This window comes from Oryx dammah, unplaced genomic scaffold, assembly GCF_014754425.2.
Source record: "Oryx dammah isolate SB20612 unplaced genomic scaffold, SCBI_Odam_1.1 HiC_scaffold_19, whole genome shotgun sequence".
NCBI lineage: Eukaryota > Metazoa > Chordata > Mammalia > Artiodactyla > Bovidae > Oryx > Oryx dammah.
Window position 1 is genome coordinate 35,357,678 of NW_024070203.1, and position 144,179 is coordinate 35,501,856.

Sequence of the window (144,179 nt, forward strand, 5' to 3'; positions counted from 1 at the left end):
ACAGGCTCAGTAGTTGTAGAATGAGCTTAGTTGCTTCACAGCATGTGGGATCTTCCCAGAGCCTGAATCTGGCAATGAGGAATTCATGATCTGAGCCACAGACAGCTCCCAGTCTTGTTTTCACTGACTGTATAGAGCTTCTCCATCTTTGACTGCAAAGAATATAATCAGTCTAATTTTGGTGTTGACCATCTGGTGATGTCCACGTGTAGAGTCATCTCTTGTGTTGTTGGAAAAGTGTGTTTGCTATGACCAGTGTGTTCTCTTGGCAAAAGTCTGTTAGCCTTTGCCCTGCTTCATTCTGTACCCCAAGGCCAAATTTGCCTGTTATTCCAGGTATCTCTTGATTTCCTACTTTTGCATTCCAATCCCCTATGATGAATAGGACATCATTTTTTGGTTTTAGTTCTAGAAGATCTTGTAGGTCTTCATAGAACTGTTCAACTTCAGCTTCTTCAGTATTAGTAGTTGGGGCATAGACTTGGAATACTGTGATACTGAATGATTTGCCATGGAAATGAACAGAGATCATTCTGTTTTTGAAACTGCACCCAAGTACTGCATTTCAGACTCTTTTGTTGACTATGAGGGCTACTCCATTTCTTCTAAGGGATTCTTGCCCACAGTAGTAGAAATGATGGTCATCTGAATTAAAATCGCCCATTCAAGTCCATTTTATTTCCCTGATTCCTAAAATGTTGATGTTCACTCTTGCCATCTCCTGTTTGACCACTTGCAATTTACCTTGATTCATGGACCTAACATTCCAGGTTCCTATGCAATATTGTTCTTTACAGCATTGGACTTCCATCACCAGTCATATCCACGTTCTTTCTGGAGTTATTTCTCCACTCTTCTCCAGTAGCATATTGGGCACCTACCAAGGAATGACTTTACCAACAAAAGTCTGTCTAGTCAAGGCTATGGCTTTTCCAGTAGTCATTTATAGATGTGAGAGTTGGACTGTGAAGAAAGTTGAGTGCCAAAGAATTGATGCTTTTGAACTGTGGTGTAGGAGAAGACTCTTGAGAGTCCCTTGGACTGCAAGGAGATCCAACCAGTCTATTCTGAAGGAGATCAGTCCTGGGTGTTCTTTGGAAGGAATGATGCTAAAGCTGAAACTCCAGTACTTTGGCCACCTCATGCGAAGAGTTGACTCATTGGAAAAGACTCTGATGCTGGGAGGGATTGGGGGCAGGAGGAGAAGGGGATGACCGAGGATGAGATGGCTGGATGGCATCACCGACTCGATGGACGTGAGTCTGAGTGAACTCTGGGAGTTGGTGATGGACAGGGAGGCCTGGCGTGCTGTGATTCATGGGGGTCGCAAAGAGTCGGACACGACTGAGCGACTGAACTGACTGACCAACCTGGGGAGTTCATCTTTCAGTGTCCTATCTTTTTGCCTTTTCATACTGTTCATGGGGTTCTCAAGGCAAGAATACTGAAATGGTTTGCCATTCCCTTCTCCAGTGGACCATGTTTTGTTGAGCTCTCCACCATGACCATCCGTCTTGGGTGGCCCCACATGGCATGGCTCATAGTTTCTCTGAGTTAGACAAGGCTGTGGTCCATGTGATCAGTTTGATTAGTTTTCTGTGATTGTGGTTTTCATTCTGTCTGCCATCTGACAGATAAGGATAAGAGGCTTATGGAAGCTTCCTGATGGGAGAGACTGACTGTGGGGGAAACTGGGTCTTGTTCTTATCTGACTAGTTCAATATAAATACTCTTTTCAATAGCCCTTTATCCCTGGATCCAAAAACAATGCAGTCAACTTCAAAATTTGGTCTTTTAAGTTATAATTTTAAAAAATAATACATTTTTTAAAACATTAAGTGAATGCAAATGAACCTTTAAATATCAATATATAAATCCATTTATCAAGTCTCCAGCACACAGAGAGAGGTACTCAGTGGTCAAAAGTTCCTCTATGATCAATGCAAAGAAATACAGGGAAACAATAGAATGGGAAAGACTGGAGATCTCTTCAAGAAAATTAGAGATACCAAGGGAAAAATTCATGCAAATATGGGTACAATAAAGGACAGAAATGGTATGGACCTAACAGAAGCAGAAGATATTAAGAGGTGGCAAGAATACACAGAAAATCTATACAGAAAAAATCTTCATGACCCAGATAACCACGATGGTGTGATCACTCACCTAGAGCCAGACATCCTGGAATGTGAAGTCAAGTGGGCCTTAGGAAGCATCACTACGAACAAAGCTAGTGGAGGTGATGGAATTCCAGCTGACCTATTTCAAATCCTAATAGATGATGCTGTGATAGTGCTGCACTCAATATGCCAACAAATTTGGAAAACTCAGTAGTGGCCATAGGACTGGAAAAGGTCAGTTTTCATTCCAATCCCAAAGAAGGGCAATGCCAAAGAATGTTCAAACTACCGCACAATTGCAGTCATTTCACACCCTAGCAAAGTAATGCTCAAAATTCCCCAAGCCAGGCTTCAACAGTGCATGAACTTCCAGATGAGGAACCAGAGATCAAATTGCCAACATCCGTTGGATCATGGAAAAAGCAAGAGAGTTCCAGAAAGACATCTACTTCTGCTTTACTGACTATGCCAAAGTCTTTGACTGTGTGGATCACAATAAACTGTGGAAAATTCTGAAAGAGATATGAATACTGGACCACTTGACCTGCCTCCTGAGAAATCTGTATGCAGGTCAAGAAGCAAGAGTTGGAACTGGACATAGAACAGACTAGTTCCAAATTGGGAAAGGAGTAAGTCAAGGCTGTGTATTGTCACCCTGCTTATTTAACTTATATGCAGAGTACATCATGTGAAATGCCGGGCTGGATGAAGCACAAGCTGGAATTAAGATTGCTGGGAGAAATGTCAATAACCTCAGATATACAGATGACTCCACCCTTATGGCAGAAAGTGAAGAAGAACTAAACAACCTCTTGATGACAGTGAAAGAGGAGAGTGAAAAACCTGGCTTAAAAACCAACATTCAGAAAACTAAGATCAGGGCATCTGTTCCCATCACTTCATGGCAAATAGATGGGGAAACAATGGAAACAGTGACAAACTTTATTTTCTTGGGCTCCAAAATCACTGCAGATGGTGACTGCAGCCATTAAATTAAAAGATGCTTACTCCTTGGAAGAAAAGCTATGACCAATCTAGACAGCACATTAAAAAGCAGAGAGATTACTTTGCCAACAAAGACAATACTTTGCCTACTAGTCAAAACTGTAGTTTTCCAGGAGTCATGTATGGATGTGAGAGTTGGACTGTAAAGAAAACTCAGTGCCGAAGAATTGATGCTTTTGAACTGTGGTGTTGGAGAAGACTCTTGAGAGTCTCTTGGACTGCAAGGAGATCCAACCAGTCAATCCTAAAGGAAATCAGTCCTGAATAGTCATTGGAAGCTGAACCTCCAGTACTTTGGCTACCTGTTGCAAAGAGCTGACTCATTGGAAAAGACTCTGATGCTGGGGAAGATTGAAGGCAGGAGGAGAAGGGGATGACAGAGCATGAGACAGTTGGATGGCATCACTGACTTGATGGACATGAGTTTTGAGCAAGCTCTAGTAGTTGGTGATGGACAGGGAAGCCTGGTGTGCTGCAGTCCATGGGGTCACAAAGAGTCGGACATGACTGAGCAACTGAACTGACTAAGGAAAGATGATTAAGTCTAGGACTCACGAGATCTCATTAGAGAGTGATCAGTTGATGCTAGGAAGTGTTAAACTTAGAGACTTTATCCATCCCCCTCAGCTTGCATGGTGGTGATGAGGAAGGATCAGAAAGTGACAAGTGAATAGAAGCCTAGTTAGTTAGTTAGTTCGGTCGCTCAGTCATGTCCGACTCTTTGTGACCCTATGAACCGCAGCACACCAGGCCTCCCTGTCCATCACTAACTCCCGGAGTTCACCCAAACCCATGTCCATTGAGTCGATGATGCCATCCAACCATCTCATCCTCTGTTGTCCCTTTCTCCTCCTGCCCTCAATCTTTCCCAGCATCAGGGTCTTTTCAAATCAGTGAGCTCTTTGCATCAGTTGGCCAAAGTATTGGAGCTTCAGCTTCAACATCAGTCCCTCCAATGAACACCCAGGACTGATTTCCTTTAGGATTGACTGGTTGGATCTCCTTGCAGTCCAAGGGACTCTCAAGAGTCTTCTGCAACACCACAGTTCAAAAGCATCAATTCTTCGGTGCTCGGCTTTCTTCACAGTCCAACTTTCACATCCATACATGACCACTGGAAAAACCATAGCCTTGACTAGACAAACCTTTGTTGACAAAGTAATGTCTCTGCTTTTTAATATGCTGTCTAGGTTGGTCATAACTTTCCTTCCAAAGAGTACAATAGGTGAATCCATTGTACCTCGTTGTTAGTCCCCATTATTGGACTTGATGACTAGGTAGTAACTAACATGTAAGGCTGAGGAGGCCAAAGCCACGACTGCCTTCAGTGTCCTCTGTGGTTTAGAAACATTTTTTTAAGGAAAAAAGTTTATTTCTCATTTAGGGAAAGTCCAGGAGGCTCTCAAAGGTAGCTTTCCTCCTTCCAGAATGTTTCAATATTATGGCATTAAAAAAATTGAAGTATAGTTGATGTATAATATTATAATCATTTCAAGCAGACAGCAGTGTGATGCAGCATTTTTACTGCACATACTCCATTAAAAGGTATTAAGGGACAATGACTGTAATTCCCTGTGCTGTACAGTGCATCCTTATTTCTTATCTATTTTATATATAATAGTTTATATGTCTTAATCCTATGCCCTTAAAGTGCCCCTCTCTGCTTCCCTCTCCTCTTTGGTAACCACTGGTTTGTTTTCTGTATCTGTGAGTCTATTTCTATTTTGCATATATATTTGTTTTCTTTTTTAGCTTCCATAAATAAGTAATATCACAGTTTTGTCTTTATCTGTCTGCCATATCTCTAAGCATAATATTCTCTAGGTCCATCCATGTTGTTGCCAATGCAGAATTTCACTGTTCCTTTTTTAATGCTAAGTAATATATAATATATATATATATATTATATGGCTGAGTAATACTAGATACATAGGCATATATAGTTTATATTAATAGTAATACATGATATGTACATGTTTATATTAGTATACATTACTAGTAATACTAAATATGTATGTATGTAGTATAAACTATATATATATGTATCTAATATTACTCATACTTGGTGTGTGTATATATATATATATATATATATATATATATAGTTTTAAATTTTGAATGAAGTCCCAAGGTATTTCTGGGGTATCTGCCAACATTTAGAAGTTAATGGAAAAGTAATTGGGGCTATCCATTATCTAGAGCTGCTGTTTTAGCACAAGAAGCACAAAGGTTGAGGAGCTAGGTTCCTGAGGGTGGGTGCAGCAGGTATGAGGCTCTCCCTGGACAAACGCTGATTCTGTCAAACATCCATGTGATGCATGAGGTGTGAGTGCTACTCTATTGACTAACCCTGAAAAAACACCACCACCATCAACTGGTCCTTCGTCCTATTAATTACAGGAAAATTAATAGGACTTAATAGCAATTATAAGCAGTTTAAAAAGGATTATTCCCCAACTTTTACACCACTCAGAACTTCACTGAGAGCCACCGCAGGAAGGTGATGGCATTACACACACAGTAGTGCAACCTCACGTCTGCTCTTGGACCCAGGGGAGAACGCTACAGGACACTCAGGGCCCTGTTCTGTTGCATACAAATCCTGAATTTAGCCTTCCTGATGCTGGAAGTCCTTATCACCCCCACGGCCATTGCTTTGAGGGGTCTTAAGATGAGGAGTATTGAAAAGCAGAGACATTACTTTGCCAACAAAGGCCCATCTGGTCAAGGCTATGGTTTTTCCAGTGGTCATGTATGGAAGTGAGAGTTGGACTGTGAAGAAAGCTGAGTGCCAAAGAATTGATGCTTTTGAACTGTGGTGTAGGAGAAGACTCTTGAGAGTCCCTTGGACTGCAAGGAGATCCAACCAGTCCATTCTGAAGGAGATCAGTCCTGGGTGTTCATTGGAAGGACTGATGCTGAGGTTAAACCTCCAGTACTTTGGCCACCTCATGCGAAGAGTTGACTCATTGGAAAAGACTCTGATGCTGGGAGGGATTGGGGGCAGGAGGAGAAGGGGACGACAGAGGATGAGATGGCTGGATGGCATCACCGACTCAATGGACATGAGTCTGAGTGAACTCTGGGAGTTGGTGATGGATAGGGAGGCCTGGCGTGCTGCAATTCATGGGGTTGCAAAGAGTTGGACACAACTGACGGACTGAACTGAACTGAACTGAACTGAAGATGAGGAAGGAGAAGGAAGAGAAATGGAGTTCACCCAGTCAGAACTGGGCGACTCCAACGTCAGAACTCCTGTCCTTTCCAGAGAGAGGAATAACACGTGACAAAGTAACGGTATCTCCGTAAAGGTTATATGGGTCTTCACTGTACTTGGAAACTTTCTGTAGGTCTGTAATTTTCAAAATAAAAGCTAAGAGAAATAAATTTAGATCTACCAAAAAACAAAAGAATTCCTGTCCTTTGGAGGATTGTGACCTCCCCGTTCCCAGATGTGTGAGGTCATGTATCAGTGTGGAATGGTTTCTATCACAGGTCACAGAATAGCTAATTAAGATCAGTTTAAGTGATGAAGGGTTATTCCATGTAACATGAAATATAGAAGGAAATGGTCGGAGCTGTCACAGGACTTAAGGTTGAGTTGGTGTGCCAGCTTCAGCATCACAGCTACATCCCAGGCAAGATGCTGGAAGAGCCAGCCATGTCTATGCACTTTACTAGGGACAGAGGAGTTTTCCTAGAAGGAGCTCAGCCATTATCCTTGCATTCCTCTCAATGTGCCCCAACAGCAGTGCCTGACTACCGTTACCTGCAAGGAGACATCCTCCCCTCAAAAAAATAAAAAATAACGCCCCCCTTCCACCACCATGGATCCATAGTTGGTTGTTTTTTTTTTTTTGCCTCTATTCCAGGAATAGAGCTTTTATTTGTTTAATAAAAAACCAACTCTTTTGCAAAGAAAAACAGTTTAGCGGGAAGAGTGACACTGTTTAACATTTTTGCAAGTACTTTTAACTATAGGTTGGGGCTTAATGGAAAGCAACAGCTCCTCACACCTGTTTGAACATTCAGTCTGTTGTGATATGTTGTTGTGGATGAAATATCTGAAGGAAACTAGTGTGCAGAGATAGGCACAGCTGCATTTTTTTAATGTTTTCAAATAATTGTGGCTATTCTACTTTGAAACTATATCCAAACTTGGCAAGTGGCGGTTTCTTAAATGTTAGTTGCCATGTAGAATTTGAAACTGTAACAATGTGCTTTTTGTACTGCATAATATTAAAATCCAATGGTCTCTCTTGAACACTGAATGGGTCTTTTACAGAGGTATGAATTTGTAACATTGGTCATTTGAAAAAAATAATAATTCCCTGAGTTATACAAACCTTCCAGATGTTGACACATTTCATTACACAATACCAAAAAATTACACTCGTTGATATTACCACTCATCTCATCAGAAAGTAATGAGAAGCCACCACATCAAGGTGTGGATAAAAGTTTCCAAAATTTCACTTTTCTCTTGAAAGCAGATTTTTATCAGAAGCTACAAATACTGTCAGTGGTTTCTTTCTGGACGTGACAGGCTTGCTTCATTCAGCTTTTGAGACCAATGTCTGCCAAACACCCAGGATCCCACACAGGACAGACACTTTGCATGTTGTTGCCACACGCTCTCAGGCTCCGCTTGCCTAGGGCAGATCCTCAGCCTGTCCTTATTTTTGACGACCTGGACAGTTCTGAGGAGTCCAGGTTAAGTATTTTATAAAGTGTATACCCATTCGGGGTTTGTCTGGTGTTTTTCTCATACTTAGCCGGGGACGACGGTTTTCTGGAAGGAAGACGGCACGAGTCGACTGCCGTTCTCATCACATCATGTGGCGGGTCTGTAACATCAGCACGGCTCACCCTCATTCATGCTGCACCTGCTCACCTGGCTAAGGCTGTATTTGTCAGGTTTCTCTACTATAAAATCTCTATTTTTACCCCTTTCCCATACTGTCCTCATTAGAAAGAGGTCCTTATGTGCAGCCCTTACTTAAGGGGCAGGGAATTATGCAGTTGTGTGGATACACAGATTATTTGGATTTTTCTGCCCAGGAGATATGTCTATTCCTCCTCCACTTATTTATATCAATATGTAGTTGTGGATATTATACTTGGGGTTATACTTTATCTTCTTGCTAAAATTATATCCAGCTTTGGCCATGGAAACTCATTCAATTGGCTACTGTTTCCCTTTGACACACCTCATCATTATGGGGCTTTTATTTCCACTTTAAACACTTCTGTACTTTCTGACACAAAAAGATGCTCTAGGCTCCTTTTATATATTTCCCGCTCCAGTCCTAGAAGTGGCCATTTAGCCAGTGCAAACAAATTTTTAAATCTTTTTAACTTTAAAATATTCAAAAAAATAAATGTACAGCGGAATGAATTATTGTAAGGAACACACCCTTCCAGTGTTGCCCTGGCGCCGGCTCACACAGCCCCTAAGAGCTGTTTGTGTAATCTCTTCCCAGCTCCACAATGACATCATGTTGGTAGACTGAAATTGGCCAAGGTGGTAGTATTTATATGATGGAGATCAGGAACCTCTACAAGTCAGGGCTTTCTTTCCCCCTTGGAGAGTCAGCTGTTACACACCAGCCTACCGCTGCTTGTAACTGCCCCCCAAGGAAAGAAAGAAAACCGCAAGCTAATAAATAAAGCCTTGCCAGCCACCTCAGTAACCCTTCCATATTGTCCATCCCAGTCCCCTCCCTCCAGAAGTCACTGCTACTCTGACTTGACAGTAATTGCTTCCTTGTGTGTATTTTAGTGTTTTTTTTTAATCACCCATGTGTCCATCCCTGGACACTATGGTTAATATCATACATTATTTATGCTGGTGTATATTTTAAGCCTTTAATCTACAGGCTGACTTTCCATCCCTTCGTCTTTACAATGTATCTATTGATGCACGTGGACCATTGTATCTGTAGACGTTCCCCCATCTGGATTTTTACTGACTGTATACTTATAGGAATCCTAAAGGAAATCAATCCTGAATATTCATTGGAAGGACTGATGCTAAAGCTGAAGCTCCAATACTTTGACTACCTGATGCAAAGAGCTGACTCATTGGAAAAGACCCTGATGCTGGGAAAGATTGAGAGCAGGAGGAGAAGAGGGCGACGGAGGATGAGATGGTTGGATGGCATTACTGACTCTATGGATATGAGTTTAAGCAAACTCCAGGAGATAGTGAAGGACAGAGAAGGCTGGTGTGCATCAGTCCATGGGGTTGCAAAGAGTCGGACACGACTGAGCAACTGAACAACAAATACTTACGGGTGTATTTCAGCATGTTTCCCTGTTCTCCATTATTTACCATATCAAATTGACATTGACAGAATATTCCACCTAACATATTCTCTTCAACTGTCCATGAAATGTATCGAGACAACCTGCATAAATTTCGACCCCATGAACTGTAGCCCACCAGGCTCCTCTGTCCATGGAATTCTCCAGGCAAGAATACTGGAGTGAATAGCGATTCCCCTCTCCAGGGGATCTTCCCAACTCAGGGATCGAAACTGGGTTTCCTACATTGTAAGCAGATTCTTTACCGTCTAAGCCACCAGGGAAGCCCCTCCATTAAAAAAAAAAACAAACCAGCAAATGTAAAAGAATTGAAACCAAACAGAATGTTCTCTGATCACAATGGGATTAAACTAGAAAGGAATAACAGAAAGATAACAGGAAAAATCTCCAAATACTTGGAAGCTAAATTACACTTTTCAAAATATTCCATGTGTCAAATAGGAAATCTCAAAGGAAATTAAAAACAACAACATAGAACTAATATGCAAATAGCATATGAAAATTTGTGAGACACAGCTAGTGCAGTGCTAAGAAGGCAATTTTAACCCCAAATTGTCGTTAGGAAAAAAGGAAAGTCTCAGATCAATAGTCTATACCCTCACCTCAAGAACTTAGAAAAAGAAGGGCAAATAAATTCAAAAGAAGCTTAAGGAAGGAAATAATAGAGATCAAAAACAATGTGATTGTAAGCAAGAGAGAACATCAATGGAACAAAATCTAGGTTTTTGAAACGATCAATAACATTGACAAACTTCTAGCAACATTGTCATTTATCAAGAGAAAAGAAAAATTCCCAATATTAAGACTGAAATGAGTGTTACTACAGACTCTGCAAACATAAAAAAATATTACAAACAACTCTATTAATATATGTATAAATTTGGGGAACTAGATGAAATAGATCAATTCCTCAAAAAATATAAATGACCATAATTCACTCAATAAAAAGTACATAATTTGAATTGCTCTTTAAGTATTAAGAAAATTGAATTTAAATTTAAAAACTCTCCCAAAAGAAATCTTGAAGCCCAGATAGTTTCACTGGAGAATTCTCCCAAAGGCTTAAAGAAAAATTAGCACACACACACACAAAAAAACACAGATTCTACAAAATCTATTCCAGAAAACAGAAGAGGAGAGAACACCTTCCAACTCATTTTATGAAGTTAGTATTACTTTGATATGAAAACCAAAGATACTATAAGAAAAGCAAACTGTAAGACCAACATTCCTCACAAGAGTTAATGCAAAAAAATCCTTCATAAAATATTAATAAATAGAATTCAGCTACATATCAAAAAACTGTACATTAAGACCAAAGTGATGTTGATTCAAGGCATGCAAATGTAGTTCAGTATTTGAAAATCTAACAATGTAATCCACCATATTGGTCTGAATAAGAAGTCACATCGGCATATCTAACTAAGGACATTTAATTTCTTTGTTGTTGTTTTACTCCCTAAGTCCTGTCCAACTCTTCGTGACCCTGTGGACTGTAGCCCACCAGGTTCCTCTGTCCAAGGGATTTCCCAGGCAAGAATACTGGAGTGGGTTGCCATTTCCTCCTCCAGGGGATCTTCCCCACCCAGGGATTGAACCTGTCTCCTGCACTGGCAGGCGGATTCTTTACCCCTGAGCAACCTGGGAAGCCACAGAAGTCCTTACATGAGGGATAACTCTGCCTGCTTCTGTAATAGTTTAACTGCAGCACAACAATGCTGATTGGTTTACATTTTGTCTATGACTGCGTTTGAGTGGCAGTAGCCACAATGAGTAGTTATGACAGCAATCAGTTGACCCACAAAACCTAAATTATTTCCTCTCTGACCTTTTTCAGAAAGTATGTTGACAGAGCTCTAAAGCAATGTCCTGTGTGCTTCTTTAAAACTGGGTCACTTCCCTGCCTTCATTCCAGCTGGTGGGGAGGGGATAGGAAACGTGACCGTCGGTCCCCTGCAGCATGTAACACTGTCGCTTATGTTTTATTGGTGATAATGTAGCTCCACGGCCAATTGAGCTGCAAGGGGGGTCTTTGGGGTGCAGTGTAATTGGCCCCAGCTAGACATGTCATGAGCCCGGCTACTGTTCTTTCACAGTGGTAAAGGAGTGGATTTGGAGGCTAGCTACCAGTCTCCCCATAGCTAAAGAAAGCATTCTTTTATCTTCTTTCTCTTTCAATAATGAAGAGTTTTCAAGTCCTAATATTTTCCCAGCATAACTTAAACATTGACTTTGGAGGTTCAATATGACACATTCTTCTTTCATGGCCTTTTTTCCCATGTAATTTCAGTTTGGAATTTTTTGTTCATCCAAGGAATATTTAGGATAATGTTTCTTAGTTTTCCAGTAGTTACCTATTTTTTAAAGTCATAGCCTTATATATATATATATATATATATATAAATTTTTTGGCTGTGCCAGGTAGGTCTTAGTTGCAGGATCTTAGTTGTGGCACACGGGATCTAGTTCCCTGACCAGGGATCGAACCCACACCTCTTGCAGTAGAAGCCCAGTCTTAACCAGTGGACCACCAGGGAAGTCCCTGGAGTTGGTGCTTTTGCAATATATATGTACGTATTTTATTTGCTTACTTATTTGGCTGTACTAGGTTTTAGTTTTGGCATTCATAATCTTTAGTTGTGGCATGTAAGCTCTTAGTTGCAGCATGTGGGATCTACTTCCCTGACCAAGGACTGAACCCAGGTCCCCTGCATTGGGAGAGCGGAGTCTTAGCCACTGGACCACCAGGGAAGTTCCTGAAGTCATATAAGAATGTGATAATTTATTTCTAATTTTATTAATAGGACATGGCCTTAACACTTACCCTTTTGAAAATGTGTTTACCTTATTTATGATCACACACATAAAAGATTTTGTAATACCTGGACATACATATGAGTGTTGATGTATTCCTTCAAATGACAAAGTTTTCTTTACTCTATGCATCAAGTTTGATTGTATTATTTAATTTTATGTCCTTTCTTATTTTTTTCCATCTCGATGTGAAAGGATTACCAATCTCTCTCATTTCCAGGTAGCCCGGGGTAAAGAATCTGCCCGCCAGTGCAGGAGACACAAGAGACACAGGTTCGATTTCTGGGTCAGGAAGATCCTCTGGAGAAGGGAATGGCAACTCACTTTAGTGTTCTTGCCTGCAGAGTCCCATGGACAGAGGAGCCTGGTGGGCTACAGTCCATGGGGTCACAAAAAGTCGGACACAACTGAGCACAAATTGACTCTCATTGTGTATAGAATAAGCAAACAAAAAGGTTCTCCTCCAGTTGGTTTTTACTCACTGGCCTAACTGCTGAGGGTAAATGCAAACTAACATTTGAATAAGATCTAAGGAGATTTCCAAATGATAATTTCTGTTATGAGAACTTATCATAGTACGTGGTGAAATAACATCTTAAGAACCCTACCTACTTATCTCTAGATAGTCACTCAACTTCCAGGAAGTTTAAACAGAGCTAACAATTTCACAGAGCTTTTGAAGTACAGTTACAAGAATTGGAATCATCAAAGGTTCTTCCCTAATTTTGGTCCATTGCAGTGAATGTGTTTAGAGTGGTTTATTTCTGAAGAAAGGGTTCACTATTATAGAATTAGCTTATTTCAATGCAGGAGGGCAGAACAAAATGTGAGGTTTAAGTATGATCATACAGTCTTCAGTGTATCAAATAAGCCTTTACAAAGATAACCCAAGCATTATGACTGTCATATAAAATTTTTTCTAGGGTCAACTTTTGAAAGAGTACTTCTGTTAAGCTATATGTCCTAATTATTAAGATGGTTGAGAAAGGTCAAAGCTATCATTGCCCTTGAGGCAACAAATGTGTGTTCATTATCTGCTGTATGCAGGAAACTAAGTGGACAGCTTTGAATTCAGGGGCTTAAAAGGATTTAAAAAAACAGACACAGCCCTGAGATCTAATAAAAGTTCATAGGGAAAGTAAGATACTTTTCAGTGGGTGAAAGCTGAGAAGGCATTCTGAATGGAAAAGTGATCATCAAGAAACAGCTAGAGGGAAGGCTTCCCTGGTGGCCCAGTGGTTAAGACTGCTTTCAGTGCAGGGGATGTGGGTTCGATCTCTGGTCGAGGAACAAAGATCCCATATGCTGCATGGTGCTGTCAAAAAAAAAAAAAAAGAAGAAGAAAGGGCTCTGTTCAGTTCAGCTGAGATGCTCAGTCATGTCCGGCTCTTTGTGACTCTTGTGACTCCAGGGACTGCAACACACCAGGCTTCCCTGTCCATCACCAACTCTCCAAGCTTGCTCAAACTCACGTCCATTGAGTTGGTGATGCCATCCAACCATCTCATCCTCTGCCATCTCTTTCTCCTCCTTCCTTCAATCTTTCCAAGCATTAGAGTCTTTTCTAAGGAGTCAGTTCTTGGCATCAGGTGGCCAAAGTATTGGAGCTTCACCTTCAGCATCAGTCCTTCCAATGAATATTCCAGACTGATTTCCTTTAGGATGGACTGGTTGGCTCTCCTTGTAGTCCAAGGGACTCTCAAGAGTCTTCTTCAGCACCACAGTTCAAAAGCATCAGTTCTTTGGTGCTCAGTTTTCTTTATGGTCCAACTCTCACATCCATACATGACTACTGGAAAAACCATAGCTTTGACTTTGTTGGCAAAGTAATGTCTCTGTTGTCATAGTTTTTCTTTGTCACAGCCAAATCCTTTTCTTCCAAGGAGCAGGTATCTTTTAATTGCATGGCTGCAGTCCTCATCCGCAGAGGATGGTGAGATTTTGGCACGTGGAATTCACAGGCATGCTCATGCTCAGTCGTGTCCCATTCTTTGTGACCCCATGGATTGTAGCCCACCAGGCTCCTCTGTCTCTGGGATTCACTGGGCAAGAATACTGGAGTGGGTTGCCATTTCCTCCTCCAGGGGATCTTCCTGACCCAGGGAAGGAACCTGGATCTCCTGCATTGCAGGCAGATTCTTTACCAGCTGTGCCACCTGGGAAGCCCCGGAATTCAGAGGCAGGAGCAGAGAAAGCAGGCATATGCCAGGTAGGGATAAGCACAAGAACAGTGAGTGACTTCACATGAAAATGACAGAAAAAGTAAGAGGAGACAGGCAGACCACTGTCAAGAGTGGGAAAGAATTTTCAGGGTCCCTTAAAGCACTGACTGGCACTAACCTGAAGCTCTTTTAGTAAATGTTGAGGTTAGGAATAACTACAGAAATAGCGTATGAAAGGCTTCAGGACAGAAAATACAACAGTGGGTGCACTTCACTCCTGTGAAAGTTAATGTAACTTAGGAAACTGGGAATAGTTGAACTGGTCTGCCTGCATTCTGAAACAAAATGGTCATGAAGATGTTTCTAAGGGTGTGTATTTATTACAGCCACTGATCACCACTACGTAATTCTGGGGTGGGAAAAGCTGACATAGCTTAAAATCTGAAATAGGGCATGGTTTAGTCTGTTAACCTACTTACATAACGCACATTCCTAGGACATGAAAATCTGGTTACAGGAGCGATCTTAGAAATGTCACCAGGTGTGTGTAGACAGAAACAGCAGATCAATTATGTGTTTTTAGAAACAGCATGAACAACACATTGAAAGGGGCTCCAAGAAAAAGATGAGAGTTCTCTAATTACAGACTAAACCAAACGTTAAACCTTTGCAAAAATGCTGCCACCTTAAAACAGGAAACTTCTGCAGCTTATGTGAGGCACCATTACATTTCCAACTCTCATCTCTTCCAGACTCTCAAGACCTTGACTGAGGTATTACTACAAATGGACCATGTTTTCAAAAGGATTTAATTTATGAATGTTTCCACGTGTGTGTTAGGGTAAACATTGGTTTACATGTCAAGTATGCCTCTACAGGGTAAAGCAAGATTAGCTTGCTGACATGTTTTTTAAAAGAAAACTGGTTCATTAGGAGAAAACCATTTTCATCTGCAATAACTGCAGTCCTACTGTAGAGCAAAGGGAACTATACTCAGTATCTTGTGATAAGCCATAATGGAAAAGAATATGAAGAATGTATGTATGTATGTGTATCTGAGTCACTTTGCTGCACAGCAGAAATTAACACATTGTCAAATCAACTGTACTTCAATAAATATTTAAAAAACCATGGCAGTCAAAATACTAGTATGCAAAAGGAGAGCCTGAAGACTCCTTTATAGGTACAATCTCCATTAGGCACTGTGCTGTTTATCTCTTTTCTAAAGCAGTCAGAACTTGGGAACTTTTTTTTAACCAGTTTTTCTTTCTTTCTTAGTGTAATTGCTTTACAATGTTGTGTTAGTTTCTGCTGTATAGCAAAGGGCATCAGCTGTAAGTATACATCTATCCCCTCCCTCTTGGACCTCCTTCCATCCCACCCAGCCCCATTCCCCACATCCCTTCTAGCTCCATGTGGTATATAGCAGCTTCCCACTCACTGTTTTACACGTGTATATATGTCAATCCAATCTCTCAGTTCGTCCCACCCTCCCCTTCCCGCTGTGTCCATGTCCCTTCTTTATGTCTGTGTCTGTCCCCACCTTGCAAATAGGCTCATCTGTGCCATTTTTCTAGATTCCACCTATATGTGTTATTATACAATACTTTTCTCTGAGAACCTGGGAATTTGGGTTCTTTGCTATTACCGTGTATCAGAGAAAGATGTTGCCACTTCTTTTGAGGTAAAAACCAGAACCTCTGAAGAACAGCAGTTGAATTAGCTGTGTTAGTGTTTTCCAGAGAAACTGAAGCCATAGGATACTGCATACAACAGAGATAGAGATTTACTACAAGAAATTGACTCACACAACTGTGGAGGCTGACAAGTCTGAAATCTGCAGGGCAAGCCAGCAGGTTGGAGACTCAGGGAGGCTGGGGACCTGTGGAGAGCTGATGCTGCCATCCGAAGGCAGACCTCCCTTATCCTGGAGAATGGGTTTTTTCTCTTATGGCCTCCAACTGATTAGATGAGGCCCACCCACATTATGGAGGGCAGTCTGTTTTATTTAAAGTCAGCTGACTATAAATGTTAATCACATCTAACAAAGAACCTCCACAGCAACAGCTAGACCGGTGCTTGACTAGACCAGGCATCCAGTCTGGGTACCACAGCCAAGCCAAGTGGACACATAAAATTAACCATCATGCTAGTCAGGAGTCAAACATCTTCAGTAGACAGATTTATTATTGACCTCTGTGTTGAAAAGAAAGCAGGTGAAGTCGAGACATTCTGGGTTTGGTTGTTTTTAGTTTTAGCCTGAAACCGCCAATATTTGATCATTTTTGATCTACAAAAAAAAGGGTAACTGGGTACAACTCAATACAGCATTTACACTTTCCCACTGTTGTAATGATGGTGTCATCTTCATTCCAGCGGTTCATCAAGGAACCAGCCTCTTTCTATAAAGTTGACTCCTTGGGAACAGCCCAGGACTTTGCACGAAGAGGGGCCTTCTGCTTAAGAAATGCTCATTTAAGGAAAAGTGGCAGCAAAAACTCAAGCTGTCTATAGTCAGACTGAAGTTTTCCTCCCCTTAAAGATAAATCATCAGTACAAACTTTTCACCTAACAAAAACCTGAATGAAGAAGTCTTTTAGCCCCACTGGATCTATGGTACAATGCTTATGCTTAATGGTTTACTTAAACTACACTTCTAATTGCTTTTCCATAAGGGAGAATACACCTTAAGTGAATTAACCCCAAACATCCTTTTTCAGAGTATTCTGACTATAAAAAGCAATAGCATTTTCCCTGCTATAAACAGTCCTTGAAAAATTTCATATGCGTGAATTTAAATAAAAATATATGTAGTGTTAATGCTAAGAATTAACAAAGAAATGCTTTTAGATTTGCTGGAATTAAGTATGTGAAAAGAGGAACTGCCAAATGGGGAGTCACTGTGCGTTTTCTTTACCTCTCTGAAGGTAGAGAACCTTAGGACAGGAAAGTCAAAGGTGAAGAAGCAATTTTTCCTATCATAATGAAAGAGGTGCTATGAGAAATTAAAAAAAAATTTTTTTTTCCCTGCCACTGGTTCCTGGCCAGATTATTACCTGGATTTTCAGAATTAATCTCTTTCTTTCAGACATGCATCACTGTTTAACTGATGAATTTGAGACGAAATGACATCTGTGAGCTCATCCCTCTAGTCCAGGTGAATGGTCAAGGGAGGGTTTTCAGCAAAGTTTTAGAGAAGTAGCCCAAAGAGAACGTCTAAAATGGTAATTTACAGGACTGATGGACAGTAAGTGCCAAAGGAATGCTTAATGCCAATTTTATCTCATATGAATAAAAAACATGATTGATCTATACATTCTAACAGCCTTTGGGAGATTCTTTGAATTCTCGCCTGGATTAAAGTTTTGATGCACAACATTTTGACTTTTTTATTTACAATTTCTATCCTTCCTTTCAAGGTACAAAAGTTTTAAGACAACAAAAGAAACCCTAGAACTTTACATTTCAACAACCAAGTATTGTCCTAGAGGCAGCTATTAGAATCTTATATTTATCAAATGAGAAAATATTTCAAATTCAAAGGGAAAAAATGTTATACCAAATAGAAATTTATCATCTGTTATAATTTCAGGAAGATCTACATTATCTAAAGCCATTCTATAATTTTTATTCATATATTTTTGTGGAGTTCACATATCTTTTTCTTACAGCAAACATAACACTGTAGGCCATGAGAAGCTGCAGTACTATTGTTTAATTAGCAGCAAATGAATATTTCATAACTGGGTAACTGGACAATAAATAGCCTGCTTCTTTGGATGTGTATGTTTAAAATGTAGTCTCGCTGCAGCTTCATAATGTGATTGCTATTTTACAGAGCTTATACACACACAGAAAATATGATCTTTGTCTATATTTTATACAAACACAACAGTAGTTTGTGAATACATTTTAAGTACATGATATACAGGATAAGCCACTTGATTTCCCGGTATCACAGAAGAGCGAATTTTAAATGCAATAAAAATATACAAAATGCAGCCTGGAATGCAGTTTCTCTTTTCTATTTTGACTCAAAACTTTATCATCAGAACATTTTTAGAGTACTAGTCCAAACACTTTTTCGTCAGCTAAAAATACAATTTCAGCAGTCCAGCTTATGTTCAGGCATGATGCAATCCATTTCCGAATGGATGCCCAGTTTTTGTTAAATTCAAAGGGCTGTTAGTAACGTACAGCACGTTCTTCACTCCACACCATATTATAAAGCCCATGTTTCTTTCCGAGTCACGGTCACCTTTGTGGACAAAGCTGGGTTTGTTCTGGTATAACATTTGCACGTCCAAGGTTTCCTTTTGCAAGTGCACATGAATACATTGTGGTGGGTGGTGTAAAAGTCTTGTTAAAGACAAATGAAGTCACAGTATAAAAATATATTGTACACCTTTACACCTAATGTAGTCCTCTTTTTTTCCTATGGATAAAAAAAATACGACTGAAAGAGACAGAGAAGTCTGTAGCACCATGAAGAGTTGTATCCCAAGTTACATTAGCAGCATGATCCGACGGAATATTGAAGGAGTGTTTCTGAGAAGATACACATTCATTCTGGGTCATCTGTACCACTGAAGCTTATACAATGAAGTGTTTTACACATTAGCAATAGTTCTGTCCTTTCTAAGCTAGGTAACTTATCAAAAGACACTGCCTTCCATCCTTAGAGGTTGACAATATTGCAGAAGGGCAGGGGGTGATAGGAACGTGCCTTGCCCATTGTGGGTTGTATCATTTGGATGTATATATGATCAGAAAGGAGCTCTGCATGGGTTCTCAGCACAGAGCTACACAACACAGCTTAACGTCGATCTATGGGATCACCACCACATGTGATTGACATGGCTGCTGACACAGTGTGAGAGAAGTAAGGCAAGGTCTCAATGTAGGCACTCATTTCTCAGAGGTTAACAGTCTGCCATTGCTAATGAAGAATACGTGATGTCTAAAAGATCTCCTCCAATGTCACCTGGATCTCAGTAGGCTGGAAGCAACTTGGGTGAATATTTTTTTTTTTGTATTTTAACTTACATACTGGGAAGACAGTGTGTTTTGAGACACGTAAACCTTGTAAAAAAATAAACCATTGTAAAACCTTATGAAAAGACACACACTGATTCTGTGCAATATAGCAAATTGATAAGAAAACACTGTAAAACTGTACCTGTTTAAAATACCGTCTACCATTCTTGAACACAAAGCATTATACATCAAAGGCCTATATATCTATCCTCTAATGGCACTTGAAACAAATTATAATAAGTCTTAAAATAACAGGCATAACCTATAAGAAAGTTTTTCTGTAAAGGTTTAGATTCGTTTTGAAAGTGCTATATCTTGTAATATGTGTAGTATAGAGGTTGACCAAGCTCTATTTTTTAAAAAAATATTGGCCTATATATGTGTATTGCTTACTAGATGAATAATCCTGAAATATGTACTCTTTAACATTCATTATTAGCTTAATAAAGCAGTCAGCTCTGGCTCATGTTTTCAGTCAGTATATGGTTTTTAAAAACCGCTACTGTCCAAATTAACACAATATATCACTATGTTGCACAAGTGACTAAGAAGAATAAAACACAAGCAACACATCGGCAAAAATACATAGTTTGGAAGAAACACCTACATGAAATTAACAAGTTGCACAAAGAGTAGCGAGTGATCAGTCAGGACATGAACAACGGAACTTGGTAACAGGGTTTTAAGATGCACATTGTAGCAGTGACCAGTAGCTATCAAGGTGATGTTTGGGTCCATCCGTGGAGAATATTGCTTATAGTGTCAGTATCCTTCCATGCTCGTGCTTCATATCTGGTGACCTTAATTTGTACAAACATGTGGAAGGTCAAACTGAATGAGGTTCAACATCTTGTCTGAGGTCCAAATTCTAAACTGAAATATTTTTACTTAATAACAATCCCTTTAAAAAAAAAAAAAGAAAAAAACAAACCCAAGCAAAGGCACTACTAGAAATTTTGACGATGATGATTCTGGCCACTGGGGAATAAAAACAGAATTGGCAATCATTATTTTTAATCACATCCAGTTGACATCAAAAGTGTCAATTTTCTTTTTAAGGAAAAAAAAAAAAAAAAAAACCAGCCAGTTCGGTGTTACAGCCTTGTCAGACCATTGTGCAATTAAAATAAAATGAGTCTACCTCATGTTTAATAGAGATTCTCTCAAAGGGGGTTTAGTGACCACTATAGTCAGTTTAAAAAATGAATGAGCATAATTCCCTCTTACTTGGAAGTGTGATTTTCAAGTCTGTGGGAAAGCAACAGGCAAAGGGGTGTGTACACGTGAAAATAGAGTCCACAATTTCAGCCCTGGTGCCCTGGAAGGTATGCTGGGCGAGAATTAGGCTAAATATATATATATACACCTACATGGCGCCATTCCCCATTTCCAAAATGCTTTACTTAATAAATCCTGGTACTCCCTTTTTACTTTTTTATTAGCAGTGAAACACAGCCCACTAAAAGGCCAACATCTCAGTTCGTTCATCTGACTTCTCTTTAAGCAAATTTTAGAAAAAATAAAGTAGTGCTTCCACACTTGTGATTTGTGATTTCTATTTAAAAACAGGTTTTCTATTTATTTGTGCTCTGTCACCAAAATTTTTTTTCTTTTATTTTTTCTTTTCCTCTTGACGGTGATTAAAGCAATATTGAACACTAATCATTCAACTAATGATTTAAGTAAGCAATCTGTTTCATAGAAACTAAAGCGGGCAGCAACACAGCAGAGCTAAAAGCCTACTTTGAGAGCAAACAGTCTCCTAGGCAAACGCTCAGGAGCAGTTTGAAAAAATTTTAAATGTATTTCCTTATTAACATATATAATTTTAATGCCTTTGGAACACACTTTAATAAAATGTAACTTTTAATAATAAAATTTAAATACATACGTATAAAAACTACTGCTCCTGGGATTTTAAGAAAACAAAAACAAATAGGAGCATGATAAAAATACTGGAGCCAAAGCTCCGTACGAGAGCAACTCTGATTCTATGAAGTGCGATACACGTGTGTGTACATACATATAATATAGTGAAACCCCCATTTACATTATTACAATTTACATCTCTCCACAAATTATACTACTCCCCAATAGTTTAAATAATGTATTATATTCAGTAATCTGCACTCATCTTTAGAACTTCTTGGTAAACATGGAAATCCGCAGTGATAGCTGGCCCTGTCAAAGGGAAGAGAAGCTTCCACACAGGGCTCATGAGTGCTCAGAAATATTTTTTTTTTAAAGAGATATATACTCTTCTATATAAACCCTCCCTCCTCAAACCCACCCCGACCGACAGGGTCCCCAAATAAGGTGTTAACAAGTGCTTAATAAGATATGTTTCTTAGGTTGACGCCCCAACCGATTATTAGAAAAATAGAATAGTTTGACCTTTGAGAAAATGTGCTGGTTGTCTAAGGTGAGGAAAGCCTGTAATAACTACTGTATTCACTGAACACCACGCACTTGTTATTTTTCACATCACCGAAGACAGTGCTTGTTTTACTGTGCTCTTCTCCCTCCCTCTGCAAATTCAGCTTCTTTGTGACCTTCCTCCCACTTTCCCAGTGACTTGTAAAAGTGGGGTTTACTGTATATACTTTTAGTCACTTAAATTTTGTGATCACTCCTCAAATAGTTTTCGAATGCATTTAACTTTAAAGTCTCTGTCCAAAAACAGCAGGGAAAAACGAATTAACACTGAATGAGAAAGATACCACAGTGCGGGGGGTGGGGGTGGTTGGTGAAGAGGGTCGTTCTATTTTCTGCTTTTGGTGCTTAGGGAGAGGAAACTGAATCAAAGGGAGCAAGAAGTAATGTAAGTGTTACGCTATGACTTGACCCCTCATTTCCACCCTGGCAACAGGGGACGTGGTTCCCAGACAAGTCCCTAGCAGAGTGGCAGGCCTTGCACTGGTCGCCCTGCCTGGGGTCTCTCACCCTAGAAGATGGGACAGCTCCCCCCCACCACCCCCAGGATAAGCACACCTGTGTTCGCCAACAGCTCTGGACTGTGGACCAGTTGTGCAGTGAGAAGCCAAGGGAAATGGCTGGCTGTCCTCGACCTACCCTCTGGCCATGAAAGGTGGAGAAGATGAAAGAGACGCACCTAAAGACTGACGCTGAAGACTCTTGACACCATAGGCTATTAGCATGAATGCAGGAAAGACAGCAACAAGGATAAAACATGGCAAACATCCTGTGTACTAATTTAAGGCCAACTCTTAAGTAACATGGACTGCCATGTCACCTTCCTCGGGGGGGTCTCTGTTTGCTACAAATACTGGTGCACTTTGTGTCTAGGATTTTTCTTATATGTGCATAAAAAAGACAGCAAACATTTGAGCCAGACAATAGCAAGTCTTCAAAATATACTGACCTGAAATTATGGTTATATCTAAGAAACATATGCTATGTCCCCAGACTGGATTCTAAATTCATTTGAAGCATTTCCTTATTAATCCATTTAGAGGCTAGTAAAATTTTTTAAATTCTCAGGTCATTCATGTACGTTTTAGAAAACTTACATTCTGTAGCAAAATATTTTTAAGGAGCCAAATGTCAAAAGGTAGAGCCATTGATCTCAGACAAAAATGCAAAGTTTAAGATCTAACAGTAAGTCAGAACATGGGATTTGTAAGACTTGACTGCTAATAATGGCTTTCCTATGTGAGAAATCGTCTTAAAATATGACAGTTGGCAGTGAATCAGGACAAAATACCCAGGTAAACATAGCTGAACACAAATGGTTCTGAAGCTCATTTAAAAAGCTAGTTTCTATTTTATACTGGCTTAATGAAAATTGGTACTATACAGAAGCAGAAACTGTGATACTGTCTTAAAGTAGGCACTAAAACCAGAATGGTCAGCTAAGGCAGGGCTGCGCGTACGTTTCGGCCATCGATGCGCACGTGGGACTCTACTGGAAAGCCTGGTGGAAACGGGGCAGGGTTGTGCTCGTGCTCAGACTACTGGTGAAGGCTGCGGACAGCGAGTGCAGAGAGCCCAGCCCTATGGTGCTGGCAGGATCCGGCAGGTCCTGGCTCTGCGGAGGGAGCTGAGACACGGAAGAGTGTGCCTCCTCCTGGGAGTAGCTCATCCCCAGGCTCCCCACCGAGATCGGGTTATAGGGAGGGCCGTTTAATGGTATGAAATTGAACAGCTGAGAGAAATCCAATGCTGGTGTGTTTAGGGGGTCACTGATGGAGATGGAGCTTTTGGACAGGGAGAGGTCCCCTGTGCTGTCCTCCAGGGACCCAAGCTGCGGCTCCAACCCCAGTTTGGAGGAGGATGCTGGAGAGTCCTGGGAGGAGGAGGGCACGCCGCCCTGCAGCTCCATCAGGTAGCTCTCAATCTCCCCCTTCAAGGGCTGTTCTTTTTCGGGAATAGAGATGGCATATGAGGTAGAACTGAATGGGTACTTGAAGGAAAGGTGGTGGGAGGGGTGGACAGCATCCATGTCTATGGGGCACGTCATGCCCAAAGGCAGGGTGGTGATCATCTGGTGGGCAGAGCCCGAGCTCTGCACGGACTGGAACGGAGTGTTGTAGAGGTTCAGCTGCAGCGTGCTGGGGAACGGCTTGGACAGCAGCTCACTGGAGGGCAGCGACATCACCGGGAGGAGCTCGTCCTTGATGGGCACCGACACGTTGCAGGTGAAGGGATCCAGGAAGTCCACGGGCTCCGTCTTGACCTTCAGGAGCTCCTGGTTGTGGCTCTTCTTCATGTGCCGCGTGAGGTGGTCCTTGCGCCCGAACCTCTGAGCGCAGTACTGGCAGAGGAAGTCCTTCCTTCCCGTGTGCACCACCATGTGTCGGCGGACGTCCTTGCGCGTGTAGAAGCGGCGGTCGCAGTGCTCGCACGGGTGCTTCTTCTCCTTCACGCCGCCCGCCGACTTGCCCGCGTGCGACTTCAGGTGCTCCAGCAGCACACCGGTGCTCTCGAACGTCTGCAGGCACACCTTGCAGGTGAGGTCGCCGCTCGTGGCCGCGTGCAGGGCCAGGTGCCTCTTGAAGCCCAGCTTGGTGTTGTAGCTCTTGCCGCACTCTTCGCACTTGAACGTCTCTTTGTTGGGGTCGTGCGTGTGCAGGTGGTTCTTCAGGTGGTCCTTCCGGTGAAACATTTTCTCGCAATAGTTACACTTGTGGGTTTTCTCGGGAGAGTGTGTAGCCATGTGCCTTGAACACAGACATATTCTGTCAGCATCATGGTAAGAATGGCCTGGCCTCCCTGTTCAAACGGAAGCTAAGCTGCTAGGCTAACACAGACCTGCCCTACTCACCGACACTCTCTAACTCACAACACGCCTGCTACAAAGGGTACACACCTAAACACCACAGACCTGGAATCATCTAAGTCGCCACTTTAGTTCTCGCTGGTTTTTAGTGATTGCAAATGCAACTGAGCAAGACAGAATATACTCACGTTAACGTCCATACCCTTTCTCTTGCAATTTCTTTGTACAAATGGACGTTCTACTCTCGTTTAAGCATTGCATTAAAAAGATCCAAAAGCACTAACACATAAAAGTCTGTGACTTAGAATGCTAAAACGTCTAATCTACTTACACATTTCTCTCTGCAAGTCAGCGGAAAGAGGTGGATACAAATATATACGTTAACAATGGCTTCAAATAGCCAACATAATAGAAAATAGAATCTGAAAGACAAATAGAGTTTAATACCTTTGTAATTTGTACTTAGAAACAAAGGCTTTCGTGCAGTCTTGTTGTATGCACTTGTAGGGCCTCTCTCCTGTGTGAGAGTAGGAGTGCACCTTTAATTTCTCAACACTGTTAAAGGCCTTGTCACACAGTTGGCAAGGGAAGTTTTTTCTTGGTTTGGTTTCACCACGCTTACGTTTCCCTGAAGGGACTTTCTGGGTATCTCTTACTTCTGACAAATCACCAGGAATGACAGTGGCCATCGCAGCCTAAAGCAGGCCTTCTTGTTGGACACTTGGGAACTGCCCAACTCCACTAAATGATTTAGCTTTAGGTGGCTTCTCAAGTTTCATGTGGTCGTAAAAGAAAGCAAAAAGGGACTGGAAAAAAAAATAAGAAACAACTAGTTTGTAACTAGATTTAATTTTTAGAAGTTTTACTTGCTATGTGATGCTTTCGAATTAAAAAAGAAAGAAGAAACCATAAAATGGATTCAGCTGGTCTAATGTAATATCTGTAGGCTTCTTTTACATTTGTCAAAATACATATTAAGGCATTGCTCAGAATGAACAGTTCACAGGTCCCCTGAGGTCCCACCTGACAAACGTCGTACTCAGGGAGGGCAGCAGGGAAACCTCGGGAATCATCAAGACGGGACACGGAAAGTAGCGTCATTAAAGCTTCACTTTTTACAAGGACCCACAGACCTCGCTGAGAACATAAAAATGTTTCCGCGTATGTTTTAATGTCTAAAAATCCTACTAATTTGTGCAAGGCAGCTCTAGTCACAATTTGTGTTGTAGAAAAATACAGATAATCAGCCAAAAACTCTTTTAGGCACCTTGTGAACCATTCAGTCCAGGGAAGGAGTTCTTAAGACAGAAGATACCAGAGGCCTGAAAGAGTTGAACTCATTGCCCAAGGTGAAAATCAATTCTTTACCTCAGTGTCATCACACGAAGAGGGGTTTCTGACTCAAGAGTAGAAATGACTTGTCTTCAGGACAAATATGCATTCTTGAGGTGGTGAAACGTTTTGGTGTTATGTTAGGTGAGGGTCATGGTTCCCTGTCTCTTGGGTGGAAGCAATGATTTGGTTGAAGTAATTTTCCCCACCGTTTTTCACGTCACAAAGGAAGATGCTGTTCATGGGGCACCCAGGGAGAGCGGATGAGCCAGATACAGGGGGTTAGTCTCTGACACACCTGTGACCTGTGAGAGTGGTAAGTACAATGCTTGTGCAGGGGTACATCAGTGTGGAGGTATCAGTTTGAAAAAGGTGGGTCAGAGTTTCAACTCATTATCAGGGCTTTGAGAAAGAAAGAATGAAATGTATATCGTGTATGGCAAAGACCATGTCTACGTAAAAACTTGGATTGACTGAAACCTTTGAAAACTTGTGGACAAGAGATAATAAATATTATCAACTGTATTTCTCAGAGGAAGAAACCAGCTCCTCAAAGATCCATTTGATATTAAAAAGGTAAACGATTCCTCAAGTTCACGAATGCTAGTTTTTAGCAGGGTACTATATTTCTAAGAGACACAGAACTGATAACACCGGCAACCTCTTTCAAAAAGATCTGACTTTAAATTGAAAATTGGCAGGTGGCTAAATGTTATCAACTACTGATCAACTGGATTTCTCATCCTATTATATATTCAAAAAGCAATGAAAACCAGTTTCTTTCTATCACTTGTGTTTTGGCATCAGACTGACACTTGCCCTCACGAAAAGTGGATGGATTTAACCTATATTTTTGTAAAATTAAGTGTACGCTGCAATTGATCCTATTGTATTTTTAATATAAAGGCTGTCCCTAAACAGGCAAAATACAGCAATCATCTGCTCATGTGACTAAAGTGTAAAGCATGTACGTGAGTTAATCGGTGTCTGATTCACACAGCCTTTCTTCTTCAGTAGGTAGACACATCAAGGCTTTCCTTCATGCCTAAGTTTCCTCTGCAGTTTAAAAGTAACATTAACACTTTTTTCACACAACAGCAGGGTACAAATTCAAGTTCCCACATACTGTGGAATTATGTGAGAAATAAATATCAAAAGATATTGGAAAATAACCCACATATTTTCAAGTACAATGTGACCGTCACCAAGAAAGACCTTAGACTTGGTCATCAAAAGCCTCAAGAAGGTAAAAAGACTGAAAAAACACAGAGGGTTAGTGCAGAGAAGAAAGCATCTGCACCCAGCTATTATGTGAAAACTGGATAAATCTTAATTACATTGAACTAGTGCACAGTACTTTTTGGGTAGACTATATCCTTCTACTTTTCTATCTATTCATTCTATTAATTTTAAAGAGTTTGCTATTTTGAGAAACTCCAACTAAAAACTATCTTAATTTATCTACTTAAAAACTGTAATATGTATTAGAACTATATGCAACTCTGTTCTGTATTTTCCAAGTCCCCTGTATATGTGTTATCATACTTTTCATAACTTAAAAAATAAAAAAAATTTTTTTAAAGTGACATTAACACAATTAATGCAACTGACATCACTACTGCTAACACAATGTGTTCCCTCTGGTTTTAGATTTTTCTGAATCTCAAGGGCCTGTTCTTTCCCTGTTATATTTTCATTTAAGACACAGCTTCTCTGCCTCTCTCAGAAATATCTAAACAGCTATTCTGCTGTAACCAATAAAGACAATGTAAGTTGGTATAAAGCATTCTGCCAAAGCAGGAAAAAAGAGTAATGTTGACTACCTGATTTCCTGACATGATGCTTTTGTGCATCTGTTTAGAATGGTGTGGGAAACAAGCTGTTAAATTTTGCAACTGTTAAGTCAACATGGAATACAAAGTATCTAAACCCCCATGTATAAGTAATATCTGAAAATATTTCATAGACTGGTCATATTTTGCCATTATCATCTTAGAAGAACCCAACTATAATTGGGCAGAGAATTCCAGTTGAGAAAAACAGTTTTTAAGTTATTGAAAAAAATGTACTGAAACTGCATCATGATGAAGCAAACAACTGATCCTATGAAAATTGGTGACACTCAATGTGGAGTAACACAAGAATTCTGTTATATTTGGATGTACAGACTGAGCAATGAAGAATTGCATATTTCAAATATTACACTTTTCTAAGACCAGCTGAAATTTTTTCATGGCTAACAATATCATTTAACTCAATATATTGCAAAGTTTAAATTACTTACAGTGCATTTAAAAACTACAGGATAAAGTTGTGACTCAACATTGTATAAAAATCCAAATTCATAATATGCATATTAACCAAATACTTCAAAGATACATGCATAGAACTGTAGTGATTTTTGTTCAATGCATACCTGATGATGGATGGACGAAGCCTCAGACCTTGATCTTAGCCAGTCCCATTGACTCTTCGTGGAAGAGAGCGGAATCCAGTCCTTCCCATTTTGGCCAACCTATGAAACAAAAAATAAGCATGGACTACACTCTAAATGGAACCAGTCCGTACGTGATGGAAAATACGGGATCAGAGAATGGCGATTTCATGACACATGCTTTCATTCAGTATTCGGCTGTAGAGTCATGCATTAATTTTTACCAGTTGCAAATCTTTATTAGTTCTGAGCACATTTACATGACCAAATTAAGGCAGAAATGAAAAGTAAGACAGTATTACCTAGATAAACGGCATCTTGTGATGCTGAATGACCCCACACTTTTCCCCAAATTCAATTTTTTAATCCTAACTCGCCTATTCAGAGAAATGCCTGTTAGGGTGACTGTAAACCAAATGGATCAAATTTTCATGAAGCTAAACACTACTCGACAACAGACAAGCTTGGTTCTCTCCTGGGGACAGTGCACCAGCAGCCTGCGCTCAGAACAACAGCGGGCTCCCTGAGGAGAGCACCTCCCAAGCTCACACTGCCCATGCTTGCGCAACATGGCCTTCTCTAAGCTACATGTGTGTTACCTGCAATAGCCCCCACTGTATTTCCCAGGATGCTGCAAGCACTGCTGACATGTGGCAATAACCTTGCACTCCTTAGATTTCAAAAGCATGCAAGGGAAGTTAAATATAGGTTTCCAACAGGAGAAGGGGTGTTTTAAGAGATTGATGTTGAAAAATCTTAAAATATCTTAAAAATGCCTATTAGTAGCAAGATCCTTAGTGAACTAAGAACATGCATTAAAAAAAAAATCTGCTAATAATTCCTGATTGTACAAGTAAATGTGAGAACAAATAGCAGAAATGGTCAAAGAGAAGGGGAAAAAAAAAGTAGAGAGTACAGGGCACAGAGAAATAAGTAAATCCTAAATGGTTTAAAGATAACAATTCAAAAATCATGATTATGAGAATCTGAGGAGAATATAAATCAAATACTTGAAACAAAATAAGCTTCTCCAATGACAGGTTAAATGACAATAATTTTACTTAACATTCTAAGTGAAGTGAAGTGAAGTGAAGGTCACTCAGTTGTGTCCAACTCTTGCGACCCCACTGACTGTAGCCCGCCAGGTTCCTCTGTCCAAGGGATTCTCCAGGCAAGAATACTGGAGTGGGTTGCCATTTCCTTCTCCAAGGGATCTTCCCAACCCAGGAATTGAACCTGAGTCTCCTGCATTGCAGGCAGATTCTTTTCCGACTGAACTATGAGGGAAGCCCTAACATTCTAAACACACATCTAATTAATTTCCCCTGAAATCAAATTTTCACATACTTTAAGAATTTGATGATCTGTAGATACAATATTTAATAGAGGGCATTCAAGCATCAATACAAAAATACTACAGGTATATGTGAAAGCAGTATTCTCATAGTTGAAAAGACAAGAGAAAACAAAAATTTAGACTAATAAAGGATGCTCAACAAAGTTAAAGCAAAGGCTCCATTTTTTGGTAAAGCACAGAACATGCATAAATAGAAGAACTGAATTCTGCACCTCAAAATTGCAAAATGATAAAATAAACTTGGTGAATACTTACTTGCCCTGGGCACATACTGGGTTTTTGGTAGGGTAATTAAGAATATGAAAGCCTGTGTTGCACGTTATGCTAATTCAATAATGTAAATGTCTTACACAGTGGAGGGTGTTTTCATCTCTATTACCTCCCTGGAACTCAATGGGTCTGAGAGGCAGATGCTTTTATCACTATGTCCATTTTAAAGTGAGAGGCCCAGAGAAGCTGAACATCTTGACAGCATAAATGTGGTCAAGAAGGGGCCAGTGTCCTATGTCGGTCTTATTCTACTGCTTTGTAGAAGGGCAAGCTGGCAAACCAATGTGCAAGTGGATAAATCCTGTCATTACACTTAAAAGTCATGAGGGAATAGGGGATGGTCCTCTTTTCTCCATCAGAACTGCCAATATGACCCCCAAACAGACACACCTTTAAGATTTAAAATGCTTGTTTTAAATAATGACAGTTTGTAAAGTAAATTTATGGTAATTTAAATAGCAGTTAAAGTAACAAGTAGCATATCTGTCTCAGTGGATAGTGATTTATAGGTAGAAACAAAAATCTAAAACCAAAGTAGACTACTGAACAACAAATTTAATTTTTTTCCTTTTTCCCCCAACCAATATAAATTTTACTGCATCTCAAATACATCCATAAAATTTTTATTTATGCTTACTGTTCAATGGCATTTGTAATAAAGAAAAAATCCTTTAGAGTCAAAATAATTCAGTACAGGTTAAAATTACATCTATTTTGATTTGAAATGTTACAATAGTCTACAAATTACTCCACTTACATATTTTACAGCCTGAAATAAAATAACAGACATCATTTTCATTCATTTTATCACAAAACATAATTCCAAAGTCATGGTTAATTTCCCTGAATTCAGCCTAATTATTTTGAGTTCTTATGAGTGACTAATTATTTCCTCAAACAAAAAAAAACCAGAAGCTGTTTAGAGTTTACACCTATTTGGCTTGGCATAATAAACATAAATATATAGTTTCCATTCATGGATTCCTAACTAAAATGTCAACTAAAATTACCTGTGTATTCTTTTTTATACTGTTAAGAAAGTCTTAAAAAAGCATTATGACTCCTCTGAAAAGTCTGCAATGAAATTCGCACTCCAGTTTTTCTTTTTTACACATCAAAGATGGGTTACCATGCTTTTCCAAATAATTACAAAGTTTTTTGTCTTGATCTAAAGAATCATGGAGCAAGGTAGAAAACATACACATACCTATTTTAAATTACCCTAAGATGAAGTAACACTCTTCAGAATACCTTCCCAGTTTTTGCTGGTACCAGATGTTATTTTTCCTAGGGCGACTTTGCATACACAAAAACAATAATTAAAGGGAATATATTGTGTGCGTGCACACACACAGGTTTATTATCTCCCTGCGTTTTACATTGTGAAATGGTGACTCATGCAGAAAAATAACAAGTGAAATGAATCATACATCAGAGGGTCTACTAAAATGAATTCCTATGAGGATGCTGACAAAAGAAAAAGCTTGAATTAAAACTATTTCTGTACTTTGTACTTTAAGTTTCACAGTTCTGATAGTCATTTCTCTGAGAGCTGTGAATTTTGACAACACTTACCTGCATCGATAACTCTTTCATATTTAAGCTAGAAGTCAAGCATATACTTTGCTAATTAAGGGCAAAAGCCATCGTAATCAAAGTTTCAGTCTCCTTTATGCTAGTCATAAAACACTACTAGTAAACAATTAAGAAATTGTCAACATTTGCTTAAAACATGTTTTTCATGTATTAGTAAACAGGTGGGTTGGAAAAGGAAATTTACTAGTAATTAATACTTTATATGTATAAAACACAATAAAGCTTTGAATAATGTGGAAGAAATTACTAACATGATAACATAATTGAAGTCAATTCTGAGGGGCAACAGCATACTTAGAGCACTTCTTTGATATGGTATGATAATGTGCAAACTTTTACAGCATTCGGTTTTTGCAGGTCTGTAAAATCCCTTATTAAGAATAATAACTTATCTTCTAAGTATAAAAACCTAAAACAGAAGTAAAAATAGACTGTAGGCAGCATTGGGGCAGGAGCTGTATTAGTTGTATTCACTGTTGTTTCCCATAAAAGAAAGTAAAATTTTTGTTGAGTGAATGAAAATAATTAAAGCAAGACAAGTGCTTTCCAGCAAGGAAGTGAACTTACATGCTCAATCCCCAGAGTAGACACAGGACAGAATGCATGTATCTAAGTTCAAGTAAAAAATAATACAGTGTGGATATAATTTGGTCCAATAAACTAAACTTAAGCCACTAGAAAGGGACTTTCTAAGCAGCTGTTTGTAAGGCCTTAGATTAAAACAACAGTAAAGAGAAGTGAAAGTTGCTCAGTTGTGTCCGACTCTTTGCAACCCCATGGACTACACAGTCCATGGAATTCTCCAGGCCAGAATACTGGAGTGGGTAGCCTTTCCCTTCTCCAGGGGATCTTCCCAACCCAGGGATTGAACCCAGTAACTGCAGTTAAAACCTGTCTGAAATACTCATTTTGTTCCATAGAACAAGCATTCTCTGACTGACTTTACTGTTAAGGAAGGAGTCAATCAGTATGACTGTGTAAAATCAGTTTGGTCCCCATTCATTCCTAAAGCAAATTTTTAAAGTGAAGACATGCCTGGAGCCTGCGTCCGTGCCTGGCATGGAGCAGGAAGGATGGCTAGATGGTTAGGTGGTTACAGAATCTGCGATGCCACAGGACAGGATGGAGCAGGGCACATGCCCAGAAGCAGGAGACACAGCAGCGAGCAGGGCTGCGCCTGACCTGGCCCGCCAAGTTGTAACCAGGTACCCAAATGTCTCATTTTACACCCGGAATACTGATAATCACAGAACTAATCTTCCTATCTTTGATGTCGTTAATGAAAATCAGTCAACTATGAGGACGCCTTTTTGGAAGTGCCTGTGGTATTTTCAACTTTTGAGCAATTCATTAAAAAGCAGTTCTAGGACAGCCCTTCTGAAATTTACCACGCGACGTAGCCCTATAGTATTTTGAAAGACTTTAACATTTAATATACAAATACTGAAAGCCAACAGAGAAGTGAAAGGAATTGCAGACCTATTTGTGCTTAAGAACCAAGAGGAAAAAGTCAACGAATTCCAAAGTGGCATCAACAAACTCCGATGTCAGTTCTCTCATCTGCACAGTGAGGATGTTCCTTTTGGGGCCACCTTGAACTTGGGTGTAGGCTGTTTACTTCATTTTCTAGAGTCCCCAGAAGAAAGAATAGATAGCTGGATGAATAAAACAAACTTATCCAAATAAATTTTATCTTTCAATTCAGAAATGTCTTCCTTGGTTAATTTATTTGTATGTGTGTATGTGTGCTTAGTTGCTCAGTCGCGTCCAACTCTTCGCAACCACTATGGACTGTAGCCCACCAGGCTCCTCTATCCATGGGATTTCCCAGGCAAGAATACTGCAGTGGGTGGCCATTCCCTCCTCCAGGGGATCTTCCCCACTCAGGGATTGAACTTGGGTCTGCTGCACTGCAGGCAGATTCTTTACCATTTGGCCACCAGGGAAGCCCTTTTTTTTAATGGTGTATATTCATATCAAAATTAAAAAAACAAACCTAAAAACTACAGATGGGTGCTATATTAGAGCATTTTCACTTTCTTCACCTAGACAATTAGTATTTTCAAACAGGAAATGAGCACAGAATGATGCAAAAGAGAAGCAAAGATGCCAGAGAAAGAGTGAGAGAGAGAGCAAAAAATCTCAAGTACACCTGAATACAGAGTTAAGATTGCTGAATCACAATTTTATTTCTAGAGGTTTTATTTTCTTTTTTTGCATAAAGCATTCCCAAAATACTGGTGCTTAGGCTAGGATTATAAAGCAGGCGTCACAGGTCAGCCCAATCTGAAAACTGCACGTGTCTCAAATTGGGATGACTTGTTTCTCTGTTTTTCTTACCACTGACCCCTTAAATTCCTAGGGCAACAAGAAAAATGCTGGACATTAACTATAAAAATATTCACACTGAAGGACCCCGAGCATTTGGAGGGCTGCCTCTGTGCATAGATGGTTAACAGCCTAATGCTATTAAAACGACAAATACAGCATCACCCAGGCTTCGAGTCTGACCTCCCCAGGCACGCACACTGAATCTGTCTATCTGTTCAGCAAGAGTACACATTAAAACAAAAGGGGTAAGGAAAGAGAGTTTCACTAAGTTACAAAAGCTCATGCAGAGAATTAGTCGGAAGCCATCTCAAAGTCGCGTGCGCTGCGGATGTCGGCTTATGCTGCGGTACACAGTAAGGCACAGACGTTGTGAAGTGTGACCAGACAGCGAACACACAAAGGAACCCACACCCGGGAAGCTTCCACCTGTGCCCTCCCCGTCCTCCCTGTGTCCGTGTGGCTGTCTGGGGGCAAAACCACTTCGAATGATTCCTACCGAGTTGAAGGTGAATGGGATTTGTTCCAGGCAAGCCTGTTAAGCCAGGGGCGGTTGCTGTCCCTGCCGCCAGAGGACCCCGGCCCTCCCCCAGCTGTCACGATTAGAAGAGACCTATAATTCGATTCCTTGACCAGTTTTACTTGAGATGGGGTGAACTTTTTTCAGAATGAAGCTTTTCAGAACTCTATGTTTCTGAGATTCTTATGTCTAACACAGAGGGTCAAGTCCTTGTTCAAGTGACCTGTCTCTCCCCCGGGACTATAAATTCATCTGCAGGGAGAGACCACAGGTCACCCCACGCCACGTCCCTGGCACAATGCCAGATGCTGGATGAACATGCATGGACCACACTTGAGTCCCTTTAAGGAATTTCAGGAATCAAAGCAAGCAGGTGAACATGTTGTGGGGCTCCTGAAATTTCAAGTGAGTTTCAAAGCAAGCTGAGAAGACAAGCCCCACAGGAGGAAGATGTTAGTTCCGGCACTGGGGTGGAGACCTAGTGAGCATTGCAGCCGCTGGGAAGCCATGGGTGTGGAAAGCTGTGGAGATGTGGGCACATCCCCTCGAGGCCCGCAGGTGACCCAACGGGCAGGAAGGTGCCCCTGGGCAGCACTTGGCCTGGACTTTTAGAACATTTCTGCTGTTGAATGTTCAGCTCCATAGCTCTGTGAGCACATGCAATCGGTCTCCACTGTGATTTACTGTTGGGAAATGAATGGTTTTATGGGAAAGAAAAAGGAACCAAGTAAAATTCAAAACCCTTAACAGAGGATGTTCTTCATGTGATCTTCAGTGGGGGGATGACGCTGAAAATGTCAGAGGTAATTTTTGACTAGTTACAGATTAAGAGAAATAAGAAGGGAGAGAATCTGTGAACCGAGTTGGCTAAGTAAAAGAAATGAAAAAATTTTTCTTTTTCTAATTGCTCCAAAACAGCTTCATTCAAAGCAAGTGTAAAAGTTACAATGAAATAGAAAGAGGGAAAAAAAAAAATCCATAACCCGTAACACTAGAAAACCAATAACATCTTTACATATAACTAAAAATATTTACAACATAGGAACAACTATAAGTTTATTCTGACTTGATTTTTGTGCTGAGATTGGGGCATTTCAGCCAGATCAGTTTGTGGGCCTTTCATCTGATCAGAGCTCCTTCGCCGTGAACTGTGAGACCCTACCTGGCCCTCGGCCTCTGGCAGTGTCTCCCTTTCCCAGGCATGGCCCGCCTGCTGTTGGTGGAGTTCGGGTGACTCGAGCCCATCCTCTGGCACTCGGCATGGCCATCTGTGTCCTTCCCATCCCAGGGCTGAGGGTCCGGGCCTCTAAACCTCCATCCTGTATTCAAGTCTTGCTGACAGACTTACCTGTTACCAAATCCACATGTGCCTGGATTTCCAAGTATGGCTATACTGTGATCTGAGCCACTGAGCTGCCCCTACAGGCTGCAGACTAGCAGCCTGACTGTGTCCTCTTTCCAAGGTCAGCGAACTGCTGCTGTTCCACCGGGATCCTTATTCTAGCATCTGCCGCATCCCACCTGACAGGGCCAGCCCTCTCCCCACCTGCTCGGAGGTACCCAGACCCTTCCTAGTGGACAGAAAGAGATACAGTGGAAACTCCGGGCAAGACTTGGAGGAGGAAGAGTTTATCTGAGGGCTATTTGGGGAATGTGGACAAATAAGCTTTTGCATTTCGTGCACGAGACAAGGGGAAAATTGCTCGTTGCCAGGATTCCGATCCTTCTGTGAGACCGTAATTATTAACGAGGTCCTGATGAGCATGATACATTCTGATGGACCTTAGAATAGTAAGTGGCATGCTTATTATGTGGCAGGCTTTCCAAAGCTTTTAATGTCGTATCTTCTATTATGAAGAAACTGGAATAAGCAATCACTTGGAAAGCCATGCCATATAATGATAAAAGCCACCTACCGGGGGGCTCTGCTCCCAAATCTAGCAAGGCAACCTTATTAATAGACCGCCACAGAGTGAGGCATTCTGGGTGCCAGATACGGCCAACACACCACCAAGAGGCGACCTAAAAAGAAAAGAAGAGTTAGTCTCAAGTTCCAAAAGTCACACCAGCTTGGCTAATGGCACATGAACCCCAGTGCTGTTTTTATTCATTACCACTTATTCATATCTTGATACTTTAGTGGGAAATCTAGCTCAGAATCTGTTAGGAACAAATGTGAACCAAAGAAAAATATTTACAGTACATGGAAAAATGAAAAGTAAACCAATCAATATGCCTTGACTCATGCACTTTCCCTTTGAACCACCATGAAATTATCTAGGTTGTTCATGTTTTTAATTCAGTAAAAGAGTCCAAGTGTACTGCTGTTTCTCAGAATTGCTGCTTATTTTCTTCATTTACATTCTAAACACATACACTATTTTTGCTGTAATATGTTTTTGAGAAAAACCTTTAGGGGTGTGTATTTTGTTCCGAACAACAGGTGAGGGAGAAATCCTGATGGATGAGTGTTTCCTCGTGGGCTGTGTGTTCCCGGGGGGTGGGGGTGGGTTGGACAGTGTGCAAACCTAGAGCACCCCTGAGGTGGAGACAGAACAAGGACAACTGGCACCCAGCCGCTGAGCTGGTCTTCAGATAAGGCTGTCACTGGTTTTAAGGTGAATTCGCAGGTGGCGAGTTCATTGTCAACAAAAAGAAAACCCCAGATGAACTCTGAAGCCTCTACTGTGAATCTTGTCCTCAGCTTCGTTATACCACGCAGGTGATGGAGACCTACGTCTGTGGTGCTGACTACCAGGGAAAGAGGCACCACGAGCTCCATGCAGAAACCATCTGCTTCACTCCACTGGACCAGGGGTCAGCGCGCAACCATATGTAAGGCGGTATTAGCATGACAGATCGACAGCAGAGACATTATATGGTGTAAACTAGGAACACAGAGGGTCAGAAAAGGAGAAGACTACTACAGGCTTATGCTTGAAGAATGTACAATAAAGAAGAAGAAAAAGGGTATGGGGAGCACGCTGGTAAGTCAGGACTCGGGTCACCAGTGCAGGTTACGTGCAGGCCAAGGTGACCCCTGGCTGGAGTGGGGTGTAGTCATGGACATCATAAGGGTTCAGATGAGACAAGTGCAGTGACGTCTGAGGCTGGGGGCTCTTACACCCATGTACTGTGACGAGAATCAAGTGTGAGACAGGTAAGGGGTTCACAGCTCTGAGAACAAGTACCAGGGAGATGGGCTGGATGCAGGGAGCAAAGGCAGTGGGGGGAGGACAAGGGGCAGGGAGTGCTTGTCCCCTGGGCTGCAGAGGGCTGAGCTGGATGGGCACAGAGCTGAAAACCAGCAAGAAAAAGCCTTTCCAGAGAGAGGCCACCCCTGTGCCCGACAGTATCAACAAAGGAGGTGAATGGAAGGTGGACAGACAACCTCCTGACACAATGACAGGATGAAACCAGGCCATCTGTGGTGGGTGGGGGCGATCAGGCAGAGCTTTGAGAAGGAAAAGGTGGCAAAATCCACAAAAAGACAGGACTGCTAAGAGTTCCAGAACCACCCTGCACTCCTGTGCAGAGTTCACCGCTTAGGAATGACGGCATCAAGCTTCAGCAAGAAAGAAGATGAACCAGGGAGTGAGGAGACTGGGGCCAGGAGTGGGCTCCCCTCAGTCTGGGTGCCAGCGGAGGGACAGGAAGTGACCTCGGGAGAAGAGAGACTTCCTTTCAGAGCTTTGTACTGGAAGAGGAGAAAAATGGTAGGGCGGTGGCTGGTGGCAGTCAGGTGCCTGGCAGGAGAGACAGGAGTGAGCTGAGGTGCTGAAGACAGAGAGGCGGGAGGGCAGGGACAGAAGACAAGTCAAAACCGTGCCCGAGAAAACAGAGAGGCTTTCATCTAAGGTGATTACAGATGTGGGAGACTTACACTCGTCCTGCAGGTTGTTTGGTAAAAGGAGTAAGGGGTGCGAGGAGCTGCCTTAACTTGGTTAGTGTCAGCAGAGCCAAGCAAGAGGGTGGTGTGGGTGGTTAGGATGGGGGAGGAGCAGGGTGCCCGGCCTGGGGACAGTGGCCAAGGTTAGAGTGATGTGGTGGTGGACAAGAAGGGGGTGTCTAGAGGCATCCCTGAGGCTTTTATATAAACAAACAAAACCTGCCATAAAAATTAAAAATTTCTTAAATAAGATACAAGGACATGATGGACAGCACAGGGAGTATAACCAATATTTTATAATAATCTGAAATGGATTATAATCTATAAAAATATTGAATCACAAATTTATTCCTTAACAACATTTTAAATCAACTATACTTCAAAAAAGAATTTAAAGATCTATTTAAAAAATTAAGTTTCTTAGCTATTGCTGTTGGGAGTGTAAATTATTGAAGCTTTTCTGGAATATGTTGTAGAAATAGGTACTCAAAGCCTTTTAAGTGTCCATGTATGCTGATCGGATAAATAATTTCTAAAAATGTAAGGAGAAAAATCAAGAAATAAAGATTTAATATAAGCACGTTCAAAGTATATTTTAAGAATGAAAGTTTAAAAAAATAAATTGATAATGTCTAATAAAAGGGGTGAAGTAGGATATGTCTATGCGATAAAATAGCCATTAAAAACCTGGCATTTAAAAACAATGAATCACATGATTAAGCATCAATATAATGTTAAGAATTTTTAAAAGCAGGACACAGAATACACTATGATTCCTATTTTCTAAAGTACACACTTAGAACTACTCCTCCCCACTCACCTCACAATACCCTTAAATGTCCCTTGCTAACTTATTTTAAAAAATTAGCAAAGATAGACTTTATATTCTTCTGTATTTTACAAATGTCTTACTTTTAAATTAGAAAAAAATCATTTTACCTCCCCACCAAAAAAATCTTTTTCAAATAATGATGCTGGGAAAAAAAAGAACTTATATCCATACCTCATTCCATATATAAGTAGATGATGGACACAAACGTAAAACCTAAACCTATAAAAACTCTGTGAGGAAACAGGATAAAGATTTTGTGACATTCAGTAAGTCAAAAATTCTTTGGCTACAACACTAAAAGCACAACCCATTAAGCAACAAATTTATCAATTACACTCCATCAAACTTTAAAACTGCTCTTCCAAAAAAAAAACCACCAAAAAACTGCTCTTCCAAAAGACAACATGAAGAATATGTGAAAAGACAAGCCACGGGAAGACAGGAAGAACTCTGCAAAGAAGGTATGAGATAAAGAACCTGTACTCAGGATATACAGAGAACTTCTGAAACTCAACAATAACAAAACCCAATCAAAAAATGGGCAATGTTTGAATGGACATTTCAGCAATGAAGATATATGGATGACAAATAAGCACCTTAGAACATGCACACCACCAGTGGATCATGAGGGAAATGCGCATCACACCACAAGGACGTGCTGCTGTCTACATACTGGAATGACTACGATGAAAAAAAACCACCGACCGCCTGACTGCATCAAGTGCTGGTGGGACTCACACCACTGGCCAGAAGGTAGAAACGTACAATCACTTTTTAACAAGTTTGGCAGTTTCTTAAAAAGTTAAATATGTGCCCAGCATGTGACACAGCCATTTCATACCTATGTGTGTACCCAAGAGACAAAAAAACACATGTCTGTATGAAAATTTGAAAGTGGATATTCAAAGCAGTCCTGTTTGTCAAACTGAAAAACTAGATAAAACCCAAATGCCCATCAGTGTGTGAAGGGATAAACAAGCTGTAGTAGGTTCAAATAGTGAACTAAGGACCAGCAATGAGAAGGAATAGAGTACTGATACACACAATAACAGGATGAACCACAACATAATCAGGCTGAGTCAAAGAAGTCAGGCAGAAAAATGGGGGCACGTTACATGATTCCATTTATACAGCATCCTGGGCAATGCAAGCCCATCTACAGTGACAGGAAACAGCTCGGCGGTTACTGGGGACAGGGTGGGATGGGGCAGCATTCACAAAAGGACATGAGCAAACCCTTGGGAATGGCGGTCATTCTCACTATGTTGTCTGCGCTGCTGGCTTCACGGCTACATCCCTGATGTCACCACCTGGCAAACCGAGCACCTTAAATGCGTGCCGTTTACTAGATACCAATTATACTTCAGAGCTGCTGCTGCTGCTCCGCTGCTCAGTCATGTCCGACTTAGCGACCCCATGGACTGTAGCCCGCCAGGCTCCCCTGTCCATGGGATTCTCCAGGCAAGAATACTGGAGTGGGGTGCCATTTCCTCCTTCAGGGGATCTTCCCGACCCAGGGATGGAACCTATGTCTCTTGCATCTCCTGCATTAGCAGGTAGATTCTTTACCACTACTGCCACCTAAAGCTAATAAAATAAAGTTTTCATACTGAGAGAAACTTAAAATTGATGAATCTCAGAAACAAATCATCGTATGAATTTGCTGGAGTCTGCACAAAAAAACCCCTCTACTTTTCTGTGAAGTGACAAACTCATCAACTAAATTCTTCATAACGGTTATGACTCAAAATGACTAAAATCCTTCCTTCCCATTCAGAAAGGGTGAAAGAAAAAAAAAAAAAAGATGAACGGGATCCCGGGTTAACTGTTAGAGTCACATTCAGTCCTTACTAGAAAGGATAAGATGTCCGGGCCGTTTTCAGAGCAACATTCTCAGCTGTCGCCCTTGGAGGAAGCCAGCGAGGTTCACCTGTTTCTTGCATGCTGGCTGGCACATCATACTCGGTGATTTAGAGGCTCCGGGAATACACTCTGCCTGGAACTGAGACCTACACACAATAAATAGTCTGGGGCAGGTTCCATTTATCAAATACCAAAGGAAGCATTCAGTGGAGAGCTGCAATTCAGCCTGGGGACAGATCTTCTAAATATATTAATTAGCAGTACCCTTAAAAAGAAAGAAGTGTCATGCTGACTGGGAGGCCTGCCTTTGATTAATTAAAAAAATAATAAAGTAACAGTTGAGCCAAGACAATCAAAGAATGAGTAGGTTATCAGTCAAACACGGGCAGGTAGGGGGTCAGGAGGCAGGTAGGGTGTCAGGAACTGCATGGTGGGTCTGGGTGACTTCACGTAATTTGTTTTTTGTAGCCAAGAGAGAAAGACAGTAGGAAGCTGGAGATGGTGGAGGAGTCCTGTACGGGGGCTGGACATCTTAAATTATTCTCCTAATTTAAAATTATCCTAAATGTGGGTGTCTGTATACCATGTTCCTTCCCATCCCACTCCCATCCCCATAGTTTTAAATCATTCAACAAACAGCCAACCTCTGTGTGCTTGCGTGGCTTTCTGAAACAGAGTTCAGTGGTGATTTTCCTATCAGTTGTTTTAGGTTAGCATGTTTTCTTTTAAAGAAATGTGACCTTCCTTACTTAGAATCTCAGGCCATTGCAGTGTTTGCTGACAGGTATCAATAATTAACAAAAAGGGGTTTACACCCATCAGTGTGAAGCCTGAGGATCCTCTCCCTTGAAGCCCTAGTCAGGACCTGGGGGGGGGGCGCCTTCCGCACAAGTGGGAGAGTGCCACCCGGCCTGCCACACTCTGATAAGGACTGAGCGACCAGGTCTGTGTGTTTCCGTCACCGTGACCAGTACCATCTGACGATCCATTGTCTTCACAATGCTCCTTAGGAACTCTGACTTGGAGAGGGCCTCAAAACACAGACTATTATCTGGGTTCAGGGCCAAGACAGTAGAGACCAGAAGCACAGGCCCCAATTTCTGAGAGTCAGAACCGGGTCTGATCCTGCTGAACCCTTTCCTAAGGGCAGGATGGGACCATGCGGGCCTGTGAGCATTACTGTGGGGACATACCTAGATCTCTAGTGGGGTTTCTCAGGGCTCAAGGTCCCAAAGTCCCCTATTCAGTGGGTGACTCAGGAATAAGTGCTGACCCCAAACGGCTGGATGTGTGCTTAGAAAAAAGGGTTCATTTTTTTTCCTCCCTCTTTACTGGCACAGGCTCCTATATAGAATCAGAGCTAACAGAATCTCTGAAGGACAGGCAGGGCAGGACTATGTGTGAAGAACTGTTCCGTCACATGTGATGTGAGATGCATATGAAAACTGATACCTGTTGAAACAGCTTACTTTTGATTATCTCTTCTAACTGTGGGAAAAGATCATAACACACCTGTGAAAACAGTAAGATTACTACAAACCAGAGACAACACCTACTTTATCCAGGTACACACTAAACCCAAATTCCTCACTGTGAATGCTGTGACATGGAAATGCCTTTGGTCACACAGCATCTTGAATTTGCCCCCTCCCCACATCCTCCTGAAACTGAAGCGGGCTTGGCAAGGGTTTGTGAACTGAATGCCATCTTGCAGAGCCAGGCTGGTGGAGGGATTAGGGACAGAGAGAAGGAGACAGCATTCCTATATGTCCTCGGCTAAGTCTGACACAATGAAGATGGCTGCACTCTTGGACAGTAACTTCCCATGGTCTCAAACAAACAACATGTGTTTTCTGAGGTTTCTAAATGATCATATTTGCATTATTCTCACACTCCTGCTCACCCTTTGCAGAGGAAATGTTTCTAAACATCTTTGCAACTCCACCAGGCTCTTCTGTTTATGGGATTCTCTGGGCTAGGATATTGGAGTGGGTTGCCATTCCCTTCTCCAAGGGATCTTCCCCACCCGAGGATTGAACCCAGGTCTCCTGCACTGCAGGCAGATTCTTTACTGTCTGAGTCACCAGGGAAGCCCTGCTATTTAGATGTAATTTTAACTAAATGTATTTACATTGGGCTGACCTTGTCAAACAGCTCTCTCCAGCAAACGCAGCATTTGCCAAATTTATCTACAGGCACCTGCCACAATCCTGGACTTGCTTGTTTTTTTTTTTTTTTTTTTTTCCAAAAACTTTACTGGTATTGATGAATTGGGAGTTTGGGATGAGCAGATGCAAACTATTATATATAAGATGGACAAACCACCAGGCCCTACTGCAGAGCACAGCGAACTCAACATTTTATGATAAGACATAATGGAAAAGAATGTGAAAAAGAATATATAGATACATATATAACAGAATCACTTTGCTGTACAGCAGAAACTAACACAACACTGTATATCAACTATACCTCAATAAAATAAATTTTAAAAATAAGTTATAAAAAACTTTACTGGCACTGATTCTACCATTAATGGACTGATGACCCAGAGACCTGAGCATGGATTTCTCCATGTATTGACCTACGCCATATTAACATGCCTCATGGCCTTTCTGGACCTAAATATCCTTAACTGTAAAGAGAGCACAGTCAGTTCCAGATTAAGTGGGCTAACCAGGACGTAAGGTCAAAGTGGCCACAGAAAATCATGGTGAAGACAAAACGTGTCACAGCAGTACATTGATGGGTGACCCTTCTGCTTTCTAAACTGAAGCCCACTTAGATAACAAAAAAGTCAATCCATGTTGGGGGCGAGGGGGAAAGGAGCCTTCGGGGGTGACAAAAGACATCAGAGAGACTCTTGGGTCTGCCTCCAGTGGGGTCCCTGGCGAGGCCGCAGAGAAAGTGCCCTCAGAGCCGAGATCCTGCCTTTCCTCGTCTGTTTCCACATCCCCGCTACCTAGGATGGGAGGTGCACCAAGAAGGTGCTCACATATGTGCTGAAGGCATAGGAGGAGGAAGAGAAGGGGGGCGAGGGGAAGCTGTCCTCCTGTTGGCCACGTGGACCTGTGGAGGGGTACAGCTGTCCACCCTACTTGATTTCCCTTTGTGAGCAATGAGGAACTGGCTGAGCATTTAAATGAAACTCCCTTGGGTTCCCTTGGGGCCCAGCAGTCAGGAGCACCTTGCCGTGGTTCCTGGCTGGGCCCACCCTCTCCAGACACCGGGACGCTGCAGTCACTGTGCCACCTGGTGGCCATGCCGAGAACGTTCGTCCTCCTCAACAGAGGAGAGCGGCCCCCACCTGCACAGGACCTGGAAGGTGCTGTCCAAACACACTTCCGGATAAACACACCCGACTACATCTACAACAGATCACTAGTAAGGACCCCCTGGATGGCACAGGGAACTCCACGCAGTACTCTGCAGTGACCTTTATGGGGAAAGAATCTAAAAAAGAGTGGATACATGTATATGTGTAACTGAGTCCCTTTGCTGTATAGCAGAAACTAACATGGGGCTTCCCAGGTGCTGGTGGTAAAGAATCCGTCTGCCAACGCAGGAGACATAAGAGACTTGGGCTTGATCCCTGGGTCAGGAAGATGCCCTGGAGGAGGAAATGGCAACTGACTCCAGTATTCTTGCCTGGATAATTTCATGGACAGAGGAGCCTGGAGGACCACAGCCTGGGTTGCAAAGAGTCAGAGGCAACTGAGGCCACATGCACACAAGGAGCTTATTTATTTTATACATGATAGTTTGTACCTCTTGATCCCCTACCCCTGTATGGCCCTTCTGCTTCCCTTTCCCTATGGGTACCCCGAAGCAGTGAGGCCAGCACAGGTTGTGAGGAGGGCCGGACACTGGTCACAGGGGCAGAGGAGGGGAGAATATCCCCGAGGAGGACGCAGCATCTCACATCATTCCAGCGCAGGTTTTGTTAAATGTTGTGGTTATGCCTGGCCCTCTGTCTTCCCCGTGTAGTTCTGCCTCAGGGTAGAAGCACCTCTCTCCACCGATCAAATCTTCTGCCAGGAAAGCTGTTGTTGTTCACTCGTAAGTTGTGTCCAACTCTTAGTGAGCCCATGGACTGCAGCACGCCAGGCTCCCCTGTCCTTCATGATCTCTCGGAGTTTGCTCAGATTCATGTCCAGAAGAATTCCACATAACTCGCATCAGCCTCAACCTGACTGATTCCTTTAGGGCAGTGAGAAAAACCTGCCAACATGAGAATGGGCACAGGAGACCAGACTGCTGTGCCTGGGGAATTTCAGCAGTTTGGGGCTGTGAGGGGACCCAGGAGGGAGGAACATGACCAAGGCAGGGCCAGGAGCGGCCACACCATGTCACCAAGTCATGGTGGGTGCAGGCCTGGGGCTCAGCTGTTACTTCAACACTACACATGCGGCCGCGGAGTCACCTGGTCGCAGAGGTGAGCAATTCAAGGAATGACGACACGTGGCAAAGCATTATGCAAATGGGAGGTATTTGCAGGATGTATTGTGATTTCAGAATATCCTGATTATGATGTTTCAATATTTCTAATACTTGAGATTTCTAACTGACATCCCTTCCATAGTTAATCCAAGACACCAAAAGAGGTGCCCATCTGAATCCTTAGTTTTTTAAAAAAGGAATTTGGGGTAATGTGAGTAATTACTCCCTTAATTTACGTGCTTTGCAAATTCTAATTCAGAATTTGGCAGGTGACTTTCTTCTACCTCATCCTATCATGACCTTGAAGTATTAATACACAGTCATCTTTCATTTAAACCAAAATATCAATGATCTAAAACAAAGGGAGAGGACAGAAAGGAGGAACCCAAGTCCTGAGCAGCCCAAGAAGGTGTCCCACGCCTGTGCACATCACTCACCACACTGTGGAGGCGGGCGCTGTGCCTTCCCACACTCAGGGCCAACCTCTCAGGCAAAACCCCAACAGGTTGGGTTGCTGAGATTTTTGGTGCAGAGAATATTAGAAGCCTCGGGTGTCAAAGACAAATTAACGACGGCTGCAGTGGGGGGACCGCTAAGCAGGGGCAAGATATGAAACATAAATATACACGACAGAAATAAAAAAGCACAGACTGTGGTCATGGCCATGCTGGGCAGAGCTAAGGAAATGACCACTCCCAGGTACTACAGGCAACTTCCAGAAGCCAAACTGGCCACACAATGGCCAAGTAAAAGAAGGCATTTACCATTTTCTCCACTCGCTTCACACCTGAGAGTTTGCCTGAAGAAAACAACATGAGACGCACATAACGACTTAAGCACAAGACCGCCCCGCACTGCATCAAGTGAAGATGAGGCATAAGCTACCTGGCCGAACACAGGGAAGGCTAAGTACACGCGGTGCTCATTCAAAGGACGCTCTGAATTCAAAGATGCTCCTTCAAAGGAGCCTAGCTTCTGAGGAATATATAGAAGTAACACAGAAGTATGCAGGAAATAACCTTTAAATGGTGTTAGCATACACGATGAAGAAGGTCCCAATTTACACAAGTATTGCACAGGTTCAAAGAAAAATTATATTAGAAGGAAATACCTGTTAGTGCTGAACATCATTTTTGATGATGTGAATAGCAACATTCCACCAGAAATAAGATATCACACATCTAGATTTACTATATGTGTGTCAATGTCATTCTTACTGCTTAGAGCACTTGATTCAAAATTTACTTCTTCCACATTCCACCTTCTCCACTTTTCTTTCTGAGAGACTTTAACATGTTTGGAGGCAGAGAGCAGAACCTGATTCTCACATGAAATGAGGCATGTTAAGTAATATCCAACAGGGATGCAATTAACAGAATACAGACTTGTGGGAAACTCTAGAGGACAAAATCAAACAAAACCAAAAAAAAAAACCCAAAAATCAGTTCATCAAGAAAAGTGTAAGGGGAAAAAAAGGAAGAGGTAACGTATAGATCAAAACAGATTTGAGAGAAATGTCAACTGACTATATAAACAGATCTTATTGGATATGAATCATGCAAATTTTTTTTTTTTTTAAAAACGAGAACTGGGAAGACTGGAACACTATATTTGATGACATTAAGGCATTACTGTTCTTTTGGGGTGTGACAGTTGTATTGTGACTATATCTTTAAAAAGAGTGTATGTTTTGGAAATACTTACCAAAACTATACGAGTGATAGGAAATGATTCTGTATTAAATTAGTGGGCAGGAGAAAGGGTGGGCATGGGTAGGAGGACCACCCCATCCCCACAGAGGTGGTAACTGCTGAAACTGGTCATAGGTAGATAAGGATGCATTCTACTGTTCTCTCCACTTTTGATTTTTCAGCATTTTGGACATACTCTATAATAAGTTTTACAACACATCTCTAGAAGCAGCGCGAAACTTAACCTCCACAATAAATCTGTATGGGATGTACTACAAATTCCACGTGCTGTGAGTGTGTACTCAGTCGTTTCAGTCATGCCCGACTCTTTGCAACCCCATGGACTGCAGCCCACCAGGCTCCTCTGTCCATGGGATTCTCCAGGCAAGGACACTGGAGTGGGTTGCCACGTCCTTCTCCAGGGGATCTTCGTGACCCAGGGATCAAACCAGGGTCTCTTGTGTACAAACTCCTATGGATGCTCAATAAAGCCCAGCTGACAATGATAAAGTCAGAAAAGGTAATATACACGTGCAGTTTCTGACTCACAGCTTCTGTGAAGGGATTCACAGGATCATATCTGAAACCCCGACACAGGGTCACAGGCCAACCAGCCACTCTACATGCTCTGCTGAAGCCAGGCAATGACCGCTTGAAGCGTGAAAGGATGTAAAAGTAATAGAAACAAATACCTTTATTAGTCACGGCCTTTGAACTGTGTACATTATTTTCCACAAATAAATATTCTGAGAGAGGGTTTTCATGATTCAGGCTTTCAAACAATCATTTAGCATACAATGGCTGGGTCATTTTTAACTGTAATAAGACTGAAGGCTAAATCAGTCTAGCAAAATCAGAGAACTGTGTCTGACTGGGAAGGGGCTGAACACAGAGGGATGGAGGTGGTGGGCACCCCACAGGGGATGGGGCCCGAGTCGCGGAGCGAGTCGCTGGACCGGCACCCAGGGGAGCATCACAGAGGAGAGGGGGATGGTGAGCACCTGCCAAGCTTGGCAGTGGGGTGGGCCTGTGTGCAGGGAGTGTGCACGCACTTGCTCACACACACAGGAGCCCGAAGTGGCGAGGTTTGAGAAAGGAGGTGAGGCCTGGAAGGTCTGAAGGAAAAGAGGACAGTTGGTTGGAGGGAGGTGGCAGAGTCCAGCTTCCAACAGCCTGGCCTGGAGAGTGCTGAACATCTCCACTGGCAGAGAAACAGACCCAGTGGGGTAAACATATATCCATCTTCAGTGGGGCAGGAAAAGAGAGGGTGAGCCTTGGGCAGGAGAGCAGAGCTGCCCAGCAGCCAAGAGAAGAAGGGATTTGGGGGCAGATAATGTTGGGGGATTCTTTATCACTAGCGCCACCTGGGAAGCCCATACCATCAGGTTGCATGCTGGCTAAGTTGCTTCAGTTGTGTCTGACTCCTTGCGACTACAGTCTATGGCCCACCTATGGACTGTAGCCCACCAGGTTCCTCTGTCCATGGGATTCTCCAGGCAAGAATACTGCAGAGGGTGGCTGTGCCCTCCTCCAGGGAATCTTCCCAACCCAGGGATCGAACCCAAGGCTCTTACATCCCCTGCTTTGGGAGGCGGGTTCTTTACCACTAGTATCACCTGGAAAGCCCCATACTATAAGGTTGGTGGTAGGGGAACAGGCTGTTGACAAGCAAGCCTGACAGACCAGTCTTCTCAGTGATCTTAGGGTAAAGTTACCTAATGTCTCCTATAAATTCTAATAGGAATCTCTATTAGAGTATGAGCTACTAATAGATTAGTATTAATTAGAACATAAAATAGATATTCCTACTCTATCAAATATTGAGTATAAATAAGAGGAAAATATTAATCACTTAATAAATTAGCATCAGTCTATTAATAGACTACTATACTCTCAGGCAGTAAAGAACCTGCCTGACAATTTAGAAAACGTAAGAGACACAGCTTCAATCCCTGGGTCAGGAAGATCCTCTGAAGGAGGAAATGGCAAGCCATTCTAGTAGTCTTGCCTGGAAAATCCCATGGACAGAGGAGCCTGGCAAGCTAGAGTCCATGGGGTCACAAAGAGTTGGACAAAACTGAAACAACTTAGCAGCAGCAGGCTCTCAAGAGGTCCTGGTTCTATGACAGAACTATTAACACCGTCACCACTGCTAGTGAGAATTCCACAGACCAGAGTCACAGGGCCGACAAACAATGGGAGCCACTGGAGCACGTGTGTGAACTAGGTGCCACGTGGAGACTTTTTCAGGCACTGTCTCATTTAGTCCTTGGTTACTTCTCTCAGCCTCCTCCTCCTTTCCCACTTGGAACTCAGATGAGCTCAGAAACCATCTACAGGGCTGTGATGAGGCTTAAAGGAGTTGCCAGGTGGGAGCGCACCAGCAGGGAGAGTGCAGTGAGCGCTTGGTAAAGGTAACAGCAGGTGATGCGCTCCCCACGGAACCTTCCCACCCCCGGACCACGCGGTGAGGAGGGAGCAGGGCAGGCAGGTGCTCCGGGTGTAGGAGGCCCCTCAACCTGACACTAGGCAGGCATCCGGCCGGGAGGGGAGACCTCGGAGGAGTACTGGGTGGGTGGGAAGCTGGACTGAGACCCAGCTTTGATGGTTTCAGCTCAGGAGTGGACATCTTCCGAGAGCTACGCTGGGCAAGGGTGAGGGTAGATTTCATGACAAATAAGACCCGGGTCCACGAATAGGCGACATGGACGCCCCCACTCAAGTCCAAGCTCGCCGTGTGCTGGGGCCAGGAGGAGAGGCCGAGACTCATGGGATAGAGTCTGGGCACACCCAAGATTCTGAATTCTACTCTCAAGACCCGGGAGATGGGTGTGATGACACGGACATTATGCTCGGAGAAAAAACAATTTGGATGGGGGCTATACGGTGGTTTGGTCCTTTAATGAGAGTAAAAGTACTGAGGTCTGGCCTTCTGCGTGGAGCTCTGACCTGAGGGTGGCCTGGAGGGTCAGGTCCCCTGAGCAGTCGAGATAACTTCCGATTCTCTCTGGACAAACCCACGGGGCATCAGGATACATCACCCCAACCCTGGAGGCGGGCACAGAGAGAGAAGGTGCAGGTGAGGTCTGTGTCCATGGTTCGGGGGCCTGTGTGTGTGCCCCTGCTCCTGTCTGCCTTCTGGTGTGCGCACACCTCTCCCCACGCCACCTCCACGTGTGCACGCAGTGTATGGACACGTGTGTCCTGTGCCAACTCCCTTCTCTGCTGCTTGTCTTCCTCTCCCAATTGGGGGTGCAGCCACCTGTCTCCCACTCCTGGTGTGTGTGTGTCCCTGTCCCCTCTGGGTGTCCGTCTCCTGCAGGGCACATCTCTCCCTGGCTCTGGAGGCCTGGGCGGTGTCCAGCTTCTCCTGGGTGCAGAGGGGCCTCTCTGTCCCCGTGCTCCGGTGTGGGTGTCTCCCGTCACACCCTACTGCAGGTGTGACTCCCCCACTTGCTGTGTGGGTCTCCTTCTGTCCCCACAAGTGAGTGGCCCACGCCATTCTGGTCTGTACCCCACCATTTCTGGGTGTCTGTCTCTCCCCACACACCTGTCTTCTGGACATGTGTCACTATGTCACTCACACCCCCACCACCCCATGGGACCGTGTATCCCTCCCCGCCGTGTGTCTGTCCCCTCCCTGGCCTGAGCCGGGGGCGCTCTCATCCCTCCGCCTCTCCCCTGCTCTCTCTCTGCAGAACTATAGACGACAGTCATAGACACGGAGACACATACCTAGGGTACGTGTCTCCCCTGGACCGTGGTGGGGGTGTGTCTCCCTGGGACTCTGGGTTCCCCCAGTTCTGGGTGTATGCGTACATCCTCCCCAAGCCTGTCATCTATGTCAGTCCTTCTCTGGGGTGCGTGAGCTTGTCTCTGCAGCCTGGCTACAAAGCTGGCCTGCTGGTGGCGGGCAGCCATCTGTCTGCACACAATAGGAGGGCTCAGGCATGGGGTGGGGGGCCCATGGGTGAGATGGCTGCTTACCGTCTCCTGCCTCCCACCTGGCTGAGTCTGGCAGAATCCCTGGCTTATGGAGGGCCCTCTGTCAATCTGCGAACTGAACAGGAGTCAGAACAAATTGTCTTGTACAAGGACGTGGACGTGGAGATGGCCTAGGCCTGGAGTCCCGGGTAGGCAGGAGACGTGAGGCCGTCTCCATCCGGCTGCGAGGCAGGGCCTGGGCAAGGAGCTTCTCTGTGACCTGAGGAGGGGATGGAGGAAGGGGGCTCGGAGCAGGCCAGATGCTGGGGGTTCACAATGAGAGGATGGAGCAGAGGGGTGAGAAGGAGACCCAGGGAAGAGGAGGCATCACGCCACTGCAGCCCCAGCTCTGAACCATGGGGTCGCTCCATGACAGTGAGGACCGGTCCACCCTGACCCCAGTCTTCCCTCCCAGCCTCACCAATCGGTGTTCTGCGCACTCACCATGCCCTAGGCCCCAGTTCCCAGACAGCATCCAGTGGGTGCTGCAGGCCAAGGCCCTCATCATTCCCTTGTTCTTGGCTGGACGCACCCCACCCCACCCCCTAAACTCCCTGCTCTAGGACCACTTGAATCCTCCTACTCTTCCCTTACGTTTCCACTTGGTTTGGTATCTCTACAACAGAAGTACTAAAAGTTACAACAGAAGTTCCAACTCAATGCAGAAAAGACAGTTTCCTGACCAGGGGCCTGAAGGAACAGTGGGGCCATAAATAAGATGACTGAGGTCTGGGTTGCCAGTTGTACAGATGCTGAGTCTGAGATGCCTGGTGGCTACGTCCAAGCGGCCCTGAGAATGAAGGTCTGGAACTTGCTAGTGAGAATGGGCTTGGTGATGGAGATCTGAGCAGCAGTGGATCACCACTCCAAATCTGGGTCATACTAACATTTTTGTGACTCTAGTCTCACACCTGTAGGCTCAGTTCATTCTGGATTCTGAATGAACTTCGTTTTCCAAATACCCTCCCCATTGCTCAAGAACCTGCAGTGCCATCTACAGCGCAGACTGCAGGTTCCTCAGGCTGCAGCTGAAGTGGTTCATGGCAGGCCCCAGCACCCCGCTGCAGTTCCACCTGGCCCTGCTCCCACCACGGCACCCCCTCCAGGCGGACCGGTCCTCTTGGAGACTGCTGACAACAAGCACACTTCTGCCTCTTCCTAAAGCCTGCTGAAACCGTCTGCTGCACCGGAATGCCCTCCCTCCTTCTATCTAGTCCCAGATCACACCTTGTGCAAAGCCCACCTCCAGGGCCACCTCTCCCCTCCCTTGAAGATCTAGTTTTTACTGTCCATCATTCACTTGGCATTTTAAAATATACTGCTTGGTAGCATCTCTTTCATATATCAACCTATTATCTGAAAGGTACTTAAAAAAAAAAAAAGACGAGGAAAAAGGAAAGGCCAACATCAGTACCCTAAGATGGGCAGGAGCTACTCTCCCCACTCTGGCTCTCATTTGGAGAAAGAATAAAGAAACTTTAAAAAAAAAAAAGGTAGGCTGAGATGGGACTTAACATTAGGACAGCTAAGAGGTAGACAGGTATATGTGAAAAACGTTGTTGCATAGAGACTGGACAAAGTCAAGAAATGGCCAACATCAAAGTTGGTGTGTGTCTCTAATTCCCTAAACTTGCAGAGATAAGCACATGCTAACAAGACCTGGAATTTCTAATTAACAGACATAAACTACCATATATAAGATGGGTAAACAACAAGGACTGAGTGTACAGCACAGGGAACTATATTCAGTATCCGGTAATAACCTATAATGAACAAGAATCTGAAAGAGAATATATATAAATAAATCACTTTGCTGCACACCTGAATCACTGTTAATCAACTAAATTTCAACTGTTTTTGCGACCCCATGGACTGCAGCATGCCAGGCTTCCCTGTCCTTCACTATCTCCCGGAGTTTGCTCAAATTCATGTCCACTGAGTCAGTGATGCCATCCAACCAACTCATCCTCTGTCACCCCCTTCTCTCTTTACCCTCAATCTTTCCCAGAAAAAATTTTAAAAAGAGATTTTGAACTTGACTTGGAATTTTGCAGTAGTTGGAATGACACCACATATTGCATAATGTTCTTTCAATTCTCCTGAGTGGTAAAATCGTCAGTGACGTTTCTATCTGGGAAGCTTAACATCTGAAATTAACCAAACTAAACAGTATGTTCAATTATGATATATGATTACATTATTTACTGAACTAAAACTAGACAAATATTAAAAAGAGATGTTTATTATTCTGATATCAGAAGGCTTTGCTATAAATGTGTTTTAAAGCAAAGATTAGTAAAACTGTACCAATTTAAGGTCATTAAAAAACAAAGTTTAGGTGTACATCTTTAAAAATCTCCTTTAACTTAGTAAATTCATAAAAAAATTTTCCCCTTATCTATAACTTTAAAAAATATCTAGACAAGTAGTACTTTCTAACTGGAGTTACTCAGTATCAACTTCACGACTGAAAATTTTAGCTTGAAGACAAACTGATTTTAAAAATAAATCCTCAATATGGAGATAATTCAGGTTTACTCTCTAGCAAATTAATGTATTGAGCTTCTATGACCTATACAGTCTAGAGACTTGCTCATAAAAAGTAACATAATTTCACTGTCTGAAGTCATTACTGTTCCTTGCATACACATTATGCTTGCACTTCCTATCTCACAAGACTGCAGTAAAAATTAAATGAGATAATACAGGTGAAAACAGAGATTGCTATCCAGGCGAACTACTTTATCGCTGATGCAAAGTATTAATACTCAAAATATTTGGGGTGATATAATTTAAAAGTCATGTTGGCTAATGATTCAGGGAATAATTTAACCAATCAAATTTAGTTTCTTTTTCTTTTAAACAGAAACAGTCTCTTTTGTGCTCATTTTTAGTTTTGCTTTTGCTAGGAAGAATTTTTAACTAAAACTTGGCTAAAACAAAACATCTTATAATATTTCTCAACTTTATAAAGGATCAAACCCTCTGCTTTCATATTTCACTAATTTCAAGCTATTTTGAAACTACTAGTACAATCCACCTTATTTTAGTGAAGTGACGGATAAAACAGATAAACGTATCTGTCTTTTAAAAAATCCCCCAAATTTCATTTTTGGCAACTGAATACCATACTTCTGAATTGTGTAACCTTTAAAAGTCTAGAGTTAGTACAGCACTAAACACAGGGCAGAGTATACGAAAATATCTTTAAATTTTATTGTGATATGCATGTTCATTCTCCCGAAGTAGTTTTGGACACTACTGCTTCATAAAACACACACACACACACACACACACACAGAATTGGTGCAGACAGGACAGAGGCAGTGCCATACACAGGGTGGCAGCACTGAGAGCAAATACGTGCAAACAGCAGAACACTTGGAAGAGCCAGCGCAGGCACACAAGTGTGCCTGAAACCTGATTATGAAAACACTTCTTAGACACACGGGCATTATGGTTTTAATTAAGAAATTCCTTTTAATTCTGGCAGAGGTATCATGCCTTTTAGAAAAGCTCTTATGAGTCAGCCCCTGAATATGATCAACTGCCCTTCTCTCAAAACAAATTGCTTTCTCTTCCTCTTCCTGCACTGGCTGATAATAGGTGAAATGAGTATGATGAAACTGAAGCACCACATCAGATCCAATGCTTAAGCACACCAATTGGATCTCTAGTATAGATTTTTTGCTGTTTTTGCTTCCCATTTAAACTAAAAATCAAAACCAAAAGCAGTTCATCCATTTCTCCCATCTCCCACTCCTTGCCTCTGGTAACCACCAACTCGCTCTATGTATCTGTGAGCGTAGGTTTTTAAAAAATTAGTTTATTTATTAGATCCCACATAGGAGAGATCATATGGTGTGCACCTATCTCTGGCTTATTTCACACAGACCTCTGAGGTCCATCCATTTTGTCATCAATGGCAAGATTTCATTCTCTTTTATGGATGAATTAATATATATCTCACACATGCACATGTATGCCACATCTTCCTTACCCCTTCATTCACTGATGGACGCTTAAATTGTTTCCATATCCTGCCAATCATAAATAATGCTGCAATGAACACGGGGGTGCATATACCTTTTCAAGTCACTATTTTTGTTTTCTTTGGATAAATACCCAGAAGTAGAATTATTGGCTCATACAATATTTCTATTTTCAATCTTTTGAGGAAACTCTATACTGTTTTTTCTATAGTGGCTGCACCAGTTTACACCACCAACAGTTCACAAGCGTTCCCTTTTCTCCACATCCTCCCCAGCACTTGTTATTTCTAGCCTTTTTTTTTTTTTTTTCAACAGCCATCCTAACAGCTGTGAGGTATTATCTCACTGTGGTTTTGATTTGCATTTCCCTAACAATTAATTATGTTGAGCGTCTTTTCATGAACCTGTTTGCCATCTGCATGTTTTCTTGGGAAAAATGTTTACTCAGATCTGTCCATTTTTAATTGGACTCTTTTTTTTTTTTTTTTGCTTTTGAGTTATATTACTTCCTTATATACTTTGAATATTAGTCCCTCATCAGATATATGATGTGCAAATATTTTCTCCCATTCAGTAGGTTGTCTGTTAATTTTGTCAATGATTTCCTTTGCCACCAAGAAAGTTTTAGTTTGATGTAATGTCACTTTTCGATTTTTGCCTTTATTGCTTTCGCTTTTGATGTCAGATTAAAAATAATCACTGCCAAGACCTGTGTCAAGGAGCTTACTGCCTATGTTTGCTTCTAGGAGTTTTATGTTTTCAGGTCTTATGTTCAAGTCTTTAGTCCATTTCGAGTTAGTTTTGTGTATAGTTAAGTTACTTTTGTGTATAGTTTAAGACTGTGGTCCAGTTCCATTCTCTTGCATATGGCTTCCAGTTTTCTCAACATGATTTACTGAAGAGTCTGTCCTTTCCCAACTGTATACTCTTGGCTCCTTTGTCATGCATTAATTGACAGAAAATGCATGGGTTTATTTCTGAGTTCTCTATTCTGGTCCATTAATCTATGTGTCTGTTTTTATTCTGATACCATACTATTCTCTTACTATAGCTTTGTATAGTTTGAAACTAAGGAAGTGTGAAGCCTCCAGCTTGGTTTTCTTTCACAAGATTCCTTTGGGTACTCCAAGTCTTTTATGGTTTCATACAAATTTTAACATTGTTTGTTCTATTTCTCTGAGAAATGCCTTTGGAATTTTGATAGTGATTGCAATGAATCTGTAATTGCTTTGGAAAATATGGACATTAAACAATGTTAACTCTTCTAATCTATGAGCACAGGATATCTTTCAATTTATTTGTGACTTCTTTAATTTCTTTCATGAATGTCTTAACAGTTTTCAGAACACAGTCTTTCACAACTTTAAGTGGGATGGTTTCCTTCATTTCTCTTTTGGATAGTTCATTATTAACATATAGAAATGCAATGTATAGATTTTTTTTATACTTATTTTGTATCTTGCAACTTTACTGAATTCATTTACTAGTTCTAACTTTTTTTTTTTTTGGTCAGGGGAGAGTCTTTAGGGTTTTCTATATAAAGTATCATGCCATCTGAAAATGGTGACAATTTTATTTCTCCCTTTCCCGTTTGGATGTCTTCTATTTCTTTTTCTTGCCTAACTGGGCTGACCAGGACTTCCAATACTATGTTGAATAAAAGCGGTCAAAGTAGGTATCCTTCTTTCCTCCTGATTATCAAGAAAAAGGTTCTCACCTTCGAGTGAGAAAAGGTTCTCACCACTGAATATGATGTTAGCTCTGAGCTTCCCCTATACGGTTATAACTATGTTCAGGTACATTCCCTCTATACTTGATTTGTTGAAAGGTTTTTTTTTTTTTAATCATAAATAAATATTAAATCTTGTTAAATGCCTATTCTATATCTATTGAAATGATCACGTAGTTTTTATCCTTCAATCTGTTAACATGACATATCACACTGATTCGTGGATGTTGAACCATCCTTGCATCCCTGGAATAAATATCACTTAATCATGGTGTACGGTCCTTTTAACATATTATTGAATTTGGTTGGCTAATGCTTTTTTGAGCATTTTTGCATCTATGTTCATGAAAGATGCGTGCCTGCTTATTCAGTTGCTCAGCTGTGTCTGACTCTTGTGACCCCACGGACTGTAGCCCACCAGGCTCCTCTGTCCATGGAATTTTCCAGGCAAGAATATTGGAGTGGGTTGCTATTTCCTTCTCCAGGGGATCTTCCCAACCCAGGGATCAAACACATGTCTCTTGAGTCTCCCACATCGGCAGGTGGATTATTTACCGCTGAGCCACCTGGGAAGCCCATTCATCAAAGATACTGGCCTATGAGGTTCTTTACTTGCGGCATCCTGTCTGGTTTTGGTATCAGGGTAATGCTGGCCTTGTAAAATAAGTTTGGAAGAGTTCCCTCCTCTTCTGTTTTTTGGAAGAGTTTGAGAAGGATTGAAATTGCAAGCATACCTCAAAGATATTGCAGGACTGGTTCCAGACCACTGCAATATAGCAAATATTGCAAAAAGCAAGTCACATGATTTTTTGTTTTCCCAGTACATATAAAATTTATGTTCACATTATCCTGTAGTCTATTAAGTGTGCAACAGAATGTCTTAAAAAACAAGGTAATTAAAAAATACTTTATTCCTAAGCAATACTAATCATTATCTAAGCCATCAATGAGTTGTAATTTTTTTTTGCAATAGTAACATCAAAGATCATTGATGAAAGATCACCGTAACAAATATAGTAATGATGGAAAACTTTGAAATATTGTGAGAACTACCAAAATGTGACACAGAAGTGAACACACGCTGTTGGAAAAAATGGCAACAACAGACTTGCCTGATTCAGGATTGTCACAAACCTTTGTGAGGAACACAATACCTATAGAGCACAACAAGATGAGGTATGCCTGTAAGTCTTTAATGTTGGCACCCCACTCCAGCACTCTTGCCTGGAAAATCCCATGGACAGAGGAGCCTGGTGGGCCACAGTCCATGGGGTCGCTAAGAGTTGGACACGACTGAGTGACTTCACTTTCACTTTTCACTTTCATGCATTGGAGAAGGAAATGGCAACACACTCCAGTGTTCTTGCCTGAAGAATCCCAGGGATGGGGGAGCCTGGTGGGCTGCCATCTCTGGGGTTGCACAGAGTCAGACCCGACTGAAGTGACTTAGCAGCAGCAGCAGCAGCATTCACCAGCAGAGAAGGCGATGGCACCCCACTCCAGTACTCTTGCCTGGAAAATCCCATGGATGGAGGAGCCTGGTGGGCTGCCGTCTATGGGGTCGCACAGAGTTGGACACGACTGACGCGACTTAGCAGCAGCAGCAGCAGCAGCAGCATTCACCAGTGAAGGCATCTGGTTGATCCCAGACTTCTGATTGTTGGGAAGTCTTGATTACGATTCAATCTCCTTACCAGTAACTCATTTGTTCTGATCTTCTATCTTGTCATGATTTGGTCTTGGTAGGTTGTTATGTTTCTAGAAATTTGTCCATTTTTAGATTACCAATTTGTTGGCGTATAGCTGCTCATAGCAGTCTCTTAGGATGGTTTGTATTTTTGTGGTATTAGTTATACTATCTCTTTCATTTCTTATTTTATTTTAGTCCTCTTTTTTGGAGGGATGAGTCTAGCTTAGGGTTGTCAATTTATTTACCTTTTCAAAGAACCAGCTCTTAGCTTCATTGATTTTTTCTATGATCTTTTTAGTCTCTATTTCATTTTTTTCTATTTCATGTTTCCTTCCTTTCTTTTTGTAGTTCCTTGAGCTCTTTTTCTAGTTTCTAAAATATCTCTAAAATTTAGGTTGTTTCTTTGAACAAGAAGATAAAACGTCTGTGAATATTCATGTACCCAACACAGGAGCCCCTAAATATATAAAGCAAACATAGGAAGAAACACACAGCAATACAATAATAGAACAGAACTTTAAAACCCAACTTACACCAATGGTTAGATCATCCAGAAAGAAAATAAGGAAATATCAGCCTTAAATGACATGTTATATCAGGTAGACTTAATGCATATTTGCAGAACATTCTATCCAAAAGCAACAGAATACACATTCTTCTCAAGTGCACATGAAGCATTTATCCAAGACAGACCATATGTTAGGTCACAAAACAAGTCCCAATAAATTTAAGAGAACTGAAATCACATCAAATATCTTTTCTGAACCACAATGGTATGAAACTAGTGGACAATTACATCAAGAAAACCAGAAAATTTCCAAATATGTGGAGATAAAACAAAATGCTACTGAACAACCAAAGGGTCAAAGAAGACATCCAAAGAGAAATTAAAAAACAAAAACCCTTGAGATAAATGAAAATGAAAATGGAACATACCAAAATTGATGGGATGCAGCAAAAGCAGTTCTGAGAGGTAAGTTCATAGTGATAAATGTCTAACTCCAGAAAGAAGAAGTTTCTAGTATATATTTAAAAAGATAACCTTTAGCTATGATTAAGAGTATTTCAAGATAGGAACTTCTTTTAAGAATAACATGATCTAGGGAACAGAAATTCTCTTATTAAATAAAAGCAGTTAAAGTTTTAAAATATTTAAATAGATTATAATGTTCAAAAAGAAACAGTTTTAAGGGAAACACTGTTATACTACTAAAAAAATTTAAAAAGCCTAAAATATCCCTAAAGTATCAAATGCTTTAATGATTAAAATTTCAAATGCAATGAATATGCAACTGATAAGAGGTATAAGCAACACTAAACCATTCATTTCCACTTTTTTTTGAAAAATAAGTAAAAAAATTGAATGTTATAATTGTTGAAATAATTTTGCCCACATATTTAAAAAATACATTTTCACTAACTGTCGAAGGATAGATGTTTAGGAATGTCTGTAAACTACCAGACTGTCACATGTGTTCACTTTTATTCACAAACTTTTGAGGCATATAAAAATAGATTTGGGTATAATAACAACTTTCAATTAAAATTCCCTATATTTCAGCAGTACATCAAGTTATCTAGTTAAATATTTAAAACCATCATTCTATGTCTAATTAAAACAATTACTTAATAGTTTATTTTCATTTTGATTTAGGTAAGTGATTATGATAATATATTTTTCCTGTAATATCTTTTAAGATGTGATGTCCACCAAATTATAACTAAGGAATACCTGCCTTATTCAGTTTTCTTATAAGAAAGCTAAAGCAACTTATATTAAAAGCTAAACCTGATATGTGTACTTTACACAGGGCATAGTTAAATCAGTTATTTATTGCATGACAGTAGCTCTGAGAATGCTCAAACTTTATGAAGCAGAAAAAGAAAACTATAAAATATCACTAACTGCTGTTAGAGGTATGCCTTATACCCATGGGCAGTTTGTTTGAGCCATTTTAAACTATTCCAAATAAGAACTACTAAGACTGCTTCTACCACTCATAGTATAATTAATTATTTTATTATATATCTAGTTCTATTTTACTGCTGAGACACTGTGTATTTGAATAGTAATTTTAAGTAAAATTCTATTAATATTAGAAGAGGAATATAATTGATATTGAAAACTTACCCAATTAAATTACTTTAAACAATAACAAATGAGAAAAACACATGAAAAATATTTCCTCAGTTTTATTCAGAAAACAATTTTAGAAGAAGGGGAGCAAATTCATGTTTGAGATATAGTTTATAATCAGATATGATAATCATATTAACATTTACATTTAAGGTTATAATAGATCTTATCTAAACATATAAAGTGACAACTCTCCCATAAACTGCAAATTTACAGCAAATTTAGTTTTAAAGTAAAGGAGCTAGTTTCTCTTCCTTGGAATAGAACAGTTAAAGAAATTAAATTTAGGAAATGCACAAAATAGTTTTAAAAAGGTAATGTACCCTTATATAAAATAGTATTTTCATTTCATTGTTTAAAGTTGATAAAAATAAAACCTATTAGTGTAACTGTTTTAGAATATGATGAAAAGTGATGCGGGCTCTATGTAATTCCAGCATTAAGGCAATACAAGGAAATAAAATCAAGTTATTGAGAAAATCTACTAGCCTAAAATTCAACTGGTGCTATTTTGAACCTGCACATTTGAACTACCTCAAACTTTCAGGTTCAATTTCGTAAAATTCTTCTGATTAAGAACAATTTTCAGTCAATTTTTTACTAAAATATCTTCAAGTAGAAAAAAATTGATTGAAACATTTTTCTAATTTTGCCTATTAGTCAAAGAGACTAAATTCCTCATTCTCTGACTTCTAGCTGAACAGTCTTCAAAAACGTATCTCAAAACTCAAGGCTCTAATGTCAAACTATTGATTTAAAAGATAAAATTTTTCAAAAAATCAGATGGCAGCCTTGTAGTTGTAGCATTTCATCTGACAATTAACATTTCCATATTCAGAAACTAAAAGATAGGATACCATAAATAATAAACAATGTGCAATTCCAACATTGGTTTGAGACAATAATTCAAATATTTAATATCTGAAAGCCTAAAATGAGTCTCTAATTCTCAAAAAAAGGTAGGGCTCAAGGCTCTGCAATGACAGATAACCACAGTCTGCTGAGACCCTTGAAGAAAAGATGCCTCCTTTACCCTCAAAATATTTTCTAATATTAAAAGAAAATTCCACTCTTGAACACAATACTGTAATAGATCTAGATTCTCCTTCAGAAAATCAATTGCTAATTAATAAATGGGGAAAAAAAATTCTTTTAACTGTCAGCCTACCCCTAAAAACACTTCAGAAATCAAAAAGTTTGTGAGTGTTCTTATCTTTACCTTGTGAAAAGCTTTTAAAATGTTACTGAGTCTGGAAGAAATGACTTAAATTGCCCTAAAAAAAGTCCACAAAGTACTCTTTTCTTAAACTAAGGTTTTAAAATTTATTTCATTAACTTAATGGGAAGTTTTAAAGTTTCTGATAAAGAATTGAGAAAATAATTTTCAACAGTTTCTAAGATTTTTCAGAACACTTCACTTAGGTACACATTTGAAATAATCTTTACTCTTTTAAAAAAATAACAAAAAATCATTTTTCCTTATTTAAAAATAAAGCATTCCAAATAATTGCTACACATTATTCATAGAGTTTAATTTAGTTTACTACAAGTCTAAAGATATGGAGGAAAAATTGGGGAGGAATCTGTTTTTAAAAGGTTACCATAAACCAGCAATTTGTATTAAAAATACTCTCTTACAGAGTCCCCCAATTATCACTCTCATTTTGGGGGAGTAAATTTACTATTATTTGCTTTATAGTTAGTTATTCTTTATTCACAGAAGTCAAATTTAAAATTTTCCATGATTAAATCTGATATTCTCATATACCTAGTTCTTTCCCCATTAATTTTGGACATTTCCCCATTAAATTTGGACACTTAGGTTCTTATAATACACTTTTCCTTACAATTTTTTTTAAAGAAAAAAATACATCAAAAAGAACATTTTTGCTTTCTAACACATTCATATTTCTAGGTTTTCTATGTATTTAGATTAGGAAAAAGTTTTCACTTAAAAAAAAACACAGGGAAACACTTCAAGCAAATTGTTCCTTCTATTAACCTAGGATACAACTGCCTAAATTCATTCCTTCTACATAGGTATACCCATTTCTTGGGTTGCCCTCTCAAATTCCCCCCACACACTGTGGTTAGTTTTAATGCCATGTCCCTGCAGTAACTCTGTTTACAAGACATCCAAGGACTTTTCAATACTAACAATTTTAATGCAGTATCACACCACTTCACTTTTTAAAAATGAGATATTGTTTTCTAAAATTGGGATTTTGTTCTCTGATAAGCATTAAAAAAAAAAAAGAACAAAAACCTTAACACTTGAACAACACACACCAGTGCATACACAAAATCAGAAAGCAAAAATACCAAAGCACCCTTGGTAGTTCCTCATCACCATACCCTTGTCAATACCACCCTGGAGGGAGGAGGCAGAGACAGGTGGACACCCAGGGTAGAATGTAAGCTACTGGGCACTAGGCCAAGTGACTCAAAACTAAAAACCAAATTATGCCTCTGCAATAACGGCTACTAGGCTTTCATACATGTGTATTTCTCACAACTCCAAATGTTAATAACTACACATCAATACTTTCAGAAAATGTTACAATGTAAAATTTTGCATTTAATTTCTCAAATTAAATTTGTTAATGAGATATAAAAGTTGCCCTGTTATAAAAGAAATGTAGTAACACAGCAGATGTCAGGCTCAGACTTTTTCAAAAAAAGAAAAAAATTAGGTACTGAAATACACACAAAAGTAAAAATTAGTTACCTCCAAGTGGTCTTATTGTAAAATGGCAAAGACTTCCCCTGCATGAATTCTAAAATCATAGTTAACTTTCAGTTCATCAATTCACTGTACCCTGCCCTCACATTTAACTTATTTGTAAATACTTTTCCAAGGCTACCTAAACACTTACTAATTGGTTAAATATGCTGCCTACATTAATTCCTGTTACAATTAAAGAAATTAAGGGTACATTTTTGCTTCTCTGCAGTGTCTGATATGTTTTCAAAGTATTTGATGTTTCAGATAAGGTGTTTATCGGGTTCTTAAAACAGTTAAAAAATGGCTCAAGGGACAATTTTTAGCCTTTTTACCTTGAACATATTCACTATCCTGGATTTTGTTGAACACATTCAGTTGTTCTTGCCTTCTTCTGAAACTCTTCCTTTACTCAAATAACTTAACTAAAGAATCTAAGATGTCATCAATATAAAGAGGAAAATTTCTATTTATTTCCTATACATTTGGAAACACATCAAAAAGAACAAGTATTCCAGATTGTGTAAGTAAAGTTACTCAGTTAAACTTTTTTCTTGGGTATGTGTCTGTGTGTATATATGTGTAACAGGTAACTTTTCAGACATATTTTCCAAAGAACAAGATTCTAAATAAAAAACATTAAAACATTCCTGGAAGGAACCAATATTTTGATTACACAGCTCAAGGGGCAAATGATTATCAAAACAAAACTTCAAAGACAGCTATAGATACATGTTTTAGTTCTCAAGCTTTTTAAATCTCAAAGATAACAGCATTATATTTCATTCAGCAGATAACAATTTAATCCTTAGAAAGGAAAATTTCCAGAATACCAAACCAAAATGTATATAGTGACAACCAGGATTATATTAAAAACAAAGGAAAAAAAAGAACACCTTTGTATGACTTTAAAACACCAAGAGTACACTTACAACTTCAAAAATATACTGATAAAAACATTCACTAATTTATTTAGCTATGTCTGTTTATTAAAATATTTAGATTGTAATAAATATGCAAATGTTGAATTTTATCAGAATTAGCCCATATTTATAAATCATCTTCCACAGCAGCTAAATTTCTTATAGAATGTCCAATAGAAAAATTAGGCATATAAATTTCAAATAAACATCTCCAGCTATGAGGCTTCTCTAATTCTACCTGAAATAAAGATTATGAATATACAACAGCCTTAACTTATTTCTGTTAATTGGTATAATTTAATAGTAGCTTCAGAAAAAGGATGTTCAACAGGTAGTATTTCATAGGCATTACAAAAGCTCAGTACCATCAATTCAAATGAGTAATTATGCTATGTCCCAGCTAAATAAGACTCTCCAAGGAATTACAGGTTTTATACTTGTGTGCTCTGAGTGTATTTTCTGATTCAGACAAGTAGCCAGGTGTGTAAAACCCAAACATGAAGAAGGTTTCATACCACCTTTTGTGATATAGGAAAAAAAAACATTTTTATTTAGGATGACAAGTAAACTAATCATAATGTGAAGTGTCTAAGCAAACTGAATAACTCCATGGTCACATGTAACTGGAAGAAATACTTCTCCTTCACATTTACAGAAATTGAATTTACTGATATTAGTAACGGGTTTGTCAAAGTGGCAACTATTCAAGATCTAAAAGTCTAACTTATTTAAATCTATACTGAATTTGACTACTTATAGTCAACGTAACTGTCTCCAGCCAAACTACAATGAACATGTAAGATAAATTTCAAAGGTTTTGTAAGTATTAATGGCACCATGAAATCTCTGCAAAGATATTTGGGGGGGGGGCAGTTTCCCTTCTCCACTGACAGTTTAATCACTTTCCAATCAATTTTGATTTAACAGTGGTTCATGGGATTAATTTTTTTAATGAGTTCTTAGAAAGTTGCAATTGCTTCCAAAATCAGAAACCACACTACACTGATGTAACTGCTACCATGGAGGTATTTACAGAAAGGTGCAGGTAAGAGTTCAGATGTGAACACAGGTTAACGTACACCAGACTTCAAAATAATAATTTGTACAGTATGGCCAGAAAAAGTATTCTATATAAGAAGTCTAAAAATCCAGTCCTTATTTTAATCCATTTCTATAAATCATAAAAACAAAGGAAAATAGGCATCTATTCCAGAAACTTCATATACCTGTGGAAAACGGAACACAAGTAAATTCTATTCAAGGTGAACCTTAATGTCCAATAGAGCACAGCACACAACTTACATATTTTCAATTTTGAAAATACTGTGAAAATCTAAGCTATCAGAGTCAATAGTAGTTTATGATCAGTAAACACTTCCTGTTAAATAACACAAATAAATTCAACTTAAAAGATGCAAACCGGTAGGTCACAGGACTTTAAAACCTTTTCATTTCAGAGGCACAGAGTTACTGCACATGTATAGGATGGGGCTTTAAAATGGGTATGCGTAAACTTTTCCATGGTGTTGGTGTATGTGCTTTTTTTTTCCCTTAAAGAAATGCCCACTGCTTACAGAGTAAGAATCTCCATCACTCTGTCTACAGTTTTCAACCAGAAGTCCTCAGTGTACCTTAAGCCAAATTGAATATTAGGTATTTTACAGCTTTTACAAAATGGCTGTAAAATCATATTATGGGCATACACAGCTCTTTGATCTCACTGCACAAAATTCATAACTGTTCAATAATGCTATACCATTACACCACACACCTTAAACTATTTCCATTTTTCCACATTTCCTTCCAAAATCAGCTTTCAGAGCACAGCAATGTAACATGCAAAGTTCCTGGGAGGGCTTGTTACACAAAAGAACAGCTTGGAAACAAACTGATCTACACAATATCCATCTTCTGTTGAGCCTGCTTTAGCCCTCCTTTCCCTCCATCACTGCTAAAGGTGGGTGCGTTTGAGTCATGGAAAGAGGAGGCTCTTCCATCACCACACCCTTCCAGCACCTCTGCTGCTGGTCCTCACGCAGGGCTTCTGTGTAGGTGATGAAAAATCATAAGAAAAGAGAAGCTGTCCCTTTAAAATGCCCTGCTCTGTCCCACATCCCACGTGGAAACCAACATCAGCAGCACTTTGCCATTAACTTCACTGTGATGTAAGAGACACCATCCTTTTCTATACATAAAACCAGAAAACCTCGGCTGGACATTCTATCCTGAGGATGAGCAGGTGAAGCAAACGTGTCAGGAGGCGAGCAGCTTAGTAACTCCCCACCCCACCCCAAAAGGTGCTCCAGTCTTGCACACCAGCCTCTGTGTGCACCACCTCTCTCTACCCCTCCTCTGTAGAGCCTAGTTTAAAGAAAGGAGGGAGCCACCAACAAAACCTGAAGCATAAATGCGACGAAAATGCAATTCAAAGCCGAAAGGGTTTATTCTTCCAATCACACATATTAACTCTATTAAGAAAATGGCATCACTTTTTTTTTCCACCGGGGGGGGAGAAAAAAAACCCCGCAACGATCATTAAAACAGAGTTATAAAATAGCAAATATAGTGTTTATCTTATGTCAGATCAGCCCACATTACCAATAAGTTTAGCAGTTTCTGCACTACCACCTCCCCCCCCCTCCCCCTCCTTCTCGAGCATCGGATTTTCACGTTTTCTCATTGTCGGTTGAGTTATAAAAGGCTTTTGCCCTTCGAAAGTTTTGAAAAAATAAATAAATATTAACTCCTTGGTCCCTGCAAAGTCAAAATGGACTTCAGGGGAAAGGCGGTTCATCCTTTTACCTTGAGCGAGAAAAGGGGGAGCATCCCGGATTTTTTGGGATTTTTTTGCGATTTTTAAAAAATTTTTATTTGGTTATATGCCTGAGTTCTCCCTCCATTTTGGTTGTTTATGATACTGACAACAAGCTGTCCCTGGTCTGTGCAGATCTCCTGCTTTCATTTAGCACCCCCCTCCCCCCCCGCAGCCACACACCCGGGGCTCACACCTCCTCGCAGACCCCGCACCCCGACCCCGACTCGCCCACCTGAGGAAAGGGCGAAAACAAATGCATTTCTCCAAAAAAGAAAAACCTCTTTTGAAAAAAGGGGCAAAGTTCCCCCCAAGTCACTCCAAGTGCCCCCCAAATATTGCCGACTGCGGGTTTCCGCCAGGCCCTTTGGGGACCCACCTTCCCCCGGGATGTTTTGGTAGAAAATGCGGAGAGTTTACTCTCAAAACCGAATTTATATTAATTTTTCCCTTATTTTTCGGGTCTCTAATGTCTTCCGCTCTCGCTGCTGCCGCTGCCGCTGTCACAATATTCGCAGCACCAGAGAGGAGGCGGAGGAGGAGGAAAACTTTTCAAACTTTCCAGACCCTGAATAAAGGGGTTTTTTTTTTTCCCACCGACCTCACCTTCGGGTCTCCAGCCGCATCGCCCCCTGCCCTGTCAGAAGCGACTTCGGGAGTCCCCGCACCCCCGCCCGATTATTTTTATTTTATTTTTTATTATTATTTTTCTCTCTGGGGTCCTGAGCAGGGGCTGAGAGCAGCACAAACTTTTTCCTCCTCCTTTCGCCGCCGCGGCTCCTCTGCCCCCTCAGCGAGTCCCATAATTTAAATAACCCTGATATTTCTCCCGCTAAACGCCTCTCCGCCGCCCCGGACCCCGGGAGAACTCACCGCGGGGCTTTAACATCCTCCCTCCGGCCCGTCCGCCGCCTTTACACCGCCCGCGGAATTTCTAATAATTTTTTTCTCATATTTCGGGCTGGACGCGGCGGGCCTGGAAATTGTTTCCTTACGCCTCTTTCCAGCAGCCATTGTAGTGTATGCGCTGCCCCTGCAGCCCAACTTGCAGCTGCCGCCGCCGCCGCCGCCGCCGCCGCCGACGTCGCGCCCACCGCCGCCTCCCCCGGCCCGCTCGGCCGCCGCCCCCGCCTCCCGCCGGCCCGCCCCCTACCCCCGCCCGCCGCTGCGCCCGCCCTGCCCGCCCTTCCCCGCGCGCTCCTCCCCGGGGCCGGCCACTGGGTGCCGCCGCCGCAGCAGCTGCGCGCTCCGATTGGCCCGCCGCGCCGCCCGTCAAGCCGAAGTGTTAAGAGGCGGGCCGCGGCGCGGGGGGCGCGGCGGGGCGGGGGCGGAGGCGGGGTTGCGAGCGCCGCCCCGCCCACTCCTCCTGTCTCGTCCCTCCTCCCTCAGACTGGGGGCGGGGCGAGGCCCGCCCGCCCCCGCCGCGCCGGGCCCCGCTCGGCTGTCAGTCAGGTGCCGGGGCGCGCTCATTGGGTCGGCGGCCGCCGCGGAGCGGGGGCAGCACGTTGGGATGCGCGCTACTTAAGGCCCAGCTGCGTGAGCCATTGACGTGTTTGGAGCTGGAGACGGCCTGGGCGCTGGCGGAGCGGCCGCCCGAGGTGAGTGGTTTCCCCGCCCCCCTCCCACTCCCCCCCCTCGCCTTGCCCTCCGCCGCGGCTGCAGGGCTGCGGGAAGAGACTGGCGCTCCCGGGCCGCCGCGGGACCCACAGTCGCGTCTCCAGCGTGAAGCCGCCTCCACCAGGCCTCGCCTAAGCGCGGGCCTCTTGCCGTTGCGCTTCCTCGTGGCAACGCGGGTCTCCTCGGGCCGGGGGCGAGGGAGGTGCCCCCTGCCTGGGCACCCCCAGCCCTTCCTTCACCCTTACTTCTCAGCCTTTGGAGGGTAATCGCCCTCCCACCCGCCCCCCGCGCCCGCGCCCCCAGTTCCCTGCGTTTTTTTCATCCCCTGCCTTCTTGGGTGCCGTCGAAAGTGAGAGCAAGGTGTGTTCACCTGCGCCCACCGCTCACGAGGTTGGACGGGCAGCTGTCGGGAGGCCGCGGGCCTAGGGCTCGCCTCGATCTGGGATCTCCTTTCGCCTTCCCCGCCCCCTCCGCAAGGCCACCCCGACTTCCTGATCCGCCGCCTGCTCCCAGACACATTTTGGAGGCTCGAATGCCTCGCGGGACGCGTTGCGGGTTCCCGACGGCTGCTCCTGCGGTGGGGAGGCCCGCAGCCCTGCCTGGGCTCGGACAGCTTGGGAGCGCGGGCGGTGTCGGCGGCACGGGGCCTTGGACGGGTCAGGAGCGTTCCCTTCCCTTGCAGAGCTGCTCCGAGTGGAACCATTGGATGGAAAGTCAAGAAATACTTTTTAAAGCAGTTTGCCCTTTGCAAAAAGAGTTGAGCGCTCTTCCTCAAACGTGCTGTGCTTTTTTGCGCCCCCTCCCTCAAATCGTTGGTTTCTCTCCGACTGTCCTCTGCGGACAGAGCTTAGGCACGTTTGTTTGTTACCTTCAGAGAGCAAGTAGATAAGGCCTCCTTAGCGGAACACCCGCTTTCAGCCCCGATCCTCACTGTAAACTGACATTTCCTCTTCATTTCCAGTTATTACATGTGGATTCGTGCAGAGCAGGTGACAGTCGGAAATCCAAACTTAGATTGACTGGTATTTAGAACCCGGAAGGGAAAGGAAACGAACGGTGAATAAACTCCTACAGCAAACCTGATTCGGAATATATGATGTTACCTAGGTGGTATGGTTTTTAAAGAATTTCTAACCGACGATGGTGATAAAAAGTAGAACACTTTTCACGGAAGGGGGGTAACCTGAGTTCAGTCTGTGTCTGATCATTGTTGAGATTATATCCAAGGAGTGTGAACAGCAGAGCAGAGCTCTGTGCTCAGAACACAGGACACATGTAGACAAGAAAGCCGTGAGTTCACTTTGTGCCCTCACCCGTCTTAGGAAGAAGTCAAGCCTGCGAAGGAATTCTGTGCGGGAGAGGAAGAAGCTTCTAGGTACAGTTGAACAGCATCTTGAATCTTCTTCCTGCCAAGAGATTTCTGTTAGCTAGGAGTACTCATTATTGGTCAATGAAGATCATAAAATAGGATTACTTACTGAAAGGACCCGGAATAGTTAGACTTTTTTCCATCCTTCTTTGCAAAGGTTATCCCCTTTAGCTTGGACATACTGATCTTTCTTGTAAAAGAGAAAGGGAACTAATTGACTCATGATCCTAGAATACCTCCACTTTTTAGGAGCTTATGGGGGTTTGATTGTTTTTCCTGAATGTACTTTATTTCTTTTAACATGGCTAATATTTTTTGATGGTCCCGTCTTGGGGAAGGAAAGTAGAAACCATTTTGTACAAAAGTTCAGAGCTCTGGTTATACTGATGCAGTTTTTTATTCATTGGTGTTTTGGGTAGGTCATCCTACATTATTTGCTATCTTCTTTGATCTTTAGGTAAAAGACAGTTAAACTAGAGCAGGATTCAGGAGTAAGTTCCATAAAGTTAGTGCAGAGCATTTAAAAATATCTGTGGCTGCTGGCTCATTGATAATATGCCAATATATTGAAATAAAGAATTGCGTTTAAATTGCGTTTAAAAGTAGTTGAGTTTTTTAAAAAAATTCTCTTTTAGTTCATTTCTATGATGTGTCTTTGAAGATAACAGGCATACCAATTTCAGTTAGATTCATTAGAGAGGGCATTTGTCCTGGGATATAGGTGACGTACTTGTTATAAGAGTATGATTTGACTTGGAATCCCTAATTGGCTCTTAGAGAACTGTGATCATCTTTAATTGATAAAGACTCCTTCAAGCTGTATGCCTATAGGGCTTTAGCCGGAAGATGAATGTGCCACAGTGGTGTTCCCTCACTTCCTTTATCCCTGGAGGTATCAGTTAAATAGAAGATGCCTTTGGGAAGTTAAATTTCTGATTTCTTTTTTTTAAACGTTTCAGAATGTCCACTGAGCAATAACTTTGGTGTGTGTGGTTTGTTTTTTTTTTTATTTTGGTACACTGGCCAACATAGGACAGGCCACAGAGTAGACATTCAGGTACTTTAGTTGACAAACACTTTTGCTAAACTTGGGTTATACTAAATTATTCCACCCTTATTTTGTGTGCTAGTCAGTGTATAATAAGGAAGTAATCATTAGAGTGCACGCTGTATTTTTGTTTTGTTAATACATTTAATTACTTTGTCTATAGATACTGTTGTCTTTGAGTCTCTGAAAGTCAGTCTGACTCTGCGACCTCATAGACTGTAGCCTGCCAGGCCCCTCTGTCCATGGCAAGAATACTGGAGTGGGTTGTCAGTACCACCTCCAGGGGATCTTCCCAACCCAGGGATAGAACTCTTGTCTCCTGTATTGGCAGGTGGATTCTTCACCACTGAGCCACCTTTAGAAATAAGAATAAACCAAAACTGAATTTTAGCAGAACTATTTTTTTCTCTGAAGATTGTAGTCAGATTTCAGTAGAGGCACTTAAACGTTTAGACAAGGCGTTTGTGCTGAGGCATGAGTCAGTGTAGAGGAGAATCACATCCAAGTCTTCATTCTGAAAATACAGAGAGCGTGTGAGTTCCTCACTAGAAAATCTTTATGCCAGAGTTAACTTTTCAGGTACTGTACTTGCGGAGTTGATGAGGCTTAACTGACTTGTGTGTCGTCCCTTGTGTAACCCTTCCCAACCTGTTCCTGCAGGGAGAAGACACTTAGGATGCCCATGGTGACACGGAGGCTGAGGGATCCTGACGTAAACCCTTGCTTGTTGGTAAGCTGGTTGGCTTTGAATTGTCACAAGTATTAAGTTGGAAAAATAAGCATCTTCTGATTTTGTGGGCGTCAGTTTTCTTCAATTATTGAATAAAGTTATTCCTGTACAAGAAACATTCATGGCCTGCGTATCCTTATTTCACAAGAGTATTTTTAGATATTCATCATTTAGCTGACAAAGACTCATCTCTTTTAAGTTTCCCTAATTTGTAGAGCATACAAGCTTTTAGTTGTCACTAGACAAGCATGTGCAACACTGAGGAAATTCTTGAGTCCAAACATGCAAAGTTGGAAAGTAGGTATTTTTAAATGGTTACTGGAATTTGTTTTGATAGCAGTGATTTCATCATGTCCCTGAGACCACTTCGCTGAAAGTGAAGGGCTGATAACTGAGTTAGAGTATTTAAAGCCTGAAGGTTTTCACAAGGGTATCATGTAAACAAAACGTTTTGTTGTTATAATAAGCTTTTATTGGCATTTATTTGGTACAATTAGCAGTTCTTGTGGCATTGTCATCCTTGAATAAGGCAGCCATCGGACTGGTGCTATGAAAATTGTATTTCCCGACTCATATGCATTTTCCAAATATACGCATTTGTTAAATATTTGGCGTGGAGTATTGGCTTTGTTGTACTTGAAATCTGTTTTCAGCAGCTTTCCTAAGTTGCTTTAGATAAACCATGTTTCTCAGATCTGTGAAGCAAATTACTTGCCCTTAATTTAAAGTTTTCCTTTAGATGACTTAGAATCATGCTTTTCACTTTGAAGTTTGTTATCCAATTTACTTCGAGTTCAGACAGCTAAACTTTAATTCCCAAATGGCAGCTACCCTCCTTTGAACTTGTAGCCCTGTGTGGCTCACTTCAGTTTTGAAGTGATATTAATGATACCTATTAAAATTATTGACATAATAGTGTATTTACTTGCTTAATGGAGTGAATGATAGCCAAACATACGTTGAGATTAATGTCATTAATTTACCTTGTTGTAGACCAGTCATTAGCTATTTACTTAGGGTCTTGAAACCACCTTAACATCAAACGTTCAAGTCCGGGTGAGAACTTGGAGGAGTGGAGAGGTGCCCTCTGAGTCAGGAGATGGGGTTTGGCTTCTGCTGTGCAGCAGTGAATTTTTTTTTTCTTTTGGCCCTGCTGTGCAGTCTTAGTTCCCCAACCAGGGATTAAATCCAGGCCCCTGGGAGTGAAAGTGTTGAGCCCTAACCCTGGACCCACAGAAAAGCTCCCTGCAGTCATGACTGAGCACATCGAAGTGGAACCTTGCCTCAGCCGCCTCGATAAATGGTTACTGACTGATCTCATTCAGTGCTTCGACTCATTCCTGTGAATCAGATACAGAGAAAACTGACCCCAACTATGAAGAGGAAGGTGTTGGCCTTGAGCATAACGGATGCTGGGATGGTTGGAAAGCTAATTCCCTTTTGAAACTCTCCAGTTATCTGCTTGGGGGGGGTGCAGCTTCAGAAGTGTGTGTATCTGTTTTTTAGATGCCACTCTGCCTCCTAAATGCTGCCTGTCTTACATGTTTAAGGAATCGGACGCGTCTACCAGATGCATGGCTGAAAACAACTATGACAAGGAGAGCTGTTCCTCTCACTTCTTGAAGTATAAGAACTGCCGGAAGTTCTGGGTAAGCTTGGCTCGGTCACCTCTGTCAGAACTCGTCTGTTATGCCTTAGTCTGAAGCCTGAGGTTTGTCAGAACCCGCCACCCTTCCTTAGTGATGGCTGTGGAAAGCCCACCTTTCTGACCACATCCCCTGTGTGCCCTCAGGACCCTCGGGCACTCTCGTTGGGTGCCTCACCCCCTCCCACGTGTGAGGATTAAGCTTCAGCCGAGGTGGATCTTCCTACGTGGATCAGTGTCTTGCCATCGTGTTAGTTTCCTAGAGGTGGATGGAATGGGGGGCTTGCCCTGTCACCACATGTATCTGGCTTCTTTTTCTGCCTCCTCCTCCCCCACTGCTGTCCATGGTCCCCACTTTCTCATATATGTTGTAATTTCTGCTTCTCTGAGCACTGGTGCCAACGGCTTCCTTTCCCTCTGCTCACTCACTTGTTGTGGTCACCTGTTGGCTCTTTTGGGCAGTTGTTCCTGAACTCTTGGTGGGCTGTGCTCCTGGGCTGGTAGTTCAACACTGTATCCCCATCCTAGTAACAGGGGACATATTATTCCTGTGGGAATAATGGGGCTTCCCTGGAGGCACATTATAGAGAACCTACCTGCAATGCAGGAGATGTGGGTTTGATCCCTGGGTCAGGAACATCCCCTGGAGAAGAAAATGACAACCCACTCCAGTATTCTTGCCTAGGAAATCCCATGGACAGAGGAGCCTGGAGGGCTACAGCCCATGGGGTTGCAAAGCAGTCAGACAGGACTTGGCAACTAAACTACCACCACCACCAAGGGAATAATCACTTCTGTTTAATGGATAATAATCTCAAAACATTATCTAGAGTCCTAGAATTTATTTTTATTTTATTTTTTTTTAACCTGCCCTTTTATGTTTCCTTTTAGAAGACGCAATACCCGATTACTGGCAGTTGATTGGCATTTAGTATATGACTGATTCTGATTTTTTCTCTTTTGTGCATACTCGCAGAACTCTGTCATGATCCAGAGAAGACAAAACGGAGTGAAGCCGCCCATGCCCACGGCAGCAGAGAGAGACGAGATCTTAGGAGCACTGGGGAAGATGCCCTATTGAGTGTTTGCATTAAAATTATTTATTTAACTTAGGAACAGATAAATATTTTTAATAAGTGGTTACTGCGTCTTCATAAGACTTTTCAGGCCTTACCCAGATAGATTGAGGATTTCTCGGGGGAAGCCCCGTGTCCTCCTCCACTTCTGCTCTCAGTGCCGCGATGAGAGCGGGCCACCCCAGCTCTGCCACGTCCCCGACTTCACAAGACTTGCTGAAGGCAAGGGGGCCTTAGGAACAGCTCAGTGGAGAGTTGAGCTTTTCTGCCGGGTCTCAAGAGAAAGAAGTAAGATGTGAACAAGGGAGTGATTAAGGGGATGAAAGGGAGGCAGTGTCTCCAAGGAAGGGAAGTGATGTGCATGACAGCCAACAAGAGGGCCGGCTGGAGCCATGTGTGGAGAGCAGTGTGTGGACTGTCCCCCTGGCGGGGAGGTGGGCACTGAGTGGGAGGGAGAAGACCTTACAGCAAGTCCAGGGTGTATACCCGATGGGCCTCAGTCCTAGGCACATTCCTAAGGTCTCTGCCCTGACCTCACTCATGTACCTTGATTTAAAAAGCCTTGGGGAGGCACAGGTGTCTTTAAATGACATATAGAGAACTGGTTTTCTTTATGTTTCCTTAAGGATGGGCTTAGTCAAGGGATTGTGAAACTGAAGTCTGTGGTTACTGAATAGCCTTCTAAAGAAAAGATGGTGCTTTCAGAGGTGGGGTTTCACCTGCAGGATGAGATGGGACAGGGAGGGGCTGGGGTTCGTCAGGTGATCGCAACACAGGATGAGGCTGGAGCTGAGCTTCATTTTATGATATAAAAGCGAGAATATTCAGTATCATGACTGGGGTGGGGTTGTAAAGCAGATCTCAAATCCGCCTTTTAAAATCCAGGGTCTTTCATTTACAGGATTGCTTTGTAAAAGACACATTATTTGATCAAATTTATGTGTACATAAAGTGAAAACATAGTTTGTGTCTCTTCTCTTCGTCTGGTTCTGGTGCAGGAGTATTACGACAGCTGCTGACACAAACTGTCCAGCTCATTGGTCCTAGTCCAAAATCCAGGTCAGAGGTTTTTAAACTATGGAACCTTTATTTTCAAATGTGATTCTATTTGAATAAAAGGTAGAATTGTTTCAGAAATTGTTTGATTTGGATTGCTTGCTGTAAAAATGATGGATTTAGATAGGAGCTGACAAGGAATGAATACTTACTGTGTAAGAAACAGTTCAGTACTTCTAGGCTTATTTAAAAGTGGAATTTTAATGTCACCTTTTAAAATGTGCATAGCAATATCCACATTTATTTGTCCTGGCCTAGCTCTTTTTATTTTTAAATAGGTTTATCAACGTGCAGTTTGTATACCATGTAAATCATTTGTTGAAAGTGTACAAAGCAATGGTTTTTATTAGTAGTACATTGACAAAATTGTCATCCATCCCCACAATTGATTTTAGGAGCCATCACCCCAGAAAGAAAGCTTGTACCTGTAGCACTCTTAATCTGCTCCTGACACACACCACCCTTCATCCGCACTTCACATCCCCAACACTCAGGCACCTACTCACCTACTTTCTGTCTCTGGAATTGCCTGCTCTGGACATCTCCGTAAATGGAGTCACGCACCTTGTGATCTTTGGTGACTGATTTCTTTCACTCCTCCTCATGTTCTCAAGGTTCAGTCCCATTGCTTGTATCAGTGCTTCATTCCTTTTGTTGCTGACAAAGCTTCCATTGTGTGAATGCACCACGTTTTCTCTATGCATTCATCAGTTGACAGGTACTTGGGTTGTTTGTGTTGTTGGCTATTTTATGAGGTGTGTCGCTTCTTGAAACTTGTGTGTACAAGTTTTTGCGTAGACAGTGTCTTTTTGGATATATGCCCAGCAGTTGAACTGGTGTGGCCATACTGGGTCATATGGTAAGTACATTTAGTCTTTTGAGGAACCAACATGTTTTCCAGAGTGGCAGCACCACTTCACAGTATTTGAGAGTTCCCGTTTGTTCACATGCTCATTAACATTTATTGTAATACCCGCCTTTGATGACAGCCATCCTAGAGGGCCTGAGCTGGTATCTCATTGTGGTTTTGATTTGCATTTCCCTGAGGGCTGATGATGCTGGTCATCTTTTCACATGCATATTGGCCACTTAGAGATCTTTGGAGAAATATTTGCTCAGATCTTTTGCCTATTCTTAAATTGGGTTGTGTATCTTTATCACTGCCAGAGTCCTTTACACACACTAGATACACATCCCTGATAAAATACATGGTTTGTAAATTTTATCTCCCATTCTGAATATGTTGTGTTTGCACTTCATGTTATCTTTTGAAGCACAGAAGGTTTTCATTTTGAAGTAGTCCAATTTGTGGTGGTGGTTGTAGCTTTTGGTGTCATGTCTACAAAAAAGTCCGAAGGTTAACATCTGTGTTTCTTCTAAGAGCTGCATATTTGTAGTTATCCAGAAGCTCTTGAAGGATGGAAGCAATGTCACCCACTATAATGGACGTAGCGATGTCAACTACTCCAAGAAGCAGCTCTGTCCATAACACCTCCCTAGGAAGCTTCTAGTATATAATAAATGATCAACAGCTGTGTATGTGTTTGGGGAGAGCAGGAGAGCAGGCTTTTAAAACTGAACACATTGGAAAATGCAGCTGATTCACACGATGTGAACAGGTATACAGTGTAGATAAATCTGACCAGAAGCAGCCAATGTTAGGGGGTTTCAAGGTCTCGCATGCAAGTACAGGCACATCCGGTGCTTCTCAGGTGACTCAGTGACACAGGTCTGATCCCTGGGTCAGGAAGATCCCCTGGAGAAGGAAATGGCAACCCACTCCAGTATTCTTGCCTGGGAAATCCCAGGACAGAGGAGCCTGGCAGGCCTACAGTCTGGGGTCGCAAAAGAGTTGGACACGACTAAACAGCAGGTGTAGCTGTATATTTATTTGGTTTGCAAAAAAGGAACGTGGTAGTGCGTGAGTGGAGGCGCTTGGCCTTTTCCACTGAGCAGTGTAGTTTGGAATAGTTCTGCACAGCCGGTTACAGGCCCACTGTAGGTCTTTCCTTGTGAGATACTAGGCTATGGACCCATTTCCCACAGATGGATTCCTTCCCTCTTGGAAATAATGTCAGCTGTGGTGCTTTCTCTGTCTTTATGTGCTGCATTTCTAAGAGTGAAATTTCTAGGCTGAAGGTTTCAGTAGTTTGAATTTTGTAGTTACTCCTTTCCCCAGGAAGCACACCTTCACAGTCCTGGATGAAAAGCCTGTGAGTCCTTCCTTGTTCCTCAGGCCCTGATTCCCGCTGGGCCCTTTAAAACTTCCATCCTTATCATTGATGAGTGAAAAATGGAATGGGCATATTTACTTCCTTTGCCCTCCCCTCCTTTTTTTTTCCCTTCTTAGATTGTTGCTGTGAACCAGTTGGGGAATGCTTGGTTTGGTAAGAAAATTTATTAATACCTCTTTGTCATATGTATTCTGTGTATTTTTCCCAGTCTGTCTTTTAACTTTGTATTTTCATTTTGGAGCAGTATTTTATATTTTAAGGTAATTAAATGGATCAGTCTTTTTGTTTATGATTTCTGCTGCTCAGTATTAAATGAATCCAGCTGCAAGCACTACAGTTTGATTCTACTCCACAAGCCTTAACAAAGTGCCCACACTGTGCAGAGTGCTGGGGTAACCATTAGGAGGAGCAAGGCACCACTGGCCTCAGGAGGCTTTGAAGTGCTCCCTGGAGGATGGGCTCCTGGGAGGGCCAGAAGCAAACTTCTCAGAGGGTGAATGGCCTTGACAGACACATCCTCTTATTGGCTGAAAGAGTAGATGAAGGCACTGCCAGGGGCTGTGGACAGGTGGCTTAGGATCACATTGTGTGTGGCCTCGAAGGCTGTTACAAGGACTTAAACTTGACTGTACAGAAAGGGAAGCTCTGCAGGGTTCTGAGATAAAAAAGGTCAAGTCAACACACTTGACGTGTGTTGAGAAGGGTAATTGTGGAGATGCTGAGTCAGAGGTTATGGTGATAGTCCGGGATCCCTTCTACCATCTACACTGTCTCCTGCAGAAATCCTGGTCCCCTTCAGGCCCTCCTTGGTACTGCAGCCCAGAGAACCTTCCCCAAATGGAAACCCAGCAACCCTACTCCTTGAACTTCCCGAGAGCTGCTGTCACCTTAGGATAAACATCCACCTTCCCTCCTTTTGATTACACGGTCCTGGCCATTCAGCGCCGTGTGTAAAGGGCACAGGCTTGAGCAGGGTGGGGAGGGTGTGTTTTTGGTTACACAAGACCCAGGCTCTGTCCTCAAGGGCCCTAGTGTTCAGGGAGGGAGACAGACAGGTACACAGCTGCCTCTTTCCAGACGCGGGGTCTCCTGCACCCTGAGTGACCTAGTCCTTCCAGCTGAGCGCCCTGGCCTCCCGGGCTGCACTCAGATCTCCCCTGACCTTCAGCCCCTGGCTGTCTCTGCAGCCTCCGTACCACCTCATCAGAGCCCATCTCACTCTCCACCCCCCAACTCCATAGTGGCTCTCACTTTGTGAGTTCACATAATCAGATGTGGTAGAACCTGGGAAATAAAAGTCACCTGTGCATGCTCAGTCATGTCCAACCCTTTGCAGCCCTGTGGACTGAAGCCCACCAGGCTCCTCTGCCCATAGAAATTTTCAGGCAAGAATACTAGAGTGGGTTGCCATTTCCTTCTCCAGGAGATCTTCCTGACCTAGGGATCAAACCCAAGTCCCTTGCGTCTCCTGCATTGGCAGGGAGATTCTTTACCACCAGTGCCACCTGAACCAACTTTTTAACTTCACCTTTTTGGTTTTGTATTTTGTAGAAGTGTGAAATGCTCTATTCTGAAGAGGAGATTGAATGAGGTGAACTGGTTCTGGTCTGCAGTTACAACTCCAAAAACAGCTTTCATGGACTGCATCAGGAACAAGTGTGCTTGATGCCTGAGATGGCCTGGTGGCCACTGCTGCTCCCTGGCCCCAGGCAGGTGACTCTTTCAGGGCCACCAGGCTCAGCCTCTGCCCTGGATGGAGCTGTTGCACAACCAAATGTCAAGTCCACGTCTGAACACCTGCTTGCTTCTAGGAGACCTCCTGCCTTACATACTGCAAACCTGCTGGCCTATAGGACCAGCCCCACTCACAAACATTCCCTTGGGCTGTGCGCTCAGATTCACTGTGTTTCATCACTGTTTATTTTTTCTCTTCTCAAAATTTTATTTATTTTGGCCACACCATGTGGCATGAGGGATCTAGTTCCCTAACCAGAGATCGAACCTGGGCCCCCCTACATTAGGAGGCAGATTCTTAACCACTGGCCCACCAGGGAAGTCCCCTCATTACTGTGTTTAGAGACAACAGATTAGCTTGATACCAACTCAGATTTCTCCACCAGTCCTGATCGTCATCCTGGAGAAAAAGAATCAGGGTGGGGTGAAGGAGGGGCAAGTATAGGGTGTTGAGACAGGAGTGGGGGGGGTGGGGGTTGTGGGGGAGGAGAGAGTGACCTGCCCAGTGTGGTGAACACTGGGGAAAAAGGTTGTTCACAGTAAAATAAAGCTTACAAAAGCAGAAATCCATGTAATACCCAGAAGCCAGACCCAAACTTGGTGTGAAAACGGCACTGCATTTGGAGTCAGTTCCCAGGACTCAGTTCAGGCTCTGCCACTTGCTGCCATTACAACCCGAGCAAAGCACTGACTTTCAAAGCCTTTCATCCTGGAAATGTCTTTAAAAAAATGCCATAACTTCCTGTAGGTTGTCCCACAGCAGGTTTCGTGTGTGGCATGCAAGTAGGTAAATTAATATTTCAAATGCATTGATAAAAAGATAGTGGATTTATAGGTAATCAGTGAAAGCCTGCCTAATTCTTGGTCTACTCTGAAAACTGATTTCAACTAGGACAATCTTACTTGACCCCCTAAACACATCTCTGTTGGAGAAGATTGCAAGAAGTCAAATTCATTGTTTCATTTACTCCTTTACTTTTATAGTTTTATTATATAATTTGGCTTCCCTGTCCTTCAGCATTTCCTGGCGTTTGCTCAGATTCACGTCCTTTGAGTTGGTGATGCCATCCAACCACCTCATCTTCTGTTGTCCCCTTCTCCTGTCCTCCCATCTTTCCCAGCATCAGGGTCTTCTCCAGTGAGTCAGCTCTTCAGATCACGTGGTCAGAGTACTGGAGCTTCAACTTTGCACTCTATGCCCCCATCCTGGTTGCTTCATATATACCCGAAACCTCTGATAAGCAAGAACAAATAAAAAACTTCATTTTGGGGTGGGGGGCAGATTATAAAACAAGCTATTTACCACATCAGTCAGAAGTTTACTGTGCCTCAGTGCTTAGGGCCTGAGCTGCATACACAGAGCTGACTGGTCCTCCCCATGTCTGGGAGCATTCTGCTCCTTTTACAAAGGCATACTCTGCTCTGTTGAGGAGCAGACGTGTGGTGGCTCAGCTCTCCTCCTCACCAGTCCTTGCCCTGTTCCAGAAGTAACTGTCTGCCACCTGTACCCTCCCAGTACCCGAGCTCCCCATGCAGCGCTATTCTACCCTGTGACTAGACGCATGTTCTGTCATGGGCTCAGTTGTAGACCTGGGTTGTCCCCATTACATCTTGTGCAAAACTGCAGAAGCAGAGGCTGTCCTGACACTTCTGTTTGTGTGGCACCTTGCAGTTTTTAAGGCAGTGTCAGAAACGTCCTATTAATCTCACAGCCCATCCCGTGGGAAGCCGGGCGTCTTGCTGGGTCACAGATACAGGAGCAAAACTTGCGCCCTATAAGCTGTGATCCACGCAGATGCTGTGCGCCTCTGACCTTCACGTTCCTCACCTGCATAGACAGCCTCACAATATTTTCCATTTTCTTCGCAGCTCCTGACCCTGCCTAGTGTTGCAGTTACTATTCATTTCATCATTTAATATTTACTGAGTCTACACAAATAAAAGGCTTCCACATGGCATGTAAACATGAATATGGATTTATACGAGTAAATTTACAAGTTAATTTGTGTGACCGTGTGACTGACTCTTCATCAAACCTCTAGGAAATCTCCCCCAAATGCTCGGTCCTGGGTGCCCCATCACCATGCCTGTGTCTTCTGCTCCAGAGATATCAGAGGAACATAACATTGGTGTGATGACCACGCTGTTTGTTGTGAAGAACAAGGAAGGCCAAGGTCTGGGTCATCTGCAGAGAGAGGAGGCTCTTCTGCATAAAAAGGTGGACTCTGTCAATCTGGTGTGCTGAAGTGCTTCCTGACACACACCCGGGCTTCTTAGAGACTTGGGGACTCATGGCCGGGGTGGGGGTGTTTCCACTTTGCGGTTTGTGGGCTTGGCAGCTGGAGCTGTCATCTCGTCTCCCTTGAAACATGGATGATATCCTGTAGAACCGCATTCCAGACCCTTGACAGCTTCTGTATGTAATTTCCACTTTTGAAGAATGTCTTTCACAAGCTCTGTGGACTACATTTCTTGGGAAAACAAGACCCAACAACGCAAACAGCAGCACACCCTACATGGTCGCTGCTCCTGAGTTTTGTTCCTGGTGGGGGCATGACTCCAGCCCCTCACTACACAAAGAGGGCTCACAGCAGTGTCTGAGTCACTTACCTGTATCTCTTCAGAAGCCCCTTTATCCTTTTGGGATGGGCGTGGGGAGAAGATGTGGAAAACAGAGGAAATAAGGGACAGGATGGGACAGGTGCGGCTGGTGATTGAAAGTAAGGGCAACCCTACTTCTTCCTAGCTGTCCTAAGCAGTGGGCTCTGGATAACTGCTTCAATGTAGACGTCTCAGTTCTGCAACTGTGAAATGCCAACATTTTACAGTTAATGTGGGCCAGGAATCAGCTGATGACTGTCAAAAGCTTAGCACGGTAACTGGACCATAGGAAGCACTGATAAATCTCACTTATTTTTATTCTGTGTCCTTCCCTTTTGAGGAGAAGGGAAAGCAAAACATACCCATGAACTCTCCATTCCAGGAGATTACATTTTGAAAATCAGAGATCTTAGACTTTGTTTTTGCTTCACTAGACTAGTCTTTAGATCAGTACCACTTCCTTCCATGTTGTTGAACTTGTCATCTCAAAAACAGTATCCCGGTCTTGAGTAAGAGTTCCTTGGTGCTGAGTGATTGCAAAACTAATTATAGTAATTCTACTATCTGGGTATCTCTAAGGGAGAGGGCCAGCTGCGCAAGACTGTATGATTTGGCACTAGTAATCCTCCAGAGGAGAAGGCAATGTCACCCCACTCCAGTACTCTTGCCTGGAAAATCCCATGGATGGAGGAGCCTGGTAGGCTGCGGTCTATGGGGTCCCTAAGAGTCGGACACAACTCAGCAACTTCACTTTCTTTTTTCCCTTTCATGCATTGGAGAAGGCAATGGCAACCCACTCCAGCGCTCTTGCCTGGAGAATCCCCAGGACGGCGGAGCCTGGTGGGCTGCTGTCCATGGGTTCGCACAGAGTTGGACACGACTAGCAGCAGCAGCAATCCTCCAGAAGACAGTAGCATATTTGCAAAGATAGACAATTATATTAACTTGAAGAGTTTTTTTTTTCCAGAAATATTTATGATTCTGAAATTTTGAGTACTTCTCAGAACAATAAAACAAAGAATGGGATGGACTTAATTAGAAGGGTGTGAACAACTGAGAGAGAATGCATTTCTTACTGAAGCATGGGGTTCTTTGGAGAATAAAGTCAGATTTGACCAAGGAATTGGTTATGTTTAGATTAAATAAAATTTCTAGTTTACAGTTGTGAGAGGAGGTAAAGGGAGTAGAAGAAAGAATGGCCAAGTTTTAAAATTTTGCTGAAGCTTTGTACCTAGAGATGAGGAAATGAAGCAAGGAAAAGATTTAACACTCTGAAGGGTATGTTTTATGACCTGAGCATCAGAGAGGTATCTATCTTTTGGCATTCATTCATTTGTACAGCAAATATTTCTTTTTTATTTTCCAGCAACTATTTATTGAGTATTTACAATGCCTTATACTGTTCTTGGAACTTAAGATTGATTACTGAACAAGATAGGCAAAAACCTGTGCCCTCATGGGGCTTATATGATTGGAGAAAGAGAGAATGAGTAAGCAATAAACACAATAAATAGAACTATTATTAGATAGCTTATTAGAAAGTTGTAAGTGTTGTGACTAAAAGGACCGTAAAGGCAAGAGAAGAGGGTCAAAGAGTAGTGGTTGTGGGATGGGAAGGGGGTATGGACGTACTGATACAAGGGCAACAAAGCTCATTTCTTTGACAGCAGTTGGGGCCACCACCCAAATGGATGACTTTCCTTCTTGCTGTTCTGACCTCATTTTTCTAATGATCATCTCCTGATTTAGGATGTGCAAGTAAAATAGGTCATACGAATGTCCCAGGGAGAGCAGGAATAAGCATTTAAGAACCTGGAAATCATAGGTAATGGAGGTGATGGAAACACACAGTGAAAAGCAGCGTCGAAGCTCCCCAGGGCCCAGGCAGCTAAAGCCCACAGGGCACCATGAACTTGTAAACCACAGGCAGTGAGGAGTGAGTGTTCTTGTGGAATACACGGAAGCTCTGCAGAAAGGTTTGGGATTCAAAAACACTTCCTACTGGGGTCTACAGAGCGCTAAACGCCTTTGAAGAAAGAGATCTCTCCCCACAGGGGGATTCTAATACCTAAGTGAGGAATGAAGTTAACTGCCCGCTGACGTGACCCCCCCCCCAGCACCTGCATGACTGCCTCAGTTTCTCCCTTTCCTCCAGGACGCGGCCCTGTGCACCTGTGGTCAAGCTTGGAGGTGTGGCCAAGAGCTGGTGAAGGATGAGCAGGACACTCACTTGAGGTCGGAAGAATGTCACCCATAGATGGAAGGCAGAGGGAAGAAAGGCTTCCTTCCTTCAGAGGAAATGGGCTGTGTTGGCCACTGATGTGCATACTCAGTCTCTCAGTTGTGTCTGACTCTGTGACTTCATGGACTGTAGCCCACCAGGCTCCTCTGTCCATGGGACTCTCCAGACAAGAATAATGGAGTGGGTTGCCATTTCCTCCTCCAGGGGATCTTCCCGGCCTGGGGATAGAACCCGTGTCTCCTATGTCTCCTGAATCGCAGGTAGATTGTTTACCCGCTGCTGGCGGCAAGCTAACTATTTATTGGAACTTTACCTCTGACAGAGGCTGGCAAACCTGATAAATCTGTTTCACTTGTGGAGGGCCCCCTCTAGGCCAAAGGGAGAATCAACCACCTCTGACCTACTGCTCTACATTTGTGTTGGAGAGTGGGGTCCTGCTCCCCACTTCCCACCCCTGGGATGCAGAACCAGGTCAGAAGTGGAGAAGCGAGGCCCCTGTGGCAAATTCCGAGGCCTTCCCAGGGCCACCCCCTAACCTCTTCTGTGACTACGTGATGGCCTAGTGTCTGCATGTCCGAGGACGTGACAGACAGGACCAAGAGTGCTCTGACCACCTGCATGGTTCAATAGGGTTTTTCCCCTTATGCTTCAAGCTGGCGCTTGAAATCTCACCAAATAATGAAATAATCTATTGCTTCTTAGAATATGCTAGAGGCAGTGGTGTCTCCCTAAATGAGCCAAGTGAATGAGACAAGCTCATCTCTGTGCTTCAGAACCCTTGGCTAGCCCACCCACACAAGATGTCACTCAAGACAAAATATTTCACAATATAACACCTGAATTGAAGCAATGGAGGCAACCTGGGAGGGTCACAGGAGCTGTGCATTACCAGAGGAAGAGAGAGCAGTTTGTGTGGCCTCAGAAGGCGTGTGTGAGCTTAGTCGTGCCTGATTTTGCGACCCCATGACTGTAGCCCACCAGGCTCCTCTGTCCCTGGGATTCCCCAGGCAAGAATACTGGAGTGGGTGGCCATTTCTTCCTCCAGGGGATCTTCCTGACTCAGGGATGGAACCCTCATTTCCTGCATTTCCTGCACTGGCAGGCGAGGTCTTTACCACTGAGCCACCTGGGAAGCACATCCCCAGACACATCAGGGCAAAAGAGGCAGCCGACATTTTTGCAGTTTTTTCCCAAATTCAGGAGTTTCTTTTGCAGCAGAGTTTCTGCTCTGCCCATCAAAAGAAGGGCTACAGGAAGCGTAAGGGACATGTGTGAAGCGTTAGAAAGAAGGACACGGAGCAGGGGACATAGAAGCACGTTTATCTGAAGCTAAACCTTGTTTTACAGAGGCCGGCAGGATTTGCTGGCCTTGTGATACAACTCTGACACCAGCTGCAGTTGTTCCATAACGTAGAAATGAGGAAGTGGTCCACAGAACTGTGCTTCTCCCCTTTGACTGTCCTCGCCCGGGTGCAAAAAAAGTTAACAAGAAGTATGTGTGTGTGTTAGTCACTCAATCATGTCTGACTCTTTGTGACCCCACGGACTGTAGCCTGTCAGGCTCCTCTGTCCATGGGATTCTCCAGCCAAAAATACTGGAGTGGGTTGCCATTACCTTCTCCAGGGAATCTTCTCGACCTAGGGATCGAACCTGGGTCTCCTGCATTGCAGGAAGATTCTTCGTCTGAGCCACTGTATACTCCATGATTTATTCTAAACAAATTTGCTCCGGCACCCAGGTATTGCTCAAGCAGCCAACTCAAGCACTTATTTTTAAAAGTGTATTTTTGACTTTAAACACTTAAATCCATTGTGGTCTATCATGTCAATATATATTCTGGCTTGCACACAGCTCTGAGACAGCCTGGTTACATTCCTTCAAGCGTTCTGGGAAAGGCTCCTGCTGTCGTGGCCTCCCTGTCTGCAGCACAGATAGGTGAGCATCCAAACACTTTCCAGCAAGTTCTGAGTCGGCCTGTCTCCCTTCCCGAGAGCCAGCTTCAGGCCCCAATGGCGGGGCAGATGTACCAACCACGGAATTTGTTTTTCAGTTAGCACAAATAGAATCTGAGAACCAGTGTTTGTGTAGGGCAGTGAGCTCACATTTTGAAATATGAACAACTTTTAAATTTGTACCACTTCAATTGCAATTATTGGATCCAAGTTTTTCCTCATCTCATCTCCAATAACAACCTTGGAAGACCGGCAGGGCAGCCACTAAGGCTCCTATTTTCATGGATGAGGAGACGGGTCAAGAAATGAAGAAATAATAAGGGATGGCCCAGGGTCATAACATTCTATTCAAGCCAGTAGAGGGAGGAGTATTTTGCATATAACATGTTTGGTTTTGTTTCAGCTTGGGCTTCCGTGGTGGCTCAGACAATTAAGAATCTGCCTGCCAATGCAGGTGACCCAGGTTCGATTCCTGGGTCGGGAAGATCCCCTGGAGAATGAAATGGCAACCCACTCCAGTATTCTTGCCTGGAGAATTCCATGGACAGAGGAGCCTGGCAGGTTACAGTCCATGGGGTTGCAAAGAGTTGGATACCACTGAGCAACTAAGCACAAGCACATAAAATCCAGTGTACATCTCTTATATAATAGTACCTCAAGAGAATAAATTGACTTCAGGTAAATGCTTAAGACGCTCTGAGTATGAGGCCAGTTAATATTTTTATATTATAAATATTGGCAGAAATTTTTATTGTTTTTATTAGTATCCCAACGATTAAAGCAGCTGAAGAAAGGTTTTTTAATAAGTCCAATGGAACAGTTCAGGAGGGAAAAAAATGTTTCTCTGTCTACACATTACTGGATGGTGTGCCCTCCCAATTCATCCAGGACATTCATTCAAAGCTTCTTGCTCTGTTCAGAGAAGATGGTAATTTGTAACGAGCTCCAGTCAAAGATGGAAACATGAATTCTGCCAAGAACATTTTTCAGAGATATTCCACTGTTATTAATTACAAGTTGTCTCCCAAATAAAGCGATATTGCTGTTACTCCTGCCATGTTGCTGCCACTGCATTTCCACTAATAGCAATAACTAATATTTTTAAAATGCTTACTATGTACCAAATGCCGTGCCAGGTACTTTTGTGAATATTTTGCATTTTCTCCTCATTTATTCTTTTCTTTTCTGCACCGTTCATCAGATTTATTTATTTATTGGCTTCCCTGGTGGCTCAGATGGTAAAGAATCTGCCTGCAATGTGGGAGACCCAGGTTCAATCCCTGGGTCGGGAAGATACTGGAGAAGGGAATGGCAACCCACTCCAGTATTCTTGCCTGGAGAATCCCATGGACAGAGGAGCCTGGCGGGCTACTGTCCATAGGGTTGCAAAGAGTTGGATATGACTGATCGACTAACACATTTTTTCTTAAGCAACTGAACCATTAAGCAATTACAGTTTTAACTCTCAACCTTTAATAATAGTATTATTCATTACATTTGAGTTTGGCTTTCTCATGGAGAAAAAAAACAACAACAAAAAAACCCAAGCATAAACCTTTATACTATCCACCTCCTAGTCCAACAGCACAATTTCAGTAAGAAAGTCTTACTGATAATTGAACAATATGTATGATGATGGCAGAGAGATATCAAGAGTGATTGTAAAATGGCATTCTTGTTAAGTCAAGAACTAGGATCTTTGACTCACTGCTCAATCCATTGTAATATCTGATTGGTATTACCCTCTAGATCTTCTGGTTTATTGCTTGGCAGCTAATGCACTATTTCTTCCTTGTAGAATGCTAAGGCTTCATTATCAAGAACTAGAAAACTTTCACACTGAATATTGTCTTTTAGCTTCTTCTCATTATTACCCCTAGTTTCAAGTCTCTTGTACAAAACACTTGTCTGTTTTCAGCACAAATACTATATGTAACCAGAGTTCAGAGAAGAAATCACAACCATAGTAGTCATCAAGACCTCCACCTTCACTCACTTGGTTTTCTAACTTATTAACTGTTCTCTCTTCATCTAAAATGGGACAGTCAAACTCTTCAATATAGTCATCGTATAACTGCCTGGTGAGCAGAAAGCAGCATGGTCCGCCCCGTGTTCTTTACTCATTTATTCTTCATAGCAGCCTTCATCTACAGAGAAGAAAACCTTTGACTTGAGTGGTTAAATAATTTGCAAACGTGCTAAGTCGTTTTAGTCGTGTCTGACTCTTTGCAATCCTATGGACCATAGCCCACCAGGCTCCTTGGTCTATGAGATTCTCCAGGCAAGAATATTGCATTGGGTTTCCATTCCATTCTCTAGGAGATCTTCCTGACCCAGGGATTGAACCTAGGTCTCCCACATTGCAGGCAGATTTTTTTGTTTGTTTGTTTTGATGTGGACCTTTTTAAAAAAAGTCTTTATTGGCTTTGTTAGAATATTGCTTCTGATATATATATATATATATGCATATATTGACCAGAAGGCATGTGAGATCTTAGCTCCCCAACCCGGGATTGAACTTGCAATCCCTGTGATGGAAGGCAAAGTCTTAACCACTGGACCGCCAGGGAAGTCCCTTGCAGACAAATTCTTTACCGTCTGAGCCACCAGGGAAGCTCATGTACTGGGCTTTCAAGTTTTGCAGATTTCTAGACGGCACGCTGATGGATATATACACCCTTGGAGCCAAGTGGAGCCCTTCATCTACTGCTGCTGCAAGAGTTGGAAACACCTGGATGGCCGCCAGAGGGACCCACAGCAGGGAGGTAGAAGGTGTGCATCTTGGCCTCCATCCCGGAGGGCTGGAATGACTCCCAACACTACAAAAGGTCTCCTTGTACACAGCCTCCCTAAGCTGACAGCCTCAGGGGTGAAGTGTGTACAGGGGTGAAGCGTGTAAATCAGTGTCAAAGGTGACGGTTTCAATAAGAGCCCAGCGACCAGCACGATACTAGCTGGTGAGAAGTGTCTGATGGATGAGGATGCTTAGCAGTGGGGTACCCCGCCCAGCAGACATTTTGGGAGTGAACCTCCATGCTATGTGACCTTCGACAAGTCACTCAACAAGCCTAGTCTTTACTTTCCCTGTGCACTAACTAAACATTGGGCTTGTTGTCATCAATCCTTCCCTTCTTGTCCGAAATGCTCTTATCTCTGGTCTAAACTTGTAGAACCATTGACTTAATAACTTAAAAAACGGACCCTGCTTTTCTTCCCAAGCTACTGAAAAGAAGAAAAGCTTACTCATAGCTAGAATTTGGTTTCCAATCTATTAATTACAGCATTTAGAGATGTGTCATTCATCCGTAGTGGTAAGTCATAGTCAACTGTTTTATTAAGTCATTAGCTGTCTCATTGTGAAACCCCCAGTCTCTAATTAGCTAATTCTATTCCACCAGTATGTGTGAGGAGAGTCTGATTCTTCTATCCTCTGCATCTAAGTCCTAGAATAAACCCATGTTGTTCATAATCATCTTTTATCATGCTGTTTCAAAATTTTTCCGCATCTGATTTTCTGATTATTTCTACATTTCTGGGCTATCGAATTGTGTATCATAGTCTTTCAGAACTAAAAGTGATTTTTAGAAATTGTTTAATCCTGGCTTTGGTTGACTTAATTCAAAATTGAAAACAGAAAGGATTATAGTCTGCCAGAGGCCTATAGCTGGCTAGTGGCAATGCCTATCACTTGACCTGCTGGTTTTGCTGAGACTGGGGAGGCTCTGGCTCACTTGGAGGGCAGAGCCCAGTCTGATCTCAACTGAGAGGTGTGAACATCGCCGCCTGGCCTCAGCAGCGCCCTGTGGAGAGTCATGAATGTATGTATGTGCTCAGTCACTAAGCCATACGCATCTCACTCCTTGCCATGCCGCCCCCCCTCACCCCAGGCTCCTCTGTCCATGGGATTTCCCAGAGTGGCTTGCTATTGCTTCTCCAGGGGATCTTTCTGACCCAGGGATCAAACTCACATCTCCTGCATTGGCAGGCAGATTCTTTACCATCAAGCACCTGGAAAGCTCATGCTTGCATGCGTATAGTGTGAGATAAAGACAGCGGGGAGGAAGAACAAAAGTGGAGTTGGGGGTGTTTGGTCTCCTTTTCAACTGGGTAGAAGATGAACTCTGGGAATGAGTGAGAGGAGAAGGGATTTTGCTAGGATTAAACAAAGCTCGAATGTCTTCAAATGCAAAAATATTTAGCCACTTGCCTCATTATGTGCCCAAATACATAATGTATTTTGGTTTTTGGTGAATGTACACAACTTTGTGGAAAGTTCCAAACACAAAAGAACACACATTAGCTGCTCTGGTAAGATTAGGTGGGGAGGGGACAGGTCGAGGCGGGGGTCCAAACTTCAAGGGGAAGTTGTCAACAGGTGATGGGAACAGAGAGGGGACAAGAGGTGTAGGGTAGTAAGGACAGGAGGAAATCTGTAGTCATGGGAACACCTTCAGTTTAGGGAGGTGGATTTAGGGTGATTTTACTTTCTTTGTAAATATTCTATTTTTTCACCTTGGTATATGTTATTCAGTAAGAAAAGAATAAAGTAAAAGTTGTCTTGGGCTTCCCTGGTGACTTAGTGGTAAAGTATCCACCTGCAATGCAAGAGACAGGAGATGTGGGTTCCTTCCCTGGGTCAGGAAGATCCCCTGGAGAAGGAAATAGCAACCCACTCCAGTATTCTTGCCAGAGGAGCCTGGCGGGCTACAGTCCATGGGGTCTGCGAAGAGTCAGACACAACTTAGCAACTAAATAGCAACAACAAAAATTGCCTTACTGGATCTTAGTCTGGAATGATTTTCTGGCTGTCATGTTTTTCTTAACGAGTTACTTTTAATTTTGAAAAATTTCAAACTGATAGAAAAATTTCAAGAATGGTCCAAAGGATTCTGACCTACTCTTCACTCAGACCCACCAGTTGTTAACACTTTCTGTGTTTGCACATTCTTTCAGCAGTAAAGAATCTGCCTGCCAATGCAGCAGACACAGGTTCGATCCCTGGGATGGGCAGATCCAGTGGAGAAGGAAATAGCAACCTACTCCAGTGTTCTGGTCTGGGAAATTCCACGGACAGAGGAGTCTGGCGGGCTACAGTCCATGGGGTCGCAAAGAGTGGGACACGACTTATTGACTGAAAAACAACAGCACAGAAACAAGGAGTGAGAGCATAACTACAACACCAGGCCAGGTTCTATCACAACAGAAAGGCAAATTAGAGGAAACTTTCAAGTGAAAGTAAACATTGACATAAGCAAGAATGACGTGTCTTCAACTTCTGTACAATGTGTAGTTCCTAGAGAACCATTTGGATACATAGTTATGTCATATCTGCTGACAAAATCTAAGCACCAAATGTAAATTATAGCATTTGGGGGACATCATGTACATGTGTGAAATTCTTGAATGACTTGGCCTGAGTTTAAAATGAATGGGTTGACTGACAGTCCTACAGTATTTTAACCTTGGATAGATCACTGCAATGCTATTCCTATTGGTGGCTATAAAGGAAAATGATTTGTTTGCATAGTTCAACAATGAAAATTCATAAATGCCTTGAGTTTGAGGATGCAATTTACTTTGCAATTTGTATGAATCCATTTAGAAGCAGAAGTAAGAGACTCGTGTTCAATCCCTGGGTGGGAAAAATGCCCTGGAGTAGGAAATGGCAATGTATTCAGTATTCTTGCCTGGAAAATTTCATGGACAGAGGAGCCTGGTGGGCTGTAGTCCATGGGGGTGGCAAAGAGTCGGACACGACCAAACACATTTAGAAGCTATTAAGTATGTGGAAATTAATCTTAAAGGATGTTGATGGCAGAAAGCTTGACTTTTCTGCAGAAAAGCAATTGGATTTGTGTGGCGTCTTTATTTTTGAACTACTCTTGTTAAAATGTGGTTTGCCTCTTACTGGTGGTACTGTTAAACATGGCAAATGGTGTTTTGTTTTAATAAATGTTTTAGCCATAGCTGAACCACTGTGGGTATAGAAAGAACAGCAGAAATGCTTTATGCAGAATGGACTCAGCAATTCTTTAATTGGGAAGTAAAATGATCCTTTTTTTGAAATAAATCAGATTTACTAGTTATTCTACATTCCCAGTGACAGCAAGAAGAAAAGGGGGATGAGGGAAAGTGAACAGAAGTGGGACTCAGGAGCATCAGTGCTCAGGACTTGGGTAGAGCAATAAGAGGAGTCTGGCTAGAATAATTCCTGTTTCCACAGCTGTGAGTCCAGTCCTCTTTTGAAACCTTGTGTATAGTTCAGTGGGGCATCCCAGGCGGCTCAGTGGTAAAGAGTCCACCTGCAAAGCAGGAGAGAGGGGAGAGGGTGTGTGGGGGGGACGGCACTCCAGTATTCTTGGCTGGGAAACCCCATGGACAGAGGAGCCTTGCGGGCTGCAGTCCACGGGGTCTCAAAGAGTTGGACTCGACTGAACAACTAAAAAACAAAAAAATAAAGTTCAATATCATGAAGCGGCAATGCGGGCCAAGGGTGAAAATGGAAGTAGCTCTATGCTGCCATCTGGTGGTGAACTGCTGCACTGCCTCCCCAGTGAGTCTGACTCACCCGCCCTCAGCGGGCTCACCAGATAACAGGCAAAATCGGAGGTTTAGCCTGTTGGTCCACTCTGCGCCATGGGAACTCCTTAGTTCTTTTCGTTTTCTTTTCTTCTCTGTGGACAACATCTCGCCTCTCCTCAGATAACTTGGTGCCCTTCTTACTGTCTCCTCTTTTCCATCAGTATACTGGAAAAGACCCTGATGCTGGTTAAGATTGAAGGCAAAAGGAGGAGAGGGCGCAGAGGATGAGATGGTTAGATAGCATCACCAACTCCATGAACATGAATTTGAGCAAACTCCAGGAGACAGTGAAGGACAGGGAAGCCTGGTGGGCTGCAGTTCATGGGGTCAGGACTTAGTGGCTAAACAACAACAGCGTAATGTTGGTCATGTTCACACATGACGGAAGGGGTAAATATACTCATTTTGTGATTCATTTGCATCAACTACAACTTTTTAACTTAGAGAATAAAAACTCTGACTGATTTTAATGCAGTATTTAATAAATATTACCTTTGGTATTATTTTTTTATCATAAACTTTAACCAAAAATAATAGCCAACCAACCGGCTGTTCATCCAATCATCCAAATAAAGATTCCTTATTAAACTTAATGACCCTGATGCTGTACTAGTTACCATATTTTCAAGAACTTCTTTATGGCCTGGGTTTTAAATAGACAAAGGTTTAAAATTAAAATATAGACTTTAATATTTTATTGAATGCATTTAATATCGTATAATTAGAATATGGACTTTGTTTGTGGCAAGTGGTGGTGGTTTAGTCACTAAGTCATGTCTGACTGTTGCAACACCATGGACTGTAACCTGCCAGGCTCCTCTGTCCATGGGATTCTCTAGGCAAGAGTACTGGAATGGGTTGCCATTCCTTCTCCAGGTGACCTTCCTGATCCAGGAATTGAACTCCGGTCTCCTGCATTGCAGGCAGATTCTTTACTGACTGAGCTACAAGGGGAACCCTGTGGCGTGTTAGGCATTCAATAAATCCTCTGTCTTTAGCACTGTGTTCCTGAAACCCTGTTTCCATCCACTCTGTCTGGCTCTGCTCTTTTGATTTACAAGGATCCCAGAGTGGGATCCTGAGCTATACCCACCTGGAGCTTCAGGCATGTCTGGAGGTTTCTGGAAGGACCCCCAGAGAGCAACTATCCTGAGATGCTGGAGAGGACATTGGAAAGAGTTTCTTGAAGAAGCTTGCTTCTTTTCAAGCTTCAGAGTAAGAATGAAAGGGACCATGGGAAACTCAGTGGAGAGAGGTGGTGTCCCTGGTTGTTCCACAGTGTACCGTCTCCAGGGTTATTGCGAGTGCAGGTTCATGTGCCTGCTGCCCCGTGAATCCAAACACACTGAAACACTGGAGTGTGGAGCAGAGACAGGTTTGTTGCAAGCCTTTCAAGGACACAGGTGATTCGTGCCCTAAAAAGCTCCGAGGTCCCTGGCGGGTTTCAGCAAAGCATTTTTAAAAGCCAGGTGGGGCGAGGGTGTGGTTGCAGAGTTTGTGATCAGCTTGAGCACAATTCTCTGTTTGGCTGATGGTGAGGTCACAGGGGTTCACTCTATTGGTCCTTAGGCTACAGGAGGCCTGGGGTTGTGTGTTCATGGTCCTCAAATAGTTAACATCTTCCATTTGATGGAGGGTTTTCACATCTGCAAAGCAACTCGGGAAATGTGTGTCCAGTACTGTTATCTTGGTTCTTCGGGGAAGAGCTGCAACAGAGGATATGGGGGAAGGCTTGTCCTGGAAAGAACCCTTGGGGTCCTGCTCCGTTACATTTTGAGCAAGGAGGTTGTGACACACACACTGAGCAAGGCCTAAGGGGCCTGTGGAGACACGTCCAGGTGGGGCATCAGCAAGATGGCGGCATTGTTTTCACCCAGACAGATCATGGAGAGAGTGTGTTGGGGAGTGAGTGGAGCACAGCCTCTGGGTCGGGTACTGCAGTTCAGCTGCTCCCAATACCACTCCCAGGTGGCGTTAGTGGTAAAGAACCTGCCTGCCGGTGCAGGAGACTTAAAAGATGTGGATTCAGTCCCTGGGTCAGGAAGATCCCCTGGAGAAGGAAATGGCTACCCACTCTAGTGTTCTTGCCTGGAGAATCCCATGGACGGAGGAGCCTGGTGGGCTGCAGTCCATGGGGGCACAAAGAGTCAGACCTGACAAAAATGACTTCACTTACTTAATGTCATCCCCAGGTTCTTTCCCTTCCTCTACACAGGCTGTGGCTCACCTATTCCCCTTTCCAGGTTATTTCACAGGAGTGGTGGCCCTGCTATTCATTTCAACAGTAAAATGCATTTGCCTCCATAACAATTTTCTCAGGATTTTCCACCCAGAAGTTGGCTGATGTTGAGCAGGTTCTCCAGGCCAGTTCTTTTCTGACACATGGAACTCCCATGGCAACATTTCTGAAAGCAAGTCCTGCAGGCCACCAATTCTTTTGGAAATCTCCAAGGGGGAAAAAAGAAAAGCGGCATTAGGGGTAAATACATTTAGAAAGCACTGAATTTAAAAGGTTAAGCCAGTTTCTCCGTCTCATATCCAGCTACCCCAACAGCTAGAAATCTGCAGATCCGTAATTTGTTGTTCAGTTGTCGTGTCTGACTCCTTGAGACCTGATGGACTGCAGCACACCAGCCCTCTATGTCCTTCACCATCTCCCGAAGTTTGCCCAACTTCATGTCCATTGAATTGGTGATGCCATCCAATTACCTCATCCTCTGTCACCCTCTTCTTCTGCCTTCAATCTTTCCCAGTATCAGGGTCTTTTCCAGCAAGTCAGCTCTTTGCATCTGGTGGCCAAAGGACTGGAGCTTCAGCTTCAGCATCAGTCCTTCCAATGAATTTTCAGGGTTGATTTCCTTTAGGATTGACTGGTTTGATCTTGCTGTCCAAGGGACTCTCAAGAATCTTCTCCAGCACCACAGTTTGAAAACATCATGTAATAATTATTTAATCTTAGAATAAATAAGGTATTATTATTATTTATTTCCCTTTGGTGTCTAATACATCTTCAAGTCCTATTCATTTTACTTCCTAAATATTTCTCCATTTTTGTCTTTCTCTCTCCATCCTAATTCCCCTACCAAATATCTTATTTCAGGTTTTGGCTGCATTTCCTAATCAGCCGATTCCAACCCCACTGCCAGATCCTATTTAAAAACATAAACATCACACATCATGCCCTGCTTACAACCAGTCCACTCCTCACTGGTGCTTTCTAACTGGTTTTCACTGGGATGTTCAAAGAGGTGCAAGAAAAATTCGGCAGGAAGCCTTGGATAAGCCAGTTTAAACAGAGTTCTTTACCTCCTAGAGCTCTTAAATATTAACTAGGGGGATTTTTGCTGAAACCAATGCCTGTAGGTGGTGATGTTTATTTTGGTTGGCCCAAATTTAATTCTGTTATTTCGCTAATATTTGATGGTTATTACCATCAATAGTTAAACCTGACACACCTGTAAAGTCTTCACATTTTCGTGAAAGGTTGTCTTCCATACACTCTTCTGTAGTTGCAAAGGAGCATTCTCCAGCACTGTGGGTTTCATTTTAACTTTTCAAGTCATAATCAGTCGCTAAGGTTTTTTGCCGTTTTGTTGGTCTAATATTCACATCGTTTGAATCAACACTATATTCTGAAGAACTATCATCCTCTGAGACCCTAGTATACATGTCACTTGGACAATCAGAGAAAGTATCTGCATAAAATCCACTGTAAAGTTCTTCACTCAAAATTTCACGATGTGTCATTAAAAAAAAATTATGTATATAATATACATAGGGCAGGAGGAGAAGGGGACAACAGAGGATGAGATGGTTGGATGGCATCACTGACTCAACGGCCATGAGTCTGAGCAAGCTCCGGGAGATGGTGAAGGACAGGGAAGCCTGGCCTGTTGCAGTCCATGGGGTCGCAAGGAGTCGGACATGACTCAGTGACTGAACAACAATAAAGGTTGGAATAAAAGCCTAACCAAGCAAATGTGAGTGATAACGACAATCATAAGTTGGCTAATGAACCCTTGATCAATTTTAAGCCCTAGCAAGTTTACCTGGTGATGTTAATTGTTGTTGTTTAGTTGCTATGTGGTTGTTCAGTTGCTAAGTCTTGACTCTTTGCAAGCCCATGGACTGTGGCATGGCATAGTCATATTAATACATAAAGTTAATTGTATCACTCTCTAAAACATTGATATGTCTCTGGGCAACAACATTCTGGTAACAAAAGAGGTATCCCCAGTCAGTAATGTGTGGCAGACTATTGACCTTTGTGACCCTTGTCAGAGAAGATTCGAGATAGAGCCTTTCCTAAATCTAGCTGGACCTGGACCGGCCCCACACTTTCTCCAGGGAAGCACAACAATGATTAGGATGACAAAGTAAGTCTTTTGAGAAACACTTCCTATAGCAATTGTGAAGCATTCAAACCAGTGGGGATTCATTCCACTCTGCCTCCTCCTTGTAAGGATTAGTGTCCCTTTTGATGTTGCCTGTAACCATTGTTCTTGGCTACATTGTCTTCCTCACAGCCCTGGTGAGAGAAAAGGAAATAGATTTGAGGGTCAAAGAGGTTAGCTTTGCAATTTCAACAGCTTACTAGACCTACCAGCTGGTGTAAGCTTCTGTTTCTTTAGTCTCTTTCCTCCATCATTAAATTGTGTATAATATCTACCTCACAGGAATGTTTTGATTAAACAACAAAATTGTTAGTCGTTTAGTTGTGTCCGACTCTTCGTGACCTCACAGACAGTAGTCCACCAGGTGTGTCTGGCCGTGGGATTCTCCAGGCCAAGGATCCTGGGGTGGGTAGCCTTTCCCTTCTCCAGGGGATCTTCTCAACCCAGGGATCAAACCCACATTCCCCGTACTGGCGTGTGTGCCCAGTCACTCAGTCGTGTCCGACTCTCTGTGACACCGTGGACTGTAACCACCAGGTTCCTTTGCCCATGAAATTTTCCAGACAAGAATACTGGAGTGGGTTGCCATTTCCTACTCCAGGTATCAAAACCACATATTGACCCAGGGATCAAACCCACATCTCCTGTACTGGCAGGTGGACTCTTTACTGTCTGAGCCACCAGGGGACCAACTGATTAAACAATACACCATCTATAAGGTAAAAAGCTCAGTGACTGGCATATAGAAACTGCTCAATAAATCCTATTTCTACCTATGTTTGAAGGGCTTCACTGGTGGATTAGTGATAAAGAAGCCCCCTGCCAATGCGGGAGATGTGGGTTTGATCTCTGGGTTGGGAAGATCCCCTGGAGAAGGAAACGGCAACCCACCCCAGGATCCTTGCTTTGGACATTCGATGGACAGAGGAGCCTGGTGGGCTACCATGGCGTTGCAAAAGAGTCAGGCGTGACTGGGCAACTAAGCAGCAGCAATAACAGCTTGCATTTGAACTTTCAGGGGATCTGAGCAGGAAGGTCGTGAAACAGCCTCACTATCTGGTTCTGCCTCCACTCTGAGTGATAACTATGTCTCTTGTGTACGAGGAAGGCTTTTGAAAAAATACCTTGTGTGATGTACAGAATATTATCCATTCAATGGGTACAGGACCTAAAGAGTGGGTTGCAGGTGACCATCTCTCCACTGTCTGTGTGAACTCATCAGCTCCATGATGCACGGTGCACGGAGAGGACTGCAGTGCCAGGCCAGGGATGCCTTCTTGCAGAGGTGCCAGTGATGCATTTAGCTGCACATTGTTTTCATTTGTATTAAATAAGGTGAACACATCTGGCCCTTGCCTTGTGTCAAAAATTCTTTTTCCCCTGGAATCTATGAACAAAATCAGTGGTGTCTTTTGTTTGTTTGTTAAAGATAAATAACTTTCCAGACTTTGCAGCTGTGCTATCCACTAATTTCTATTTTAAAAATTTCGATTAAGGACATTAGGGAAAAAAAAACCCCACACTAAAATTTTAAAAAAGATGTGAACAACATTTAAAAATAGTCATGGGGTATGTATGGAGGTGGTGTAATGTTTTCCTAAATAGCGATGTGCTTAAAATAATCTAGAAAAAGACTTGATTAAATATGCAGTGGACAGAGTATGAAATTAGGTGAGACAATTCCTAGGAGCAGTGTAAAAATAAGAAATCACTGAAGCTGTCAAGTCACTGTTATTCTTCATTTTATCGGTAGATGGCACCCTTCTCCTAACTTCAAAGCTTTTATTTACACTAAGGTGTAAAGGACAGATAAATCCATTACAACAGTAACTAAGTCCTCTTTGGGTCTCAGCTAAATACATACATACAGTCTTATAACACTTAACAATACTTGCACATAGAATGAATTGCATGGCTAAACCAATATTTTAAGAACAATAAAGAATTCTACTCCTGTATTTTACTTGAATATATATGCAAATTCACTTTCCTGATTCATCTCTTGGTGATTCACAAGCATAGTCCCAAATATCCTCCTCTTTCCAATACTTTAAATTCACCCTGAGCCTAGTGGGCTATATACTCCATAGGGTCACAGAGTCAGACACGACAGAGCAACTTCACCCCAGGCCTCTTAGTCCAGACAGATGACTCACCTACTATTTTATCAAAAAGATTAGTCCCTTCATTTTTTCCATTCATTTGTTTATTCAATCCACAATCATTCATTCACTGCCTACTATATGATAGAAGGGGCTTTCCTGGTGGCTCAGCAGTAAAGAATCTGCCTGCCAATACAGAAGATGACACAGGTGCGATCCCTGGGTTGGGAAGATCCCCTGGAGAAGGAAAGGGCAACCCACTCCAGTATTCTTGCTAAGAAATTCCATCGTTAGAGGAGCCCGGTGGGCTACCGTCTATGGTATCGAAAAAGAGTTGGATATGACTTAGTGATTAAACAAAACAACAAAGATATGCCAGATACTGCTAAGTTCAGAAGGATGCAAGATATATGGCTTATGGGCTTTGCCTTTAGCTCAAAACTTATTTGGACTTTCTAGGTAACACTAGTGATAAAGAACCCACCTGCCAATGCAGGAGACATAAGAGATGCAGGTTTGATCCTTCAGTGGGGAAGATTCTCTGGAGGAAGAAATGGCAACCCACTCCAGTATTCTTGCCTGGAGAATCCCATGGATAGAGGAACCTAGGAGGCTATAGTCCATGGGCTCGCAGAGTCAGATACGACTGAGTGACTGAGCACCAAAACTTATTTGGAGGAGACAGAATTATTATAATATTATGTACTACATAACTTACCACAATAGTAGAGATATTTACTTGATGTTATAGGAGCCCAGAGAGAATGGACCAAATCCACCCTGTGGCAGGGAGTGGAGGACACTGTGGGGGATTGTCAGCAGTACCTATGGCTAGTCCTGAGGGATAAAGAGGAATTGGTTCAGCAGACATCTGGGCACAGGTCCATCTAGGTGAGGAGGGTTGTGGGTAGAGGAATGGAGATGAGACACATCATAGATGTGAGGGTACTTTTCTGAACAGCTCAACCCTAAATGCTACCAGTGGTTCTTGGTCCTGGGTCCATATCAGATTACTCGGGGACTTTCTGAAAAATAACAATCCCTGGACTTCATTCCCAGATATTGCTCTTTAGTAGAAACTAAAGTTGTGTCTGACTCTTTGCGACCTGATGGACTGCAACCCGCCAGGCTCCTCTGTCCATAGGATTTTCCAGGCAAGAATACTGGGATGAGTTGCCATTTCCTTCTCCAGGGAATCTTCCCAAACTAGTGATCGAACCTGTGTCTCCTGCATTGGCAGGTGGATTCTTTACCACTGAGCCACCAGGGAAGCCCCTAATTCCTAGATAGTCTTCTTTAATTCATCTGGAGATGCCTAGGTGCTGCTATTTAACAAAATAATTCCCCTAGGTGATTTTACCAAGCATCCAGTGTTGGGAAACACCATTTTTGCTGCAGAGAGTGATGGAAAATGACTCAAGAGGGTAGACATGAAGGTTCCCAGTTTACATCTGGGATGCTTGTTAAATGTGGAGATCCCGGATTCCCTCCCAGGAAACGTAACAGGTTTCAGATGAATGTGCTAAAAGTGGTCAGAGGTTGTGTCTGAGAAATGCCAAAATATATCAGGAAAATCTTGAGTGTCTGGCTAAGGTGTGTGAACTTTCCCTGTTGTCACTGTGATACCATTTGTGAGGTTTATTTTGTTCTGTTTGTTTTTTTAGTTTGTTTTTGCAAGGGACTGGGATGGTTTTGAAATTGCTTTTTCAAGGAGCCAGCATGGTGGTCTTGAGGGAAGGATGGTATTTAAGGAGACAGGGAGATAGTGCAAAAAGCTCTTATAGAACTCCAGCTGGGAGGATAAGAGCCTGCCCAAGGGTGGTGGCAGTTAAGGATAAAGGTCTGGATGTAGGAAGGGGTAGATGTAGAGATACCTGGGGCACCAAATTGCCAGGACTTGGTGATGAGTAGCAACAATCTGGAATCAAAATTCCCCAGAGAAATAGCAACAACCTCAGATATGCAGATAATACCACCCTAATGGCAGAAAGTGAAGAGGAACTAAAGAGCCTCTTGAGGAAGATGAAAGAAAAGAGTGGAAAAGGTGACTTAAAACTCAACATTCCAAAAACTAAGATCATAGGATCTGGTCCCATCACTTCACGTCAAATAGATGGGGAAAAACGGAAACAGTGGCAGATTTCATTTTCTTGGGCTCCAAAATCACTGCAGATGGTGACTGCAGCCATGAAATTAAAAGATGCTTGCTCTTAGAAGAAAAGCAATGACAACCTCGACAGCACATTAAAAAGCAGAAACATTATTTTGCTGGTAAATGTCCACTTAGTCAAAGCTATGGTTTTTCCAGTAGTTATGTATAGATGTGAGAGCTGGACCATGAAGAAGGCAGAGCACTGAAGAATTGGTGTTTTTGAGCTGTAGTGCTGGAGAAGACTCTTGAGAGTCCCTAGGACAGCAAGGAGTTCAAACCAGTCAATCCTAAAGGAAATGAACCCTGAATATTCATTGGAAGGACTGATGTTGAAGCAGAAGCACCAATACTTTGGGCACCTGATATGAAGAGTGGACTCACTGGAAAAGATTCTGATGCTGGGAAAGACTGAGGGCTGGAGAAGACAGAGGATGAGATGGTTGGACCGCATCACCGACTCAATGGATATGAGTTTGAGCAAACTCAGGGAGATGGTGAAAGACAGGCAAGCCTGGCGGGTTGCAGTTCATGGGATCGCAGAGTCAGACACCACTTAGCGACTAACACTAAATATAAATCATACCGCAGATGAAGATGTAAAAGATTAGTAGAAACCTTAGTGAAATAGCTCCAGGAGACCCGCAGGCGGGGCTCTCACGCCCTGTGACAGTAGCGGAGCCAGACAGGAAAGACTCAGCCAAAGACAAGCCATGTGCTTACTGAATCCCTCCCCACTTCTTTCCCCCTCTAAAAAATCTCCCTTTGCCTGCAGGGACGTGCTGTGGTTGCAGACCCCAAGTTGCAAGACTCTGTGGGTCCCGAATAAGACCCTCTTTGCTTGAGAAGCATCGGACAGTCTGTCCACTTCAAGCCTTCATCCTGGTGGCCCACGTGGGGTCCAGAGAAGACCCCTGAGGGTGCCGGGCTGGTGAACAAGAAGGTCCGGGAGCCACGTGGAGCCCATCAAGCTCTCGGCTTCTCTCAAGGACCCTGAAGCTTGAAGGTAAGTCTTTCTCCTTCATCCCAGCCCCCACCCTCTTTGCGTTTGAAGCTCTCTGGGCTTAATTTGGGATCTTTAAGGTTCTGGTTTTTTTTTTCCGGGTGCAATCCTTCTGTATGAGTGTACTTGTTTGGTACTTTGGTCTGATTTTTTTTTTCTTTTATTATTTATTTTTGGCTGTGCTGGGTCTTCATTGCTGCACGTGGGCTTTCTGTAGTTGTGGTCAGCAGGCTTCTCATTGCCGCAGCTTCTCTTGCTCTGGAGCACTGGCTCTAGGCTACTCCAGCTTCAGTAGTCTTGGGGCAGGAGATTAGTTGCTCTGAGTCATGTGAGATTATCCTGGACCAGGGATCTAACCTGTGTCCCCTGCATTGGCAGGCGGATTCTTAACCATTGGACCACCAGGGACATCCCTGGTCTGATTTTTGCAGTATATGTTTCACTAAAACCATTCCCATTCAGCTGTTCAGCTGTTCCTTTGGAAGAGGAGCTGACCTATAGGAATTGCCTGAAAAGCCCAACTCGGCTCCTCTGGAAACTAGCTGTTCCTTTAGAACTGGCTGTTATTAGCCCTGAAGGTTGTTTGGGATGTTTGAACTGTTTGAATTGTCTGAGCTGTAAACTGAGCTGTTTAGATTGTTTCAAAATTATTCTTTTACTCTAGGGGGGAAAAATGAGAAATGGGATACTAGTTATCTAAAGAGTTTGAGAGTGTACCCTCTGCAGGGATTCCAGCTGATTTTATGGTTAAAAACCATAGTCCTCTCTTGTGCCCTTTTCTAACTAAGCAGACCCACCTGACCAAAGGAGGTTAGCACATCAGTGGTCATGATGGGGACCTTGGAAATCCACAAAGCTAATTTTCTTACAACCAGATTGGACCTCTAAAAGAAGATCAACCCTGAATATTTAATTGGAAGGACTGATGCTGAAGCTCCAATACTTTGGCCACATGATGCTAAGACCCGACTCATTGGAAAAGACCCTGATGCTGGGAAAGATTGAGGGCAGGGGGAGAAGGGGGAGACAGAGGATAAGATGGTTGGATAGCATCACTGACATAATGTATATAAGTTTGAGCAAACTCTGGGAGATGGTGAAGGACAAGAAAGCCTGACGTGTTGCAGTCCATGGGTTGTAAGGAGTCGGACGCGACCAAGCGACTAAACAACAACAGTTCCCATCAGAAGTAAATTCTCTATTGTAACTGATTGATGCAGTGCATTCCTAGGTATCCAATTGACAAATTACCTATTACCTTTTTGCCTTCACTTGGGAAGAAAGACAATTCTTTTGAGCAGTAATGCCTCAGAGTTTTGCTGAGAATCTTCCAATTTCTCACAAATCCTGGAGGGTGATCTGGATAATATAAAGTTCCCTGGAGGTTCTACTTTGTGGCAATATGTACCTGATCTTGCTGCTTTGTTCTCCTTCTGCAACCACCTCACAGGGATACAACATCTACTCATGAATTTTAGCCTTAAAGAGACCTTCTGTCCCCAAAGAAAAATAGCAGTTTGCTCACACCCAGAGTGACTTTTTGATGATAGCCATTCTGACAGGTATAAGGTAATATCTCACTGTGGTCCTGATCTGCATTTCTCTGATGGTTTGTGATGCTGAATAGCTTTCCATGTGCCTCTTGGACATCTGTGTATCTTCTTTGGAAAGATGTCTACTTAGGTTTTCCAACCATTTCTTAAAATCAGATTTAAAAAAAATATATTGAATTGCATAAGTGGCTTAAGTGTTTTGGGTATTAATCTCTTGGGTTTCCCTAGTGACTCAGCAGTAAAAAAAAAAATCCTCCTGCAATGCAAGAGATGGAAGAGACTCATTTAGGATCCCTGGTTGGGGAAAATTCCCTGGAGGAGGGCATGGCAACCCACTCCAGTATTCTTGCCTGGAGAATCCCATGGACAGAGGAGCATGGTTGACTCCTCTGGGGTCCATGGGGTCACAAAGAGTTGAACATGACTGAGTGATTAATCCCTTATCGGTCATATCATTTGCAAATATTTTCTCTTATTCAGTAGGTTGACTTTTTGTTTAGTCAGTGGTTTCCTTTTCTGTGCAATGTTTTTAGGTTAATTAGGTCCCATTTATTTTTCTTTTGTTTCTTTTGCCCTTAGGAGACCAGCCAGGGAGTGTGTGTCATGGTGAGAGAGGAATTAAAGACAGGCTGCTGAGAACAGCAACATGTAGTGAGATAGTGTTTTAGGGACTGAGTGTGTCTCTCCTGGCTCCCAATTCGTATGTTGAAATTCTGACTTCTCCCAAATGTGATGATGTTGGAAGTGGGGCCTTTGGGAGGTGACTAGGTCAGGAGGGTGCTGCTCCCATGAATGAGATTAGTGCCCTTATAAGAACAGACACAGGGAGCCCCCCTACCCCACCCTCTCTTTCTATCTCCCTCTCCCACTCCAGTATTCTTTTTTTTTTTTTAATAGTTGTAGAATGGTATCCCACTAGGTTTTTTTTTTTTTAATTGTAGGATAATTACTTTACAATATTGTGATGGTTTTTGCCATACATCAACATGAAACAGCCATAGGTATGCATGTGTCCCCTCCCTCTTACACCCCCTCCCACCCCTCTAGGTTGTCACAGAGCACTGGGCTGGAGCTCCCTGTGTCGTACATGAAACTTCCACTGCCTATCTATTTTGTATATGGTAATGTGTGTGTTTCATTGCTATTCTCTCAAATCCTCCCACCCTCTCCTTCCCCTACTGCATCCAAAAGTTTGTTCTTTATTGTCTGTGTCTCCTTCGCTGCCTTGCACATAGGATTGTCAGTACAGTCTTTCTAGATTCCATATATATATCTTAATATATGATATTTGTCTTTCTCTTTCTAACTTCAGTATGTATAATAGGCTCTAGGTTCATCCATCTCATTAGAACTGATTCAAACGTGTTTCTTTTTATAGCCCACTCCAGTACTCTTGCCTGAAAAATCCTATGGACAGAGGAGCCGGGCAGGCTACAGTCCATGGGGATCACAAACAGTTGGATATGACTGAGCACGCACACACACACCACTCTTTCTACCCTGAATCAAACAAACCCAGGCCCTGACTATGTGGATTGGTTCAGTCAGGCAGGAAGGAGCCTGGGGTGAAGATTCCAAGTATCAGCTGCTAGGAATCCCTTGCAACAGCTAGAGTGGGCGTATCAGGGCAAAAGGGATCGGAGTGGACTCCACTAGCATGTATGATATCCTCATTACCATTTGAGAGACACAGGAGAGAGATGTAAAAAATCATCACCATGGTCACATTACCTGTGAAGGCTTACGAACATAAGCTTTTCTCCATATGACTTTAAATTGTTTTAAGTTTCCCTGTATGTAGTTATGATCCTGCACAATTTGCTTCCCTGCTTTTTAAAGCCCTGGATCAATTGTGAGAAGCACTTCTCAATCATCATAAGAGTTTTTGGAAACATAATTTTTAATGTAATACAAACATAACACTTCTCATCATGATGAAAAATTTAAGAGTAAGTAGTACATATCTGATTTCATGTGCTATTTAAAAAAATAAAAGTCTGGATAGGGCTTGTATGAGTATCCAGGTTGACAGCTGTCACTGGTCAGGAGTGAGCAGAGAGCAGTGGTGCTGGGTTGCTAGGTCCAGATCTGTGGGACATGGAAGGTTTGTTCAGAGAACCTTAGATTTTCTGGTGATGCATCCATCAAGACGGCAAAGTGACTATATTCACAGGCAGTATGACTCAGATGGTAAAGAATTTGCCTGCAATGCAGGAAGCCAGGGTTCAACCCTTGGGTTGGGAAGATCCCCTGGAGAAGGGAACGGGAACCCACTCCAGTATTCTTGCCTGAAAAATGCCACGGACAGAGGAGTCTTGTGGGCAAGAGTCCAAGGAGTCACAAAGAGCTGGACATGACTGAGCAACTGACATACACATATGCCATCAGAATCCAAATTTGCATTTTTATGTAGGAAGGGAGGTAATACAAACAGATAAATATCAGGTGAAGGGAAGGGGTCCATGCCCAAAAGGGGAATTGCCAAAGCATATTATCATGCAACACCTTCTTATTGCTTCAGCAAGAATCCAGAAGAGAGAGTCTTTTAATCCTAGCAAAAGAAACTTTTGGAAAATTAGGAATAAGAAGCTCTTTCTTTACCTTCTGGTATTCCAGTTGTGCATATGATATACATTTGAAATTGCCCCACAGTTGTTTAATGTTCTGTTCTGTTTTCTCCCCTCATCTTTTCCTCTTTGCATTTCAATTTGGGAACTCTCCATTGAATTGTCTTTTAAAAATCAATTTATTTTTAATTGGAGGATAATTGCTTCACATATTGTGTTGGTTTCTGCCATACATCAATATGAATCATCCATTCAGTTCAGTTCAGTTGCTTAGTCGTGTGTCCGACTCTTTGAGACCCCATGAATCACAGCACTCCAGGCCTCCCTGTCCATCACAAACTCCCGGAGTTTATTCAGACTCGCGTCCGTCAAGTCAGTGATGCCATCCAGCCATCTTATCCTCTGTCATCCCCTTCTTCTCCTGCCCCCAACCCCTCCTAGCATCAGAGTCTTTTCCAATGAGTCAACTCTTCACATGAGGTGGCCAAAGTACTGGAGCTTCAGCTTTAGCATCATTCCTTCCCAAGAAATCCCAGGGTTGATCTCCTTCAGAATGGACTGGTTGGATCTCCTTGCAGTCCAAGGGACTCTCAAGAGTCTTCTCCAACACCACAGTTCAAAAGCATCAATTCTTCGGTGCTCAGCCTTCTTCACAGTCCAACTTTCACACCCATACATGACTACTGGAAAAACCATAGCCTTGACTAGACGGACCTTAGTCAGTAAAGTAATGTCTCTGCTTTTGAATATGCTATCTAGATTGGTCATAACTTTTCTTCCAAGGAGTAAGTGTCTTTTAATTTCATGGCTGCAGTCACCATATGCAGTGATTTTGGAGCCCCCAAAAATAAAGTCTGACACTGTTTCCACTGTTTCCCCATCTATTTCCCATGAAGTGATGGGACCAGATGCCATGATCTTCATTTTCTGAATGTTGAGCTTTAAGCCAATTTTTTCACTCTCCTCTTTCACTTTCATCAAGAGGCTTTTTAGCTCCTCTTCACTTTCTGCCATAAGGGTGGTGTCATCTGCATATCTGAGGTTATTGATATTTCTCTCAGCAATCTTGATTCCAGCTTGTGCTTCTTCCAGCCCAGCGTTTCTCATGATGTACTCTGCATAGAAGTTAAATAAGCAGGATGACAATATACAGCCTTGACGTACTCCTTTTCCTATTTGGAACCAGTCTGTTGTTCCATGTCCAGTTCTAACTGTTGCTTCCTGACCTGCATACAGATTTCTCAAGAGGCAGGTCAGGTGGTCTGGTATTCCCATCTCTTTCAGAATTTTCCACAGTTTATTGTGATCCACAGAGTCAAGGCTTTGGCATAGTCAATAAAGCAGAAATAGATGTTTTCTGGAACTCTCTTGCTTTTTTTGACGATCCAGCGGATGTTGGCAATTTGATCTCTGGTTCCTCTGCCTTTTCTAAAACCAGCTTGAACATCTGGAAGTTCACTGTTCACCTATTGGTGAAGCCTGGCTTGGAGAGAATTTTGAGCGTTACTTTACTAGTATGTGAGATGAGTGCAATTGTGTGGTAGTTTGAGCATTCTTTGGCATTGCCTTTCTTTGGGATTGGAATGAAAACGGACCTTTTCCAGTCCTGTGGCCACTGCTGAGTTTTCCAAATTTGTTGGCATATTGAGTGCAGCACTTTCACAGCATCATCTTTCAGGATTTGAAATTGCTCAACTGGAATTCCATCACCTCCACTAACTTTTTGTTCATAGTGATGCTTTTTAAGGCCCACTTGACTTCACATTCCAGGATGTCTGGCTCTAGGTGAGTCATCACACCATCATGATTATCTGGGTCATGAAGATCTTTTTTGTACAGTCCTTCTGTGTATTCTTTCCATCTCTTCTTAATATCTTCTGCTTCTGTTAGGTCCATACCATTTCTGTCCTTTATCGAGCCCATCTTTGCATGAAATGTTCCCTTGGTATCTCTAATTTTCTTGAAGAGATCTCTAGTCTTGCCCATTCTGTTATTTTCCTTTATTTCTTTGCATTGATCACTGAAGAAGGCTTTCTTATCTCTTCTTGCTATTCTTTGGAACTCTGCATTCAGATGCTTATATCTTTCCTTTTCTCCTTGGCTTTTCCCTTCTCTTCTTTTCACAGCTATTTGTAAGGCTTCCTCAGACAGCCATTTTGCTTTTTTGCATTTCTTTTCCATGGGGATGGTCTTGATCCTTGCCTCCTGTACAATGTCACGAATCTCATTCCATAGTTTATCTGGCACTCTATCTATCAGATCTAGGCCTTTAAATCTATTTCTCACTTCCACTGTATAATCATAAGGGATTTGATTTAGGTCATACCTGAATGGTCTAGCGGTTTTCCCTACTTTCTTCAATTTCAGTCTGAATTTGGTAATAAGGAGTTCATGATCTGAGCCACAGTCAGCTCCTGGTCTTGTTTTTGTTGACTGTATCGAGCTTCTCCATCTTTTGCTGCAGAGAATATAATCAATCTGATTTTGGTGTTGACCATCTGGTGATGTCCATGTGTAGAGTCTTCTCTTGTGTTGTTGGAAGAGAGTGTTTGCTATGACCAGTGCATTTTCTTGGCAAAACTCTATTCATCTTTGCCCTGTTTCATTCTGCATTCCAAAGCCAAATTTGCCTGTTACTCCAGGTGTTTCTTGACTTCCTCCTTTTGCATTCCAGTCCCCTATAATGAAAAGGACATCTTTTTCGGGTGTTAGTTCTAAAAGGTCTTGTAGGTCTTCATAGAACCGTTCAACTTCAGCTTCTTCAGCATTACTGGTTGGGGCATAGACTTGGATTACTGTGATATTGAATGTTTTGCCTTGGAAATGAACAGGGATGATTCTGTCATTTTTGAGGTTGCATCCAAGTACTGCATTTAGGACTCTTTTGTTGACCATGATGGCTACTCCATTTCTTCTGAGCGATTCCTGCCAGCAGTAGTAGATATAATGGTTATCTGAGTTAAATTCACCCATTCCAGTCCATTTTAATTCTCTGATTCCTAGAATGTCAACGTTCACTTTTGCCATCTCCTGTTTGACCACTTCCAATTTGCCTTGATTCATGGACCTGACATTCCAGGTTCCTATGCAATATTGCTCTTTACAGCATCGGACCTTGCTTCTATCACCAGTCACATCCACAGCTGGGTATTGTTTTTGCTTTGGCTCCATCCCTTCATTCTTTCTGGAGTTATTTCTCCACTGACCTCCAGTAGCGTACTGGGCACCTACTGACCTGGGGAGTACCTCTTTCAGTATCCTATCATTTTGCCTTTTCATACTGTTCATGGGGTTCTCAAGGCAAGAATACTGAAGTGGTTTGCCATTCCCTTCTCCAGTGGACCACATTCTGTCAGCTCTCTCCATGGGTGAACATATTTTCCCTCCCTCCCAACTCCCACCCTCCACCCCATCTTACTCCTCTAGGTTGTATCAATCCATCTTTAATTTCATTGATTCTTTCTTTGGCTATATCTAGTCTACTAATGAGCCCACCAAAGACATTCATTTCTGTTAAGGTGCTTTAAGTTCTATCTTTTTTTTTTTTTGATTCTTTCTTAGAGTTTCCATCTTTCTGTTTGCATCACTCTGATGAGTGTTTTCCAACACCACCAACTGCATTGGGAGGACTTCTACACTCATAACGTTTCCAACATCAGATGTGTGTGTGTGTGTGTTTTATCCCCACATAGAGCAGTTTTCCAGTTCTCAGTGGACACTGACTGAGTGTCTTATAAATAGACACAGTTCTGACACTATGCACCTGGAGCTAGCATCTGATTCTACAGGTTAGGGCTCAGTCCCATAAGACCGACCCCGCTTCAGATGCCAGTTGTAAGCACAGGTTGTCACCAGTGTTTCTGACCTACTGGCTTGAAATAGGAAGTTCCCATGCCTCCTTTTTTCAGTTTGATTAATTTGCTGGAATGGCTCACAGAAGTCCGAGAAACATTGACTTACATTTATGAGTTTGTTATAAAGTGAAAGTGAAGTGAAAGTGTTAGTTGTGCAGTTGTGTTTGACTCTTTTGTGACCCCATGGCCTGTAGCCCGCCAGGCTCCTCTGTCCATGGGATTCTCCAGGCAAGAATACTGGAGTGGGTTGCCATTTTCTTTTCCAGAGGATCTTCCCGACCCAGGGATTGAACCTGGTTCTACTAGATTGCAGGCAGATTCTTTACCATCTGAGCCACCAGGGAAGCCCTACAGAAGTCAGAGAAACACTTACACATTTAAGTTTATTATAAAGTATTTTATAAAGGTTACAGATGAAGAGCCAGAAGAAGAGATGAATTGAGTAGAGGTGGGAAAGGTTCTGAGTGCAGGCGCTTCTGTGCCCTTGGGACTGGGGGTGCCCATCTTCCAGCCATGGAAAGCATTCACCAACAGGGACACTTTCTGAAGCCTGTCCTTCAGGTTTTACAGAAACTTCATTACATAGGCATGATTGATTGTATCACTGGCCATTGGTGACTGATTCCGCCTCCAGCCACTCTTCCCTTCCCAGAGGTTGAAAGTTCCAGCCCTGTAATCATGATTGGTTCCCCTGGCAACCAGCCTGGACCCTCGGGGACTTTCCAAAAGTCCCCGCATTAATCTAAACTCAGATGTGAGTGAAAGGGACTTGTCAGGTGAATACTAGGACACCCACTTTATCTTTATCGCTCATCACTTAGGAGTTACGAGAGTTTTAGGAACTCTGTGCCAGCACTGGGGAAGAGGAATGTGTATGTCTTAATACCAATCACAGTATCACAATTACCTATTTGTGCATGTTATCTACTATTTCCATGAGAGCCCTTAATATATTAACCTATTTATCGTAAATTTCTCGCCCGGTAATGTGAATATCTGTGTCATATGTGAGTCTGGTTTCAATGATTACTATGTCTCTTCAGACTGTGTTTTTTCAAAAAGCATGCTTTGAAATTTTTGGTTGAAAGCCAAACATGTTTTATTGGGTTCTGGGAATGGGAGTAAATAGGCTTTTGGTGTGAGGGTCTTTCCCAATGATCCTTCTTCCCAGAGCCAGGAAGGGATCTTTCTCAGACCTTTACTCTGAGAACCTGCTGGGATTCCTGGAGAAAAATCCCATTGAAGTGTGAGGGATCTTTAAGATTTTAGTTTTCAAAAGTTTCTTGTTGTCATGCTAGTTCATCATCATTGTTTAGTTGCTTGGTCATGTCTGACTCTTTGCAACTCCATGGACTATAGCCCACCAGGGTCCTCTGTCCATGTGATTCCCAGGCAAGAATACTGGAGTGGATTGCCATTTTCTTCTCCAGGAGACCTTCCTGACCCAGGCACTGAACCCACATCTCCTGAATTGCAGGCAGATTCTTTATTATCTGAGCCATGAGGGAGGCATATCTATAACTACCTATATTGTTTCTTTTAAAAGATTCTTTTCCTTTATAGGTATTACAGAATAGTCAGTATAGTTCCCTGTTGGTCCTTGTGGGCTATTTATTTCATATATAGTTGTGTGTATATGTTAAACTTCTAGGTTGTAGCAATGTGTCTGGTACCACTTGAAATTCTTTATAACACATTTGCAATGACATTTTAAAAATATAAATTTATTTATTTTAATTGGAGGCTAATTACTTTACAATATTGTATTGGTTTTGCCATACATCAATATGAATCTGCCATGGGTGTACATGTGTTCCCCATCCTGAACCCCCCTCCCACCTCCCTCCCCATCCCATCCCTCTGGGTCATCCCAGTGCACCAGCCCCGAGCATCCTGTAACATGCATCAAACCTGGACTGGTGATTCATTTCATATATGATATTATACATGTTTCAATGCCATTCTCCCAAATCATCCCACCCTCGCCCTCTCCCACAGAGTCCAAAAGACTGTTCTATACATCTGTTTCTCTTTTGCTGTCTCGCATACAGGGTTATTGTTACCATCTTTCTAATTTCCATATATATGTGTTAGTATACTGTGTTGGTGTTTTTCTTCCTGGCTTACTTCACTCTGTGTAATAGGCTCCAGTTTCATCCACCTCATTATAACTGATTCAAATGTATTCTTTTTAATGGCTGAGTAATACTCCATTGTGTATATGTACCACAGCTTTCTTATCCATTCATCTGCTGATGGACATCTAGGTTGCTTCCATGTCCTGGCTATTATAAACAGTGCTGCGATGGACATTGGAGTACACGTGTCTCTTTCAATTCTGGTTTCCTCAGTGTGTATGCCCAGCAGTGGGACTGCTGGATAGTATGGCAGTTCTATTTCCAGTTTGTTAAGGAATCTCCACATTGTTCTCCATAGTGGCTGTACTAGTTTGCATTCCCACCAACAGTGTAAGAGGGTTCCCTTTTCTCCACACCCTCTCCAGCATTTATTTCTTGTAGACTTTTGTATAGCAGCCAAAGAATTAATCTCAAAAATATACAAGCAACTCCTGCAGCTCAATTCCAGAAAAATAAATGACCCAATCAAAAAATGGGCCAAAGAACTAAACAGACATTTCTCCAAAGAAGACATACAGATGGCTAACAAACACATGAAAAGTTGCTCAACATCACTCATTATCAGAGAAATGCAAATCAAAACCACAGGGAGGTACCCTCTCACTCCAGTCAGAATGGCTGCAGTGACATTTAAAAACCTATATGTTAAGGGTATTTTAGTATTTCACTGCAGAAAGTGGAATTATTTAAAGCTATGGATTTCTACAGAATATTCTTTTTCAAACTTTTAACTTTTTACTTTGTATGGAGTATACATGATTAACAATGTTGTGATAGTTTCAGGTGAACAGCAAGGGGACTCAGCCGTACATACACCTTTATCTGCTCTCCCCCCAACCCCTGTCTCATCCAGGCTGCCACATAATATTGAGTAGAGTTCCCTGTGCTATACAGTAAGTCCTTGTTGGTTATCTATTTTGAATATAGCAGCATGTTCCCAACCTTTCCCAAACTCCCTAACTCTCCCTTCCCTGCAGCAACCATTAGCTTGTTTTCTAAATCTGTGAGACTCTTTCTGTTTTGTAAGTTCATTTGTATCATTTCTTTTTAGATTTCACATATAAAGGATATAGTGTGATAGTTCTCCTTTTCTGTCTGACTTACTTCCCTCAGTATAAAACTCTCTAGGTCCACCCACGATGCTGCAAATGGCATTATTTCATTCATTTTTATGGCTTAGTAATATTCCATTGTATATATGTACCACATTTTTTAAATCCATTCCTCTTGTCAGTGGACATTTAGGTATAGAATACTCTTTTAATTCTTTGTAATCTAAAAGAATTTGCTATCTTTTGGAGTACACACACACACACACAAAGAAAACATAATGTTCTACTTTGATGTTTTTACTCATGTTACTACTCACTATACTCTATGTAGGTCACTTATACTGATATAATTTTGGATAAACTTTGGATCTTGACTATCTTATGGTTTCTATTTGTTCTCTCTATCTTCCTGACTTTCTCCTTTCTAACTTCTCTCTATCTCTTCCTGTCTTCCTTTCAAAAATATGTCCTGAATGTCCATTTTGTTTCACTTTGCAAAGTACTACGTGTACAAAATGGATTAGGTGTGCAAATGTATGCTATAGGCTCTTTTTTAAAAAAAAATCATGTATTTATTTATTTTTGGCTGTGCTGAGTCTGCACTGCTGCACAGATCTTTCTTCAGTAGCGGCCAGCGGGGCTACTCTCTAGTTGTGCCATGTGGCTTTTCATAGCAGTGGTTTCTCTTGTTGTGGAGCACAGGCTCTAGGGAACATGGCCTTCAGTAGCTGTGGCACGTGGGCTCAGTAACAGGTTCAACAGTTGGTGGCACATGGGCTTAGTTGCCCCACAACATGTGGGATCTTCCTGGATCAGGGATCAAACCAGTATTTCCTGCACTGGCAGGTAGATTCTTTACCAATGAACTGCCAGAGAAGCCTCAGTTACAGGCTCTCAAGTGGAACATTTTCTTGATACCTTGAACTTCTGGTAGAAGCCACAAAGCTGAGGATGATAGGGATCTTTATATTTTGAAAAACCGTGTTAAACATAAGCATGCAGAACTAACTAGCTAATAGATGCCAACTTCTGGTTTCAGATATCATCGTCTAAACATCAGGTTTCATCTCTGACATGAAGTCATCATTCCAATCTTAAACAACAAAATCTGGATAAACTGAAAACAAATTACTTTTCTTTGACCCATCAGAAAACTGAAGGCAATAAATTAGGTGTTTGGGATTAACAGAGGGGACAGAGTAAAAATCTGGTGTGTACTGGGCATTGTGTGTGGGTGTGTTCATCAATCATTTGTGTCCGACTCTTTGTGATCTTGTGGACTGTAGCCTACCAGGCTCCTCTGTCCACAGGATTCTGGAGTATTGAGCATTAGTAGGTACCAAACCATATGTCGGGCATTTTATGACTGTCAGCTCATTTACTCCTTATGAGGAATTCAGTTCAGTTCAGTCACTCAGTCATGTATGACTCCTTGTGACCCCATGGACTGTGGCACACTAGGCTTCCCTGTCCTCCACTATCTCCCAAAATTTACTCAAACTCATGTCCATTGAGTTGGTGATGTCATCTAACCATCTCATCCTCTGTTGTCCCCTTCTCCTCCCACCTTAAATCTTTTCCAGCATCAGGGTCTTTCCAATGAGTCAGTTCTTTGCATCAGGTGGCCAAAGTATTGAAGTTTCAGCTTCAGCATCAGTCCTCCAATGAATATTCAGGACTGATTTCCTTGAGAATTGACTGGTTAGATCTCCTTGTAGTCCAAGGGACTCTCAAGAGTCTTCTCCAACACCACAGTTCAAAAGCATCAATTCTTCAGTGCTCAGCTTTCTTTATAGTCCAACTCTCACAAGACTATTGGAAAAATCATAGCCTTGACTAGACGGACCTTTGTTGGTAAAGTAACTGCTTTTTACTAGGCTGTCTAGGTTGGTCATAGCTTTTCTTCCAAGGAGCAAGCATCTTTTAATTTCATGGCTGCAGTCACCATCTGCAGTGATTTTGGAGCCCCCCCAAAATAAAGTCTCTCACTGTTTCCACTGCTTCCCCATCTATTTGCCATGAAGTGATGGGATGGGATGCCGTGATCTTAGTTTTCTGAATGTTGAGTTTTAAGCCAACTTGATCACTCTCCTCTTTCACTTTTATCAAGAGGCTCTTTATGAGGAATTACACATGAGGAATTACAGTCATTTGCAGCATTGCAAAAGGGTTTCAGAAAGCTCACATCACTTGATGTAAGTTGCACAACTCAACTGATTTGAATGCCTATCTATGATCTGAGAGAGCCTGTGGCCAAGATCACTGAGGCCCAGTTTCCCATGTTAGAAATTTCTGCAGTTATTAAATGGAATCATGGCTGCTATAATAAAAGCAACAATTCTCACTCTCACTTGCCTCTGTCTAATAATGTTTGAAGAGTGTGTTGTGTGGTTGTTTCTAGAAATATTCTTAAAAGGCAAATTGTGCCTGTGTCTTTTTCATCCTTATTCCTTCCTACATCTGCTGCCTGGAGGGGTCTATGACAACTGCCTTCTTGCTGGAGATGCTGTTGCCACACTATGGGCATGACCAAGTGGGGAGCTGTCTGTAGCCCAGGTCCCTGGAACTTCATAGAGCAGAGCCCCCATGGAAGGCATGCTCCACTTACATTCGGACTTTCCCATGACAGAATACACTTATAGTTCCTCCTGCTGCTGCTGCTGCTAAGCCACTTCAGTCGTGTCTGACTCTGTGCGACCCCATAGACGGCGGCCCACCAGGCTCCCCCATCCCTGGGATTCTCCAGGCAAGAACACTGGAATGGGTTGCCATTTCCTTCTCCAATGCATGAAAGTGAAAAGTGAAAGTGAAGTCGCTCAGTCGTGTCCGACTCTTTGTGATCCCATGGACTGCAGCCTACCAGGCTCCTCCATCCATGGGATTTTCCAGACGAGAGTACTGGAGTGGGGTGCCATTGCCTTCTCCGTTTATAGCTCCTAACTCTCTGTTATTTACAGTCACTGTTACAGCTGAACCTTATTTTAATTTTTTTGTAATTTATTTGTTATACATAATCTTGTTTGAGTTATATTCATTGTCTTAATTCACCCTTAATTTTTTTCTCATAAAGCATCTAGGAAATAAATGTGAAAGTTGAAGTCCTAAAAATTTAACAATTAACTTACAAAGAAGTTTTATTTTCAAACTTTAGAATTATCTAAACCCACTGATAGGCTTCCCTGGTGGCTCAGATGGTAAAGAATATGCCTGCAATGTAGGAGACCCAAGTTTGATCCCTGGTTTTGGGAAGATCCCCTGGAGAAAGGAATGGCTACCCACTCCAGTGGGCTTCCCATGGGGCACTAGTGGTAAAGAGCCCACCTGCCAACACAGGAGACATAGGAGATGTGGGTTGAATCCCTGGGTCACTGAACCTTGTCTTTAAACTAATCTATAACTCAATACCTTGCTCCTTGGAGGAAAATCTATGACAAACCTAGACAGCATCTTAAAAAGCAGAGGCATCACTTTGCTGACAAATGTCCGTCTAGTGAAAGCTATGGTTTTTCTGGTAGTCATGTACAGATGTGAGAGTTGGACCATAAAGAAGACTGAGGGCTGAAGAACTGATGTTTTTGAATTTTAGTGCTGGAGAAGACTCTTGAGAGTCTCTTGGACAGTAGGGAGATCAAACCAGTCAATTGTAAAGGAAATAAACCCTGAATATTCATTGGAAGGACTGATGCTGAAACTGAAGCTCTAATACTTTGTCCATGATGCAAACAGCCAACTCATTGGAGAAGCCCCAACTCATTGGAAAAGACCCTGATGCTGGGAAAGATTGAGGGCAAGAAGAGAAGAGGACCACAGAGAATGAGATGGGTGAATAGCATCACCGACTCAATGGACATAAATTTGAGTAAACTCTGGGAAAGATTGAAGGACAGGGAAACCTGGTGTGCTGCAGTCCATGGAGTCACAAAGAGTTGGACATGACTTAGCAGCTGAACAACAAACAATAACTCAATACCACGTTGAGCAATGCTGTGTATGGCAGAGATGAAAATATGTGATGTAAGTTCAAGTTCTCATGTGGGAGGTGGCAAGGGCTGATAATTTCATGGACTAGAAATCTGGTGATCCTTGTTTGGCATATGGGAACATTGGATTCACATTGACCTTGCTCTACCTTGAAAGCTCTGTCACCCACTAAGGGAGACTGCAGTATAAGGGGGAAAGCCAAGACAAATTCTTAACTTTGCTACAACTTGGATGTTTCTGCTGCTTTCAGCAGAGTCTTTTGGAATTGAAGACTGGAGAGCACCCCTGTGCAAGTGGAGGTTTAAGAGGATGAAAGTCTGTTCCAGGAGGCCCTCTCTACCTGCAGAGCAGAGCCTGGAATGGCTGAAGCAACCAGCACACTCTGTGTCTGATGAGAAGTCCTGGGAAGTGTGGATTCCAGACACTGGCCTTAGCAGAAATAAGACTGTGGTCCTAAGCCTTTCCCCAGCAGCTTCCATTAAAGCCTGTCTTCTAGACCATCAAATCCAGCATGGCAGCAAATATCACCTTTTACCTTCTTGGTCATCAGACTGAGAAGAGCCATTTCTGGACCTGATGCAGAGTGCTGCCCTGGTCCAGATGTCCTGGACTTTGCCTGAGATGCAGAGTGGGAAGCTCTTGAAGGCAGAGTGGGTCTGTGGTTTCCATCTGAGAAGAGGATACATAGCCATCTGGGGAAGCAGACTGTGACAGAGCTGTTAAAGTTGACATAAACAGGTGTCTTTATCTTTTTCCATAGTGCTATAACCCCTGGTGTTTAGCTGGCTCATGCAGTGCCAGTCAGGGACCACACTCAGCCTCCACTGCAGGCTAGTTCAGTCATGTGACTAACTCTGGCTGATAGCATGTGGTGTTGGAAACCCTAATTCCTAGTGTGATGATATGTGGAGATGGAGCCTTGGGGAGGTAAGTAGGATCAATTAGATTGTGAGGGTGGAGCCCTCATGATAGCATTAGTGTCCTTATAGGAAGAGCATGGCGTCTCTTTCTCAGTGGTCACACACAGGGGAAGGCCATGTGAGGACAGTGAGAAGAGGGCTGACTGCATGCCAGGAAGAGCCTTGACCAGAAACTGAACCCACCGGCACCTTAATCTTGGACTTTCAGCCGCCAGAACGGTGAGAAAATAAATGTCTGATATTTAAGCCCTTCAGTCTCTGCTGTTTTGTCATGGTGGGCCAATCTGAGCTGACTATTACAGCATCACAACATAAACACCAAGCCAGGGACTTCCCTGGTGGTCCATCAGCTAAGACTCAATGCTCCCAGTGCAGGGGGCTGGAGTTTGATTCTTGGTCAGGGAACTAGATCTCACATGTCCCAACTAAAGATCCACCACTGCCAAACACATAAAAAATGAAGGTAAATGTTAAAATAATAATAAAAAAAAAATAAGCCACAAAGCTGTCACAAAACCATGGTCGTACATATCTTCCCCAGCCAAACTCCTTCCAAGATCGAGTTCTTCCTCATTCTTGAGTGGTATGCTGACTGCAGGATGTGAGGTGACGCAATCTGGAGGGCAGGGTGCCCATTCCTGGGGGCAGCTCTTGTCTCCTGCCTTTTGAGTCTTGAGGCCTCTTTGGGTGTTGGGCTCTTGATCATGGCTTCATTAGAATTAAATTTCAGATGGAAACTTCCAGGGAACACTCTCTGAGGATGCTTGTTCCCCGGTGGTGTTAATTCACCTTGGTATTTATCACCCTCTGGAATTCTCTAATTTACATGTGGTCTCTTCCCCTCTGAGTGCTTCGAGTAGATCCAAATTCATTTAGACAATTGTACGGGTACTGTAAAACCACAATTGAATTTCGGGCCTCTGTAGTTGTCCAGCCAAGATGCACTCCAATTAGAAATAATTGCTGTTAATGCAGTTATGAGGTGGTGGGTGTCCACTATGCCCCAGACCCTTGTTCTACAAAATCCCCTTAGAGTCTCTTCTTTATTCTTCAGTTAAAGAGACAGGCCCCTAGAATCTACGTGTTTGGAATTGTAATATGGGAGCAATAGTGTGCCTCACTCTTAATTAACCTTGTTAGCCAAGGATTTGGCACAGGAGTTGGTCGATGTAAGTGGGTCTTTGATCCTTTGATTGCAGGTCCCTGGTTGAGGAGGATGTCACCCTTGTGAAATAAATGCCGTTTCTTCTTCAGCCTCCATTAGATACCTTTATGATTCTCATTTAATGAAATCGTGTGTGTAAAGTGGAAAGCTTTGTGCCAGGCACAACAAATATGAGCTATTGTTTTTATGATCATAAAATAAGTTTAAAAAAATACATAATGCCTATATTGTTAAGACCTATATTTTTTCAAAATCCTTACTTTGTTGAAGAATTTCCTTCTTCTCAAAAAAAAAAAAAAAAAACAGAAAAAACAAAATATTTTAGCCCAGCACTTCTGCAGTTTATATATCACTGACATATGGATGTGTGTGCTCATTCGGGCCCAGCTCTTTGCAACCCCATGGGCTCTAGCCCGCCAGGCTCCTCTGTCCATGGGATTTCCCAGGCAAGAATACTGGAGTGGGTTGCCATTTCTTTCTCCAGGGGATCTTCCTGACCCAGGGATTGAATCCACATCTCTTATATCTCCTGCATTACATCTTCCCGCTAGTGCCTCCTGGGAAGCCCAAACAAAGGAAGATACAGTTGCTTTGGAATACTGAAAATAATCACCCATTTTTGCAAAAAGAAAACATATTTTCAAATATCTTTGTGGGCTAATTTTATGAAAAACGAGTTTTTTTTTTGTTTGTTTTTTTATTTTATTTTATTTATTTATTTTTTTTTTTTTCAGATACCATAAGTTATTTATTTACTTTATATTGTTTGACTACCCTATTTTGTTCACTGAATCCCAGCACCCACAGCAAAGTCTGGTACATACAACAAATACTGGTTTAATCAGTATTATTGAATGAATGAAAACTAGTTAAACAATTATATATAACTATTAAATTTTAATGCGATTATTTTTATAGAACCATAATTCCATTATTTTTATGACATACCTTTAAAACTAATCATTGTTATTAACTACAACTAAAAAGACTTTCTGAAGGAAAAGGAAATACAGGGGCAGAGTTGTCAGAATCCTACAGGCAGCTCAGGAGAAATCAGTCCATAATGGATTCTAGATGCCACATTTCCTGAGATGGCCGCCCCTCTAAGAGCGTCTTACCCCAAAAATGACTCTTACAGAGACTCCCAAGGTGCTCATCCCCCCTCCCCACTCTCCAGTGACAGAGATAGGAGACAAAGGCTGCTGTTTCTCTCGCAAGGCAGGTGCTTCCATCCACCCTGGGAAGGAGCTCTGGGACTATGGTAATTAACATATTTCTTTTGATCTTGCTTTTATAGTTAATCTCCAAAGCGTGAAAAGAGTTGGCCAGTCGATTAAACCCTAAGCATGCGATACAAATGAAATGAAGGCAGCCCTGATGAATATAAATGGATAAATTTGATTCTTCTGTTAAAAGAAAAGTACCTTATGAGACACCCAGTTTGAACTACTGAATGAAACACTTGAAATTACCCACAGGAATGGTTTCTGGTTTAATAGGAAACAGTTCATCTAACCCTGGAGAAGGTCGTTTCTTCAGGGTCATAAGCAACCGCTCTTTGCTCTCTTCTAGGAAAGCAATGTGATCCTATTTAAAGTTTGGTCCAAGATCACTGAGGCTTCCCAGATGGCGCTAGTGGTAAAGAACCTGCCTGCCAACGCAGGAGATGCAAGAGATGCAGGTTGGATCCCTGGCTCAGGAAGATCCCTGGAGGAGGGCATGACAATCCTACTCCAGTATTCTTGCCTGGAGAATCCCATAGACACAGGAGCCTGGTGGGCTACAGTCCATGGGGTTGCAAAAGAGTTGGACACAAGTGAAGTGACTTAGCAGGCACGCCAGTATCACTGGCCCTTGGTTATGCAGGAGTGTGCAGGAAAGCTCCCTGACACGGTGCCCCGGGGAACCTTCAGCAGGTCTGGCACTTGCTGTCTGAGTACCCAGGGCTGTAGAAACAAGCATCTTTGTGGGGAGGATGTGGGAGGCTGACCTTTCCATGCCAGATGGCACAGTTTCAACAAGGCCAAGTCTGAGAACAAGGTGATGGGGAACGAGCTCTGAGTCCTCAGGACACCCCACCTCCGCATGCACCTGGGCTTCTTCTCAGCCCTGTCCAGTGCACGTTCAGCCACAGACCCTGACCAAAATGATGAGCAATTCACAAGAGAGAGAGGATTATCTCACTTCCACACATGGGGTCACAAAAGGTCAGATGTGATTTAGTAACTAAAACAACAGCAACAATCACTTCCACAGCAGTTGCAAGCAAACACCAAACGTGGACTTTTTTTTTTTTAAATTTAAAAAACTCAACAGAAAAACAGAGCACAACATTATTTTCAGAGGCACTGGTTGCAAATACTAGTCTAGACAGCAGACTGGTGCTTGTGGTCTCCAGGTACATTCTGTCAACAAAGACACTTCTTCATTGAAACAGTTGTTGTGTAACTGTGGGTATCCGGGGATGTCAGCCACAGAATTGGTCTTCAATTTTTCTTCCTGGCGCCAGTGAAGCCATCCATTACATTAAAGACCCCCATGTACTCAACCAAAAGCAGCCCCAGCTTGAGGGGCAAGAAGCTAAAGAGAACACAAGAGGGAACATCCTGGTTATCATTCATGGGACATCTTTATGAGTTCCACTGAAAAGCAGGGCCATTGACTTGCTGCAGAAGACATCAGTCACTCATGCCCACCTGAACGTCCCTGTCTTGAGGTCACTTAGGGCTCTTCCACCATGTGGGAGGACACCGGCCCAGGATCTCTGTGTTTCTCTTTGCTTTATTTACATTATTCACTCACTTCTGTGTCAGTCTCAAGGCCTGACTACATTCTGTAATGATGGACAGCCTTGAGGAGTCTTGATCCTGCCTTGCAAACTTGCCCTGTTGCTCACAGTGCAACTGAGCTCTCAACACTCTGTTCCTCCCACTGTCCAAACAGGTCATTGCCCTTTCTTTCCTGGACAACAGAGAGAAGTCCATGCAATTGCCCCTCAGAGCTTTGGCAAGACCCAACTAAGACTGTCCATCTTCTCTATCCTGCTCGCCCCTCCTGACACTTTGTTCCTGTCCATCATGACGTTCACACGGCAGGACAAGGAAGGGCACAGTCAGCCAACCAGAGACTTGTCCTCGGAGCGGGGACAAGAAAAGGGCCCTGGGCTCATGGTCCCTCTGGGGGCAGCCTGAGATATCCAGGGGGTTCCTGCCCTTCCTAGGTTCAGGTCTCGGTCAAATATTATCTTCTCCATGTGGCCATCCTGACGCTTAAATCAGGATGCATCCTAGAGCCCTTGCTCCACAACAGGAAGGGCAACTGCAGTGGGGAGCCTGCTTACCCCAACTACAGAGTAGTCCCCACTCGCTGCAACTAGAGAAACGCCCACGCAGCAGTGAAGACCCAGCACAAACGAAAACAAAATAAATAAATAAATATATAAAAAACTGTTATCTCCCCCCGCCCTCCACCAGTTATCTTTTAAATGGCTCTTCTCTGTTGGCTCTGGAGTAAGCTGTTGACTGGACTGGCACGTTGAGAATTAACAGGAGCAGAAACATTACCTTTTTAAAAACACTATGAAGTATATAAACTTGGGCATATACAGGTACATGTTTTCTTGCAGGATAGCATCTACTATCTTCCTGACTGCATATTCTGGCTCCAGAATCGGTAAGAGAGAAGGACAGCTGGGGGAGGTGGGGGAGGGTTAAAAAAAATAAAGAAAGAAATTAGAGAAAGCAGTTCTTAAAAATTACAATAAAACAGTTCTGAGCTTCCCAGGTGGAGCTAGTGGTATTGAACCTGCCTGCCAATGCAGGAGACATAAGAGACACAGGTTCCATCCCTGGGTCGGGAAGATCCCCTGGAGGAGGAAATGGCAACCCACTCCAGTATTCTTGCCTGGAGAATCCCAGGGACAGAGGAGCCTGGCAGGCTACGGTCCATAGGGTTGCAAAGAGTCGGACGTGACTGAAGTGACTTAGCAAGCATGCACACACAAGACATTATCATTTATTGGCTTCTTTTCCTTCCAGATTTGATATTTTTCTGTACTTGCTCTCTTATTATCAATATGGTGAGTAATAATATAACTAGAATTTGAAGTGGAAATCAGGAATTCTAATTAATACAATGATGTTATAATAGGCACATGTGTGAAACCAAATTAAACAAATGGCCTAAATGTTGCAAAGCTCATCTTTGAAAGTAACTGCCTGTCATCTGATGAGTGCAGACTGTATATTTACGCCCCTTCAACAACTTCTTGTTCTTCTGTGGAATCAGGGATGAGAGCAGGATGGAGCTGGTGGCAGAAAGGGGGTGTGTGACAGGAGTGCCAAGGAGATGGGGGAGCAGGTTGAGGCCAGCCTTGAAGACGTGGATATAGCCTTAATGTTTGTGTGCTGTGCTCATGCTTGGTTGTGTCTGACTCTTTTCGACCCCATGGACTGCAGCCCACCAGGCTGCTCTTTCCATGACATTTCCCAGGCAAGAATACTGGAATGGGTTGCCATTTCTTTCTCCAAGCCTTGATAAACTGTCACTATTAAACCCAGTGTCTTAATCACTAACACATCTAAGGAAATAAATTCTAAAACGGTTTATAAAGCAGGCTAAATGCTAGAGAAGTCTTTTTAAATAACTTTAGCCAGAACAAAATAAAATCAATGGTCAATCATTTTTCAAAATACAGTTCCTTTGAAATCAAACAATATGCTTACCCAGTAGTACATCCGTCAAACATTCCGGTTTTTATAAAAAATGGACACACGATAGTGGTTTTGATCCCGTTCTGTCCCTTGGCAACTGATTCTAAAAATATTGATTCAGCAAATCCATTGGCTGCAAATTTACTTGCACAGTAATCTGAAAAGACAAATGATACTATAATATAGTGTAAAGTTTTAAAATGGCGTTATAGGAAGATTTCCTCATAACATGAATACTGGCAGAGACAAATCACTTCAGAGTTCTTGTTTTACATGATCTTGGTCTGCTCTGCCTGGAAGAGGTGAGGCGTGAGTGGGAAGGTCGGTGATCACCTCAAGGTCAGATGACAACAGCCACGTGGGCTTGAGGAACAGCAGGGCTGCCAGGAGTCACACAGTTGAACTTCACTCCTGTGGCAGTGATGGTAAGGCACTCTGCAGCCCTGATATGGGGCACCAGATGTGGGCTCTGTCCCAAAGAACTCTGGCCCAAATGGGGCAGGAGGACACATAGAAGAAGAAATAAAGTAGTAAGTCAAGGGACTTCCCTGGTGGTCCAGTGGTCACGAATCTGCCTTCCAAGGCAGGGGACGCAAGTTGGATCCCTGGTCAGGGAACTAAGATCTTACATGTCTTGGAACTACTAAGTCCACGAGCCACAACTATGGAGCCCATGCACTCTAGAGCCCTTACTCTGCGACAAGAGAAGCCCCTCTATGCCAAAACTAGAGAAAAGCCCAAGTACCACCACAAAGACCCAGTGCAGTCAAAAAAAACATACACTAATAATAAGTCAAGCGGGAGCCTAGGCGGCAGAGATCAGTGTTGGTCATGATACCTGTAGAGCAAGTTTTCTTCCAACTCGAATTCTTCCACTTCCAGAAGGAAAACAAAGTTTTTCTTATTTGGGCTTTCCTGGTGGCTTAGACAGTAAAGAATTCGCCTGGAATGCAGAAGACCTGGGTTTGATCCCTGGGTTGGGAAGATCAGGGCATGGCAACCCACTCCAGTATTCTTGCCTGGAGAAACCCATGGACAGAGGAGCCTGGTGGGCTATATATAGTCCATGGGGTTGCAAAGAACACATTGCCCCTTCAACTTCGACTGCTTGACTATCTTCAAATGCAGGGGAAGTGGTATCTGGGTCAGTTTTGAGCTTTCTGTCCTCGGTTACACTCACTTCAAGTCAAAACCTGGGCATTCAGTTTGCTGAAAGGAAATGTCAGGAGAAGAAAAGGCATTTAGGTGACTTATCCTCCCCTCTGCCTCACACAGCAGAAAACACACATGTTGGTGCTCTGCTGGGAAGCAGCTACTTCAGCCAGCAAGAACCAGGCTGCACGTGCCAGGCATAGGGTATCAGGCAGTTGCTGCCCCAGATGCTGGAAAAGACACATAAGAAGTGGCGAGGGGTGCAGGGAGGTGAGAGGAGGGGTCCTGAGCCACCTCTGGGATCATATGAGTCGTCTGGTAGAACTATAGCTCACTGAGCTCCTCTACCCCCGAGACTGGGATGAGCAGGTACAGCCCAGGGCCAGGGAACCTCCATTCCAAGTAGCAGCCCCAGTGGTTCTGGGGAGTTGCTGCCCACGCCGGGAATACTTGTTTCTAAGGGAGCCAGGGAGGAGAGACCTGCATTTGAAAAGAGATGCTGTGTCTAACAAAAGGATTAACAGGCCCTGTAAATACACCTGTGTTATGTCAAGGACCTGTGACTTCTCAGATGTATGAGAGAGAGGGGTAATAATAATGCCTGATGGATTCTAAGGAGGACAGAGGCAGGGAGACCCAGGCTACAGGGAGACATGTACAGACTGCTAATATTGGGGTAACAAGTGGTTCTGGAAACCTGTCTGGCAGCTGAGAGATACTTGCTGAGACCAGTGTTGTGAATCTGGAACCAGCTATGAGTCAGCCAAGCTGGCTGGTTTGCTACCTGAGTGTTGCAATTAGGGTTCTGATGGATGAGCCTTCGGGGGGCACCCTGGAGGGAAGGGCAGGATTTCCTAGAGCCAGCTCCCCAGTGGGCCCTCTTCATCAAAGATCTTGTATGTCTTATCCCCTCCCCACTGCTAATGTCAAGTTGGTTGCAAGGGACATGGAAGTGACAACAAATTCCTGCCAGTCTTTAACCGATGGAACAGCAAAAGAAAGTTAATTTTAGGTTTCCTGGGGTGAAGATATTTTCTCCAAGCTCCCAGCCAGGGGAGACCACTTATGGAAAATTCATAGAGCAGAAGGGTCCTCTCGTTTTTTTGGCTGCACTGGGTCTCCATTGTGGTGTGCAGGCTTTCTCTACTTGCAGTGTTCGGAGGCTTCTCTAGCTGTGGAGCACAGGCTCTAGAGTGTGGGCGCAGTAGTTGTGGTGCATGGGCTTAGTTGCCCTGAAAAGACTCTTGAGAGTCCCTTGGGCAGCAAGGAGATCCAATCAAACCAGTCAATACAAAAGGAAATCAACCCGAATATGCATTGGAAGGACTGATGCTGAAGCTGAAACTCCAATACTTTGGGCACATGATGAGAAGAGCTGACTCACTGGAAAAGACCCTGATGCTGGAAAAGATTGAGGGGGCGACAGAGGATGAGATGGTTGGATGACATCGTTGACTCAATGGCCATGAGTTTGAGTAAACTCTGGGAAATTGCGGAGGACAGGGAAGCCTGGTGTGCTGTGGTCCGTGGGGTCGCAAAGAGTCAGACAGGACTGAGTGACTAAACAGCATATGAGATCTTAGTTCCCTGACCAGGGATGAACCTGCACCCCCTGCATTGGAAGGCAGATTCTCATTCACTGGACCACAAGAAGTACCAGAAGGATCCTCCTTAACACCCTGATTACAGTGTCAGGTGAGTTTGGGGGAAGGTGACTATGCTAATCACTTGTGTAAGGAATTTATAAGTAGGGTCTCTCTTATTTTTTTTTAATTGGAGGATAATTGCTTTACAATGTTGTGTTAGTTTCCGCTGTACAACAACATGAATCAGCTATATGTATATGTATACTCCCTCCCTCCTGAGCTTCTCTCCCACCTCCTTATCCCACCCATCTAGGTCTTTTATGAATTCCAAGCAACTGCATAAGACCTAATGATTCTAAAGTGCATAGTTCAACTTCGTGTAAGTATAGCAGCTGGGCAGTTTTGCTGGATGATAAAGTTCTCAACAACTTACCTTACTGAACATATGTCTTCATCTGTTACCATTTATTACTAATGCACCAAGTCAGTGCTGATTATGAGCAGGAGACGTGATCATGAGCAAGAGCCAGGAGGGGCAGAACAAGGGTGTGTGCATGGCTGGAGAGGCTGACGTGACTGGTCTGTGCACAGGCCAGGACAATGCAACTTGAGTGTGGGCACCTCTCCTTGAGAGTCAGGACCATGCCTTTTAATGTTCAAGGCACATAGTTATCAGGCTGCTGGTGGGCTCGCTGTCCCTGGAAAAAAGGCTAGGACAAACCTAGACAGAGCTGTTGCTCAAGCTGAGGTTGTGAAATATCATATTTCTCTTACCTGCAAGTCCATTTATTCCAACTAATCCAGCTGAACTTGAAATGCACACCAAATGTCCATGGTCATTAGCAATCATAGCAGGTAGAAAGGCTTTATAAGTCTAAAAAGATCAAGGTAAAACATTTAACATTTTATAACACATTGTATTTTTTTTCAGATGTTTATATAATCATCATGATTGAAAAAAATTATTCAAGTTCAAAAAAATACCTGAAGGAAATGGGACATTCAAACTTAAATATCTGGCAAGTAACCATCTTAACTTGTTTAAACTGTGGATCAATATTTTTCTGGTGGTTATTCCAGTATTTTAATTGGAATTTCAATTTTTAAAAATAATTTACTCAAACTTACATTTGCTCATATTTGACTTTTAAAAACACAACAACAAAAAAATAATTGAAACAGTACAGGAAAATCTTAATTGTGGTATCCACAGTCCACAAACCAGTAAGACCACTCAAAGATATGGTTATTTAGATTTGTGGTGCCTTTTTTCCTCCTTTGGCTTATATTTGAATTTCAAATTTTTCCTGAACTTTGTTCACAGGACATGTGGCTATTGGTTTCAGTTTAAAAATATCACTTTGTTTTTAAACTCATCTGGCCTGTCAGGCAGACGTGATCATGAGCAAGAGCCAGGAGGGGCAGAAAAAGGGTGTGTGCATGGCTGGAGAGGCTGATGTGACTGGTCTGTGCAAAGGCCAGGACAATGCAACTTCAGTGTGGCACCTCTCCTTGAGAGTCAGGACTATGCTTTTTAATGTTCAAGGCATGTAGTTATCAGGCTGCTGTGGGCTCGCTGTCTCTGGAAGAAAAGCTATGACAACCTAGACAGCATATTGAAAGGCAGAGACATCACTTTGCTAACAAAGTCCACATAGCCAGAGCTATGGATTTTCTAGTAGGCATGTATAGACATAAGAGCTGGATCACAAAGAAAGCTGAGGGCTGAAGAATTGATTCTTTTGAACTCTCGTGCTGGAGAAGACTCTAGAGAGTCCTAAAGGATCTCTGTGCCCTTGATACATCCAATCAATCCTAAAGGACATCAACCCTGAATATGAATGGAAGGACTGGTGCTGAAGCTGAAGTTCCAATACTTCGGGGACCTGTTGTGAAGAGCTGACTCACTGGAAAAGACCCTGATGCTGGGAAAGATTGAAGGCAGGAGGAGAAGGGGGTGAGAGAAGATGAGATGGTTGGATGGTCTCACTCAATCAATGGACATGAATTCAAGCAAACTCTGAGAGATAATAAAGGACAGAGAAGCCTGGAATGTTACAGTTCATAGGGTTGCAGAGTCAGACATGACTTAGCAAATGAACAGCAACAACAAAGTTGACTGTGCATCTTCGTGTGCCCCCAAACAGACCTGGTGGATGTTTGCTTGTTAATTATGCCTCCTTTCATTTCAAGGGAGTTCCTGCCTAGGCAAATGATGAGGTCACCTGGTCATGTCTAAGCATGGTTACTTTTAACTTCTATGAGCCCTTATCTCACTGGGCTGTTTGAAGGCTTATTCACGAGGTGCCTGGGATGGTACCAGACAGGACACTGGCCGTCAGTACATGATTAGGACACAAGAGCAGCTGTGTCTTTGCAGGATTCCCTGAGCAGAGGTGTGGGGAGGTAGAGCTTAAGTTGGATCAGGAGAGGACAGCTTGAGCTAGAACTGAGAAGTCTGTGCTTTATTTAAGACCAGTACTGCTCTAAGAGTCCACTCTGCAGTGGATTCTGTAAGAATCTGCCTGCAATGCAGGAGACCTGGGTTTAATCTCTAGGTCAGGAAGATCCCTTGGAGAAGAGAATGGCAACTCACTCCAGTATTCTTGCCTGGAGAATCCCATGGACAGAGGAGCCTGGCAGAGTCAGACATGACTGAGCAACCAACACTTTCACTACTGTAAGAGAACAAGAGGAAGCCTAAGTTGTTTCAGTCGTGCCCAACTCTTTGCAGCCCCATGGACTGTAGCCCGCCAGGCTTCTCTGTCCATGGGACTCTCCAGGCAAGAATACTGGAGTGGGTTGCTATTTCCTTTTCCAGGGATCTTCCTGACCCAGGGATCTAACCCACATCTCTTATGTCTCCTGCCCTGGCAGGTGAGTTCTTCACCACTAGCGCCACCTGGGAATGACATTTATAACAAGAAGAAAAAGTATTTACCCATACATGTGCTTTGAAATTCACATCAAGAGACTTTTCTATAAGCTCATCTGGGCAGTCCATGAACTTTCTGCCTGTTACGATTCCGGCATTGTTGATCAGGATGGAAACATCACCAACTTCTTTCTTCACCTGAATTGAATAAGGAAATCAGCACCACCAGGGCAGCACAGGGAGACCTTGGAGATATACAGGTTCAGTTCCAGACCGCCCCCCTCCCCGACCCCACCAGCAGTAAAGCTGACGCCACAACATAGTGAGTCATACAAATGTTTCGGGTTCCTGGTGCATATAAAAGTTATGTTTACACTATACTGTCATCTATTAAGTGTGCAATTGCTTTAGGTTTAAAAAACAAGTTGCCTTAATGAGATGTTTTTTTGCTAAAAACGCTAACCATCATTTAAGCCTTGACTGATCTGCAGTAACAAAGATCACTGATGACAGCTCACCAGAACAAATATAATAATGAAAGTGGGAAGTATCGTGAGAAACAACGTGATGCTGAGACACGAATTGAGCAAATGCTGTCGAAAGAAGGGTGCCGTTAAGAGTTGTTCAAGGCAGGATTGCCACAAACGTTCAATTTGCAAAAAAAATAAAAAATCTTCAGATGGTAGAAAAAATGGAATATCTGTGAAGTGCCATAAAATGAGGTGTGCCCATAATTCTTTACGTGAACTGGATTTATTTTCCTGTGGTTTTAGATGCTTCTGTCCTTGTTAGCTCAGACTGAGCTGCTGCTGCAAGGCACTCTAAAAACAAAGCATGTCTATTTCCTTTGCAGAGTTCATGGCACATCAGAGACCTAAGTCTAATGCCTTTCTGCTCATCTTCGCCTCTTATGATGGTTGCAACACCGGCAATGCTACTTTCCTACAGGGAGAGTTATTCTTATATTCAGTAGTGACATGGTTAGTGACTTTGTCCTATGCTAAAAAGAAGCATGAGCAGCACAGCCTTTAGATGAATGTGGTGCTATATCAGGCATGATACCATGCCATGTAAATCAAGCCCCGGCACTTGTAGCAGTGGGGGTGGGGCAGGGAGGGAATGAGGGAGTATGATAGTCATATGAATGTTTCAAACATACAGGAGCTCAGAACCTGTCTGTCCTGTTTTCACCCCTTGGCTGGTTCTCTTCTCCCCAACACCAACATTTAGGTGTAAGGTCTGTGAAGGGAGGCTCAGAGGGGCCCCCGTCTGTTGCTGTCGCACTGGCACCGGCCAGACTAGATACTTAATAACTTTCATTTAAGAAATAAAAATCCTGGTTGTGCCATTGAAGCCTTCCCTTTTAGAGCAAACCATCAGCAAGTGACCCAGGCTTGGTCAGATTTCTCTTATTTTTTTTTGAGCACAGGGTTTTCCAGGCTTGACGGCAGGCGGTGGAGCCATCCCTTGGCTTGCCTTCCTGTTTTGAATTTCATTCCTGTAATTTGTATCACATAGCAGGGGCCCTATGTTCCCCAAATCAGAGGGAATCCCTGGCTGCAGCACCACCTGCATCTGTCTCTGGCTCTGTTGCTGTGTGTGCACTCATGTGGGTGTGCAGATGTGGGTGTGAGCCTGCCTGTGTGCGTGGTACAGCGGGGGAGACGGGCGGGATTACTGACGAGCAGACACTGCCACTCTCGCTCTCCCAGGAGGCCTGAGTCCCAGCAAGGAAGGTGACGCGCTCGGTGTCCACTAGCCAATGAGATCCCTAGCCTTGGCGAAGTTTAGGATTGCAACGGAGACCAAGGAAACCTCACGTTTCACGTTGAAGTTTTCGGATGGAAGTGCTGGAAACAATCTAACTTAAAGTCTGATATGGAGAGTGGCTAAAATATTTAGTCAAATCAAAGCTGAACAGCAGTCAAGGCACTCTTCCTGGGGCACAGTCACACGCTGAACGGGGCTGTGTGATTCTGAACAATAAACGACTCAACCAGGATGCCAGGTGGTGAGGATGGACTTTCTGAAATTGGTCCCAAGCTATGATCTAGGAACACAAGATTTCAAAGTTACTGGGCTCTGTGGAAGTAAAACACTGTCACATCAGCTCTAAAAATCTGCACCTTGATTATTCCTCTATGGGATAAAAATTTCCTGGTTACCTTTCCTCTATCAAGAACAAGATGTGGAAATGGCTGGTTTATAGTATGAATGTCTTAAGGTCTTTTGTCTTTAAATGTGAACCAGTCACTGCTTAAGAGTGGCTCATAGCCAGAGAAGTGGCTCATAGCCAGGGGAAGTCAACCTGGCAGGAGACTGTGTTCCAAGTGCAAAGAGCTTAGTTTGCAAAAGTAGCTGCAGCAGACCCCCCTACACTTTGAAAGGTGGTCCCCGCACAAGCCCATGCCAGCTTGTCTGGTCTGGATCCCCAGACTTGCCAGGCAGCCTGCGATTGGTGATGGTGGTGGTAACGCATGTATCAGATGTAAAAACAAAAGTCACAACTTAAAAGAAACTCACTGGCCAGAGACCTGCACACCCCTCCACTGGGGAGTCAGATGAGAAGCTGCAAGCAGAGCCTCGTTAGAGCCCACAAGCTGGGCAGGAACCTTCCAGCAGGCACATCTACTTTCTTCCTTCTCTCGAAAACAGGGAACTCTGAGAGCCACAAAAAAGTAGTCCAGGGGAGTGATGTGTGCAGTGCTCGTGCAACGAGCGGTTAGAGAAATCCTTATGAGGGAAGAGGAAGCGGCCACCACATGGGCATGTGTCTCCTCGGGCTCTGCAAATCCACTGGAGCTCTGGGCTCCTGAAAGTGTTCTTTATACATACTTCTCTACCGTCACCAAAGGGGCAGCTGCAGTTAAGAGTCTTTAGGATGAATAACATATTTGCTTTTCATATGACCGTGAGAGAAATGCAGGTTGAATGGAAATCACTGTTTAGGGTGGGGGAAACAGCTGGACTTGCAATCAGGCTAGATACGGGTTCACCTCCTGGCGTGGTGACTTCCAGCAGGTTATTTACTAGCCCTGCTTCTCAGTTTTTGTTATGCCTCCATGAAGGGTGCTATAGCCTTTCTCTTACATGGTAACAGGGGCCTGGACAACCAGCACATGAGCTGGCCAGAGGGCATTCTTCAGAGTCAAGAGACTCGCATCCTACCTGCAGCTCTGCTACTTATTACCTGCACTTCTCAGTTAAGTCACCTGAGAAACTTACCTGCACTAAGTCTCCATTTTCTTATTTGTGAAGCGGAGATAATAAGAGGCCTGACTTTATAGGTGTATAATTCAGAGGGTGCCAAGCATGGTGTGTGGCACATATCAAGAACTCAAAAATGCTAATTCCCATACCCTGATGTTTTTTAAAGAGAGGCAAATTAGTACTGAGGAAGGCAGAGAAACTGATGGACATCCGAGACTACATCAAGTCCTTACTGCCCTTAGGAAGAGCAAGCACACAGGTTTACCTGGTTGGCCACTCTGTACACCTCCTCCTTCCGGCTGCAGTCACAGGTATAGGCATAGACCTCCTTGGCTCCAGCTTCCCCAACCATCTTGCAGGTCTTCTCATTACTCTCCTGATTGATATCCCAGAGCACAAGCACCGACCCAAGCTGGGAAAATTTGAGGGCTAGGAGCCTTCCGAGTCCACTTCCAGCACCTGTTATAAGTACGATTTCACCAGCAACATTCTTCCGTGGCTTTGGGATTATAGCAAAAACTACAGCCTCCACAAGAGCCAAAGCTGATTTTCCTAAGAAAATGAACAATTTCTTGGTTGACTTCAGCTTGAGGGCCATGTTCTGGCTGACACCTATAAAGCAAGAGGGACTCATGTAAGGACCTTATTCCATGGGGCCCATACTTCCTTGCAGAAGTGAAAGAAACTAAGAATCATGATGTAATCATCCCTGTTGGTAGCAGACTCTGAACTGAGAAGGGGGGAGGGGATCCACAGGGACCATCTCGACCAACTTGCATCATAGTGCCAAGCTCATCACATCCCCGAATGCCTGTTATGTGTTCTAGGTGACAGAAATGCTCGTTACCCAAGAAACTGTAACCACAGCTACATTTAACCCAAAGCAGAAGCTCACTCTTTATTATAGCTAGTTTTTCTCCATAATATGTCCTGTAGGTTGATTTCACCTTCAAGGTCTTGACCCTATCGTGTTAATGACACAACTGCTCCCTTCTGGTTTTATTTTTTGCCTCCTTTGAGGTTTCTGTTTTCTCATTGCACTGTTGTTATTTAAAATTTGAGATTCAAGAGAAAAATGTTGAAATGCTGCTTGTATTAATGTACCTGAAGAGAAGTAATTAGACATTCTAAACCTTGGCCCCTACAACTTGCCGTCAGCACAGGTACCTGTTTTCCAGGCTCTGAGGCCCCCATGCTACATCCCTTACTACTCGGCCCTGCAATTGTATGACATCTGGGGAAGGGGTGAGATAGCTAGGCCCTGCCCCTGTCTGGTTTGGAGCCTGGGGCAGGCCACGCTGCTCCTCTGGGCCTCGGTCTCCTCACCTCCTGGTTCTGTGGTCTAGGGTGGTTTTGCAAGTAGAATGAGAATGTTTGCGCATGTGTGAGCGCAATGCTGCCTCACAGCTAGTGCTTTATGATGTTAGCTTGTTTCTCAGACTCACAGTGCTGCCCACAGGAAGGTACCCGACAAGTTTGCTGAATGAATAAAAGGCAAATTTATATGAGGCTCAATGCCTCTACCCTATCAGTCACTCACACTTTAGTGAGAATGAGCTTATAAGATGCTTTCCTAACAAGCACCTGAGAAAGAAGGGAATGTCTTATTTCTTCCAGACAAGGAGAGAAGGGGCATACTGTGCTTTGCGCGGGGGTTTCCCTAAATGGGGTGGCCAGCTGAGAGCTGGATGTGAGGACAGAAGATGGACTTCATTAGTGAAGTGAAGCAGTTCCACACTGACTTTGAAGCTTGGCTGAGAACACACTAGTTCTCATAGATTCATTAAAGGATGGCTTGAAGCATGGTCAGACCCTTAGGAAGTGGCAAACTAAATTGCTGCTTCTTGTCTCTTTCTACAGATGGAGCCTGGCAGGTCCATGAGGTTGCAGAGTCAGACACAACTGAGTGAGCATGCAAGCATGCGTAGATGGGACCAAGGACCAGAAAGAATGTGTGTGTGGCTTAGCCAGGATCCCAGTCTAGTTTGTGCAGGCTAGGTGAGCTCATTGTCACATTTCCTGGGCATGGATCCTGTGCAGATACAATGCTGGGCCCTGGGGCTGAGTGGGTGGGCAGTCTCCCATAATCTCTGCCCTGGGGAGATAAGAGTCTAATGAAAGAATGAATATAGCAGTACGAGCTGCAGTGTTATAAAGAAAACTGTGTGTGTAGGGGGGCACTCTAGAGAGTAGCCAGGAGACCTGCTTTAGATGGGAGTCAATGGAGGAGGCAACAGGCGAGATCTGTGGAAAGTGACCTTTGATTGGACATGCAAATGATGAACGGGGCAAGGGAGGGCTTGGGAGCAGCTTGCCCAGCACAGGGACGGAAGAGTGTGAGCCTCGAGGTAGGTTTGCTCTACGTGTCCAGGGAATAGGCATGCTAGTGGGGGTGGGGGAGCTGGATGTTCCAGTCCAACAAGGAGTGCTTTCTGCTGTGAAGCACTCAGCTTACCACACTTTGGATGAAATGGCTCTCAGACTGTTTGTCATCTTTGCTTCTGGATGACTGATAGAATCTCTCAGGCCCACAGGACTTGGAGAGAATGTAGCTTAATGGGTGAGCAGTGGTCTTCAGATTCTCATTTTAAACACACAGTCAGGGGATGGATTCCTTCAGACCTGAAGGAAGAGGGTCAGACTTCCCACAGGGATGCCATGCCTTGGGCACCCTCCCCAGGAGGCAGCCTTGGCATCATCCACACTACTTCCATGAGAAAATCCACATCAGCTGGCTGTGCATGAAACACTCCTCTGTGAGAAAACGCACGCTGGCCGGCTGTGGACAACTCCTTTCAGGGACACCATGATGTATGTCTTCGCCAGGGGGACAATGGTCCACCTCTCTCCTCAGCGTCTCCAGCACCATGAAGATAGCTGGAAGCCTCACCACTCTCCTGGTTGATGTAAAAGTTACTCATTTCAGGGGTTCTAGATCTCAGTTTAACCTTGTCTCCATGCCGGCATGACACAAGCCCTAGGACAAGCCACTTCTTAACCCAACCCTGCAGATGCCTCCCAGGTTCTCTAGAGCTGGGCCTCCTGAGGTCCCCCTCATTTGGGGTTTAGGGTGTCTGCAGGGTACGGGCACAGGTAGTGAGGTCTGGAGATTGTGGGTTGGAAATCTTGATCTGCCACCGACCTCTCTGCATCCTTGGTAAGAACTATTGCATCTCTTGTGTTTCAGTTTCCTTCTCTGAACAGGGGGATTCTACTAGAACCAGCCAACATGTATGAAATATGGAAAGTGTGGAAGTTATACGAGGTTAATGCATGCTACATTCTAAGTCGCTGCAGTCGTGTCTCACTCTGTGTGACCCCATGGACTGCAGCCCGCCAGACTCCTCTTGTCCATGGGATTCTCCAGGCAAGAATACTGGAGCGGGTTGCCACGCCCTCCTCCAGGGGATCTTCCTGACCCAGGGATCAAATCCTCGATTCTTATGTTTCTTGCATTGGCAGGCAGGTTCTTTACCATTAGCACCACTGGTATTGAGGAGTATAATATGATCTCTACTGCTCCTTCTGAAGGGCTTCCCAGAAAAGAATCTGTTACAATGCAGGAGACACAGGTTCGATCCCTGGGTTGGGAAGATCCTCTGGAGAAGGAAATGACAACCCATTCCAGTATTCTTTTTTTTCCCCTCAAACTTCATTGTTGTCTTATTTTAAGAAGTTGGCACAGCCACCCCAACCTTCAGCAGCTATCACCCTGATCAGTCAGCAGCAATCAACATCAATGCAATATTCTTTACCAGCAAAAGGACTATAGCTTGCTGAAGGCTAGGATGATGGTTACATTTTTTAGCAATAAAGTATTTTTTTGATTGACACTCCAGTATTCTTGCCTGGGAAATCCCATGGACAGAGGAGCTTGGTGTGCTGCAGTCCATAGGGTGGCACACAACTTGAGTCAGATATAAATTGGCGACTAAACAACAACAACAAACCCATGTGAAACTTCTGAGCAGATTGGAGGGGAAAAAAAGGTACCCATTGTGCCATGGAGCACAGCCCTCTCCAGGAGGCAGGGAGTGAGGGTGAGGGTGGAAGGAGAGGAGTTGGGCTAGATCTGAGTGCTGCCAGGTTTATCTCCCATCCACACCCACCTACTATGTGCCAGAAGAGTGCCAGACGCATAGTGACAGCAAAATAAATACCAGCTAAGGTTGTGACTGGTGTTCCAGCTAGCATATGAATTACAGATACTCGGCTATGCCAGAGAAAGAGGCTAATAATAATTACTGAGGAACACAGGTAAATGTCTGGCTCTCTCTTAAAGACTGCTCCTTAGGAAGTCAGGGAACATATGTGTTAAATTTCATCAGGCTAAGACTTCTTTGGCGTCTTCATCCCATGGCTTACCCACTTAGTCTTATAGCTGAGCTAACTTGGTGCAGCATAAACAGATGAGGCCTGCCTCCCAGGCCAGGGCTCTGCTGCCCTGCTAAGGGGGCACGGGGTGAATTGTGTGTGTGTGTGTGGAGGGGGGAAGTCTGGAGAGGGGCAGCGACAGACCAAGGCCAAGGTGGGTGCACAGAGCAGCGGAGAGTGGGGCACCTGGGCACAATGCCCGAAAGAAAACGAGGACACCCTGGACGGGCGGGAGGCTGGCAGCTCAGTTCTCGGGGACCGGGAAGCGTTGATCGCCGACGCAGTGGGGCCTTGGGGCCCCTGCACCCAGCCGCCGGGTCTCCCCAAACGCGCATGCTCAGCGCCCCCACCCCCATTAACCTTAACGCCGCGGGCTGGCCTCGCAGGATCCCAGCCTCCCGGAGACCTCGGTACTCACCCGGGACAGCTGCCGCACAGAAGCCAGCCTGTTCCGCCGCAGGCACCACGTCTCTGGCTTTAGCCGGGTGAGGTTCGGGGTTTATCCCTGGCGCCGCCTGGAGACCAAGGCCAAAGGAGAGACGGCCGCGCCCACGCGGGGGTGGGGCGCTCGCGGGCCTCTGGCGCCCCGGGGGCGTGTGCGTTACTATTTTTTTCTTCCCAGGCTGCCATATTTGGAAGCTGGCAGTTCTGTCTCGTGGACCCGACGTATACCTAGATTCCGGGCAAGTGCATCCCCCGGGGACGTTTAACATTTGCGATGCCCATGGCTGCAGCTTGGATTATCGAGTCAGAATGGCTGGGTTGACAGGGGGCCCTGGCACCAACAATTAAAAAGTTCCCCAAGCGTTTCATAAACGCAGATCGAGGCTGGGACCCTTGGAGAGGAGAACACGGGGGAGGCAGATGCCCGGTCCGTACGGGGAGGGAACCAGGTACTGTCCCTGTGGCCCGCAGTGCGGAGCAGAGAGGCCAGATCTGGGCTGTGTTTAGCTGTTCGGATTCCGGCCTGGGCTTTGGCATGTGGGCGTGACACAGCTCGGGAAGCTGGTGGATGCAGAGCTGGCAGGGGGCCTGGAGAAGTCGGAGAAGTTAACAAACGCGACAGGTGTTTATTGAACATCTCTGTGTACAAAGATCCAGAGACATAGCAATGCAACATATGTTGGGAAGAAATAAGAGATAATAATCAGCGAATAACTTTTGGTCATCATTTACTAGGTTACCAGTGAAATGAATGAGGGTGGAATTTCATGGGCGGCATGAGAAGGAATATCAGATTATAGGGTGCTAAAGGAAGAACTGGGAGTCAGAACAAGATTGCATTTGGAGTTTACTGAGGGTTAAGTAGGACACCCAAGAGTGCCCAAGGTGCACAGGAGAGCTGCTTAGCCAACACGTATCTGGGACAAACCTGGCTGTGTGATTAACTCAAGTCCGTGTGCTGGATGCACAGTGAGGCCAGACACACTGGCATGTTGGAGTCTGGAGCAGAGAAGTGTTTACTGCAGGGCCCTGCAAGGAAATAAGGAGGCTCATGCCCTGAAAAGTTTCCAGCAGCTGGAAGGGTTTTGGCAAAAATTTTCTTGGTTGCTTTACAATATTGGCTTGATTTCTGTCATGCATCTGTTGAGGGAGTTTTAATTTCTTTGGTTCTGTCTCATTGACACGATGGACGGACTGGTGTTATTGCCCTCGGAGGGACCAGAGTCACTGTTGTAGCCACGCGAGCCGGGAAAGAAACTCACTCAGAAGGACAATGCAGATAGTGGAGTGCGGTTTACTACACCATTTACACCAGAGAACCCAGGGCAGAATCTCCTCTTAGCCAAGGACCTTGACCAGTTTTTGTGAAAACCTTATATACTCTAAGTGTACGTGCCCAAATCCGCCTCCCCAAATTCCCTGAAACTAGTCTGAACAATTGAAAAGAAAGATATAATCAAACTTAACCTGTGATTCATTTACTTTAAGCCTAGGTAGTTAACAGTGGACAATTATCAATAGGCCTGTGGTCATACTCCAATAAGCATAATAGAATGTATGATTCTATTCTGTTACACAGATAACTAGGGTATTCTTTTAGGCAAAGGAGAGTCTAGGTACAAGCCCTGGGGCTCTTTCTTCTGGGGGCCTGGTTTTCCAGCTGGTATGTCGTTTCCATAGAAACTGGGCATATAGGTCAAAGTCCACAGTCTGGCCCAAGATGGAGTCCTGCTTTCAAGACAGAGCCTGTTCTGACGGTTTCTTCCTTCATTATAGCTCCGTGTTACAGCTCAGTTTTATTTAGAAAGCGAAGGGAACTATATCCTTGAGTCATGAGGGCGGGCCAACCCTAAAGATGTGAAGAGAAGCCAGACCAAATTTGGTTCTTCTTTTTATATGTTTTTTCTCCTCCCCCTGAGCCTACCCTGTGTAAACTGGGCTAGCCAGGAGGGCTGTTTGTTTTACCTGAGGTTCTCACTCCAGTCCTCGGACCTTCCTTTGGTCTGTTTTCCTGGACTTTCCCTTTCTTTGTCTTTTAGCCACTGCCCTTCTGGACTCCTTTTTCCTATTCTAACAAACACATCAACATGAATTAACCATAGGTGTACATATGTCCCCTCCCTCTTGCATCTCCCTCCAACCTTCCAGCCTTTTCCACCCCTCTAGGTTACTGCGGAGCCCCAATTTGAGTTTCCATTGGCTATCTATAAGGGCTGGTGGGGAGAGGGGTCCCAGAATGATCAGTTTGAGCACAATTCTCTGATGGGCTAATGGTGAGGTCACAGGGTCGTGTCACAGAGGTTAGCAAGATCAGTCCTTAGGTTCCAGGAGGCCTGGGGCTGTGTGCTCATGGTGGTTAGGTACTTAACATCTTCTATTTGGTGGGGATTTTCACAAATGCAAAACAGCTCAGAAAATTTGCATCTAGTACTGTTGTCTGGGTCCTTCAGATGGGAGCTACAGCAGAGGATATGGGGGAAGGCCTGTTTCAGGCAGGCTTCATAGGGTCCTGCTGGGTTACAACATGAGGAACTGCACATTTGTTCTTTATTTGGCTGTGAGAAGAGTCACGTGGGTGGTTTAAACCTGGAGGAGTAGATGTAGGGGAGAGTCTTGAATGCCTTTTCAGCGCTTAGGGGAGAATGGTGTGTTCCAGAGGCGGTAAGGAGCTGTTCTGTGTGAGGGTGAATAGGACAGGTGTGTGTGTTGGTTTCGTGTTGGCAGGCGTCACCCAAGGACATGTGCTGTAGGGGGCTCTGCATGGCTGGGGGAACTACAGAGCTTTTGGGGGAGGCAATGAGACACAGGAAGCACACATGTGCAGGTGATAGAGACAGGCAGGGAGGTGTCCCAAGTGCATGGAAGAGGGGGCCCCCTCAGCCTGGATGAGGAGAGGCAGTTGGCCAGAAGAGCCTTCCTAACTCAGAGACAGAACCCATCAAATGAGGGGCTGACTCAGTGGGAAGTGAGAGCGGGCTGTTACCAAGTCCAAGCTCGCTCTGCTTACTGCATGGAAAGTCAGTGATTCTGAGACGAGGCCTTGGGTCTAAGAAGAGACTTTATACGGGAGCCAGTTGTCTGAGAATATGGTAGGCTAGTGCCTCAAAATAACCATCTTGTTGGGGCTTGGTTGCCAGGATTTTTATGGATCAGAGATGGAGGGGTGAAGAAACAAAGTAAAAAGACTATTCAGTCCTTGCCAATATCCCCTAGAATGGCAAGCTTCAGGCAGGGGAATTTGTTAGTTTCACTCCCTAACAGTCCTTCACAGATGAGTAGCTTAGGTTATCTCCCTGCCATTATGTATGCTTGCAGTGACAAAAGTGGCAAGATGAGGGTAAAGGTCATAGAAACGGATCCAACATAAATTCAAAATTAACCCTTCCAGCTTACAGGCCAGGGCACAGAAAAGTTGGGTGATGGATTCAAGGTCATGTAGCCAGCCTGCAAGAATTCAGAGGGAGGTGAAACCATTGGATGGCATTTCAGGGGACTCTGAAGAGCCCTTGGTCCTCTATGTCTCAGAGCAGAAAAAATATGGCAAGAGGCAAAGTGATAGATAAGAAGCAATTTATTAGAATAGGATGCTTGAGAGGCCTACAAGTAGGTGGGAGAAAAGGTATCAGGCTGAGAACTTACTGGGCTACAGTTCTATAATCAAAGGAAAAGGGAGGGGGGAAAACTTATTTGACTTTCTTGAATAGATGAATTTCTTGAATAGATGAATTTGACTTTCTTGAATGTCATGCTTCCATCATCAGCTTCTCCTCTGGGTTGGGCAGGGAAGATTTCTTGCACCTACATGGTCAGGCTAGGGCCGCAAATTATTGTTTTTTAATGTATGCAGGGAGTGTGTCCTAACTTACTGAGCTCACTGGGCAGGATGTGGGGCTCATGTCACCTTTGTTTTATTGTTTGGAGGTGCATCCTGTGTTTCTGTGTCATGGTTTTGTTGCTAAGCAAGCCTGCTTGATTTTGTGGTTAAACTAACCTGCTTTTTTTGAGTAATCATTAACTTAAAGGTGTCTCCCATATCTTTTCTACTGCCAGTCCCCTAGTGGGATCACTTGTGTGTGTCAGTCGCTCATTTGTGTCCAACTTTTTGCGACCCCATGGACTGTAGCCCGCCAGGCTTCTCTATCCATGGAATTCTCCAGTCAAGAAGATTGGAGGGGATTGCCATTCCCTTTTCCAGAGGAACTGCCCAACCCAGGGATCGAACCCTGGTCTCCTGCATCACAGGCAGGTTCTTTACCATTTGAGCTACAGGGAAGTCCATGAGTGGGATCACTTACTTTGTCCCTTTACTCTGTCCCTGTCAGGGGGGCATTGGGAAATGCCAGCCTTCTATCATCTTCATGGTTTCTCTGCACTGTCCCTCTTCTTTCTGGTCAGTAGTTCACAGTAGACCTCAAGAAAGAAGTCTCCAGCATTATTAGAAAGCTCATTAAAACAACATGAATGTGAAGCAGTGGGCTCCGCTGATGATGACCTTCAGGGAACTAGAAGCACTGCCTTTGGAAAAGGCCTCCTTTTGACTTGGTATGGGGAGCACTCATAGGTGACTGGAAGCCTGAAAACTATAATTACCTATAAAGGGTCCTTCGTGGCAAAGTCTAGGAATAGACAGTTTCTGATGGTGGATGTAGAATGGTTGATGAACACATGAAAGAAAATGCTCTAACTTTATTCTTAGAAAAATGCATATTAAATTATTTCTTGCCTGCCAAATTGACAAATATTTGGAAAAAAAAGAGAGAATGTCTTCATATGGCAGTGATGTAAATGAAACATTTCTGGAGAGCAAGTATGTATCAGGAGCTAGAAATATATGTAACCTCTCATCCCATTCCATCTATGACATTAATCTTTACAAAATAATTGGATATCATTTGTTGACTCCAGGAAGGAAAACTGGCCACTGGGAGGAGCATTTTGACTGCTTTGACTCATGGAAATGTATTACTTTTTCTGGAAACACATATGTTACTAAAAATAAATTGATCTTTAATTTCTAAGAAATATGTGCAGATGGAGTACATATTTTTAAAATAAAATCCTATTCTCAAGGATATAGAAAAATACTCTTCATGTGATATAAGTTTAAAAATCATAGTATAAGACTCAATATATGATATGATCCTATTTTTCTATGAAAACTTTGTCTACATGCATTAGAAATGCTGGTAGTGAATTCACCAATGTCTTAACATTATTTTTATTATTATTATTGAATAGTGGAATTTTGGTTGATTTTATTTTTTCTTTGTGTCTTTTTGTATTTTCCAAATTTTCTATTATGCACTTTTATTTCACAGTAAAAATTTTTCTTAGAACAGACACACACAGATGTTTCCATTCAAGATGGCAGGATGAGTATAGGCATTTATTCCTATTTTCTTCCAAAATTCCTGTGAAATGAAGGGTAAGATGTTAAAGTGAATTTGAACATAATAGTGTTAGAAAAAAAGAAAGGCTGTCTCAGTGGGGACTGACGGGAGGTCAGTAAGCAGATGGATCCTATTTCCAGAAATCAGAGCAAAAGATACCTTAACCTAAAACACACTCAGGGAAGGCACTGGAGAAATGAGTCATTCTTAACAAAATCCCCAAGTAACTGCAATCCAGTAAATAAACACAAAGAGTGGAAATAGGATATAGATCATCCACATGGAGTACGAGTCTTGATACAACAAGAAAAACAAAACACTAAACGTACTGAAATAAAATATACAAACGTTGTTTTGTTACTTCTGCCACTGGAAACCAACAATTTTTTAAATCTGACTCCATAAAGAGTATGAACTCTCATATAG

At 43.1% G+C, this 144,179-nt stretch overlaps 3 protein-coding genes and 1 long non-coding RNA gene across 6 annotated transcripts; 2 read left to right on the forward strand and 2 right to left on the reverse strand.

The window, feature by feature from the left end:
* Nucleotides 1–16,595: 16,595 nt before the first annotated feature.
* On the reverse strand, nucleotides 16,596–29,588 carry PLAG1 (PLAG1 zinc finger). The gene is made up of 3 exons (XM_040261253.1): nucleotides 28,453–29,588; nucleotides 25,152–25,510; nucleotides 16,596–24,645 (listed from the first exon to the last, which is right to left on the reverse strand). Exons 2-3 carry the CDS (start codon nucleotides 25,391–25,393, stop codon nucleotides 23,388–23,390), a joined length of 1,500 nt encoding a protein of 499 aa, XP_040117187.1. The 5' UTR covers nucleotides 25,394–25,510; nucleotides 28,453–29,588; the 3' UTR covers nucleotides 16,596–23,387.
* A 39,140-nt stretch (nucleotides 29,589–68,728) lies between these two features.
* CHCHD7 (coiled-coil-helix-coiled-coil-helix domain containing 7) lies at nucleotides 68,729–75,867 on the forward strand. Of its 3 annotated transcripts, XM_040261256.1 has the most exons (5): nucleotides 68,801–68,843; nucleotides 70,185–70,237; nucleotides 71,940–72,009; nucleotides 73,560–73,658; nucleotides 74,631–75,867. In XM_040261256.1, exons 3-5 carry the CDS (start codon nucleotides 71,956–71,958, stop codon nucleotides 74,733–74,735), a joined length of 258 nt encoding a protein of 85 aa, XP_040117190.1. In that variant the 5' UTR covers nucleotides 68,801–68,843; nucleotides 70,185–70,237; nucleotides 71,940–71,955; the 3' UTR covers nucleotides 74,736–75,867. The 3 variants fall into 3 exon arrangements, 2 of the variants coding, with proteins under 2 accessions (XP_040117189.1, XP_040117190.1); XM_040261255.1 differs by lacking the exon at nucleotides 70,185–70,237 and having other exon boundaries at nucleotides 68,729–68,843; XR_005724585.1 differs by lacking the exon at nucleotides 70,185–70,237 and having other exon boundaries at nucleotides 68,748–68,843; nucleotides 73,516–73,658.
* A 29,634-nt stretch (nucleotides 75,868–105,501) lies between these two features.
* Nucleotides 105,502–113,160, forward strand: LOC120878591. Its single transcript, XR_005724586.1, has 4 exons — nucleotides 105,502–105,576; nucleotides 110,464–110,476; nucleotides 110,694–110,699; nucleotides 113,138–113,160. It is a non-coding gene; the product is annotated as an uncharacterized LOC120878591 (long non-coding RNA).
* A 9,048-nt stretch (nucleotides 113,161–122,208) lies between these two features.
* SDR16C5 (short chain dehydrogenase/reductase family 16C member 5) lies at nucleotides 122,209–138,462 on the reverse strand. Its single transcript, XM_040261257.1, has 7 exons — nucleotides 138,338–138,462; nucleotides 133,811–134,157; nucleotides 130,402–130,533; nucleotides 128,235–128,334; nucleotides 124,735–124,879; nucleotides 123,574–123,699; nucleotides 122,209–122,590 (listed from the first exon to the last, which is right to left on the reverse strand). Exons 2-7 carry the CDS (start codon nucleotides 134,141–134,143, stop codon nucleotides 122,497–122,499), a joined length of 930 nt encoding a protein of 309 aa, XP_040117191.1. The 5' UTR covers nucleotides 134,144–134,157; nucleotides 138,338–138,462; the 3' UTR covers nucleotides 122,209–122,496.
* Between the last annotated feature and the right edge of the window lie 5,717 nt (nucleotides 138,463–144,179).

Coding starts and splice junctions, on each gene's coding strand:
- PLAG1 (XM_040261253.1), bottom strand. CDS start 25,393: ATGGCCACTGTCATTCCTGGTGATTTGTCAGAAGTAAGAGATACCCAG. Junction 24,646..25,151: donor TCTAAGTACAAATTACAAAG/GTATTAAACTCT, acceptor TCTGTGTTCAAG/GCACATGGCTACACACTCTC.
- CHCHD7 (XM_040261255.1), top strand. CDS start 71,956: ATGCCCATGGTGACACGGAGGCTGAGGGATCCTGACGTAAACCCTTGC. Junction 72,010..73,559: donor ACGTAAACCCTTGCTTGTTG/GTAAGCTGGTTG, acceptor TACATGTTTAAG/GAATCGGACGCGTCTACCAG. Junction 73,659..74,630: donor AGAACTGCCGGAAGTTCTGG/GTAAGCTTGGCT, acceptor GCATACTCGCAG/AACTCTGTCATGATCCAGAG.
- SDR16C5 (XM_040261257.1), bottom strand. CDS start 134,143: ATGGCCCTCAAGCTGAAGTCAACCAAGAAATTGTTCATTTTCTTAGGA. Junction 124,880..128,234: donor TGGAATAAATGGACTTGCAG/GTAAGAGAAATA, acceptor TTGTCTTTTCAG/ATTACTGTGCAAGTAAATTT. Junction 123,700..124,734: donor TTTGACGGATGTACTACTGG/GTAAGCATATTG, acceptor CACCTCCCCCAG/CTGTCCTTCTCTCTTACCGA.